Source organism: Coregonus clupeaformis, chromosome 3, assembly GCF_020615455.1.
Source record: "Coregonus clupeaformis isolate EN_2021a chromosome 3, ASM2061545v1, whole genome shotgun sequence".
Taxonomy (NCBI): Eukaryota; Metazoa; Chordata; class Actinopteri; order Salmoniformes; family Salmonidae; genus Coregonus; species Coregonus clupeaformis.
Genome location: NC_059194.1, coordinates 36,837,081 through 36,971,344, shown reverse-complemented (window position 1 = coordinate 36,971,344; position 134,264 = coordinate 36,837,081). Strand labels below are relative to the sequence as shown.

At 43.8% G+C, this 134,264-nt stretch overlaps 3 protein-coding genes across 3 annotated transcripts; all 3 read right to left on the bottom strand.

The window, feature by feature from the left end:
* Nucleotides 1-13,505: 13,505 nt before the first annotated feature.
* Nucleotides 13,506-97,437, bottom strand: LOC121544966 (fibroblast growth factor receptor-like 1). Its single transcript, XM_041855246.2, has 7 exons — nucleotides 96,996-97,437; nucleotides 93,148-93,244; nucleotides 70,532-70,804; nucleotides 17,444-17,521; nucleotides 16,253-16,537; nucleotides 15,514-15,867; nucleotides 13,506-15,122 (listed from the first exon to the last, which is right to left on the bottom strand). The coding sequence occupies exons 1-7, from the start codon at nucleotides 97,056-97,058 to the stop codon at nucleotides 14,710-14,712; spliced, it is 1,563 nt and encodes a 520-aa protein (XP_041711180.1). The 5' UTR covers nucleotides 97,059-97,437; the 3' UTR covers nucleotides 13,506-14,709.
* Nucleotides 97,438-98,411: 974 nt separating this feature from the next.
* On the bottom strand, nucleotides 98,412-101,550 carry rnf4 (ring finger protein 4). The gene is made up of 8 exons (XM_041858197.1): nucleotides 101,445-101,550; nucleotides 100,440-100,573; nucleotides 100,172-100,322; nucleotides 100,014-100,090; nucleotides 99,833-99,845; nucleotides 99,563-99,686; nucleotides 99,298-99,349; nucleotides 98,412-99,174 (listed from the first exon to the last, which is right to left on the bottom strand). Exons 2-8 carry the CDS (start codon nucleotides 100,449-100,451, stop codon nucleotides 99,025-99,027), a joined length of 579 nt encoding a protein of 192 aa, XP_041714131.1. The 5' UTR covers nucleotides 100,452-100,573; nucleotides 101,445-101,550; the 3' UTR covers nucleotides 98,412-99,024.
* Nucleotides 101,551-106,921: 5,371 nt separating this feature from the next.
* On the bottom strand, nucleotides 106,922-130,893 carry LOC121545548 (selenoprotein T2-like). Its single transcript, XM_045208881.1, has 6 exons — nucleotides 130,805-130,893; nucleotides 120,937-121,069; nucleotides 120,804-120,905; nucleotides 120,636-120,723; nucleotides 120,404-120,456; nucleotides 106,922-107,071 (listed from the first exon to the last, which is right to left on the bottom strand). The coding sequence occupies exons 1-6, from the start codon at nucleotides 130,891-130,893 to the stop codon at nucleotides 106,922-106,924; spliced, it is 615 nt and encodes a 204-aa protein (XP_045064816.1).
* Nucleotides 130,894-134,264: the final 3,371 nt, after the last annotated feature.

The following is a 134,264-nucleotide window of genomic DNA, read 5'->3' as shown; positions in this document are numbered from 1 at the left end:
ATTATTTAATTGATTCATTGAAGTTTGTCACAATAAGCAAAAATTTTTTTTTAACAAAACAATCAAATGGATCTCTCAATAATGAATTGGCCAGTAAGACACTGAAATCACAAAATCTGTACTTTAACTACTGTACCACTGAGTCATCAATCATTACCAAACAACTCATCTGAATGGCATGTTTAAGGTTGTGATTTGCAGTATAATTAGCTGACAGCCACAGTGAGTCCCACTGGCAAGCATTCCATTAGCCCCCAGCATGACTCACCCAGGACCAGCTCTGCTCTCTCTGGGGTGTCTGCTGCCTGTCCCTCCCAGGCATTGGTCAGTTAATCACAAAGGCACCGTGTGAAGAGCTGTGGGCAACAAAATTGTGTTATTTCTTCAAATAGCTTGTCTAACATGGCAGATATGACACATTAGAACAACCTCCATGGCCTCTTGATTGGTTTGAGCCACATGGCAGGAAATCTACTTTTTACGAGCACAGATTTTGGCTGTCACAACTGCTTTTAGGATTTACAGAAAGTTGTGGTTTGCGGGTAACAGTAGATTGCAGGGTGAGTGTTAGATTGGAACGCCTTAGTAAGAGGGCAGTTATAGAGCAGATAGACTCAGAAAGCTGCATTTCCCTTCTCAATCAGCCATCTGCTACCAGTGACCTGCTACCTTTCAGGGAAAAGATATAGGAGACCTGTGGTTTCAATGTTTCCTTAAAGCTTTTAACAGACTTATGATGACATGGAATGATGACACACAGTGGGTGCTTAACAAGCCATGGAGGGAGATGGGCCCATTCATTTACATGTACGCAAGCAGCTGTGGGCTGCAAATGAAGCATGATGATACACAGGAAGCATGGCAGGAACATGGATCTGATCTGGCATAACAAAGTCTCCTGTAGGCCGATGAACCAAAAATACACCCCCCTTGTTTGTCTTATTAGAATTCAGTCTAAAACTAATTTTCCTGCCAATACACAAAGCTATAATGTACAGGTCTCTTGGCAGAATATTTCAAAGTACCACCTATCCTCAATTTGGACACATGCGGTTCTTTTCAGAGAATTGTGATTATGTAATGCCAAAAAATCTTTCACTGATAATTTGTTTTCTGCCTGTGCACAGTGAATGAAAATTCCATTCACATTGATTGGCAGCTGATTTTCCACTTAAAATTAGTCATGCTAAATACCTGTGGTGTGCACCCTGTGATGAGTAAGGTGGAGCTACAAGATGTGCTCTATACTCGACACACGTACACATGGTACACACACATAATCACATGCACATGTGGCATGGATATATATCCACCTCCCCACACACCACACCACATGCATGCACACACACACACACACACACACACACACACACACACACATACACCTTGGTGCCACTTATCTCACTCAGAGGTAGAAATACAGGCTATCATGTTGGTTAGGAAAAACCTTATCCCCTCTTGCTTCTGGGGTAAATCTGTTGTGGATTTAAACAATAGGAACATTACTTTCCTACTACGGCTTCAGATCTAAATTAGAGGTCCCCAATGTGCAAAGCAGAAACAAAATGCACTTTCTCCCACCTAGCAGGCACTAGGGGCCTCTCATTGGCCCATTGAATCCCCCCTCATGGACACGTGTTTCATTTATATTCAGCTGACATTGAACAATGCCTTAATTGTGTTGTACAGATACACAGAGGACATTATTCGCTTCACTACGAGACATGCAATAAAGAGGAGTTGGAAGGGACCGTGTTAAAAGCATAGTCAGACAAAATAGTTAGATTACTAAAACAAGATAATACAGACTTGGGCATGTTGTACCCGCATTGGGCCCTGTGTAGTGGCATTTCTGACTCGAAGACATCTGTCAAGGGTCATAATCTAGACCTGTCAAAAATATTTGGTCACAGTTTTCAGGCCATTACAGTTGTGTAGCTTGTCATGATGTGCCTGTCCAGACAGGTATCTTTGTATAATCTGTGTTTTCTATGTTGCCCACAGCAACATGCGCCATTTTGGTAGCTTTTCATGGTTGTGAATGGCCACAATTTAAAAGGAATCAGGTGTGAACAGATGCTATTGTACATGAGAAATGTACATGAACACCTTGAGCTTCACTGTGATTTGGGATCATTTCCTGTTTGGGGTCCAGTGAGAGTGAAATTCGTGTTAAAGAGAGGCAGAGAGAGAAATCTAAATCAGTATGTTCTCTCTCTCTCTGTATGGCTGCAGGGCTTACAAATTAGTCGTGCCACTTCAGAAAGGAAAATACAAAAATTTCTGATGGCGGGAGCAATTATTTATGACTCACAGTGTGTCCACAAATATGGGCATACATCTGCTTTTTAAAATGAAATTACATTTAATTTGCTCCAGTCTTCAAACTCATACTATCACAAATAATTTTGTTCTCGTATGATTACAGAAAGACTGATCTCAGAAATAAATTATTCTCTTTGCCCACATTTGCTGTTCAGGATATACACTCTGATCTCCTGTCGTGAAAAAAAGTTATGCTCCCTATACTGTCAATGCATTTGTCCACAAAAGGTAGGTAAACTGGCAAGCCCCCCCAAAAAAAACGGGGTAAAATGTGTTTACCCTACACTACACCACTGTTCAGGCTCAGTTGCCTTACTGACACCAGCTACCTGTGGTGTGAACCAGTGGCTAGTGGGTGACACTATAATCCACTATACTACCATGGACTCAGCCTCTGATTTCAACACTTTTGTTTAGGGGAAAATTTGAATACAACTTTTGGGGATAAGGATCTATATTGTGGATTTGTTGCATTTGGAAGAATAGATATTGCCTCTAGGGTGGTCTGTGCGTAAAAAGAGGAGCAGGTAAAGGGTGGGGTGGTTGTGGCTGGCCCACTCATGTTCTGTTAGTCACACACTCGCACAGATGTCCCGCATGTGAAGGGCCTTTGAAGGACCTGACTCCATCCTATGCTTGAGTGATGTCAGCGGGGCTGTGGAAAGATTCCTTTCCTGTCAGACAGCTTGGCAGGATGTGTAAAGAAAGGCGGAAAGACAACACCGAGATTAGGCCGCTTTTGTCATGGCTCCGTGGCAGACTTTAAAGGCCTTGGCTCCTTTCCCATCACACAGATTTCTTTTCTCACTCTGCATCCCTCTCTTTTCACCAGCAAGGTAAACATTTGAGTAAACCACTGCCTCTTTAGCTTTTTTGTGTGTTTTTTATTTTCCCAGTTTTAAATGATAGCTTTGTTGATGTGTAGGCCATTCTGAATGTCAATGGGAAAAGAGGGAGGTATGCAAACAGAGGAGTTTATTCTCTGCCAGGTATTCACAGGTGTGTCCTTCATGGATGCCGACTTCATTCACCTGATGCTTCCTTTCAGTGAGGACAAGTAAAGACCTCTGGACACTTTTCCATCATCACAATACAATTGGTATTTGTACAAGTGCACAGGAATCTGGTACAAGGGTTCACACACTCTCTTCAGCACATTTTAATATTAAACATTTGAATTAAAGCATGCCCACCATCAGTATCAAAATATAGTAGTGATTTGGATTTAAAGCTCCCATTCACAATCATCCTAAATATATATTTTTTATTCTAAAGATCAATCAACAACAGTCTTGTTTTGAAGGCTGAAGTAGCGATGCTACATACTGTGTTCCAGAATGAGACAATTCTCATTGATCCCTCCTCTTCGCCCTGTCGTCCTCATTGACCAGCTGTGAACTCAACACCAATGTCTTTCAACAGCACAGGTTTGTGTCATCTGCCTGAATCATTCTGCTGAGAGCTCCTCAAACCTGAGTCTGCACGCAAGACTTGTTCATCTATCATCTAGAACAAAAATATTTTTCAAAGTCAGTAATTCTACTTCTACTTGAGTAAAATGTCCCCCCCCCAGAGGAGGTTGTCGGAACTATTTTGACGTAATTTCCTGTCCTAGAGAGGAAATACACATTTAGGTTCCACCTCCGAAGAATTAAGAATTACGAAGGCTACTTATACATATTCACGAATTGGGCGTGTGGATTTCCAGAAAATCATAAACATAAACAAATAAGGCACAGACAGCTGCCAGTGTAGCTAGCTACCATAACTTTATCTAGCTAGCTAGCTATCTTGCTAACCTTATCTAGGTAGCTAATGATATGTTGTTGCTGCTTTTTTTTTAACTACACCATATTCAAAAGATTAGGCAGCTGGCTCTATGGCTGGTTCTGAAGCTGGATTTGTCATAAGCATTGATTTAGGGAAAACTTTGCCACAGATGGAAACCACTGGCCTGTCTTTGACGTCACCATCTATTGTTATCTCCAAAGTTTTTTTCTTCCAGAAATTGCGGCCGCGAATCTGCCATTGAAATAGTTAGAAAGGATAAGATGAAGCTCTAGTAATATGGGTAACTATTGAAAGATAGCTTATATGCATTTTTCTACATTTTCTTTTTTTGTTATTATTGAACCTTTATTTATACAGGTTTTTCTCATTGAGATAAAATCTATTTTTCAAGAGAGACCTGTAATGGATATGGTGCAACCTTTGGTAGGTAGGCTCCTGGTAGGCTTCGGCTGCAGTACAGTTAAGCCAAGTCAGCCCATGCTCATGGTTCTCACAGGGGATGTGAAATGATAGGCTACAATGACTTTGCTCATGATCGTGCACGCCGCAAATGACATGTAACTATAAGTTCCTTGAATTTGTTTTCGTGGGTGAATTTTCATTATCTGGACACCTGTGGTTTCTAGCTAACGTTACACCAATCAAAGCAGTGGAGTGTGTAGTGAAGCAACATTTTTGTGGTCAAAAACATCCATCTTGGGGCGACGGGAGGGGGAGAGGGTTTGCGAAATGCTATCATTACGCAACTATACCATTTATAAAATGGTTATATATATATATATATATATATATATATATATATATACACATATACAGTGCTATGAAAAAGTATTTGCCCCTTTCTAATTTTCTCTACCTTTGCATATTTGTGATACTGAATGTTATCAGATCTTCAAACAAAACCTAATATTAGATAAAGGGAACATAAGTGAACAAATAACACAAAAATTACATATTTATTTCATTTATTTCATAAACAAAGTTATGCAACACCCAATGAAAAAGTAATTGCCCCCTTACACTCAATAACTGGTTGTGCCAACTTTAGCTGCAATGACTCCAACCAAATGCTTCCTGTAGTTGTTGATCAGTCTCTCACTTCGCTGTGGAGGAATTTTGGCCCACTCTTCCATGCAGAACTGCTTTAACTCAGTGACGTGTGGGTTTTCAAGCATGAACTGCTCGTTTCAAGTCCTGCCACAACATCTCAATAGGGATTAGGTCTGGACTTTGACTAGGCCATTCCAAAACTTCCAATTTGTTTTGCTTTTTAGCAATTGTCATGTAGACTTGATTGTGTGTTTTGGATCATTGTCTTGCTGCATGACCCAGCTGCGCTTCAGCTTCAGCTCACAGACGGATGGTCTGACATTCTCCTGTAGAATTCTCTGATACAGAGCAGAATTCATGGTTCCTTCTATTAAGGCAAGTCGTCCAGGTCCTGAGGCAGCAAAGCATCCCCAAACCATCACACCACCACCACCATGCTTGACCTTTGGTATGATGTTCTTACTGTGGAATGCAGAGTTTGGTTTTCGCCAGGCATAATGGGACCCATCTCGTCCAAAAAGTTGACTCAAGTTTGCCAAAAAGCACCTGGATGATCATCAAGACACTTGGAAGAATGTTCTATGGACAGATGATTCAAAAGTATAACTTTTTGGACAACATGGTTCCAGTAATGCCTGGCGAAAACCAAACTCTGCATTCCACAGTAAGAACATCATACCAAAGGTCAAGCATGGAGGTGTGGGGGTGCTTTGCTGGTGACACTGTCTGTGATTTATTTAGAATTCAAGGCACACTTAACCAGCATGGCTACCACAGCGATACTCCATCCCATCTGGTTTGCGCTTAGTGGGACTATCATTTGTTTTTCAACAGGGCAATGACCCAAAACACACCTTCAGGCTGTGTAAGGGCTATTTGACCAAGAAGGAGAGGGATGGAGTGTTGCATCAGATGACCTAGCCTCCACAATCACCCAACCTCAACACAATTGAGATGATTTGGGATGAGTTGGACTGCAGAGTAAAGGAAAAGCAGCCAACAAGTGCTCAGCATATGTGGGAACTCCTTAAAGACTGTTGGAAAAGCATTCCAGGTGAAGCTGGTTGAGAGAATGCTAAGAGTGTGCAAAGCTGTCATCAAGGCAAAGGGTGGTCTATTTGAAGAATCTCAAATATAAAATATATTTTGATTTAGTTAACACCTTTTTGGTTACTAAATGATTCCATATGTGTTATTTCATCGCTTTGATTTCTTCACTATTATTCTACAATGTCGAAAATAGTCAAAATAAAGAAAAACCCTTGAATGAGTAGGTGTATCCAAACTTTTGATTGGTACTGTATGTAACGATAATTTTCTGGTATAAAACGTGGATGTGCAAAAGCTTAAGTTTGCACCCCCTATGGCTCAGGTGGATAAGTGGACACAAGGCTGTTTGGCCCATCTCAGTCGTGAAGATGAATAACTTTGCAGATGTTTCTGATTAATAAACAATACCAATGCTGGTGGGTGGTGACATTCAAATAAAACCCAGCCCTGAAACTAAATGTAGGCTGAAAATAATTTGTACATCATATCATAGGAAAAGACACCACATTCACACGGATTTGCACGAAGTGGGCAGTTTGGATTTGTCACTTCAAGCCCAAATAAATCATACTTTGACTAAAATGATGACTTAAATCGTTGTGGAACATCATGTGTAAGCTTTGGCCATCGTCTTTCAGCTCCAAAAAGTGGATTTCTACTATTGTGGGCGTACTTGAGTAGTACTCAGTACTCTTTCCACCCCTGATTTTAATTGCTTTGAATGTTACATTTATTTTCAAATGTTAATAGTAAAATAAATTATAAATCCTTAGTGTTTTCTACATACAGATGTGCCTTGTTGCAACTCATAAAATAAATGAACTTAGTTCCTACTGTACTTTAATTTCCTCTCTTCCTTCTTCAATTTAATGCATGGAGAAGATCATGTGTTACAACGTTCAAGTAACCTTAGCGAAATTAGCTAATTATCAAGGTCAATGTTTTTATTTTAAAGTAAATCAATTACTTTTCCTCTGAGTACTTTTTTAATTATCTATGGTTTTTTACACCAGTAATTTGACTTCTACTTGAGTAAAATTTAATTGAAGTAACAGTCCTTCTACTTTAGTAGGATATGTCTGTACTCTTTCCATCCGTTTGTCCCCTCATGTCTACGGCTGTCTGTGACATTTCCCTCTTGGAAGAGGTGATTTTTTTTTTGCTATCTATAAATAAGGACAAACCAGCTAGTACCGACAACCGGGATGGTAAATTGCAGAGGTTGGTAGCGGAATACATTGTGACTCCTGTTAGCCACATCTTCAATTTAAGCCAAGAAGATGGTGTGTGCCCTCAAACATGGAGGGAGGCAAAGGTAATTCCGCTACCCAGGAATAGCAGAGCACCCTTTAATAGTTCAAACAGCCGACCAATCAGCCTGTTACAAGTGCTTAGCAAACTTTTGGAAAAAATTGTGTCTGAATAAATACAAAGTTATTTTACAAAAAACTAATTAACAACACTTTCAGCATGCTTATAGGGAAGGGCACTCAACATGCTCTGCACTGACACAAATGACTGATGATTGGCTGAAAGAAATTGATAGTAAGAAGATTGTGGGAGCTGTTTTGTTAGACTTCAGTGCAGCTTTTGATGTCAATGATCATAACCTATTGCTGAAAAGACTTAGGTGTTATGGATTTGTATCCTCTGCCTTATTATGGATTGAGAGTTACCTATCTAATAGAACACAGAGGGTTTTCGTTAATGGAAGCCTCTCTCATGCAAATTCAGTTGAGTGTGGTGTACCGCAGGGCAGCCGGCTAGGGCCATTAATGTTTTCTGTTTTTACAAATGACCTTCCGCTGACCTTGAATAATGCCTGTGTGTCTATGTACCATGACGACTCAACAGTATACACGTCGGCTGCAACAGTAAAAGTAATAACCGAGACCCTTAACATAGAGCTCCAGTCAGTTTTAGAATGGCTAACTAGCAATAGGCTGGTGCTAAATATCTAAAAAACTAAAAGCATAATTTTTGGGACAAATCACTCAATCAACGCTAAACCTAATTGAGATATATTTTTGAATCATGTGAATGTTGAGCTGGGTGTAACCCTAGATAGCAAGCTTTCATGGTCAAACCATATAGACTCAATGGTTGCTAAAATGGGAAGAGGTCTGTCCATGATAGGGCGTTGCTCTGCCTTGACATCTCAGTCGACCAGACAGGTCCTACAGGCACTAGTTTTGTTGCACCCGGACTACTGCCCAGCTGTGTGGTCATGTGCGGTAAAGAAGGACATAAGTAAATTGCAGTTGGTCCAGAACAAAGCAGCACATATCGCACTTAAATGTACACGGAGGGAAAGTTCAGTAACTTGAATGTCAGTCTCTCCTGGCTCAAAGTTGAGGAGTGATCGACTGCATCACTATTGGCCTTTGTACGAGGTATTGATGTGTTGAAGATACCAAACTGTCTGTTCAAGCAGTTGGCACACAGTTTGGACACTCATCGGTACAATACAAGACATGCAACAGTCCCCAGGTCCAGAACAGAGGCTGGGAAACGCTCAGAACTTGGAACTCTCTGCCATCCCAGGTAACTCAAGCTAGCAATAAAACCAGTTTCAAAAAACAGATAAAATAACACCTTACTGCACAAGGGGACTGCGAAGAGACACAGCCATTTTATATATATTGTATTGTAATTTGCACTGTACTATGTATTAGATCTAGATATTGTGTGTATGTACTGATATGTAGGCTATGTGTGATGTTTTACATTTATGTATTTCAGTCCTTGACTAATAATGTTCTGTACTATACAATCTATCTGCAATATTAAAGCTGATCTACCCCCTAAAAAAAATAAAAAATAAAAAATAAGTTCTGTACTATGTATTATGTCATGTTTTATGTGGACCCCGGGAAGAGTAGCTGATGCTTTTGCAGCGGCTCATTGGGATCCTAATAAATACCAAATTTGTTGCTTGCTGATTTTTGTTCTGTTCTCCCTCCCTCAGTTAGAAAAAGTGCATTATATAAAAGTAACTTGATATGCATGCATACATTGTACACATATCAACAGCACTATTTACTGAACAACTTAATATCAAACACAAATTGCAAAGCTTTACTATCATTTTAATGGTGATAATAAAATGATTAAAATGTTTCCATGTGACAAAAGTTGTTTCCATGTGACAAAAATCATTTTTAACCTAAAAGACAATAGACTGTACAAGATTGTCAATACAAAGATTACCAATAGCGTTTTGTATATCTGAACGGCACATATAAATATTTTACACTTGATACGTATTTGCTATATAGCTTAGACTGTAACTATAAGACAAAATGTCATCCACCGATGAGTTGGTATTTTTTGGGGACACAAACATTTTAGGAGAAAAAAATATCTTGCTTATGAAAATAAATTAAATACACATTGCATTGTCTTAGTCTAGACAATTACTTAGGATTTACATTTTTAGGTCAATTCAACATGGGATACTCCATGGTCCTAGATTCCTCAAAAGAAAGCTGAATGCAATAGTTGAACTTTAACACTACTTCGATCAACATACTTGGAATAAGTGCATGGATTAATAATCTGGCAGTCCATTAGCTTTGACACATAAACACTGGGGTAAAATAAAAAACGACTGAAAAATGGTGATTGAGGACACTTTTCACAGACAACACAGCAATCTTGAAAAAATCTGTATTTTGGTTTTTGGCAAGCTTTCCCAAAGCTTAAAAAGGGTGCCATTACATGAGCAGTCAAAGGCATATTACTTTAATATAGTGGTCAGAGTTATACACACATTATACACACACATCCAAAGGACAAGACAAAAAGAAAGATTGCCACCTGAGAATTCAAAAGTGTTTCCACTAGTTACCACAGCCACAAAGAAGAAATAGTCTATAGTAAAAATTCATGAAAACAAAATGTGCTTTTTGACCTTAATTTAAGGTTAGGGTTAGGTATAAATTTAACAGTATGGTTAGGATTAGGTTTAAAATCACATTTTAATAAGATAAATAGTAAAAATAGGCAGCCTGTATGACTTTGTGGCTGTGGTACGTAGTGACGAGCATTCAAAAGTTTAATGAGTCTTTTGTGATTGGGTGCCCCTGGGGTCCGGGTCAGCCCAAAATACACCCCCATGCCAGTGCTCTGCAAAACCCAATGTAATAATGAGAAGAATACAGTACTGTATGTTTTATTGTTATTCTTACCAGCATATTTAAGTATATAGGTTCTTTGTAAGGATAGTGACAATATGATCAGCCTTATTATAGCTCAGACACACTGGTTGGATTGACAAACAGAGTGTCGGCAGTCAATCTCTTTTGTGTTCACACAGCAAAGACCTTAAAGTAGTCAGCCACTCAGCCTTGTTAAAATACTCCAGAAGGTGGCAGTAGCGTTGTTCTGGTGTAGATTACAACGTTATCTAGCTAGCTGCACTAATGTGGCTATTTGTAGAAAAGCCCTTGTTGATACTAGCCAGATGGCCACAGCTAGATAACAACCTAGCAAGATGATGAAGAACAATTTAATTCACTCTCCATAATCCCATACTGCCAGTGCCAGCCCATAGCCAAATGTTTAGCTAGCGTTAGCATATTCGCTAGCTAGCACACCATAGCTAGCTAAGGACACTGCACCAACTCGACAGCTAACACAGGCAGCTGTTTCATGGAAACTAATCCATTGTGATTTAATGATAATGTCAATACTAGCTACAGTGGTTAGCTAGCTTGGAGGAAGTATTTAGTGTTGTGTGCATTGTGTCTGTGCTAGAGTCTTCACGGATCCATCTGTACCCGAACACCCGAGACCCGATCCAGGACCCGAGCAGGTGCGGATCCAGAATTCTAAATAATTTCACGGGTCTGGGTCGGAACTGATATGATTGTCAAGGGTCTCCGGTATGTGTTATTTTAACTGACTTGTCTGGAAGAGCCTGTACATATCCGAACGCAACTCTGCAGTAGAGCGAAAGAGAAATGTTTATCATTTATGCTGTTTTTCACGAGAGTGGAGGGTGGCACATGTACAGTCATGGTCAAAAGTTTTGAGAATGACACAATTATTAATTTTCACAAAGTCTGCTGCCTCAGTTTTTATGATGGCAATTTGCATATACTCCAGAATGTTATGAAGAGTGATCAGATGAATTGCAATTTATTGCAAAGTCCCTCTTTGCCATGAAAATGAACTTAATCCCAAAAAAACATTTCCACTGCATTTCAGCCCTGCCACAAAAGGACCAGCTGACATCATGTCAGTTATTCTCTCGTTAACACAGGTGAGAGTGTTGACGAGGACAAGGCTGTAGATCACTCTGTCATGCTGATTGAGTTATAATAACAGACTGGAAGCTTTAAAAGGAGGGTGGTGCTTGAAATCATTGTTTTTCCTCTGTTAACCATGGTTACCTGCAAGGAAACACGTGCCGTCATCATTGCTTTGCACAAAAAGTGCTTCACAGGCAAGGATATTGCTGCTAGTATGATTGCACCTAAATCAAACATTTATCGGATCATCAAGAACGTCAAGGAGAGAGGTTCAATTGTTGTGAAGAAGGCTTCAGGGCGCCCAAGAAAGTCCAGCAAGCACCAGGACCGTCTCCTAAAGTTGATTCAGCTGCGGGATGAGGGCACCACCAGTGCAGAGCTTGCTCAGGAATGGCAGCAGGCAGGTGTGAGTGCATCTGCACGCACAGTGAGGCGAAGACTTTTGGAGGATGGCCTGGTGTCAAGATGGGCAGTGAGGAAGCCACTTCTCTCCAGGAAAAACATCAGGGACAGACTGATATTCTGCAAAAGGTACAGGGATTGGACTGCTGAGGACAGGGTTAAGTCATTTTCTCTGATGAATCCCCTTTCCGGTTGTTTGGGGCATCTGGGAAAAAAGCTTGTCCGAAGAAGCAAGGTGAGCGCTACCATCAGTCCTATGTCATGCAAACAGTAAAGCATCCTGAGACCATTCATGTGTGGGGTTGCTTCTCAGCCAAGGGAGTGGGCTCACTCACAATTTTGCCTAAGAACACAGCCATGAATAAAGGATGGTACCAACACATCCTCAGAGAGCAACTTCTCCCAACCATCCAAGAACAGTTTGGTGACGAACAATGCCTTTTCCAGCATGATGGAGCACCTTACCATAAGACAAAAGTGATAACTAAGTGGCTCGGGGAACAAAACATTGAAATGTTGTGTCCATGGCCAGGAAACTCCCCAGACCTTAATCCCATTGAGAACTTGTGGCCAATCCTCAAGAGGCAGGTGGACAAACAAAAACCCACAAATTCTGACAAACTCCAAGCATTGATTATGCAAGAATGGGCTGCCATCAGTCAGGATGTGGCCCAGAAGTGAATTGACAGCATGCCAGGGCGGATTGCAGAGGTCTTGAAAAAGAAGGGTCAACACTGCAAATATTGACTCTTTGCATAAACTTAATGTAATTGTCAATAAAAGCCTTTGACACTTATGGAATGCTTGTAATTATACTTCAGTATACCATAGTAACATCTGACAAAAATATCTAAAAACACTGAAGCAGCAAACTTTGTGAAGACCAATACTTGTGTCATTCTCAAAACCTTTGACCACAACTGTAGCTTGTTGTTGGCCAATCATAAGTCATCAAAGCGGCAATAGGTTATACAGTCATAGAACCAAAAGTGTGTGGCAAATTTAGGAGATATCTAATCAATGGAAGATGGAATAAAAATGACGGAATTAAAAGTTAAAGGAGAAGGATAGGCTACAACAACCAAGAGCCAACAGGTAGGCTGCTACTTAATATTCTGAATGGAATTGTTGTTATTTGTAACTGTAGGATGAGAAAGCACATTCCCGCAGCCTCAATTAGCCTAGCTAGCTAAAGTTAGCTAGCTTAACTAGCTTCTCCCGGTTTGATGCAGTCAAGACAGGTACTACGTAATCATATTTGATGATAAATAACCTAGCTATGGCAGCTATTAGTCTACTATAGCGCGAGTCGGCTTGGTTGGTTGTCATCTCTTCTTCCCTGCTCCCGTCACTCACTCACAGTACGGCCCCTCCCCCGCCTGCTAGAGTGGCACCTCTTTCTCCCTCTCACGCTTTATTCGCTCCGGTTAATAAAGTAGCTTAAAAAATGAATTTTCTGCTGCTTCCCTCAGTTGGATCGGACCGGGTCTGGCTCCGACCAGGTCTACATGGAATGGGTCTCGTTGTCATTGGGTCTGTAGGGAACGGGTCTCTATATAAAAATGTATTTATATCGGGTCAGGGTTGGAAAGCCCCAGGTCCATTTCAGAACGGGTCCAACATTTTGGACCCGTGAAGACCTCTAGTCTGTGCACTTAGCTAGCTACCATCCCATAGCCTACATTGCATATGAAGTGTGACTGGCTCATGACATTTAACTCCTTTTTGTTGTCACTCTTGTTGGGTTCCCCACGTGGGGGTTCATGCTCTCTGATTGGCTCAAAGTCAAGTTGTTGGCCACTGAACAGCATTACAATTCTACAAGTAGAAACCGCAGGTTCAACGCTACCGGGTCGGCACGCAGCAAGTAACGCTTTTGTTCTAGCAAGAGAAGGAGCGGTCTCCCAATGTGATAAGTACCTATCGGCAGTCTATCGGCAGTAAGATTCTCGGTGTGTTTCACGCTTTAGGGACCTTAACCTCCAGTAAATAACCTCAATTTCAATTTCCATTCACGTACACATACTATAGACAAAATATATTTTGTAATGCCTTGCAGGTCCTTTTCCTTGACCAAAACCTTTTTGAGAAACAGAATACATTCAACCTTTGTTTACTCAATCACGCTTTATCTGTGCTGGTTGACCTGCTTCTGAGGTACTCAGGATGTGAAGGCAAATGTGGATTCGGATTCAATTCATCACCAATCCATAAAATCTGCAAACACTTTACATCGCACCTTACTCCTTTTGTTACTCGCTGAGGTTGTGCATCTGACAAAAATCCAGAGCTAATGTACATGATCCTTTTAGCCCCTTCTAAAGTCACTGCACATGAAAGTAGGCCGGAGAGGAGATGAGGTGTTGCAGGAAATGCTGCCATTTTCCTGCAGAGTAAAGACTCAAATGAGACAGAGCTAAATGTATACATTCACTCACTTCAGCCACTGTGAGTTTGTGCAGATTGTTCAAGACTAGAGAAACACATGTTGCTATTTCTCTGCAGAGTGGGGTTTAATGTGAAATGTCTGTATGAAATGTTGCTCCATTTGGACTCACATTATTTCATGTGGGATTCCTGAATGGCATTGCCATGTCCCTTGTTCTGCTATCCTGACTGTGTCCATGTTCCCCTAGGCCTTGTTCAGTACAGAACAGTATGTAGCAGTCAGGGGTTTGTGTGAAGCACCCGGGCTCAGACTGTTTGTCTGGGTCTGTAGGATCAAGGCAGGACTGGGCACGTGGAGGACGGGAAGGTGTAGGTGGTGGGAGCCGACCCAACACTGCAGAAATGTGGGCTTTTGTACATATGAGCATCCCTGTCGGGACAGTGGCAGCTAACACTGGTAGTGAATGTGCTGGTGTTGGTGCACTTTGCCATCCACGTGTGAGTGGGTGTGTGTGTGAATGTCCGTGTAGATCTTTGGGTAGACTTTGGGGACCTCCAGGCCGTTGCCTCCCTGGGCCAGAAGGAGCTGCTGCTGCTGGGTAATGTACTCCTCGTAGGTGAGAGAGCCCAGGCAGTCTTTGTCCCCGCTGGGTGGGGGGCAGGCTGGCACCCGGGGGGTCGGGCGCTGTGAGGCGTGGGTGGTAACTACCCTTCCAGAGGAGCAATGGCGTTTAGACTGGCAGAACCACAGCAGGACAGTACCCAGGATGAACACCACACCAGCTGGGATGCCGATGATCACAGGCCAGGGCAAGCTGTGGGAGATGGCTGTGGGGATGGGGATGTGGTGAGGCTTTGGGTCTGGAGCGGAGAGAAGAGGAGATTTGAGGAGTTATGAGAAGCTTGGTCAAACATCACTATTAAAACCTGATGGAGAATACATACAGTAGAAAATATAACCATTATATTAAAAAAAACACTTCAGTTGGACAGTTGTGCATGAGGCCAGTACATCATGTGTTGTTTGGTTGTGTATGTGACAGGATATGACATGGTTGTAACAGAGTAATAATCTAACAGGGTAATGGTGTCGCAGGGTGTTATGGTTAAACATGGTGTACCCAGAGTAAGAATGTAACAGACTAAGAATGTAACAGAGTAGGGGTGTAGCAGGGTGTTATATGGTTGTAACAGAGTGTTATGGTTAAACAGGGTGTAACAAGGTAAGGGTGTAGCAGGGTGTTCCACTCACCAGGCAGCACGGTGAGGAAGGCACTGCGGAAGCTGTAGCCCATGGTGTTGGCACCCAGGCAGATGTACATGCCAGCATCCTCATCCTTGGCGCGGGTGATGAGCAGCTTGTTGAGGTAAGAGCCGTCTGGCCTGGACCACACCTCTCCCGTGGGCAGCACCACGAAGCGATGGTCGCCCACCTCGATGGTGGAGTTGTACTTGTTCTCGTTCCCCGGCTCCACCCGTTTCAGCCACTGAATCACTGGCTTGACGTCACTGCGCACCTTGCACTGGAACGAGGTGGTGCCACCGTAGTCCACCGTGGTGTTCACCGGATGAGTGCCGGTCAGGATGGGCTTAGAGTTTGTCCGCTCTATGATGGAAAGACAAAGGAGATAGTTTTCATATTAACAGCAAAGTTATTGCCATGTTCAGCGCTTTCCTTTCCTCTCTTTCTCTGTGCTGCGGCTAGAATAGGCTGAGGTTGAGGGAGAAAATGCCACATTTGACACGTACAAGCACAAGCTGCATTCACTTCCTTCTCACCGCTTCTGTGTTTGGTAGAAACATGTGTTTTTGAAGTCAGCACACAGCTGGGATATAATGCTGAGCAGATGGCGAAAGAGAGAGGGAGCCTGAGACTCGCCACACCAAGTCAGCCCAGCCCAGCTCTAACCCTTACCATTCAAAATTGACTCAAGTTTATGAATCAACCTAAATCAAATAAATCTATACTGAAAGTAAGTGACCAAACTTACGGATTACTTCCACTTTGTATGTGGCGTTGATCTCTCCAGCCTGGTTGGAAACGTGGCAGGTGTACTTCCCGCTGTTCTCAGGGGTCAGGTTCTTCAGACTCAGGGTCCACTTCTTCTTACGGCCCTCGCCCACCTCACCAGGGGTCAGCGGCTTGCTGTCCTTCACCCACATGATATCCGGACGAGGGTTCCCGCTAGCCGTGCACTTCAGCCGTACTGAGCTGCCCACCGGCCTGGCTATCACGCGCTTCCTCATCTTGGCTGGCTGCGTGAAGCGTGGTCGGACTGCGATCAAAGAAAGTGTTGTTAACAATAAAGTGTGTTTACAATCAAATAAATAGTGTTGTTGGGGAGAACATCACACAAGTTTTATAAAATGGTATGCACAATGCACATCAGACAGCTATTAAATATTGCAATGAATCATGCTGTAGAACTTTTAAAATAATTAAGGTCTGTTTGTTTGACAACTTTTCTAACACCCAACAGTATTTCCGGTGTGGTAGCACTTCTCAGCATAACATAACCTGCCAAGGGGCACGTTGACAAAACAAACACTTTCCCCTTTAAAGTTTCACTCAGCAGTTCAACGCTTGATGTATATAAACTGTGTTGAGATAGAGTCAATAGGAGAAAATAAAATACAGTAGTGGACTCCAGTTTGATAAGACTGATCTGGCCTTCTAGAGAGCTGAGAGAAGAGGGCCACAGCTCAGTGGGAGCACTTCACCACCACACTTCACAGTGCAAAAATACTCATGGCAGCCCGCCTTTGATCATGGTGGAACACGGCTACATTCTGCAGCCACTGACAATGGAGCTCAATACAGACAGAGTCCACGGGGCAGCCAACGGAGAGAGAGAGGGGAGAGATGGAATGTTTCGCCAATCACACTTCACTCAAATAGCCTGCTCTCTGGCCTGTCAGAGGCAATTACCAAAGCAAACGGTACCATTCTGTTGGGGTGGGTGGGGGGTTATTTGTGTGTGTGTGTGTGTGTGTCAGGGCATCACACACAGGGCAGAGTGGTGCCAGATGCACTCGGCCCCTCCAAAACTAGACCTACATCCCCTATATACAGTACGGGCCACTACATACCCAGCAGTAAGAGAATGCCCTGTTTCTAAATTAACTAGGGTCAGATGAAACAAGAGATAAAGGTCAGAGAGAGAGAGTGCTCAGTGTCTTACCAAATTTCCCTGACAGGTCAGTGGGGTATTCTGCGTCCCCCGCAGTTCCAGCTCCATCCCTCCCAGTGCTGGCGTCATCTATAGACAGAGAGTGAGACAAGACAGACAAAGTTAGCCTCGAAAAAACAACCCCTCAGTTTTATAACTCACGGTAACCTCCTTTACAGCTCTTGCTGTGACCCAATACCCTCTAATGTGTCTGTGGCTGTAGGAGTGGGATTAGGACAGAACCAGAATCCAGCCTGAAGTATCCAGTAACATGGGACACAATGCTGAAGATCCCAGATCATATCTCCTATCTCATCTCTGTGACTCGTCCTGCTCATTTGTACTGCCACCCCCAGTGTCTCACTCCAGGAGATGGATTAACAATGATGAGTCAATGCCAAACAGATCTGCCATACTTCACGCCACAAAACCAATTCAAGATGTGGCCATATTCTCAGAGGAGCAGTTCATCAGAGAAGGAAGAATCAGACGTTACAACAGCTGGGACTGGGTAAAACAATGGCAACTTGTCTAAACAGATAAATTACTTATCTATTGTCAGTGGCCATCTGTGCTAATATTGGACTGGCTGGCCTGCGCTGAAGATCTTAATCAAAAACCGATGCTTGTGAAAAGAGCGAGCTGAGAACGGTCTTGGACCACCTGCGAGCTCCACGTGCATTGATTTGAATTCAGCCATTTGGACTGAGAATATATTTGAAATGCAAATAGAAGAAAAGGAAGAAAGCATCTTTATAGTGCTGGATGGTTGTATCTGACTAAGTGGTAACCTGAGTTGCTGTATGGTACTCTGGTTACACCAAGCTCTCCCCCGCTCCTCCCTCCACCACATGACCGGCATGTTCAGAAGAGAGGAGAGCACCACTGATGGTAGGGCATCTGACAGCTTCATTACCACTTAGTCATGCTCCTTAAACACTAGGCTCCCTCCCCTCCACAGTACCCTTTCTTCAAGTCTGTCTAATGCACATTCAAACACTAAAGGCACTATGAGAGGTTCTTTTGATTACACTGTGCACTTAAATCTGAGCACACACACAGAGAACATGGTGAAAATCATTGCTTCAAGTTCAGCTGTCCTCAATAACAATACGCACCCTCCTTTGATCAGATCCCTACCCTCTAATCAAGAGCCACATTTCTTGCCTAGAAAAACATACAGTAATATATCCTCCATGAAATAGCAATAGATTTCTTGATATACATCCAAACATCACTCCATGCCTGCAGAAAATCAACCCCTCTTACCTGCGGCGGCCCGCCCATCAAAAACTCTCCCTGATTTATGGAAAGTCAAACAAAGACATGCAGTATGAGGGATGTCAGGTTTCTCAATAAAACAAACTCCTTTTCCCCTTTCTTCAGGCACAACAGTGTGCTACATTTCACACATTTACTGACTGGGCGTCTTGTGACAGGCCCGTTTGTGTAACCCCACAGTGTATTTGCTTTCATGTCTGCAGAGCAGCTAGGCTGGTAGCTCGAGAGGGCTAGGCGTTTGGTCCTCAGAAATTTGAATCCCTGAGTCCGGTGTTCATGTCCTTCTAGGATTTTAATTTAGAGACACTGGATCTCAGTCTGGACAGTCTAGTAGCGAGAGGGTGGGTGGGTCAGTGTCTACTACCCACTTTTATTCCCTGGCAGGCAGTTGAAACCAGGCCAAGCCAACTCTTCACAGTTCAATTGTGGCCTGAGTAGTGGAGTGCTAAAAACCCTCAGAACCAGAGCGTTACCACAACATGTTTTAGATTGATGTACCAAGATCAGATAATAACCCATGGGACGCAAAGATGGTCAGACAAATGCATTACTGCCAAGCATTACCCCCAACTAAACACTGACATTTAATCAAACTATCAAAATAGCGCCTAGTCCCTGCAGGACCAAGGTTACCCCACCCCCACCTCATCTTTTCTGCCTTTTGAGCAGAAACTTGAGTGAAACCCGAGAGGGACTGTTATTCCAGCTCCACACATTCAAAGACAGAGCTCCCAAGGATTGACAGTGTGCAGTGCTAGCTACAGACTTCACCCCCAGCACTCTGATTTATACAACTCCAGAGCCCATACAAAGGAATGAATAACACAGAAAGGCCGACAGAATAACAACCTGTTGAGGATATTTACAGTCAAAATCGCACCAGATGCATCTTTGAAGCGTTAACATTTTCAAAGTTCATTAAACAATACTGATTAGGCGCTATTAAATGTTGACATTTCACAAAATGTTCTAGGTGTGTGAGTTTTAAAATCGGTTTTAATGGCCAAACTATGTATCCTTGGCTTGCATTGAAAGACTCAATTCGCAGAGGCCCTCCACAACAGTGGATGCTGCTGAGGGGAGGACGGCTCATAATAATGGCTGGAATGGAGTCAATGGATTGGTATCAAACACATCAAACATGTTTCCATGTGGTTGATACCATTCCATTGACTCCATTCCAGCCATTATTATGAGCAGTCATCCCCTCAGCAGCCTTCACTGCTCCACAAAAGTTTTTTTTACCTCTCTTTTGTAGAGCAAGTGTCTTTTTCTGACATGTTTTTAAACATTCCTTTTCACTAAGCTGTCCACCTGATAGTTGCTTCTTTTAAAGTTATTTTAGACTGAGCCAAGGCAACAAAGTTTAGGACAAATACTATTTACTAAATGTGATTACGGGTTGCAATTTCTGAGTTCCATCTCGGTCCGAAATATGAACATGTTTAAACATTCTGTTAACTGTTTCCAGTGTTCAGCCCATTTCATAAGGTATTCCATGTGCATTACCCAGGGTGCCTTGCTCTCTGGCAGGGGTCCACGGCAAGGAAGCGCAAGGCAGATTTAGGGATGCCTTATTCTGCCGAGCGGAGGATTGACCCGGCACTAAGCATTTCCTCTTCTCTTTTAGGGATTACCGGCACAGAGGGGGGAACGACTTGGACCACGCAACGTCCTGCCTCAGGCCAGGATTCTCTGGGACCTCAGCACCAGGAGAGACAGAGGGCCAAAATAAGCTGCGCTTTGGCCTACTGGGCTGACTCCTGGCCCATCTGTTCTGTGCCCAGTACCACTGCCCTATATGAGCCTGGACCCAGCTGCTCTGAAGCTCCCCTGTAGCAGCTAGGAACTATCCACTAACAAATGAACAGCTAAAGTATCCTGGGTACCTTTTTAGCTAACATTAGCTAACAGTCTTTGGCAAATGACAGGAGTGGAATGTTAGCTAAAAAGACTGGTATCCAGACTAAAGCTAAAGCACTAGTAAGAAATAGTGTAACATTGTGATGATCATAAGTGCATTGTTCCTATCTGTTAAACAGATAGGGGATGGGTTCCATTTAATCAAAACAGCATGATACCGATGTACCTACATCTGTATTTGGAGCTGACATTCTGAGAGCCAGTCTAGTGCAACATGGCAGTGGTTCAGTCAGGGATGGTAACTTAAGCTATAGCTACAACTTTTTCTTACTCAGACTGTTAGGGACCCCAAGATAAACACCTGCTATTATAACAAGTCAGTCGGACCCCTTACAAATGCCAACTGTATATGTACGTTCTAAATCCAGAAGCAAACAGAGAGCAATCCAGGAGCCCATGCTGGGATTGAGAGGTTCAGCTCTCTATGTTTAAAGTCAACACAAACAGACTAGTAGTATTTCAGTGATTTCTACCACAATCCTTCAGACAAAATGAAAACACAGCTTATGTTGTATGTGCCTATGTGTGTGTGTGTTTTTGTAACTGCAAGCAGAACTCTGTTCTTCCTTGCATCGGACCCTGGGTTTGATCTCCTGCCATCAATAGGCTCTCTATTCTAATTGTGGCCACCTGTGTGAGGGGAAAGAGGACCTGCTGCACCTCAGTTTCCAATGCATACATAGTCCCGTGGGCTTGGGGGTCAGCACACACAGCTGGGACGCAAACACACTGTCCTTGGCTGTCATTTTAGGGAAGAAATATCCTTTTGTTGTCCCACTTATGGTAGCGTAAGAGGATGGAAGCTGGGTTTTTTTTTTTGTGCCGTGCATGTGCTGTAAAGCTAGGCCACTGGCCAGTGTCTCTCTTTTATATTCTGTCAGAACCACTTCAGGAGGGTTTCTCCTTGTGTGTCAGAGAGGAGCAGTAGGTATAACCACTAGGGAGAGATGATGTCTGATTAGGCATCACTCATTCCTATGGCATTAGTGAGTTAGAAATCAAACTAAAGTAGTTCAGCGTTTAGATGACTAAACACTTTCTAATTCACTCTTATATAACATTGTTCAAATACACAGTATGATTAATGATTAATGTGCAGGATCTTTTGACATGGAACACTGCAAACCGATCCCTATTCAGTGTTGAAATGTGCTATGCCATGGTTACTCTTACATTTCTGTATCTATTACTTTAATGTACAGTATCTTTAAATTGTAATGGAATGGTATCATATTCCACGGAACAATTTGGAATTGATGGTGCGGTTGATTGGTGAGATGAAAATAGAGAAAATGAACATAAAGAACAGATCCTCGGAGCATGAACATTACTAAGTAAAAATATAATGTCAACATTCGCTAAAATAACATCTCCGGGTACAAGTGGTCCCATCTCGTTGGTCATAAATGTCAAGTCCGATGTATTTTATAAGTTCTGAAACCTGCAGTTAAGTATCATGTTCTGTGTGTATCCGCACTAAAAGGCTCAATCCCAAGACCCCCCTTAGCACTCCCCCTCCGTTTTGCGCGGTCCCGCGAGCCGCATCAAGTCGGAGTAGTGTTCCAATTCAACATTGAGCTAGGGGTATTGACTTTTCAGCCCTCTAATTAAGAAGGGTCTGAATGCTGGCGTTTGCCGACAAGGAGGCGTTCCCTGACAAGGAGGCATTCCCTGACAAGGAGGCATTCCCTGACAAGGAGGAGCTCCCTGACAAGGAGGCGTTCCCTGACAACCCCCCTTCGTTCTTCTCATTTCAGTCCTGCGAACTACCCCGTACAGTAGGTGGCGGCAATACATATCTACCTCAATTACATCGACCCGGTACTGGTACCCTTGTATATAGCCAAGTTATCGTTACTCATTGTGTATTTATTTGAAGAAGAAAAACCTTCATATCTGTTTTAGAGCCTTTGTGCTAAACACATTTACTACCTGACTCCAGCGATCAACAGATCTAGTGCTCCGACATAATCAAAAAGTAAAGTTTGGTTAGATAAATCAAAATCAATGCAAATCAAATGTTATTCGTCACATGCTTCGTGAAAAACAGGTGTGGACTAACAGTGAAATTCTTACTTACGGGCCTTCCCAACAATGCAGCGTGAAAGAAAATAGAGAAATAATGGAAAAGTAAAACACGTAATAACAAAAGTAATAATAAATACACAATGAGTAATGATAACTTGGCTATATACAAGGGTACCAGTACCGGGTCGATGTAATTGAGGTAGATATGTACATACAGTACCAGTCAAAAGTTTGGACACACCTACTCATTCAAGGGTTTTACTTTATTTTGACTATTTTCTACATTGTAGAATAAAAGTGAAGACATCAAAACTATGAAATAACACATATGGAATCATGTAGTAACCAAAAAAGTGTTAAACAAATCAAAATATATTTTATATTTGAGATTCTTCAAAGTAGCCACCCTTTGCCTTGATGACAGCTTTACACACTCTTGGCATTCTCTCAACCAGCTTCATGAGGAATGCTTTTCCAACAGTCATGAAGGAGTTCCCACATATGCTGAGCACTTGTTGGCTGCTTTTCCTTCACTCTGCGGTCCAACTCATCTCAAACCATCTCAATTGGGTTGAAGTCGGGTGATTGTGGAGGCCAGGTCATCTGATGCAGCACTCCATCACTCTTCTTGGTCAAATAGCCCTTACACAGCCTGGAAGTGTGTTTTGGGTTGTTGTCCTGTTGAAAAACAAATGAAAGTCCCACTACCAGATGGGATGGCGTATCGCTGCAGAATGCTGTGGCAGCCATGCTGGTTAAGTGTGCCTTGAATTCTAAATGACACTGACAGTGTCACCAGCAAAGCACCACCACACCTCCTCCTCCATGCTTCATGGTGGGAACCACACATGCGGAGGTCATCCGTTCACCTACTCTGCGTCTCACAAAGACACAGCGGTTAGAACCAAAAATCTCAAATTTGGACTCATCAGACCAAAGGACATATTTCCACCGTTCTGATGTTCATTACTCGTGTTTGTTGGCCCAAGCAAGTCTCTTCTTATTATTGGTGTCCTTTAGTAGTGGTTTCTTTGCAGCAAATCGACCAAGAAGGCCTGATTCATGCAGTCTCCTCTGAACAGTTGATGTTGAGATGTGTCTGTTACTTGAACTCTGTGAAGCACTTATTTGGGCTGCAATCTGAGGTGCAGATAACTCTAATGAACTTATCCTCTGCAGCAGAGGTAACTCTGGGTCTTCCTTTCCTGTGGCGGTCCACATGAGAGCCAGTTTCATCATAGCGCTTGATGGTTTTTGTGACTGCACTTAAAGAAACGTTCAAAGTACTTAAAATGTTCTGTATTGACTGACCTTCATGTCTTAAAGTAATGATGGACTGTCATTTCTCTTTGCTTATTTGAGCTGTTCTTGCCATAATATGGACTTGGTCTTTTACCAAATAGAGCTATCTTCTGTATACCACCCCTAACTTGTTACAACACAACTGATTGGCTCATACGCATTAAGAAGGAAAGAAATTCCACAAATTAACATTTAACAACGCACACCTGTTAATTGAAATGCATTCCAGGTGACTACCTCATGAAGCTGTTTTAGCGAATGCCAAGAGTGTGCACAGCTGTCATCAAGGCAAAGGGTGGCTACTTATAAGAATCTCAAATATAAAATATTTTAATTTGTTTAACACTTTTTTGGTTACTACATGATTCCATATGTGTTCTTTCATAGCTTTGATGTCTTCACTATTATTATATAATGTAGAAAATTGTAAAAGAAAAATCCTGGAATGAGTAGGTGTGTCCAAACTTTTGACTGGTACTGTATAACTATGAATAAAGTGACAGAGAGTAAACAGTAGCAGCAGCAGCGTACAGTGTCTTGTGAAAGTATTCACCCCCCTTGGCATTTTTCAAATTTTGTTGCCTTACAACCTGGAATTAAAATTGATATTTTGGGGGGTTTGTATTATTTGATTTACACAACATGCCAACCACTTTGAAGATGCTAAATATTTTTTCTTGTGAAACAAACAAGGAATAAGATTTAAAAAAACTGAAAACTTGACTGTTGCATTAGCAATATGCTTAGGGTCATTGTCCTGCTGGAAGGAGAACCTCCGTCCCAGTCTCAAATCTCTGGAAGACTGAAACAGGTTTCCCTCATGTCGACGCCCTGACGTATGGAACTCTTGTATGTTGAGTCAGGGTGTGGAAATCTATGTGATGTATTCTGTTTAGGATCTAGGTATTGTGTTTCTATGTTTGGCTAGGTGTAATTCCCAATCAGAGACAGCTGTCGATCGTTGTCTCTGATTGGGGATCATACTTAAGTAGCCTGTTTGCCTACCTTTGTTGTGGGATCTTGTTCCTGTGTTAGGCTTGTATTGTGTATAGCCTTGGACTTCACGTTACATTGGTTTGTTGTTTTGTTTTTGTGTTTATTATTTAATAAACATGTTCGCATACCACGCTGCACCTTGGTCTGACCCGTCTCTCAACGATCGTGACAGAAGATCCCACCAAAAATGGACCAATCAGCGTGCCCAGGAGCAGCAGATACCCTGGACACAGGTGGGGAAGAGTTTTTGGACATGGGATTTTGGCAGGAAAAGGACCCTGGGCGAAGGAGGAGGCCCAGGCAGGAGAGGAACACAGAAGGCGTCGGCCGAGGAGGAAGCCCCAATATTTTTTTTGGGGGGGGGCTAAAAGGGTGGTCGGGGATCGATAGAGAAGAGCCCCGACCACTGCACTCGTGGGGGCTCAAGGAGGAGTCCTCACTGGAGGAGGACTGGGCGCGGAGAGTAAAGGACTGGTACTGTCGTAGACCTCCAGCGTCGGTTCCCAGTCCAGTACGACCCGTACCTGCTCCCCGCACCAGGCCAGTGGTGCGTGTTCCCAGTCCGGCCCGGCCCGTTCCTGCTCCTCGCACCAGACCTGTGGTGCGTGTCCCCAGTCCGGCCCGGCCCGTCCCTGCTCCTCGCACCAAACCAGTGGTGCGTGTCGCCAGCCCGGTATGCCCCGTACCTGCACCCCGCCCAGGCCAGTGGTGCGTGTTCCCAGTCCAGTACGGCCCGTGCCTGCTCCTCGCACCAAGCCAGTGGTGCGTATTCCCAGTCCGGCACGGCCCGTGCCCTTTCCACCGGTGCCTGGTCCAGCTCCGGTCAGCTGCTCCACTCCGGAGCCAGAGTAGTCCGCTCCACCGGGGTCAGTCCGGCTCCGGTCAGCGGTTCCACTCCGGAGCCAGAGCAGTCCACTCCACCGGTGCCCAATCCAGCCCTGGTCAGCGGATCCATTCCGGAGCCAGAGCAGTCCGCTCCACCGGTTTCTAGTCCAGCTCCGGTCAGCGGTTCAACTCCGGAGCCAGAGCAGTCCGCTCCACCGGGGTCCAGTTCCGGTCAGCGGCTCCAGTCCAGACCAAGACGTCAGCCCCTCTCCAGGTTCGGGGTCTCCCACACCAGGGTCCAGACAGGCCTTGGTGCATCGCAGGAGGATTGCCGATCCAGGCCCAGCCGTCAGCCCCTCTCCAGGTTCGGGGTCTCCCACACCAGGGTCCAGACAGGGCTTGGTACATCGTGGGAGGAAGGAGAGGGGAAGCATCGCGCCGTGGTCCAGACCAGACCAAGGGTGCAACGGGGAGGCTGAGAGGAAGAGGTCGTCACGCCCGGAGCCGGATCCGATTATGTCAGGTTTGTGCGGTCGAAGTCTTCACTTTTGGGGGGCGGGGGGGGTTACTGTCACGCCCTGACGTATGGAACTCTTGTATGTTGAGTCAGAGTGTGGAAATCTATGTGATGTATTCTATGTTTAGGATCTAGGTATTGTGTTTCTATGTTTGGCCGGGTGTGATTCCCAATCAGGGACAGCTGTCGCTCGTTGTCTCTGATTGGGGATCATACTTAAGTAGCCTGTTTGCCTACAATGAGGGGGAAAAGTATTTGATCCCCTGCTGATTTTGTACGTTTGCCCACTGAAAAAGACATGATTAGTCTATAATTTTAATGGTAGGTTTATTTGAACAGTGAGAGACAGAATAACAACAAAAAAATCCAGAAAAGTGCATGTCAAAAATGTTATAAATTGATTTGCATTTTAATGAGGGAAATAAATATTTGACCCCTCTGCAAAACATGACTTAGTACTTGGTGGCAAAACCCTTGTTGGCAATCACAGAGGTCAGACGTTTCTTGTAGTTGGCCACCAGGTTTGCACACATCTCAGGAGGGATTTTGTTCCACTCCTCTTTGCAGATCTTCTCCAAGTCATTAAGGTTTCGAGGCTGACGTTTGGCAACTCGAACCTTCAGCTCCCTCCACAGATTTTCTATGGGATTAAGGTCTGGAGACTGGCTCGGCCACTCCAGGACCTTAATGTGCTTCTTCTTGAGCCACTCCTTTGTTGCCTTGGCCGTGTGTTTTGGGTAATTGTCTTGCTGGAATACCCATCCACGACCCATTTTCAATGCCCTGGCTGAGGGAAGGAGGTTCTCACCCAAGATTTGACAGTACATGGCCCCGTCCATCGTCCCTTTGATGCGGTGAAGTTGTCCTGTCCCCTTAGCAGAAAAACACCCCCAAAGCATAATGTTTCCATCTCCATGTTTGACGGTGGGGATGGTGTTCTTGGGGTCAACAAGCAGCATTCCTCCTCCTCCAAACACGACGAGTTGAGTTGATGCCAAAGAGCTCCATTTTGGTCTCATCTGACCACAACACTTTCACCCAGTTCTCCTCTGAATCATTCAGATGTTAATTGGCAAACTTCAGACAGCCCTGTATATGTGCTTTCTTGAGCAGGGGGACATTGCGGGCGCTGCAGGATTTCAGTCCTTCACGGCGTAGTCACCAAGAAAACAATTGGTAACACACTATGGTCCCAGCTGTCTTGAGATCATTGACAAGATCCTCCCGTGTAGTTCTGGGTTGATTCCTCACCGTTCTCATGATAATTGCAATCTCCACAAGGTGAGATCTTGCATGGAGCCCCAGGCCGAGGGAGATTGACAGGCCTTTTGTGTTTCTTCCATTTGCGAATAATCGCACCAACTGTTGTCACCTTCTCACCAAGCTGATTGGCGATGGTCTTGTAGCCCATTCCAGCCTTGTGTAGGTCTACAATCTTGTCCCTGACATCCTTGGAGAGCTCTTTGGTCTTGGCCATGGTGGAGAGTTTGGAATCTGATTGATTGATTGCTTCTGTGGACAGGTGTCTTTTATACAGGTAACAAACTGAAATTAGGAGCACTCCCTATAAGAGTGTGCTCCTAATCTCAGCTTGTTACCTGTATAAAAGACACCTGGAAGCCAGAAATCTTTCTGATTGAGAGGGGGTCAAATACTTATTTCCCTCATTAAAATGCAAATCAATTTATAACATTTTTGACATGCGTTTTTCTGGATTTTCACTGTTCAAATAAACGTACCATTAAAATTATAGACTGATCATTTCTTTGTCAGTGGGCAAACATACAAAATCAAATACTTTTTTCCCTCACTGTACCTTTGATGTGGGATCTTGTTCATGTGTTAGGCTTTTATTGTGTATAGCCTTGGACTGTTTTTGTGTTTATTATTTAAAAACATGTTCGCATACCACGCTGCACTTTGGTCTGACCCGTCTCTCAACGATCGTGACACCTCAATAATTTCCCTGTATTTAGGGCCATCCATCATTCCTTCAATTCTGACCAGTTTCCCAATCCCTGCCGATTAAAAACATCCCCAAAGCATGATGCTGCCACCACCATGCTTCACTGTGGAGATGGTATTCTCGGGGTGATGAGAGGTGTTGGGGTTGCGCCAGACATAGCATTTTCCTTGATGGCCAAAAAACTCAATTTTAGTCTCATCTGACCAGAGTACCTTCTTCCATATTTTTATGGAGTCTCCCACATGGCTTTTGGCGAACACCAAACGTATTTGCTATTTTTTGTCTTTAAGGAATGGCTTTTTTCTGGCCACTCTTCCGTAAAGCCCACTCTGTGGAGTTTACGGCTTAAAGTGGTCCTATGGACAGATACTCCAATCTCCACTGTGGAGCTTTGCAGCTCCTTCAGGGTTATCTTTGGTCTCTTTGTTGCCTCTCTGATTAATGCCCTCCTTGCCTGGTCCGTGAGTTTTGGTGGGCGGCCCTCTCTTGGCAGGTTTGTTGTGGTGTCATATTCTTTCCATTTTTTAATAATGGATTTAACAGTGCTCCGTGGGATGTTCAAAGTTTCTGATTAATTTTTTTACCCAACCCTGATCTGTATTTCTCCACAACTTTGTCCCTGACCTGTTTGGAGAGCTCCTTGGTCTTCATGGTGGCGCTTGCTTGGTGGTGCCCCTGTTGCAGACTCTGGGGCCTTTCAGAACAGGTGTATGTATACTGAGATCATGTGACAGATCATGTGACACTTAGATTGCACACAGGTGGACTTTATTTAACTAATTATGTGACTTCTGAAGGTAATTGGTTGCACCAGATCTTATTTAGGGGCTTCATAGCAAAGGGGGTGAATACATATGCACGCACCACTTTTCCATTATTTATTTTTTATAATTTGTTGAAACAAGTTATTTTTTTCATTTCACTTCACCAATTTGGACTATGTTGTGTATGTCTATTACATGAAATCCACATAAAAATCTATTTAAATTACAGGTTGTAATGCACCAAAATTGGAAAAACGCCAAGGGGGATGAATACTTTTGCAAGGCACTGTATGTGATGAGTCAAAAAAGTAGCAATAAGGGTCATTGCAGATACTCTGCACAATTGGCCCAGCGTCGTCCAAGGTAGGGGAGGGTTTGGCCGGCAGGGATGGCGTTTGCAATGCCAGGGTTGTGGGTTCGATTCCCATGGGGGGCCGGTATGAAAAAAAATAATGTATGCACTCACTAACTGTAAGTCGCTCTGGATAAGAGCGTCTGCTAAATGACTAAAATGTAAATGTAAATGTGTAGCAATTTGGTTAACTATTTAACCAACTATTTAGCAGTCTTACGGCTCGGGGGTAGAAGCTGTTCAGGCTCCTGTTGGTTCCAGACTTGGTGCATCGGTACCGCTTGGCGTGCAGTAGCAGAAATAACAGTCTATGACTTGAGTGGCTGGAGTCTGACAATTTTTTGGGCCTTCCTCTGACACCGCCTGGTATAGAGATCCTTGATGGCAGGGAGCTCGGCCCCAGTGATGTACTGGGCCGTACGCAACACCCTCTGTAGCGCCTTGCGGTCGGATGCCAAGCAGTTGCCATACAATGCAGTGATGCAGCCAGTCATGATCTTTTCAATGGTGCAGCTGCAGAACTTTTTGAGAATCGATAAGATGTACAATGTTTTACTTGTATTTCGCATAATCATACAGTAGTGCACACGTTCGCAGAGTATATAACCGAGTGACAACTTACTGAATTAAGCCAGGCTAGCCTGTGAGACAAAATGGTGGCAGCAATAAATTATATTCAGGTTATATTCATAGCCTTTCAGGTTATGTCGATATACAGTGGGGAGAACAAGTATTTGATACACTGCCGATTTTGCAGGTTTTCCTACTTACAAAGCATGTAGAGGTCTGTCATTTTTATCATTCAACTGTGAGAGACGGAATCTAAAACAAAAATCCAGAAAATCACATTGTATGATTTTTAAGTAATTAATTTGCATGACATAAGTATTTGATCACCTACCAACCAGTAAGAATTCCGGCTCTCACAGACCTGTTAGTTTTTCTTTAAGAAGCCCTCCTGTTCTCCACTCATTACCTGTATTAACTGCACCTGTTTGAACTCGTTACCTGTATAAAAGACACCTGTCCACACACTCAATCAAACAGACTCCAACCTCTCCACAATGGCCAAGACCAGAGAGCTGTGTAAGGACATCAGGGAAAAAATTGTAGACCTGCACAAGGCTGGGATGGGCTACAGGACAATAGGCAAGCAGCTTGGTGAGAAGGCAACAACTGTTGGCGCAATTATTAGAAAATTGAAGAAGTTCAAGATGACGGTCAATCACCCTGGGTCTGGGGCTCCATGCAAGATCTCACCTCGTGGGGCATCAATGATCATGAGGAAGGTGAGGGATCAGCCCAGAACTACACGGCAGGACCTGGTCAATGACCTGAAGAGAGCTGGGACCACAGTCTCAAAGAAAACCATTAGTAACACACTACGCCGTCATGGATTAAAATCATGCAGCACACGCAAGGTCCCCCTGCTCAAGCCAGCACATGTCCAGGCCCGTCTGAAGTTTGCCAATGACCATCTGGATGATCCAGAGGAGGAATGGGAGAAGGTCATGTGGTCTGATGAGACAAAAATAGAGCTTTTTGGTCTAAACTCCACTCGCCGTGTTTGGAGGAAGAAGAAGGATGAGTACAACCCCAAGAACACCATCCCAACCGTGAAGCATGGAGGTGGAAACAACATTCTTTGGGGATGCTTTTCTGCAAAGGGGACAGGACGACTGCACCGTATTGAGGGGAGGATGGATGGGGCCATGTATCGTGAGATGTTGGACAACAACCTCCTTCCCTCAGTAAGAGCATTGAAGATGGTTCGTGGCTGGGTCTTCCAGCATGACAACGACCCGAAACACACAGCCAGGGCAACTAAGGAGTGGCTCCGTAAGAAGCATCTCAAGGTCCTGGAGTGGCCTAGCCAGTCTCCAGACCTGAACCCAATAGAAAATCATTGGAGGGAGCTGAAAGTCCGTATTGCCCAGCAACAGCCCCGAAACCTGAAGGATCTGGAGAAGGTCTGTATGGAGGAGTGGGCCAAAATCCCTGCTGCAGTGTGTGCAAACCTGGTCAAGACCTACAGGAAACGTATGATCTCTGTAATTGCAAACAAAGGTTTCTGTACCAAATATTAAGTTCTGCTTTTCTGATGTATCAAATACTTATGTCATGCAATAAAATGCTAATTAATTACTTAAAAATCATACAATGTGATTTTCTGGATTTTTGTTTTAGATTCCGTCTCTCACAGTTGAAGTGTACCTATGATAAAAATGACAGACCTCTACATGCTTTGTAAGTAGGAAAACCTGCAAAATCGGCAGTGTATCAAATACTTGTTCTCCCCACTGTAGGACTCGTTTTACTGTGGATATAGATACTTTTGTACCTGTTTCCTACAGCATCTTCACAAGGTCCTTTGCTGTTATTCTAGGATGGATTTGCACTTTTCGCACCAAAGTACGTTCATCTCTTGGAGACAGAACGCATCTCCTTCCTGAGCAGTATGATGGCTGCGTGGTCCCATGGTGTTTATACTTGCGTACTATTGTTTGTACAGATGAACGTGGTACCTTCAGGCGTTTGGAAATTGCTCCCAAGGATGAACTAGACTTGTGGAGGTCTACCATTTTTTTTCTGAGGTCTTGGCTGATTACTTTTGATGTCAAGCAAAGAGGCACTGAGTTTGAAGGTAGGCCTTGAAATACATCCACAGGTACACCTCCAATTGACTCAAATTATGTCAATTAGCCTATCAGAAGCTTCTAAAGCCATGACATAATTTTCTGGAATTTTCCAAGTTGTTTAAAGGCACAGTCAACTTAGTGTATGTAATCTTCTGACGCACTGGAATTGTGATACAGTGAATTATAAGTCAAATAATCTGTCTGTAAACAATTGTTGGAAAACAGTAGATGACCTAACAGACTTGCCAAAACTATAGTTTGTTAACAAGAAATTTGTGGAGTGGTTGAAAAACAAGTTTTAATGACTCCAACCTAAGTGTATGTAAACTTCCGACTTCAACTGTAGCTACTATGTGCATAATCATCTATGTTTCCCACATTTTCATTCTCATTTGATTCACAGTGAGCCTGGGAAGAGAATGCAGAACTCTGCATACCTCAACACCAGGTAAGGAAGGAGAAAGGAGAGGTAATTGGAACAGATGGAGAGAAAGGACATGCAAACTCAATCTTTCCTCGATTCCTTGCATCATATCTCCTCGCCTCCTTTTCAATTTTATCGGAGTATGTAAGTTAGGAGCAGTAATACTGACATGAACATTTGGCTGCCAAACTTGCTCACACCATTATGAAATGTAATGTTGTTCATTATTTTGCTTTCCACATCATCCCAGAAATGGATCAGTGGGGGAAGCTATGCTCTTCTTTATTATTATTATATATTTTTTTAACCCTTTTTCTCCCCAATTTCGTGATATACAATTGGTAGTTAAAGTCTTGTCGCATCGCGGCAACTCCCGTACGGACTCGGGATAGGCGAAGGTCGAGAGCCATGCGTCCTCCAAAACACAACCCTGCCAAGCCGCACTGCTTCTTGACACACTGCTCACTTAACCTGGAAGCCAGCTGCACCAATGTATTGGAGAAAACACTGTACAACTGATGACCGTGTCAGCGTGCATGCGCCTGGCCCGCCACAGGAGTAGCTAGAGCGCAATGGGACAAGGACATCCCGGCCGCCCAAACCCTCCCCTAACCCGGACGACGCTGGGCCAATTGTACATCGCCTCATGGGTCTCCCGGTCGCGGCTGGCTGCGACACAACCCGGGATCGAACCTGGATCTGTAATGACGCCTCATGCACTGCAGTGCCTTACACACAATAAAACAATTATTTCATTCAATTGATATTAAATAAATCTCTATTAGGTTCAATGTTATTAAACTGAAGCAGAAAGACTGACATTCATTAAACTGGTGCTTTATTTCTCTCCCGCAGGTTACAAGGGGACTGGGAGAAGGGGATTCTACTCAGACAACCCCCATCCGGGATTCTGCAGCCAATTTTGCATGACTGTGGATGGTTTCTTGGGCTCTCTCTCTCTCAAACTGGCTGATCTGATAAGGACAACATGAAAAAACTTTTGGTGTTTCTGAAAACGTAATTTATTTAACATTTTCAATAACACACAGACAAAATCACGGTAGACCATTCAATAACCAGCTCATTTTAGAATTACTTTTCGTTTTCCTGACCCGAGCAAAGCGGGTTTAGCCATAATTGTGACTTTATGGCTGTGGTAACTAGTGAAGACCATGTACACGAGCTCCAGCTGATTCTTGTTAATTTCCTTATAGCCTCTGCCGAGTCCCCAACAACCGGACGTTCCGGTTTTCAGGGGAAGTGGTAAAAGAGCCTGTGACGCAACTTCCGCTTTTGGGCATTAACAATGCGACACTCCATTTTAACTCCTCATCCACATTTACAGGATTGGTTGAACAGTGCAATAGATAACCCTTTTCTTCTTGTCAAGATCAGTATGTAGGGGATCAAGTTTCAGGCATTTATTTTACACCTGCTAGGTTCATTTCCTTATTACACGCGACAAGCCAAGTCAAGTCAAACTCCCATGAGAAGGGTCAGTTTTGGGGGCAATGAGAAGAAAGAAGGGGCGAAGACACGACAGCTAACGAGGTGCCAATGAGAAGAAAGGGCTTTGTCATGGACCGCCCACTTGTCAGGGAACGCCCCCTGGACACTTGCCATATTCAGACCATATTGCTCTAGTTGGCCCTCCAAATGAAGCGAAATGACATGCAGACTTCCTATCGAACTCTCCCATAAAGCTCTGCGACCCAAGGCTTCAGGATGGCTGACAAAAATACTAGGATGGAAGCAAATGTAAGTAATTATAACTTCATACATGGCTCTCGGACAAGATAGATGGATTCTCCATTCACCGGACGGACAGGAGAATATGGAGTCGGGGGGGTGGAAGGGTCAACCCACTGTTCACCCATCTTGGAATACCTGATGGTCAAATGCTGACGCTTCTACCTCCCGAGGGAGTTTTCAGCTGTTATCGTGATTGTTGTATACATTCCACCCCTGGATAAGAACTGTACAAGGCTATAAACAAGCAAGAAAACCTACATCCAGAGGCTGCTTTTCTGGTTGCCAGCAATTCTGGGTCACTACGACACATGATGCCCAACTTCCATCAACACATCTCCAACGCCACTAGGGGAGATAAAGTCCTAGACCACTGTTATTCTACCCACTAGCAAGCACACAAGGTCCTGCCTCGTCCGCCATTCGGCAAATCAGATCATCACTCCGTACTCCTGCTTACAAGCAGAAACTCAAATAGGAAGTACCAGTGACTCTCTCCGTTTGAGAAATGGTCACCAGAATCAGAGATTATGCTACAGGACTGCTTTGCTAGCGCTGATTGGAATATTTTTAGAGACTCCGCCGATAACATTGACGAGCTAATCACCTCCGTCACTAGCTTCATTAGAAAATGTATCGGCGACGTTGTCCACACAGTGAGGGTTCGCCGCTTCCCCAATCAAAAGCCCTGGATTAACACCAAGGTTGATGCTAAACTAAAGGACAGGACTACCACACACAGAGCTATCGTAGACAACCCTGAGGCTACGGCCGAACACAGGAATAAGTACAAGAAGTCCCGCTATGACCTCCGCAGAGTCATCAAACAAGCAAAAGGACAATATAGGAATAAGTTCGATTCAGACTACACAGGCTCCGACGCATGTGGCAGGGGCTACAGGCCATTACGGATTACAAAGGAAGACCCAACCGTGATCTGCCCAACGATGCCTCTCTACCAGCTAAACTTAATCCATTTTATGCACGCTTTCACAACAATAACAACATCGTGCCGGGTGTGAGGGCCGTCGTGAAAAAATGATTTCATCAGGTCAACCCCTGAAGGCCGCGGGGCCTGACGGTATTCGAGGGGCCATTCTCAGAGCATGTGCAGAACAGCTGGCCGGCATATTCACGGTAATTTTCAACCTCTCCTTGTCCCAGTCTGTATTCCCCATGTTTTAAGATGACCACCATCATTCCTTTCCCCAAGAACTCTAAGGCTTCATGCCACAATGACTAGAGCCCTGTAGCACTCACTTCTGTAATCATGAAGTGCTTTGAGAGGCTGGTTATGGCACACATTAACTCCACCATCCCAGACACCCTAGACCCACTACATTTGCATACCGCCCCAACAGATCCATAGATTACACAATCTCAATTGCTCTCCACACTGCCCTCACCCACCTAGATAAGAGGAATACCTAAGTAACAATGCTGTTAATTGACTACAGCTCAGTGTTCAACACCATTGTCCCCTCCAAGCACGTGACCAAGCTTAGGACTCTGGGTCTGAACACCTCCCTCTGCAACTGGATCCTGGACTTCCTGACGGGCCGACCCCAGGTGGTGAGGGTAGGCAACATCACCTCCGCCACACTGACCCTCAACACAGGGGCCCCATTGGGGTATGTGCTTAGTCCCCTCCTGTACTCCTTGTTCACCCACGACTGCGTGGCCACACACAAGCAGGATTACTTTATCCTATGCCAGGTATTCCTTAAAGAGGTGGGGTTTCAAGTGTCTCCGGAAGGTGGTGAGTGACTCCGCTGTCCTGGCGTCGTGAGGGAGCTTGTTCCACCATTGGGGTGCCAGAGCAGCGAACAGTTTTGACTGGGCTGAGTGGGAACTTGTGCTTCCATAGAGGTAGGGGGCCAGCAGGCCAGAGGTGGATGAACGCAATGCCCTCGTTTGGGTGTAGGGACTGATCAGAGCCTGAAGGTATGTAGGTGCCGTTCCCCTCACAGCTCCGTAGGCAAGCACCATGGTCTTGTAGCAGATGCGAGCTTCAACTGGAAGCCAGTGGAGTGTGCAGAGGAGCGGGGTGACGTGAGAGAACTTGGGAAGGTTGAACACTAGATGGGCTGCGGCATTCTGGATGAATTGTAGGGGTTTAATGGCACAGGCAGGGAGCCCAGCCAACAGCGAGTTGCAGTAATCCAGACGGGAGATGACAAGTGCCTGGATTAGGACCTGTGCCGCTTCCTGTGTAAGGCAGGGTCGTACTCTCCGAATGTTATATAGCATGAACCTACAGGATCGGGTCACCGCCTTGATGTTAGCGGAGAACGACAGGGTGTTGTCCAGTGTCACGCCAAGGCTCTTTGCACTCTGGGAAGAGGACACCACGGAGTTGTGGTGTCCTTCCCCGGGAGGAAGAGCAGCTCCGTCTTGCCGAGGTTCAGCTTGAGGTGGTGATCTGTCATCCACACTGATATGTCTGCCAGACATGCAGAGATGCGATTCGCCACCTGGTTATCAGAAGGGGGAAAGGAGAAGATTAGTTGTGTGTCGTCTGCGTAGCAATGATCGGAGAGGCTATGTGAGGATATGACAGGGCCAAGTGACTTGGTGTATAGTGAGAATAGGAGAGGGCCTAGAATTGAGCCCTGGGGGACACCAGTGGTGAGAGCACGTGGTGCGGAGACAGATTCTCGCCACGCCACTTGGTAGGAGCGACCTGTCAGGTAGGACGCAATCCAGCAGTGAGCCGCGCCGGAGATGCCCAACTCGGAGCGGGTGGAGAGGAGGATCTGATGGTTCACAGTATCAAAGGCAGCAGACAGGTCTAGAAGGACAAGAGCAGAGGAGAGAGAGTTAGCTTTAGCAGTGCGGAGAGCCTCCGTGACACAGAGAAGAGCAGTCTCAGTTGAATGACCAGTCTTGAAACCTGACTGGTTTGGATCAAGAAGGTCATTCTGAGAGAGATAGCAAGAGAGTTGGCTAAAGACGGCACGCTCAAGAGTTTTGGAGAGAAAAGAAAGAATGGATACTGGTCTGTAGTTGTTGACATCGGAGGGATCGAGTGTAGGTTTTTTGAGAAGGGGTGCAACTCTCGCTCTCTTGAAGACGCAAGGGACATAGCCAGCGGTCAAGGATGAGTTGATGAGTGAGGTGAGGTAAGGGAGAAGGTCACCGGAAATGGTCTGGAGAAGAGAGGAGGGGATAGGGTCAAGCGGGCAGGTTGTTGGGCGGCCGGCCATCACAAGTCGCAAGATTTCATCTGGAGAGAGAGGGGAGAAAGAAGTCAAAGCATAGGGTAGGGCAGTGTGAGCAGGACCAGCATTGTCATTTGACTTAACAAACGAGGATCAGATGTCATCAAACTTCTTTTCAAAATGGTTGACGAAGTCATCCACAGAGAGGGGGGGATTCAGCAGGGAGGAGAAGGTGGCAAAGAGCTTCCTAGGGTTAGAGGCAGATGCTTGGAATTTAGAGTGGTAGAAAGTGGCTTTAGCAGCAGAAACAGAGGAAGAAAATGTAGAGAGGAGGGAGTGAAAAGATACCAGGTCCGCAGGGAGTCTAGTTTTCCTCCATTTCCGCTCGGCTGCCCGGAGCCCTGTTCTGTGAGCTCGCAATGAGTCGTCAAGCCACGGAGCAGGAGGAGAGGACCGAGCCGGCCGGGAGGATAGGGGACATAGAGAGTCAAAGGATGCAGAAAGGGAGGAGAGGAGGGTTGAGGAGGCAGAATCAGGAGATTGGAGGGAGAAGGATTGAGCAGAGGGAAGAGATGATAGGATGGAAGAGGAGAGAGTAGTGGGAGAGAGAGACCGAAGGTTGCGACTGCACATTACCATCTGAGTAGAGGCAGAGTGAGTAGTGTTGGAGGAGAGCGAGAGAGAAAAGGATACAAAGTAGTGGTCGGAGACATGGAGGGGAGTTGCAGTGAGATTAATAGAAGAACAGCATCTAGTAAAGATGAGGTAAAGTGTATTGCCTGCCTTGTGAGTAGGGGGGGACGGTGAGAGGGTGAGGTCAAAAGAGGAGAGGAGTGGAAAGAAGGAGGCAGAGAGAAATGAGTCAAAGGTAGACGTAGGGAGGTTAAAGTCACCCAGAACTGTGACGGGTGAGCCATCCTCAGGAAAGGAACTTATCAAGGCGTCAAGCTCATTGATGAACTCTCACACGGTATGGTAGGAAGGTCAGGAAAATCGTTAAGTACTCCAACCACCCAAGCCGTAGACTATTCTATCTGCTTCTGCATGGCAAGCGGTACCGGTGCCTCAAGTCTGGCACCAACAGGCTCTTGAACAGCTTCTATCCCCAAGCAATAAGACTGATAAATAGCTAACAAAAAAGCTACACAGACTAGTCTGAGTTAACCTTTTAATTCTCACAGGGCCCTACACACTCACACAGACACACACTCCATCATCTGCTCACTCACACATAACATGCACATACATTTATACTGACTCTACACACATGTACACCCAGTCACATACAAGCTGCTGCTACTCTGTATATCTTATATCCTGATGCCTAGTCACCTTACCCCAATACATATCTACCTCCATTAATTGAGTGGTATCCGTTGGCGGTTTCTGATGTGCGAGTGATGTAGTGATGTCCCATTCCCTAGGCCTAAATTAGCACTCTCTACCACTAGTTGCTCCATTCTCAAGTGCCACTCCCCCACCGAGGGACACTCGAAAACGAGGGGGGTATGGGATTAAGCCAAAAGCCTGTTTTAGTTCACTGTTCAAACCTTGATTTCTGTTCAAGTCTTGTTTCTGCCTCACTTGGAAAGCACATTTTCCTCATGCCTGTGTGCAGGGGCTGCTTCATATCATGTTCACACTTCTTTTACTCAGGGTCACGTATGAAAGCCAAAGATTTGCCTAAAATGGTATATGGATGGGCTGGAGAAACAGTACTATTGCCGCTTCTTTCTTGTTTTTCAAGCGAATGTCTTTTAAGGGAGTATGTGAGCACAATCTGAGTTCGGCTAGGCGGCAGCTGAACCGAAGCATGCTGACGCCTTAAGACATATATGCGGGGAAGTGGCATGAGGAAATTCCCAGTTGTCTTCGGAGGTGGTCACTGCCTGTGACGTGTGTCCCCGTCTCTTCAGTGTAATTGTGGCAAAAATTAAGGCCAGGGCGGGGCTTTACCAAATTAACATATCTCACATATTGATCGCCCCGCGCTTACCTTGAAACCGACATTCCCACCCCTGCACTTTGAACTCCCTCTCTCTATTTCCATCCGAATCATTTTAACATATAAAGGCTCCATAAAAGGAACAGGGTTCCAGGTTTGGGGTTCCTGTTACTGAGAAATGAAAGACAATTCAGAGAAGCAGGGAACATAGTTAAGAAAATGGGTAATATGCAGGACATGGATATTATTACAAATCATATTGATACAAACTGATAGATACAGCCCGCCAAACAACAAACAAAAGTCGAAAACACTGACAAACACATTTTATATGAACATGTTACAAATTGTTTACACATGTACTTTATGTGCATGGACAAAACATAGATAAACAGTCTGTACTATACTGTACTATAAAATCTGTTCTGGAATGTGAGACTGGCTTATGCAACCCACACTTCAAAGTCAACAGGCAGCCAAAGACTAAAGCCCTAGGTTAAAAGATCTGTCATCCTTCACTGTGTCGAGGTTACAGTGTCCCTTTGATGAATGTGTGTTTACAGCAAAACACTAACTCATAATTTGCACTATTCTACATCGTTAGACTATTGTAGACATTATTACTTGAGAGTTAGACACTGGTAGGAGGAGATGAGGGCTGAATGAACTCTACTTTGTGGTTTGTACTTGACTTGGTACAACATGTTTATAAAGCCTTACTCCTTCACTTTCCACCATATGACAGCTTTCCTCCCTCTGCCAGATGTGTACAGTACATACTCATGGATTCACACTTAATTAGATCTAACAAATCACAAAGTGGAAGCTACAAGCCACATCAAAGCGGAGCTCTCACTCAAGCAGAATGTCTTTGCTACGCTGGCTGACATACCTTCATAAACTATTTTAAATCTCTGAATAATGCAAACATTTGCAGTTTAAATGAATTGAGAATGATTACAGTGAATTGTACATGGGTATACTGATTGAGCAGAACGTTTTGAAATGCACTTAGGACAGAAGAATGTGAAAAACAAGCCTTCATTCCCATTGACTCAAGCTATTACTTTCAAACACTATGTCCTGCTGATAAAACTGATGTCCGATAGCCGAGGCAGCGGGGAATGATTTCCATGTTTGTGTAACAAACTAATTAAAGGAGTAATTGCATAGCTATACTCACACCCAGATATGGTATGGTAACTTTAAAAAGGAGACCTTTATATCAACATTGGAAAGAAAAAGTTATTGAAATCTGAATTCATGCTGGAATATTAACTGAATCGATTTTTCCATCACCCTAGTGTTTGGACTTCTAATGGAATGTTAAAGTTCCTTTATGTCTCCCTTTCCTCATAAAGGAGACATAATGCAAATATTTGTTTAGCCAGAGAATCTGCACATGAACAAAGGGAGACTAAAGGAAAGTCAGACAATTCATTGTCATGTCCTCATTACTGATCAAAGTGACTCTACTGGTTCTTGGGCATTGAGGGACAAACATTTCAGTTACATAGGAGTACCAAAAAGGAACATTATGCAGAATTGCTGTGCATTGATGGAAGAATGGAGGATGCAGGACAAAAGTTTGTGAAACTTCAAAAGGAACCTTTCGTGTGCACCATGCTCTCTCTTCAAACATGTCTTTACTAATTGCTATGCCTATTCCCCCCATCCACACTCCGCTTGTTTATTTTCTATTCAGGTTGGACCACTGAAGAGGTTGGGCTGATATTCACCCTGCAGAATCACAAAGTACAACAAGTAGGGGACAAAAAAAATACATCTAATGAGAAAAGATTCCTCCACCATACAACCTAGAGAACCAATTATGGCCCTTTTCAAAAGGGGGGAAACTCAGGGTAGGTGTGTGGCTGCTGGCTCAAAGGAGGACAACGAGGACAAGTCCCTCCCTCTGTGGGCCAAGCCCCTGGTACCTCCCCAGGGAACAATAGTGGACAATCTTAATCCTCAGCACCACATAATGAGCTGTAAGTTTTCCTTTCAGCACAGAAATGTCTCCGTGCTTAGTGCTCTAATCACAGACAAATGCCCCTGTCCCATTCACAGGCCTGAAAACCTTGTTCCTTCCTGCACCTCTCTGCTAACCCTGGTCCCTCGCTCTGTTTTTAAGTGTTTAGGGGGGTTGATGAAGTTTGAGTGCTGGACAACCTGTGAGAATGGATGGATGGAAATTCATTCATTTTAACGGAAATATGCATTGGATTGAGATGCTTTCTATCTTTTGATGGGTCGGCATCTGCTTAGATGTTGAGGGGCTTTTGTTGATGTGAGATTTTCGCAGTGCCATCACGTTGGCGAGGAAGGCCCATATTCAAGATTGTTCGAGGGAGATGAGCTACAGATGGACAAATGTACATTCTCACTCCCTCCAGCAAGCCCCTATGTAAAACTAAACTACCCTTCTTCAACATTTGGTCAGAATTACTTACTAAGAACAAAAAAGACATATCATGCAAACTGCATGACCAATGCTTTCATGGAGAATTCCAGTCAAAACTGTGGATAGGCTACTTAAATTCCATTAGGGAGCATTTGTATGACCTTGACTTACCCTGGCCCCCATTTTAACACATACAACACAGCCCATAGACTCAAACAGAGCATGAAGACAAACAGAAGAAGAAAACAAAAGAGCCGAAACCAATTAAACTCCTGAGAGAAAGGAGACTTCCAACTGCAGCTGAAGCATGTAGCGCTCTGCCAGGGAGGCATTCTTCCCTTTGAGCGGCGGGTCTGCGAGTGAGAGGGTTGGATGAGGAATCCATTAAACGCAGAATGACAGCTAATCGGCTTAGGGAGGGCTGTTCTGTGGCTGGCCCAAATGAAAGGTTTGGGCTCCAAGACTACATGTTCCATTTAAGCTCCCAGTGGAGCCGCAGGAGCCCCGAGGGGCAGACAAACGACTGGCCACTTCAGGAATGATGGGACAATTAAGCGTTACAAATTAATAAGCACACTAACCACCAGGGAAGACCCACTGCCTGGCTGGGACAGCTAGTACAGATCAGCTTTGAAGATGCATCAACTCTCTTTATTCTAATGAACATTCATGTAAAAAAAAAAATCAGTAAGAATGTCAAAGCATTCAGTGAACAGCATTGGCTTTGCTCTAAAGAGGTTGAGCTAGTATCTCCAGATTTCCAGAGCTGATGTCTGCCTGCAGATTCTCAGCTCTGACAAACAAAAAGGAATGTGACTCTTTCTTCTTTCCTCCATTCCTATAGCTTGTTTCCGTCTTTCTGTGGTTGGTGAAATGATGCAGAACCGTAATGTGGGGCGTGTTGGCCCATGACAGTGCAGCCCCCTCTCCGGGCCACAGGAACAGGCAGGCGTGAAATGGAAGTCAGGGCCCCGTGCTGGGGTGCAGTGGGGTGTAGGGGGTCTCTGTCCCTACCTCACAGGTCTATTGCTGTTTTCTTTTCCGGCTCTTTGAATAACTACTTGCAAATACCTATGAAACCTGAAGCCCCACTCCCACATTTGGCATGGCAACCCCTCTGGACTGCCATGTTGACATTTGGGTTGTTTTCAGATGCCATCTTCATTTCCTCTGTGCTGTTTCCGGGGGAGTCTGATCTAGGGCTATGGCGGTCAGGAAATGTTGTTTGCCGGTTATTGTCATGCAAAAGACTGCCGGTCTCACAGTAATTGACCGTTAACGAACATAAACACGTTTAGCATCTCCAGGCCTCCACGCATACAAGCTGATGATGTGTGCCTATGGAACATCTACATTTAAAAAAAGTATAATAAATCAATTGAATATACACCATCACAATAAATCCATTATTTATTTTAGGCAGGTCTAAAGAAACATTATGATATAAAGAAAATGTATTTCAGAAGAATAGAATATGAGTTGGCCTACTGTATGTTATATCGCTAGGCGCCATGCCATAGGCTTGTTCATTTAGCAGACAAGATAATATGCTTATAAGTCCCATGCCATTATTTTATATTATATGATTTTATAGTAAGAAGATTATAATTGAACTTAGCTTAATAAAATATGAATTATATTTTTCCCATTTTGGAGCTAGATTGCCCATATGATGTGGCCATGTTGAGCGTAAAGGTGATAATTTGAAACAGGTCCTATATGGTAGATTTAGAGTTATTTGGCAACTTTAGTTGTGACTAGTTGCAACTATAGGCTATTGATGATTTGAGAAAGTAAAAAAAAAAAAAGCTTGCACTTTGTTCCTTGCCTCAGGCTGCACATGCTGTTCTCTCCAGCTGTCATCAAGTGAACATTATTTCACCCATCAGACTCTTCTCAATTTAATTTTGTCTTTACTAACATGTAAAATTAGTTTAGATTGAGAATGGCCCATTATCAAATGGGTAGGAACAGGGGCAAGAGGAAAAATACATATCATCCGTATGCACTCGAATAGCGAATGGAGGCCACTTTCCCGCCGGTTAATCCCATGTTTGGTAGGCTACTCTGGTTATTTTACCGTGTAACAGGTAATATTCAGCCCAAACTCTGTATGCCATGGGATTTCCAACCCTGTTCCTGCAGCCACCCAGTGGTTAATTTGGGAAACCAAGTGAAATCTGTTCGGTAACATCGATACACAACAAAACATATTTCATTAAACTGTTGACAGCCCCTCTCTCTGCTCGCTGGAGAAAATAATGAAGGAGAGGGGAAGAGATAGAAACGCACTGTGGTGAGATATTATGTAGCTAAAGGTAATGTGTCAGCCTGTTAATTATGAAAATATTTTAAAAGCCCTATTACTAGGCTAGTCAAAATCAAATACAAATTCACTATAATGTATGCTAAATCTGAATTTGTTTAATTTAGGCTAGACCAATTATGTAACAAAGATATCTTAAATCATTTTTCAATGTTTTTCTGCCTTCTGTAATATGAGGGTAGGCTATGTATTGTATAACGGCACAATCATTATTTTAACAATGTGATAGGGAGGCATTGTTATCAGCTAGGGGATAGAATAGCAAAGTTAAGATTGTAATGTAGGCACAACAATCTGACTCCACTGAACTAAACAATACAATATTACTATGATCTGGGGATGAATTTGCTGCAAGGGAATATCGCTTTTTAATTAACTGGTATGTACTGTACCCAATGCCGAAGTTACACTAAAAAGATCTGAGGGATGTGTGCAGTTGAAGTCTGAAGTTTACATACACTTAAGTTGGAGTCATTAAAACTTGTTTTTCAACCACTCCACAAATGTCTTGTTAACAAACTATAGTTTTGGCAAGTCGGTTAGGACATCTACTTTGTGCATGACACAAGTAATTTTTCCAACTGTTGTTTTCAGACAGATTATTTCACTTATAATTCACTGTATCACAATTCCAGTGGGTCAGAAGTTCACATACACTAAGTTGACTGTGCCTTTAAACAGCTTGGAAAATTCCAGAAAATGATGTCATAGCTTTAGAAGCTTCTGATAGGCTAATTGACATAATTTGAGTCAATTGGAGGTGTACCTGTGTATGTATTTCAAGGCCTACCTTCAAACTCAGTGCCTCTTTGCTTGACATCATGGGAAAATCAAAATAAATCAGTCAAGACCTCAGAAAACAAATTGTAGACCTCCACAAGTCTGGTTCATCCTTGGGAGCAATTTCCAAATGCCTGAAGGTACCACGTTCATCTGTACAAACAATAGTACGCAAGTATAAACACCATGGGACCACGCAGCCGTCATACCGCTCAGGATGGAGACGCGTTCTGTCTCCTAGAGATGAACGTACTTTAGTGCGAAAAGTGCAAATCAATTCCAGAACAACAGCAAAGGACCTTGTGAAGATGCGGAAGGAAACAGGTAAAAAAGTATCTATATCCACAGTAAAACGAGTCCTATATCGACATAACCTGAAAGGCCGCTCAGCAAGGAAGAAGCCACTGCTCCAAAACCGCCATAAAAAAGCCAGACTACGGTTTGCAACTGCACATGGGGATATAGATCGTACTTTTTGGAGAAATGTTCCTCTGGTCTGATGAACCATAATGACCATTGTTATGTTTGGAGGAAAAAGGGGGACGCTTGCAAGCCGAAGAACACCATCCCAACCGTGAAGCACAGGGGTGGCAGCATCATGCTGTGAGGGTGCTTTGCTGCAGGAGGGACTGGTGCACTTCACAAAATAGATGGCATCATGAGGAAGAAAAATTATGTGGATATATTGAAGCAATATCTCAAGACATCAGTCAGGAAGTTAAAGCTTGGTCGCAAATGGGTCTTCCAAATGGACAATGACCCCAAGCATACTTCCAAAGTTGTGGCAAAATGGTTTAAGGACAACAAAGTCAAGGTATTGGAGTGGCCAAAATTCACCCAACTTATTGTGGGAAGCGTGTGGAAGGCTACCCAAAACGTTAAAAGTTAAACAATTTAAAGGCAATGCTACCAAATACTAATTGAGTGTATGTAAACTTCTGACCCACTGGGAATGTGATGAAAGAAATAAAAGCTGAAATAAATCATTCTCTCTACTATTATTCTGACATTTCACATTCTTAAAATAAAGTGGTGATCCTAACTGACCTAAAACAGGGAATTTTTACTAGGATTAAATGTCAGGAATTGTGAAAAACTGAGTTTAAATGTATTTGGCTAAGGTGTATGTAAACTTCCGACTTCAACTGTATTCTACTCCTGCAAGACATGGCAATTCTCACTTTTACGATGTGAGAAAAAGGTCAGTGAATTCTAACATGAGGGAGAGCAGAAGCTCTGTCCACTTTCTACAGCTCTGTATCTCCCTGTAACCCTGTTCCCCTTCCTGGAACTAAATCCCAAATGGAACCCTATTCCCTTTATAGTGCACTACATTTGACCAGGGCTCATAGGGCTCTGGTTAAAAGTAGTGGAATATATAGGGAATAAGGTGCCATTTGGGATGCATCCTCTTGTAACTCTGTTCCCCTTCTTGATCCATCCCTACTACAGGCTGCTAGTCAACCCCTGGTTCCTGACCACCCCTCCAGCATGGCAGGCATGTGGAGTGTGGACACATTGAGAATCAGTGGAGCACAAGTGAAGACAAATGTACCCAGCCACACAGGCCTCGTTAGCAAATGAAGGGGAGGCAGGCGGTGGGGTGTCAACATCAGAGAGCAGCTTCCCAGCTACCCACACACTACTTCATTTCAAATAAATATTTTCCCTTCCACATTAAGTCCAAATCAAATGAAAATCAGCGAAATTGACAAATTCTGCATGCATTTTTGGACAATTAGAGTAAAACCCCTGTGTAACTTGACCACAGGATCTGAGTGCAGACCATGGAAATGCTAAGTCCACAACCCTCAGCATTCAACCCTCAGCTGTGTGTGTGTGTGTGTGTGTGAGGGAGGGAGGGAGGGAGACCATCAGCAGCCGCAATGTTTGAGGCCCTACATTCAGGTCCGGATCACACTGACAAACTGAGATCAATCTGGTCTTGAATTCAAACAAACAATAGCCCAGGCCAATGAAGCAACACACAGATTGTACAATATTAGGAGGCAACATACAGTGAGGGAAAAAAGTATTTGATCCCCTGTTGATTTTGTACGTTTGCCCACTGACAAAGAAATGATCAGTCTATAATTTTAATGGTAGGTTTATTTGAACAGTGAGAGACCGAATAACAACAACAAAATCCAGAAAAACGCATGTCGAAAATGTTATAAATTGATTTGCATTTTAATGAGGGAAATAAGTATTTGACCCCCTCTCAATCAGAAATATTTCTGGCTCCCAGGTGTCTTTTATACAGGTAACGAGCTGAGATCAGGAGCACACTCTCAAAGGGAGTGCTCCTAATCTCAGCTTGTTACCTGTATAAAAGACACCTGTCCACAGAAGCAATCAATCAATCAGATTCCAAACTCTCCACCATGGCCAAGACCAAAGAGCTCTCCAAAGATGTCAGGGACAAGATTGTAGACCTACACAAGGCTGGAATGGGCTACAAGACCATCGCCAAGCAGCTTGGTGAGAAGGTGACAACAGTTGGTGCGATTATTCACAAATGGAAGAAACACAAAAAAACTGTCAATCTCCCCTCGGCCTGGGGCTCCATGCAAGATCTCACCTCGTGGAGTTGCAATGATCATGAGAATGGTGAGGAACCAGCCCAGAACTACACGGGAGGATCTTGTCAATGGTCTCAAGGCAGCTGGGACCATAGTCACCAAGAAAACAATTGGTAACACACTACGCCATGAAGGACTGAAATCCTGCAGCGCCCACAAGGTCCCCCTGCTCAAGAAAGCACATATACAGGCCCGTCTGAAGTTTGCCAATGACCATCTGAGTGATTCAGAGGAGAACTGGGTGAAAGTGTTGTGGTCAGATGAGACCAAAATCGAGGTCTTTGGCATCAACTCAACTCGCCGAGTTTGGAGGAGGAGCAATGCTGCCTATGACCCCAAGAACACCATCCCCACCGTCATACATGGAGGTGGAAACATTATGCTTTGGGGCTGTTTTTCTGCTAAGGGGACAGGACAACTTCACCGCATCAAAGGGACGATGGACGGGGCCATGTACCGTCAAATCTTGGGTGAGAACCTACCTTCCCTCAGCCAGGGTATTGAAAATGGGTCGTGGATGGGTATTCCAGCATGACAATGACCCAAAACACACGGCCAAGGCAACAAAGGAGTGGCTCAAGAAGAAGCACATTAAGGTCCTGGAGTGGCCTAGCCAGTCTCCAGACCTTAATCCCATAGAAAATCTGTGGAGGGAGCTGAAGGTTCGAGTTGCCAAACGTCAGCCTCGAAACCTTAATGACTTGGAGAAGATCTGCAAAGAGGAGTGGGACAAAATCCCTCCTGAGATGTGTGCAAACCTGGTGGCCAACTACAAGAAACATCTGACCTCTGTGATTGCCAACAAGGGTTTTGCCACCAAGTACTAAGTCATGTTTTGCAGAGGGATCAAATACTTATTTCCCTCATTAAAATGCAAATCTATTTATAACATTTTTGACATGCGTTTTTCTGGATTTTTTTGTTGTTATTCTGTCTCTCACTATTCAAATAAACCTACAATTAAAATTATAGGCTGATCATGTCTTTGTCAGTGGGCAAACGTACAAAATCAGCAGGGGATCAAATACTTTTTTCCCTCACTGTATATATATACTCTATACTGTGTATATACAGTACCAGTCAAACGTTTGGACACACCCACTCATTCAAGGGTTTTTCTATATTTTTACTATTTTCTACATTGTAGAATGATAGTGAAGACATCAAAACTATGAAATAACACCTGGAATCATGTAGTAACCAAAAAATATATGTTATTTGAGATTCTTCAAAGTAGCTACCCTATGTCTTGATGACAGCTCTGTATATATATATATATATATATATATATATATATATACACACACACAAACACACACACACACACTCCTTACCTCCATAACTTACTACATTTGCACACACTGTATATAGATTTTTTATTGTGTTTTTGACTGTACGTTTTGTTTATCCCATATGTAACTCTGTGTTGTTGTTATTTTTATCGCACTGCTTTTCTTTATCTTGGCCAGGTCGCAGTTGTAAATGAGAACTTGTTCTCAACTGGCTTACCTGGTTAAATAAAGGTGAAATTTAAAAATAAAAAAACACAGTATAATTCAACTTTTTTTTTGCTGCCTCTTGGGCCCCCCACGGGCCCGGGCCAACAGGGCTTCAGCCCCGGTAAGCCCCTGCATTAATCCAGCCTGCCTACACTTTGGGTTCTTTCTTCTCTCTGTCAAGGAGACACCAGATTTCTCAATTAAACTGCAGAAACCTGAGTCAATGCCTCAGAGCACTTTTCAATTCATTCAACATCTAATGGGATATTGTGGCGAGCACCCATGAAGGTCGTAATATTGGTGGTAAAATGATCTATTTTCTTAGGTTCTGCACCGAGACAGCTGTGGAATTTGACACTTGCGTCATGGTGCGGCGAGAGAGAGAGATTAAGGAGAACAGGCAGGCCCAGAGAGTTTGCTTCCAGTTCATTTACCTTCCTGTTCAAACTAAAATGTATTTCTCTTTGTTTTTTCAGTACAGACTCAAGGTCTGTGTGCTGTGGAACATGGATACAGGGTGCCTGCCTGTGCAGAGAAGAACATTCTGAGAATTACAATGGCGTGACAGGACACCCTTGTGATCATACACTAAATGTTTCCGAAAGTTGTCTACCGTATGCAGTAACCGTTACAACTCAACAGATGTAAAACATATCACCAATGTATTTAACATGAGTGGCTCTAGTACCACAAATTCCAGTACCTTTAGCAATACTCTTACTAACAATGAATAACAGACCATTCCAGAGCCTATCACAGTTGAACACATGGAGGACGGACATATAAACGGCAGAGAGAGTGACATTGACCCCTCACCAGTGTAAACAACCATTTCGCAAGGCAGTCAGGCACTCTGACCAGCAGCAGTCACATTCTGGTCAGATTAACCTGTCCCATGAAAAAATGTGTTTATTTTATCTACTGTTACTAGTAAAAAAAAAACATGATTCAATATCAGTCAGGCACATCCCTGTTTGGATAAAAAATTTGACTTTAAGAATATAACATTTGGAGAATTCAGAGACTCTTATCTTGTTCAACTCCTGAAAACGAACAAAATATTGCTGCCGGTAACAGTTATCACTTTCATCGTAGTCATATGTCTACACCCCATCCCACTAGCGGCATGTGCAAAAAACTACCTGTATAATGGATTCAACAGAACACAGTAATCATAAATAGTCATGTTTGGTTACTGAACCATACTGTAGACAGGCTGACATACTGTAGACAGGCTGACATTTCACATTCTTAAAATAAAGTGGTGATCCTAACTGACCTCAGACAGGGAATTTTTAAGTTTAAATGTATTTGGTTAAGGTGTATGTAAACTTCCGACTTCAACTGTACGTCTCGTGCCTGAGCCTGTTTAATTGCCTTGCGGAGTGAGTGGCTACACTGTTTGTATTCTGCCATATCCCCAGTCACCTTGCCATGGTTAAATGCGGTGGTTCGCGCTTTCAGTTTTGCGCGACTGCTGCCATCTATCCACGGTTTCTGGTTAGGGTAGGTTTTAATAGTCACAGTGGGCACAAAATCTCCTATACTTCCCAATAAACTCAGTCACCGTTACAGTGTATTTGTCTAAATTATTTTCGCAAGCTACCCGGAACATATCCCAGTCCACGTGATCAAAACAATCTTGATGCGTGGATTCCGATTGGTCAGACCAGCGTTGAATAGTACTTAGCATGGGTACTTCCTGTTTGAGTTTCTGCCTATAGGAAGGGAGGAGCAAAATGGAGTCGTGGTCAGATTTGCCGAAACGAGGGCGGGGGAGGGCCTTATAACAATCCCGGAAGTTTGAATAGCAATGGTCGCGAATTTCAGCAGCCTGAGTACAACAATCTATATGTTGATAGAATTTCGGCAGCGTAGTCCTCAAATTTGCTTTGTTAAAATCCCCAGCTACAACAAATGCAGCCTCAGGATATGTGGTTTCCAGTTTGCATAAAGTCCAGTGAAGTTCTTAGAGGGCCATCGTGGTATCAGCTTGAGGGGGGATGTACGCGGCCGTCACTATAACCAAAGGATATAATACGGTATGCATTTGATTGTGAGGTATTCTAGGTCGGGTGAACAAAAGGACTTGCGTTCCTGTATGTTACTACAATTACACCATGAGTCGTTAATCATGGAAGACACACCTCCGCCCTTCTGCTTCCCGGAGAGATATTTATTTCTGTCTGCGCTATGAACTGAGAACCCATCTGGCTGGACCGATTTTGAAAGAATAACCAGAGAGAGCCATGTTTCCGTGAAACAAGTATGTTACAGGCCCTGATGTCTCTCTGGAAATAATTTGTTGCCCTGAGCTCATCGACTTTGTTATCCAAAGTCTGAACATTAGCGAGTAATATACTTGGAAGCGGCGGGTGGTGTGCGCGCCTCCTAAGTCGAACCAGCAGGCAGCTCCGAGTGCCTCTCCTCCGCCGGCGATGTTTTGGGTCAGCCGCTGGAATCAGTTAAATTGCCCTGGGGAGAGCAAACAAAGGATCTGCTTCAGGAAAGTCGTATTCCTGATCGTAATGCTGGTGAGTTACCGCCGCTCTGATATCCAATAGTTTTTCCCGGCTGTATGTAATGATACAAAACACTTCCTGAGGTAATAATGTACAAAATAATACATAAAAAAACAAAATCTCGCATAGTTTCCTAAGAGCTATTCGCGAGGGCGCCATCTTCGTTGGCGCCAGGTATCAGTCTATCTGCCTGTCTTTTCTTCCTGGTCCAGTATCAGTCCCAGATGTTTGCTCAGTCTGGGCTTCTAGCACCAGAGCAAGCTGCAAAAAGCACCATAAATAACATTATGTCACTTCCAACCAGCTCCCTACAAACACACACACACGTCTCTATCCAACACTCATTTCTAGTCACGCTTGTATTGTTATCACATCACACCAATAAATCCGGTAGTGTCATTCACGATGGTGCAGTATACAACTAGGCTGCATTACACACTGCAATGGATATTCCAACCCTGAGCCCCAGCCTGCTCTTGCACTTTTTTATGTGCTGCCTAACCAATGATGTGCTGTGTAGGCCTACAGTGGCAGTTCAGGAGGAGCGTTGAAAACTCAGCAGCGTTGCAGTTCTTGACACACTTAAACCGGTGCGCGTGGCACCTACTACCATACCCCGTTCAAAGGCACTTAAATATTTTGTCTTGCCCATTCACCCTCTGAATGGCACACATGCACAATCCATGTCTCAATTGTCTCAAGGCTTAAAAACCCTTCTTTAACCTGTCTCCTACCCTTCAACTACACTGATTGAAGTGGATCAATAAGGGGTGACATCAATAAGGGATCAGAGCTTTCACCTGGATTCATCTGGTCAGTCTATGTCATGGAAAGAGCAGGTGTTACTAATGTTTTGTACACTCAGTGTATGTTTGCCATGTTTTATGTATTCTAAGTGTTTTCTCGTGCTATTTTGTATGCAATGTTTGATTATGTAAATTCTGCATTTCTTCAGTTTGTATAAACTGTGAGTAACAAATAAAGCCAAACTCAAAGTCGCTCATTCCCTTGTTCGCTATAGAAAATACACTACATGACCAAAGGTATGTGGACACCTGCTCGTCGAACATCTCATTCCAAAATCATAGGCATTTTTATGGAGTGGTCCCCCCTTTGCTGCTATAACAGCCTCCACTCTTCTGGGAAGGCTTTCCATTAGATGTTGGAACATTGCTGCGGGGACTTGCTTCCATTCAGTCACAAGAGCATTAGTGATGTCGGGCACTGATGTAGGGCAATTAGGCCTGGCTCGCAGTCGGCATTCCAATTCATCCCAAAGGTGTTCGATGGGGTTGAGGTCAGGGCTCTGTGCAGGCCAGTCAAGTTCTTCCACACCGATTGACAAACCATTTCTGTATGGACCTCGATTTGTGCACGGGGGCATTGTCATGCTGAAACAGGAAAGAGCCTTCCCCAAACTGTTGCCACAAAGTTGGAAACACAGAATCGTCTGGAATGTCATTGTATACATTAGCGTTAAGATTTCCCTTCACTGGAACTAAGGGGCCTAGCCCGAACCATGAAAAACAGCCCCAGACCATTATTCCTCCTCCATCAAACTTTACAGTTGGCACTACGCATTGGGGCAGGTAGCGTTCTCCTGGCATCCGCCAAACCCAAATTCATCCGTTGGACTGCCAGATGGTGAAGCGTGATTCATCACTCCAGAGATCGCGTTTCCACTGCTCCAGATTACAATGGTGGTGAGCTTTACACCACTCCAGCCGACGCTTGGCATTGCGCATGATGATCTTAGGCTTGAGTGCAGCTGCTCGGCCATGGAAGCCCATTTCATGAAGCTCCCGACAAACAGTTCTTGTGCTGACGTTGCTTCCAGAGGCAGTTTAGAACTTGGTAGTGAGTGTTGCAACCGAGGACAGACGCTTTTTACGAGCTACGCGCTTCAGCACTCGGCGGTCCCGTTCTGTGAGCTTGTGTGGCCTACCACTTCGTGGCTGAGGTGTTGTTGCTCCTAGACGTTTCCACTTCACCACAACAGCACTTACAGTTGACCGGGGCAGCTCTAGCAAGGCAGAAATTTGACAAACTGACTTGGTGGAAAGGTGGCATCCTATAACGGTGTCACGTTGAAAGTCACTGAGCTCTTCAGTAAGGCCATTCTACTGCCAATGTTTGTCTATGGAGATTGCATGGTGGTGTGCTCAATTTTATACACCTGTCAGCAATGGTTGTGGCTGAAATAGCCAAATCCACTAATTTGTAGGGGTGTCCACATACTTTTGTATATATAGTGTATCAATGTGACCTAGAAATAGGATGACAGTTTTTGTAATTGCTCAACAAATCATTGTAGCCTAATGGCAGGCAGCAATTGAGCTTCAAGTAGGCCTACAGATATTCTACAATTAAACAGAATAATTACAAAAATTAACCATGAAGTAGCAAGTTAAGAGACATTGCCATAGACCTAATATGTTGATCTTTAGATTATTGGTTAGGCTACTGTGAAATGTGTGAGCTTTTAGATAATAGTAGTCTATAGGCCTAATTGAGACGAATATTGAAGCGGCTCAGAAGTAGCCTAATGGCTTAATACTAGGTAGGTCTATCGGCTGCACATACATGAAAGTGATGTCAATATTTAACCAAATTATATAATAGCTAGATTATTATTATCTCGGTTTTCAGATTATAATTTTTTTTATGTAGCCTTGCTTCGCTTGTTTATAACATTGCAAACTTGTTAGGCTATTTATATTGAACTATGAAGTATTCGGAGATCACAGAGAGACAGATAAACATCTTCATTCTATGTTTAGCAGAGATTTTCTGTATGTTAAGTGACGCAGGAGGGCAAACGGTGATCTAACGACGCACTTAGCTGTCTGAGGCAGGCATTAGATTGTGAGCGATTTCAAGTGCAACATTAATAAAGACGGTTCTGGGAAACGGCTCAGAAATGTAAAGATGCTCTTACGAAGTTTCTAACGATGAACTTAGCTTTAAGATGCTTTTGGGAAACCGGGCCCTGGACTCGAATTGAGGGGGTATGAGAGGGTATGCCATAGGCCTACCTTTTATTAAAGAAAATGGCAAAAGTCACAGGCCTATCCATTTGTTATAAAAAACAGATCTGTTGTTAGATTAAACAGATACGATTACATAAAGTGATCTAAAACTGCGCTTTGGTCCGCGATGCTATATGCTAAAAACAAGCTGTAAAACACCCGGGAAAGACGTGACTCCGACACATATGGGGATATCGTTTAGTTTCTTTGACATTCAGAGGCTGAGCTACAACCTTCTATAGCCGAGGAGACATATACAGTGTGGAGAACAAGTATTTGATACACTGCAGATTTTGCAGGTTTTCCTACTTACAAAGGATGTAGAGGTCTGTAATTTTTATCATAGGTACACTTCAACTGTGAGAGACGGAATCTAAAACAAAAATCCAGATATGATTTTTAAGTAATTAATTTGCATTTTATTGCATGACATAAGTATTTGATCACCTACCAACCAGTAAGAATTCCGGCTCTCACAGACTTGTTAGTTTTTCATTAAGAAGCCCTCCTGTTCTCCACTCATTACCTGTATTAACTGCACCTGTTTGAACTCGTTACCTGTATAAAAGACACCTGTCCACACACTCAATCAAACAGACACCAACCTCTCCACAATGGCCAAGACCAGAGAGCTGTGCAAGGACATCAGGGATAAAATTGTAGACCTGCACAAGGCTGGGATGGGCTACAGGACAATAGGCAAGCAGCTTGCTGAGAAGGCAACAACTGTTGGCGCAATTATTAGAAAATGGAAGAAGTTCAAGATGACGGTCAATCACCCTCGGTCTGGGGCTCCATGCAAGATCTCACCTCGTGGGGCAATAATGATCATGAGGTGAGGGATCAGCCCAGAACTACACAGCAGGACCTGGTCAATGACCTGAAGAGAGCTGGGACCACAGTCTCAAAGAAAACCATAGAGACATAAATAAAAAAATAGAGCTTTTTGGTCTAAACTCCACTCGCCGTGTTTGGAGGAAGAAGAAGGATGAGTACAACCCCAAGAACACGATCCCAACCGTGAAGCATGGAGGTGGAAACATCCTTCTTTGGGGATGCTTTTCTGCAAAGGGGACAGGACGACTGCACCGTATTGAGGGGAGGATGGATGGGGCCATGTATTGCGAGATCTTCGCCAACAACCTCCTTCCCTCAGTAAGAGCATTGAAGATGGGTCGTGGCTGGGTCTTCCAGCATGACAACGACCCGACACACACAGCCAGGGCAACTAAGGAATGGCTCCGTAAGAAGCATCTCAAGGTCCTGGAGTGGCCTAGCCAGTCTCCAGACCTGAACCCAATAGAAAATCTTTGGAGGGAGCTGAAAGTCCGTATTGCCCAGCGACAGACCCGAAACCTGAAGGATCTGGAGAAGGTCTGTATGGAGGAGTGGGCCAAAATCCCTGCTGCAGTGTGTGCAAACCTGGTCAAGACCTACAGGAAATGTATGATCTCTGTAATTGCAAACATTATACCAAATATTAAGTTCTGCTTTTCTGATGTATCAAATACTTATGTCATACAATGTGATTTTCTGGATTTTTGTTTTAGATTCCGTCTCTCACAGTTGAAGTGTACCTATGATAAAAAATTACAGACCTCTACATGCTTTGTAAGTAGGAAAACCTGCAAAATCGGCAGTGTATCAAATACTTGTTCTCCCCACTGTATATATATATTTTTTTGCTTGGGAAGTAATCTAGTTAATTCACTATCAACTGATTTAGATATTCACTTTCTGTACAATAGAAACTGTTTAAACCCAGACAGCTTTTAGGGAAACACTTGTGACCTTCTCTCATTGGGTTAAGGTAAGCCACGGAAGAGGAGTAGCAAGCAGTTAAAGCTTACATTTTTCTTCGTCGGTAGGCCTACTCTCTCTGGGGTGGAAAGGTAGGCCTATCTTTTGAAAGTACCATGCTCAGATTCCTAATGACAACTCTGATTGTTTATTATTTGCAAACGGGACAGTTTCGTTGCAAACAAGACACACTAATTTGGCACTGGAGAAATATGATAAGATGAACATAGGCCTATCGCTCTGTCCATTCTTAGCCTGTAATTTCAGTAATTTGAGTGGTATTAAAAAAGATTGCTAATATGTAAAATTACCTAGAATTGCATGAAATGTTTATAAAAAGGCAATATTTTATCGGACCTGCAAATATGATGATGATTCAATGCTTTTACTATAAAGTAGATCGTTCCACCCCCTACTGTTGTCTACTGTGGTCTGTGAACCCACAACCTTCTGGCCCGCAGCCCTGTGCGCTATCAAAATTCCTGCGTTGCCATGTAATGCTTACAGTACAAAGAACAGTTTCTAAAAAGGCATTTATAAGGCTCTGGTCTGTCCAAGAAGTGAGGGTAAATGGTAGGCATGTTCTCTGCTATCAACTTTATGTTTTCATTATTAATTTGGGTATAGGGGTCACTTGTTTTGTTTTTCAAGTGGTCAGGGAGGGTTTAGGTCAAATATATTTTGCTTAAGGGAGGGCTATCCATTTTCATTTCAGAGAGGTCTGAATTTCTCCATGTAACCCTTATTATTAATAACATTCACTCCCTAAACAAACTTCGATGCTCGGGTGGCAAGAGGAAAAATACATATGTAATCATGGCAGCCTGCAGTGTAGTAGTAGGACATTCATTCACACACATACTGTTGAAGGGGATGGAGCGGGAGGGAGGGAGGGAAGAGATATACCAGCGAGTGGAGGAGGGGAAGGGGAGGGAGGGCAGGGCCTGCCACTGAAGGATGGACAGAGATGCCATTACCAGCTGGATGGAGGAAGGGCAGGGCTCCAACAGACTCATCACCGGGGTCACTCTTCAACATAACACTAGGATAACATTGAAATAACGCTGCTGGGGTGACTCACTCTATAGAGGCAGAGTGAGTCACCCCAGCAAAAGATGGTGCCGGAGGAGATGGCTGCCGTTTTACGGCCCTCTAACCAATTGTACTATTATATGTGTTTTTTCGCGTTATTTGTAATTTATTCTGTACATAATGTTTCTGCCACCGTCTCTTATGACCAAAAAGAGCTTCTGGATATCAGGACAGCGATTACTCACCTCGTATTGGATGAAGATTTTTTCTTCAACGAGTCAGATGCGAAGGATATTCCACAGACACCTGACAAGGCCCAAATCCCAGTCATTCGCATGAGAAAGAGACGGAGATATCGTGGACGTAGGTCGGGGTGGCTTGTAAGGGGTGGCAGTCTGTGTATATTTGAAAACAACAGCTGGTGCATAAAATCTAATACTAAGGAAGTCTCAAGGTTTTGCTCGCCTGAGGTAGAGTATCTCATGATAAGCTGTAGACCACACTATTTACCAAGAGAGTTTTCATCTACATTTTTCGTAGCTGTCTATTTACCACCAAAAACCGATGCTGGCACTAAGATTGCACTCAATGAGCAAACAGGAAAACGCTCATCCAGAGGCCGGGGACTTTAATACAGGGAAACTTAAATCCGTTCAACCTAATTTCTACCAGCATGTTAAATGTGCAACCAGAGGGAAAAAAACTCTAGACCACCTTTACTCCACACACAGAGACGCGTACAAACCTCTCCCTCGCCCTCCATTTGGCAAATCTGACCATAACTCTATCTTCCTGATTCCTGCTTATAAGCAAAATCTAAAGCAGGAAGCATCAGTGACTCGGTTAAGGAAGTGGTCAGATGACGCAGATGCTAAGCTACAGGACTGTTTTGATAGCACAGACTGCAATATGTTCCGGGATTCTTCCAACAGCATTGAGGAGTTCACCACATAAGTCACTGGCTTAATCAATAAGTGCATCGATGATGTCTTACCCACAGTGACCGTACGTACATACCCCAACCAGAAGCCATGGATTACATACAACATCCGCACTGAGCTAAAGGTAGAGCTGCCGCTTTCAAGGAGCGGGACTCTAACCCGGATGCTTATAAGAAATCCCGCTATGCCCTCCGACGAACCATCAAACAGGCAGAGTCAATACAGGACTAAGATTGAATCGTAATACACCGGCACCGACGCTCGTCGGATGTGGCAGGGCTTGCAAACTATTACAGACTACAAAGGGAAGCACAGCCGCGAGCTGCCCAGTGACACAAGCCTACCAGACGAGCTAAATCACTTCTACGCTCGCTTCGAGGCAAGCAACACTGAAGCATGCATGAGAGCATCAGCTGTTCCGGATGACTATGTGATCACGCTCTCCGTAGCCAATGTGAGTAAGACTTTTAAGCAGGTCAACATTCACAAGGCCGCAGGGCCAGACGGATTACCAGGACGTGTACTCCGAGCATGCGCTGACCAACTGGCAGGTGTCTTCACTGACATTTTCAACATGTCCCTGACTGAGTCTGTAATACCACCATAGTCCCTGTGCCCAAGAACACTAAGATAACCTGCCTAAATGACTACTGACCTGTAGCACTCACGTCTGTAGCCATGAAGTGCTTTGAAAGGCAGGTCATGGCTCACATCAACACCATTATCCCAGAAAACCTAGACCCACTCCAATTTGCATACCGCCCCAACAGATCCACAGATGACGCAATCTCTATTGCATTCCACACTGCCCTTTCCCACCTGGACAAGAGGAACACCTACGTGAGAATGATATTCATTGGCTACAGCTCAGCGTTCAACACCATAGTGCCCTCAAAGCTCATCACTAAGCTAAGGACCCTGGGACTAAACACCTCCCCCTGCAACTGGATCCTGGACTTCCTGACGGGCCGCTCCCAGGTGGTAAGGGTAGGTAACAACACATCTGCCACGCTGATCCTCAACACGGGGGCCGCTTAGGGGTGCGTGCTCAGTGCCCTCCTGTACTCCCTGTTCACCCATGACTGCATGGCCAGGCACGACTCCAACACCATCATTAAGTTTGCAGACGACACAACAGTTGTAGGCCTGATCACTGACAACAATGAGACAGCCTATAGGGAGGTCAGAGACCTGGCCGTGTGGTGCCAGGATAACAACATCTCCCTTAACGTGATCAAGACAAAGGAGATGATTGTGGACTACAGGGAAATTCTTATCGACGGGGCTGTAGTGGAACAGGTTGAGAGCTTCAAGTTCCTTGGTGTCCACATCACCAACAAACTGTCATGGTCCAAACACACCAAGACAGTCGTGAAGAGGGCACGACAAAGCCTATTCCCCCTCAGGAGACTGAAAATATTTGGCATGGGCTCTCAGATCCTCAAAAAGTTATACAGCTGCACCATCGAGAGCATCCTCACTGGTTGCATCACCGCCTGGTATGGCAACTGCTCGGCCTCCGACCACAAGGCACTACAGAGGGTAGTGCGTACGGCCCAGTACATCACTGGGGCCAAGCTTCCTGAAATCCAGGACCTCTATACCAGGCGGTGTCAGAGGAAGGCCCTAAAAAGAGTCAAATACTCCAGCCACCCTAGTCATAGACTGTTCTCTCTGATACCGCACGGCAAGCGGTACCGGAGCACCAAGTCTAGGTCCAAAAGGCTTTTTAACAGCTTCTATCCCCAAGCCATAAGACTCCTGAACAGCTAATCATGGCTACCCGAACTATTTGCATTATCCCCCGCACCCCACCCCCCTCCCTCTTTTACACTGCTGCTACTCTGTTTTTTATCTATGCATAGTCACTTTAACTCTACCCACATGTACATATTACCTCAATTACCTCGACTAACCGGTGCCCCCGCACATTGACTCTGTACCGGTACCCCCTGTATATAGCCTCCCTACTGTTATTTTATTTTACTGCTGCTCTTTAATTATTTGCTATTTTTAACTTATCAATTTTTTTGACTTAACTTTTATTTTCTTAAAACTACATTGTTGCTTGTAAGTAAGCATTTCACTGTGGCATTCAGCGCATGTGGCAAATAAAATGTGATTTGATTTGACATATGTACAACCTTCCACTCATTTCATGGCGGTTCTACAATTGGTTGAAAGACTGAGCCAAATGTAATGGTCAGAAATCAGCAACACATGAAAGATGTATTTGTATGACCATATGGAATCTTTGAAGGATTGTTCAACCACTATCCCCTCAATACCCTCCTTCCAATTGGCTCATACACCCCCTCTCCTCTCCTCTCCTCTCTAACTATTCCCCAGGTCATTGCTGTAAATGAGAATGTGTTCTCAGTCAATTTACCTGGTTAAAAAAAAAGAAGCTAACTCAGTCTGCTGTGACTGCTCCTGTGGTCCATCAACCAGCTCACTGTCAATAATAAATCCATACACCATCCATGCACAATACTCACTATATTTACTAAATGGTCTTGTTACTGGGTTATTACACTTCATATAAATGCAAATTATCATATTTGAATATACATTTAAATGAAAGCTGGGCCATAATAGTGAGTAAATGTTACTTGAGCCCTATAGTCATAACAGACTATCATCAGCCTTGCTTCTCCTCTGAGCCTTGCTGACGCCTTTGGCTCCCCGTGGTCCCATTTGCCAGCACACTGATATCCTGCACGCAGTAAAAACAGATATGCAAGGAGAAAGAAATTATGAACAAGTGTTGTCACATAACGCTCCTGACTGGCTTCTGTAACCGGGCCGAACAGTAGATTATATGTGCGATCAAATACAATAAAGTGGAAAAAGGAAAACTGAAAAAACGTATACAAATTAAATGTGGTCCATGAAGCAGGAGTTGGCAGGGCAGCCAGAGACTTGAGCCGTAATGGGAAAAAGGTGGGAAAAACCACCAATGCTGCACGATCATTATTGGGACTACACAAGAGAAGCATAGATTAATCTATATTCTCATGTTTGATTCAAAGTTCACCAAACAGATTGGTTGAGCTAATGAAAATACACTTGTCTATTTCCATACTAAGTGGACCTCTGTGGGGATCTCATAGCATGAGACCTACAGTCTTCAAGGATAATTCAAATCCATGATTCATGACGCTCTCCTACAAAGCTGACAAGGCAGGAGGCACTCAAGTCTGATTCTGCATCTGCACAATTATGTGACCCTGCCCTAGTTAACGTGTACATTGCAATATACTGTATATGGACCTCAAATTGAACGCCCCTCATTCCTGCCACATAAACAACATGCCGGTAGGGCTTCGGTTACATGAGAGGAGGCGAGCCAACAAAGAGATTAGAAAACAAGAGGCCTGACTAAACGGCATCTCCAGGCCCGTGTCAGCACTTCAAAGGCGGGCTGGCACCCAGAGCACCCAGGCCCAGGCAGGGGGAGGAGGCAGGAGGAGCAGCTGCTGATGAGGTCATCTGGGCAGCTGCCTCTCTCCACACCTCACAGGCCCAGCCAGCCATCACTGGGGCCCGGCCTCCCAGGTCCACGCATCACAGAACTACTGCAGACCTCCAGTCAGACTCTCGCTCTCTCTTTTTCTCTCTCTCAGCCCTCTTTTCACTTTGCCTAACTTCCCCAAACATTTCCCGCTCATCCTTAAACCTCAATTTCCTTCCTTTCTCTCTCTTGCATTTCCTTACCATGATTCATGCCAAATTCTACAAGTACAAGACTAATTTAGCTGATTAAATATAACATTTATTGGACATGTTCTTCATTCAGGCACCATAATAGGCATCCAACAAGTGCATCCACACACTGCGGCCAATGACAAATGACCACAGCACAGGCCCAACACACACAGCCCATTCATAGCCTTTGGAAGCGCTCGCCCCTCAATTCTGCTCCTTTTGTCTAGAATTACAGCTAGTGTATTAGGGCAACAAATAAAAGGCCCATCAATCTAGCCAGGCTAATCTGGGCCTGGCAGTGAACAGGGCCAATGTCGGCGTCCCGATTGGCACCCTTTTCTCTATGGGCCCTGGTGAAAAGAAGTACACTATACACTGAGTGTGCGAAACATTAGGAACACCTGCTCTTTCCATGACATAGACTGACCAGGTGAATCCAAGTGAAAGCTATGATCCCTTACTGATGTCACTTGTTTAATCCACTTAAATCAGTGTAGATGAAGGGGAGGAAATGCAAAATAGCACTGGTTCCCTAGGCAACGGCACTGCTCTCCCCAACTGGCAGCCCGCTGGGCTGAATTTGGTCCCCGGTGATTTTATTTGGCCCCCTAAGTTTTCAGAGCAAAAAAAAAGTTATATATTTTGTAATTGTTTGATATAAAACATTGTACAAACACCAGCAAATCATCTTAAGTGATTTTAATTTTGGAAATCTGTTCCAAAGTACTCCCACACATAATAGAGAGATATACACTGAGTGAACACAACATAGACTGACATCACATAGACTAACCAGGTGAATCCAGGTGGAAGCTATGATCCCTTATTGATGTACTTGTTAAATCCACTTCAATCAGTGTAGATGAAGGGGAGGAAACAGGTTAAATAAGTATTTTTAAGCCTTGAGACAATTGAGACATTTATTGTGTATGTGTGCCATTCAGAGGGTGAATGGGCAAGAAACAATTTAAGTGCCTTTGAACGGGGTATGGTAGTAGGTGCTACGCGCACCAGTTTGTGTCAAGAACTGCAAAGCTGCTTGGTTTGTCACGCTGAACAGTTTCCCGTATGTATCAAGAATGGTTCACCACTCAAAGGACATCCAGCCAACTTGACACAAATGTGGCAAGCATTCAAGTCAACACCTTGCAGAGTCCATGCTCTGATGAATTGAGGCTGTTCTATGGGCAAAAGGGTGTGCAACTCAATATTAGAAAAGGTGTGCCGTTTGGGACGTAGCCAATGTGAGGCTGAGGGTGGGTCAGTGGATTACCCTACTTCCTTTGTCCCAGTGGCAGCCATTCTGGCCCAGCAGCCAGGGGCCACCAGGGGCCACTTACGCTCAAGCCCAGTTCCTGCTGTTTAAACATCGGTTCTGTTTAGACTGATCGAGGACTTGTTTGTGTTTCTAAAGACAGCAATAATTGATGCCAATTTGGCTTTTTACGATATTAGTTATGTGTCTACAGACATCTGTCTGAGCATGTTCATTACAACATTTACCTGAGTTGTTAGGACACTAGTCAAACTAGTGAATAATGACTGGCTAAAGAAAACAACCCAGCAAGATCAAACCCTGGCAGTAGGAATGAGCACGCTCCACACTGGCCTCGAACACACAGTTACATATAGTTACTCTCAACTCATATGCAAGCACACACGTTGAACCAAAACATACATACACGATCTCTCTCTCACAAACACATACAGTGGGGAGAACAAGTTTTTGATACACTTCCGATTTTGCAGGTTTTCCTACTTACAAAGCATGTAGAGGTCTGTAATTTTTATCATAGGTACACTTCAACTGTGAGAGACGGAATCTAAAACAAAAATCCAGAAAATCACATTGTATGATTTTTAAGTAATTAATTTGCATTTTATTGCATGACAAAAGTATTTGATCACCTACCAACCAGTAAGAATTCCGGCTCTCACAGACCTGTTAGTTTTTATTTAAGAAGCCCTCCTGTTCTCCACTCATTACTTGTATTAACTGCACCTGTTTGAACTCGTTACCTGTATAAAAGACACCTGTCCACACACTCAATCAAACAGACTCCAACCTCTCCACAATGGCCAAGGCCAGAGAGCTGTGTAAGGACATCAGGGATAAAATTGTAGATCTGCACAAGGCTGGGATGGGCTACAGGACAATAGGCAAGCAGCTTGGTGAGAAGGCAACAACTGTTGGCGCAATTATTAGAAAATGGAAGAAGTTCAAGATGACGGTCAATCACCCTCGGTCTGGGGCTCCATGCAAGATCTCACCTTGTGGGGCATCAATGATCATGAGGAAGGTGAGGGATCAGCCCAGAACTACACGGCAGGACCTGGAAAATGACCTGAAGAGAGCTGGGACCACAGTCTCAAAGAAAACCATTAGTAACACACTACGCCGTCATGGATTAAAATCCTGCAGCGCACGCAAGGTCCCCCTGCTATAGCCAGCGCATGTCCAGGCCAGTCTGAAGTTTGCCAATGATCTGGATGATCCAGAGGAGGAATGGGAGAAGGTCATGTGGTCTGATGAGACAAAAAGCTGGGACCACAGTCTCAAAGAAAACCATAGAGACATAAATAAAAAAATAGAGCTTTTTGGTCTAAACTCCACTCGCCGTGTTTGGAGGAAGAAGAAGGATGAGTACAACCCCAAGAACACCATCCCAACCATGAAGCATGGAGGTGGAAACATCATTCTTTGGGGATGCTTTTCTGCAAAGGGGACAGGATGACTGCACCATATTGAGGGGAGGATGGATGGGGCCATGTATCGCAAGATCTTGGCCAACAACCTCCTTCCCTCAGTAAGAGCATTGAAGATGGGTCGTGGCTGGGTCTTCCAGCATGACAACGACCCGAAACACACAGCCAGGGCAACTAAGGAGTGGCTCCGTAAGAAGCATCTCAAGGTCCTGGAGTGGCCTAGCCAGTCTCCAGACCTGAACCCAATAGAAAATCTTTGGAGGGAGCTGAAAGTCCGTATTGCCCAGCGACAGCCCCGAAACCTGAAGGATCTGGAGAAGGTCTGTAGTGGGCCAAAATCCCTGCTGAAGTGTGTGCAAACCTGGTCAAGACCTACAGGAAACGTATGATCTCTGTAATTGCAAACAAAGGTTTCTGTACCAAATATTAAGTTCTGCTTTTCTGATGTATCAAATACTTATGTCATGCAATAAAATGCAAATTAATTACTTAAAAATCATACAATGTGATTTTCTGGATTTTGTTTTAGATTCCATCTCTCACAGTTGAAGTGTACCTATGATAAAAATGACAGACCTCTACATGCTTTGTAAGTAGGAAAACCTGCAAAATTGGCAGTGTATCAAATACTTGTTCTCCCCACTGTATATACACACATACGAACATGCACATACTCATCCATGGGATGAGGGTTCTTGTCATTAAATAGTTAGGGTTTGGAGGGAGGGAGGGAGGGAGGGCAATCACAAGACCAGCCCATGGATGAATGACCCCCCTCCATCCCAGCGTCCGTCTCTCCCCAGAACACCCTGCCAAATTAGGCCCTGATTCATTAGGCAGACACCCAGACTGCTCAGGCCTCACTCTCCTCTACTTTCACACTCCTCTACTTTCACTCTCCTCTCCTTTCCTCAGACAAGACATGGCTTATAATTAGAGCTGTATTACTGCCACACCGGTGGTCACTAGTCATGAAGGCAGTCAAATTACATGTGACCGTTTAGTCACGGTAATTAGGGTTCTCCAAGCTCTGATGCTGTTGATGGTCATTAGTAGCTTACCAACCTTGCTAACTGCCTGGTACTCAGCACTCTATTGTCCCTCTAATCACTCTGACATCAATGCAAATGTAATCGAAAATCAAACACTTCATGAGAGCCCATGAGCTCATGTTGTGCAACATTTCTATAGGCTATGCTATTGAGCGAGAAAACAGAGTGATGGCCTCTATTAAAAAGAGGAGGATCCCATCAGCTTTCTATAGGCTAGGCCTACTATTATTTATTTCTCAACTTCCTAATATTAAGCACATTGCTTCTCTTTACAACAGGAGTATAGCCTACCTGGCTGGCATGAAAATGAATCACGTGAAAAGCGATCTCATTCGCTATTTAAGTGCATAGATGACTGTTTCAAGACAGGTGCATGATAATGGTCCATTCTAAATCAAAACAAAGTTCACATATATTATTTAGTATATGTAAAGACAAGATAAAATCAAGAATAGTGACAATATTAGCCTATCACTTATGAATTATATAATATCACTTTTGAATGATGCACAGCGTAAAGCAAGAAACAAAGCCTTTTTTTTGCAACTTTTTCTAATCATAGTCGCACACCTCATGTAGCCTAGCCCATAGGCCTATACGTTTTAATAAGGTTTGTATCACAACTAAAGTGGCCAAATAACTTATTGAAAACTAAGCACATTAATCCGCTTTACAAGGGGTGTAGAGCCTAACTGGCAAATATAAGCAGCGCGTGAGTTTCAAATTTGGGGAAGATAATTTACACCATAAAAATTCACCTTTATAATAAAAGCATTACATGCATAATCGCATTTGCAGTAACTTTTGATAATGGTTATCTCTCGCTAATGGAACATTCACGCTTATTGCCTACTGCCGTGTGCGCATTGCTGCGCTTATAATGTGAAGAAATAGCCTAATAATTTATCAACATTTTAAGCTAAACATTCTTGATCTGTTGCGTCAGCCACATTGCGAAAAAAAAATGTTTTTGGGATGCTAGTGGTTGTATTCATTTGGGATCTATCGCATCCCACAACTGTCCCAGACTATGTTTGGAATATTTATTTCTCGCACAGAATAGGTCAACTTTTGTACTATGGGGGATATTAGATTGACATAGGCTAGTGCTTTTGCTGTTCATTATGCCAACTCATCTTGTTGGCTGACGAAAAGTAAATGTGGACAGTTATTCCAATATCTTCAATATGCACCTCGGAATTGGATAAGGACGCGCGCAGTTGCGTCCCCGATGTGTCTGTCTTCACTTGTAGCCTGTGAGAAAGACCAGATTACATTTACATTTACGTCATTTAGCAGACGCTCTTATCCAGAGCGACTTACAAATTGATCATGTGATGGAGATCAATGTGAGTGAGAGGTGCTTCGGAGCAGGCAGCACTCATGGAGAAGGGCACAACGCAGCACTAGCCGCAAAAGGCATGTATTTTTTTAGGGTGCATTAAGGTGACACAAAGGGGATGCCGCCGGGATGTTCGAGGCATCAGCAAGTGCTTGTGAAATTGTGAATGAGAGACTGTACAGTGTCAGATGTGTGTACAGCCTGCGCAAAAAACAAAGCAGCGCTCATGCCTTTCAAGTGACTTTTAAAAAATGATCATTAGAATCGCATCATGCAGCCTTCCAAAGTATTACAAATCAAAACATATAGCCCAACGTTTGTAGAACAACTAAAGTTACATTAATAACTCTAAATTAAGCATATAGGAGTACCTACACTACCAGTCAAAAGTTTGGACACACCTACTCATTCAAGGGTTTTTCTTTATTTTTACAATGTAGAATAATAGTGAAGATATCAAAACTATGAAATAACACATTTGGAATCATGTAGTAACCAAAAGAAGTGATAAACAAATCAACATTTTATATTTGAGAGTCTTCAATTAGCCAATCTTTGCCTTGGTGACAACTTTGCACACTCTTGGCATTCTCTCAACCAGCTTCATGAGGTAGTCACTTGGAATGCATTTAAATTAACCGGTGTGCCTTCTTAAAAGTTAATTTGTGGAATTTCTTTCCTTCTTATTGCGCTTGAGCCAATCAGTTGTGTTGTGACAAGGTAGGGGGGTATACAGAAGATTGCCCTATTTGGTAAAAGACCAAGTCCATATTATGGCAAGAACAGCTCAAATAAGCAAAGAGAAACGACAGTCCATCATTACTTTAAGACATGAAGGTCAGTCAATACAGAACATCTCAAGAACTTTGAAAGTTCCTTCAAGTGCTGTCGCAAAAAACATCAAGCGCTATGATGAAACGGGCTCTCATGAGGACTGCCACAGGAATGGAAGACCCACAGTTACCTCTGCTGCAGAGGATAACTCTACCCACACATACATATTACCTCAATTACCTCGACTAACCGGTGCCCCCACTCATTGACTCTGTACCGGTACCCCCTGTATATAGCCTCCCTGCTGTTATTTTATTTTACTACTGCGCTTTAATTACTTTTTATTTTTATTTTTTACTCATCTATTTTTACTTAACTTTTTTTTCTTAAAACTGCATTGTTGGTTAAGGGCTTGTAAGTAAGAATTGAATCAAGGTCTACACCTGTTGTATTTGGCGCATGTGGCAAAAACAATTTGATTTGAAGTTCATTAGAGTTACCAGCCTCAGAAATTGCAGCCCAAATAAATGCTTCACAGAGTTCAAGTAACAGACACATCTCAGCATCATTCAGAGGAGACTGTGTGAATCAGGCCTTCATGGTCGAATTGCTGAAAAGAAACCACTACTAAAGGACACCAATAATAAGAAGAGACTTGCTTGGGCCAAGGAACACGAGCAATGGACATTAGACCGGTGTAAATTTGTCCTTTGGTCCAAATGGAGGTTTTTGGTTCCAACCACCTTGTCTTTGTGAGACGCGGTGTGGGTGAATGGATGATCGCCGAATGTGTAGTTCCCACATAAAGCATGGAGGAGGAGGTGTGATTGTGTGGGGGTGCTTTGCTGGTGACACTGTCTGTGATTTATTTAGAATTCAAGGCACACTTAACCAGCATGGCTACCACAGCATTCTGCAGCGATACGCCATTCCATCTGGTTTGGGCTTAGTGGGACTATCATTTGTTTTTCAACAGGACAATGACCCAAAACACACCTCCAGGCTGTGTAAGGGCTATTTTACCAAGAAGGAGAGTGATGGAGTGCTTCATCAGATGACCTACCTCCAGAATCTCCCTACCTCCACCCAATTGAGATGGTTTGGGATTAGTCTGACCGCAGAGTGAAGGAAAAGCAGCCAACAAGTTCTCAGCATATGCAGGAACTCCTTCAAGACTGTTGGAAAAGCATTCCAGGTGCAGCTGGTTGAGAGAATGCCAAGAGTGTGGAAAGCTGTCATCAAGGCAAAGGGTGGCTATTTGAAGAATTTCAAATATAAAATATATTTTGATTTGTTTAACACTGTTTTGGTTACTACATGATTCCATATGTGTTATTTCATAGTTTTGATGTCTTCACTATCATTCGACAATGTAGAAAATAGTAAAAAATAAAGAAAAACCCTGAAATGAGTAGGTACTGTATTTCTTTGTTAACCGCTCAACACAGAATAGCCGCATGTGCGCACTCCCTCAAATCGTTTGTAGAAAATGTCATTTATATTTTCTTCATCTTTGTTCAATTGTATTCTCCATACTATAAAATAATATAAAATAATGCCACGGAATTCTAAGCAAATCTTGTCTGCTAGATGAACAAGTGTAGCCCACAGCCATTTGGCATAGCCAGATCAGGACCTAACATGAGGACAACTCAGAGTATTGTGGCAACCCGGGGGCCAGCAGGGAGCTACAAAGGAAGGAGCAGGACCTTCGTCAGCTACAGAGGGCAAGGTGAGTCAGCACCATGGACAGCTCTACAGGCACCAACTGGGGCAGGTGATTCAACACCAATATTACCCAGTCCAGGTGTTGCAACCAATTGGCACCTGGAGTTGATTCCACCTGTCCCTCGTTACCCCAAATGGGTATAAGTAGAGGTGCAGTCACTCGGACGCTTGGGCAGACAGGCAGAGGGTACGCGCCAAGACCTCAGAAGAACTGGAGTGAGTATGATAACACCTCGATCCAACGACAAAGAAGATACTAGGCAATGTTTGACTCACCTGTCTCTCTCTCTTCCTTTTCTTGGACCCATTCCCGGGCAGCATGCTACCCAGCGCAAGTTGAGAGCAAGGATTGAAACCCCGGACTCATTGCTCTCTCTCTCTTTTTTGTTAATTAACACAGGCGGTCCGAGGAGCCGCCACGCCAGGGCAGAGTGACCCACCTGTTACCTGAGAGGCTTTTCCGTTGTATTTCTCCCCTCCCCGTTCCCCCCAACCTTCATTAAAGAGAAACTTTGGTTTGAGCACCGCAAAACGGTCTCCCGCTGTCTTATTTTATTGTGAGTTTCACCTCGGACTCCCGTAGGCTACCACAGTATGCTATTCTCTTCTGAAATAGATTTCACAGAGAACAATAGAGGAGGAGAGACATAGGGGTATTTCTGTGTCTTATTGTTCAAGTCAAGTTCACTCGTTTCTTGGCCTGGTGTCACGGTGGTGGTGGCGATTCTCCAACAGCATGAATGAGGAAGAGAAGCCATTCCACTGATGAGCATGATATGACTATAACCACTAACCAATGGCAGAGTAGACTGAAATCATAAACACATAGAGCCACTTCGCTCCAATCCAGGGAGAGGAGGAGATACTGGACTGTGTGGTAGTGGATGGTAGCCTGGTCTTAGATCTGTTTGTGCCGTCTTGCCAACTCCTATGGTCATTGTCACACCCCAAGACAGCACAAACAGATCTGGGATCAGGCTAGGTGGATGGGGAGGGGACTCACCGATGACGATGAGGGTGTAGTTGATGTTGACGCTGCCGAAGCCGTTGGTGGCCTTGCAGATGAAGGTGCCTGCGTCCTCTTCCTCCACGTCTTTTATGCGCAGTGCCTGCTGCAGCACCCGGAAGCGCATCCAGCCGCTGTGGATGTTGCGGCCGTCCTTGGTCCACATGATGAGGGGTGGCGGGTCGCCCTCCACCGGGCACTGCAGCTTCATGGTGCGCCCGATCCGCACCGTCTGCCGGTGGGCGATCTTCTCTGCCACGCGTGGAGGGCCTGGGACAGGAGAGGGAGACGTAAGAGTGTTATAATGGGACATACAGTATATTACAGAAAACTGAATCAATCAGTAATATGTAGCTACAGTGTCTTATACTTATACCCCCCTGCCATACAGAACAGAACAAAGCAGAGCCTGGTAACGACTATAATCTGAACTGAGATCAAGTTCCAGCCATGAAAACATCAACCTTAAACAGAAGCTGGTCTGTCCTGATTTGAGGATTAGAAAAACAGTGTGTCTGTGAGGAGATATTAAGATTAAATGAAAGGTGGAGCGGAGAGGGGGAACTTGAGGGGGTGATTTAACGAGGGAGAGTATAAAATGCGTAGGAGAGTGGGAGAAAGGCAGACAGACAGAAAGAAAAGACAGAAGGGATCCGTGGTCTGTTTCATCTCCATTCTCTCCTCTTAAATAAATGTGATGTTGGATGTGGAGCCCAGCAGTCTAAAACAGATCCATGTCAGCAGCATGTCTGTCTGAATCCTGGCTTATCTTTCTGCATAAATCATATCACGCTGATACAAAGTAACATTTACCCTGAGTTCAGTCCTTGGGCACCAGAGGTTACAAGCCTTTACTGCCTCGTAACTCACACATCTTGAACCCCTCGTACCATCCAAAGTCAGCCTTTTTAATAGCCAAAGTTAAATAAATCTCTGAGAAAAATGCTAACACTAAATCTTTGACTACAGGACAACTAGTGTTTCATGTGGTTAGTGTTAGCCGTCTGTAGAGCTAGCTGTGCTGTGTTGATGTGTGGAGCGAGGCTTTCATACTGGCTTTTCCAGCCCACACACTGCATGGCTCACTCCCTGTCGGAGTATGGAGGCAGGAAATTGATAGTGTCACCGTTTATGTCTGTAGGGAAATGGTAACAGCCATCCCTTGTCAGCTGGCCACGTCGTCCTCCTCACTTACCGTGCTGTGGCTGGGCGGATCTCACGGGGTTGTTTGTGTGCTGGTCTTACTACTCTGTTTGTGTGTGTGTGTCTGTGTATGTACAGTGGGGGAAAAAAGTATTTAGTCAGCCACCAATTGTGCAAGTTCTCCCACTTAAAAAGATGAGAGAGGCCTGTAATTTTCATCATAGGTACACGTCAACTATGACAGACAAAATGAGAAAAATAAATCCAGAAAATCACATTGTAGGATTTTTAATGAATTTATTTGCAAATTATGGTGGAAAATAAGTATTTGGTCAATAACAAAAGTTTCTTAATACTTTGTTATATACCCTTTGTTGGCAATGACACAGGTCAAACGTTTTCTGTAAGTCTTCACAAGGTTTCCACACACTGTTGCTGGTATTTTGGCCCATTCCTCCATGCAGATCTCCTCTAGAGCAGTGATGTTTTGGGGCTGTCGCTGGGCAACACAGACTTTCAACTCCCTCCAAAGATTTTCTATGGGGTTGAGATCTGGAGACTGGCTAGACCACTCCAGGACCTTGAAATGCTTCTTACGAAGCCAGTCCTTCGTTGCCTGGGCGGTGTGTTTGGGATCATTGTCATGCTGAAAGACCCAGCCACGTTTCATCTTCAATGCCCTTGCTGATGGAAGGAGGTTTTCACTCAAAATCTCACGATACATGGCCCCATTCATTCTTTCCTTTACACGGATCAGTCGTCCTGGTCCCTTTGCAGAAAAACAGCCCCAAAGCATGATGTTTCCACCCCCATGCTTCACAGTAGGTATGGTGTTCTTTGGATGCAACTCAGCATTCTTTGTCCTCCAAACACGACGAGTTGAGTTTTTACCAAAAAGTTCTATTTTGGTTTCATCTGACCATATGACATTCTCCCAATCCTCTTATGGATCATCCAAATGCACTCTAGCAAACTTCAGATGGGCCTGGACATGTACTGGCTTAAGCAGGGGGACACGTCTGGCACTGCAGGATTTGAGTCCCTAGCGGCGTAGTGTGTTACTGATGGTAGGCTTTGTTACTTTGGTCCCAGCTCTCTGCAGGTCATTCACTAGGTCCCCCCGTGTGGTTCTGGGACTTTTGCTCACCGTTCTTGTGATCATTTTGACCCCACAGGGTGAGATCTTGCGTGGAGCCCCAGATCGAGGGAGATTATCAGTGGTCTTGTATGTCTTCCATTTCCTAATAATTGCTCCCACAGTTGATTTCTTCAAACCAAGCTGCTTACCTATTGCAGATTCAGTCTTCCCAGCCTGGTGCAGGTCTACAATTTTGTTTCTGGTGTCCTTTGACAGGTCTTTGGTCTTGGCCATAGTGGAGTTTGGAGTGTGACTGTTTGAGGTTGTGGACAGGTGTCTTTTATACTGATAACAAGTTCAAACAGGTGCCATTAATACAGGTAACGAGTGGAGGACAGAGGAGCCTCTTAAAGAAGAAGTTACAGGTCTGTGAGAGCCAGAAATCTTGCTTGTTTGTAGGTGACCAAATACTTATTTTCCACCATAATTTGCAAATAAATTCATAAAAAATCCTACAATGTGATTTTTTTTATTTTTTTTCCTCAATTTGTCTGTCATAGTTGACGTGTACCTATGATGATTACAGGCCTCTCTCATCTTTTTAAGTGGGAGAACATGCACAATTGGTGGCTGACTAAATACTTGTTTTTCCCCACACGGACATTCAACTCCCTCCAAAGAGCATCCGCTAACTCCTGGACAGTCTGTGGTGCAACGTGGCGTTGGTGGATGGAGCGAGACATGATGTCCCAGATGTGCTCAATTGGATTCAGGTCTGGGGAACGGGCGGGCCAGTCCATAGCATCAATGCCTTCCTCTTGCAGGAACTGCTGACACACTCCAGCCACATGAGGTCTAGCATTGTCTTGCATTAGGAGGAATCCAGGGCCAACCGCACCAGCATATGGTCTCACAAGGGGTCTGAGGATCTCATCTCGGTACCTAATGGCAGTCAGGCTACCTCTGGCGAGCACATGGAGGGCTGTGCGGCCCCCCAAAGAAATGCCACCCCACACCATGACTGACCCACTGCCAAACCGGTCATGCTGGTGTCTGTTGCAGGCAGCAGAACGTTCTCCACCGCGTCTCCAGACTCTGTCACGTCTGTCACATGTGCTCAGTGTGAACCTGCTTTCATCTGTGAAGAGCACAGGGCGCCAGTGGCGAATTTGCCAATCTTGGTGTTCTCTGGCAAATGCCAAACGTCCTGCACGGTGTTGGGCTGTAAGCACAACCCCCACCTGTGGACGTCGGGCCCTCACACCACCCTCATGGAGTCTGTTTCTGACCGTTTGAGCAGACACATGCACATTTGTGGCCTGCTGGAGGTCATTTTGCAGGGCTCTGGCAGTGCTCCTCCTGCTCCTCCTTGCAAAAAGGCGGCGGTAGCAGTTCTGCTGCTGGGTTGTTGCCCTCCTACGGCCTCCTACACGTCTCCTGATGTACTGGCCAGTCTCCTGGTAGCGCCTCCATGCTCTGGACACTACGCTGACAGACACAGCAAACCTTCTTGCCACAGCTCGCATTGATGTGCCATCCTGGATGAGCTGCACTACCTGAGCCACTTGTGTGGGTAGTAGACTCCGTCTCATGCTACCACTAGAGTGAAAGCACCGCCAGCATTCAAAAGTGACCAAAACATCAGCCAGGAAGCATAGGAACTGAGAAGTGGTCTGTGGTCACCACCTGCAAAACCAGTCCTTTATTGGGGGGTGTCTTGCTAATTGCCTATAATTTCCACCTGTTGTCTATTCCAATTGCACAACAGCATGTGAAATTTATTGTGTGTGTGTGTATATATATGTATGTGTATATGTATGTAAAGTGGGGAGAACACGTATTTGATACACTGCCGATGTTGCAGGTTTTCCTACTTACAAAGCATGTAGAGGTCTGTAATTTTTATCATAGGTACACTTCAACTGTGAGAGATGGAATCTAAAACAAAAATCCAGAAAATCACATTGCATGATTTTAAAGTAATTCATTTGCATTGTATTGCATGGCATAAGTATTTGATACATCAGAAAAGCAGAACTTAATATTTGGTACAGAAACCTTTGTTTGCAATTACAGAGATCATACGTTTCCTGTAGGTCTTGACCAGGTTTGCACACACTGCAGCAGGGATTTTGGCCCACTCCTCCATACAGACCTCCAGATCCTTCAGGTTTCGGGGCTGTTGCTGGGCAATGCAGACTTTCAGCTCCCTCCAAAGATTTTCTATTGGGTTCACTCCAGGACATTGAGATGCTTCTTACGGAGCCACTCCTTAGTTGCCCTGGCTGTGTGTTTCAGGTCGTTGTCATGATGGAAGACCCAGCCATGACCCATCTTCAAGGCTCTTACTGAGGGAAGGAGGTTGTTTGCGAAGATCTCGCGATACATGGCCCCATCCATCCTCCCCTCAATATGGTGCAGTCATCCTGTCCCCTTTGCAGAAAAGCATGCCCAAAGAATGATGTTTCCCCCTCCATGCTTCACGGTTGGGATGGTGTTCTTGGGATTGTACTCATCCTTCTTCTTCCTCCAAACACGGCGAGTGGAGTTTAGACCAAAAAGCTCTATTTTTTTAAATTTTGTCTCTATGGTTTTCTTTGAGACTGTGGTCCCAGCTCTCTTCAGGTCATTGACCAGGTCCTGCCGTGTAGTTCTGCGCTGATCCCTCACCATCCCCATGATCATTGATGCCCCACGAGGTGAGATCTTGCATGGAGCCCCAGACCGAGGGTGATTGACCGTCATCTTGAACTTCTTCCATTTTCTAATAATTGCGCCAACAGTTGTTGCCTTCTCACCAAGCTGCTTGCCTATTGTCCTGTAGCCCATCCCAGCCTTGTGCAGGTCTACAATTTTATCCCTGATGTCCTTACACAGCTCTCTGGTCTTGGCCATTGTGGTGAGGTTGGAGTCTGTTTGATTGAGTGTGTGGACAGCTGTCTTTTATACAGGTAACGAGTTCAAACAGGTGCAGTTAATACAGGTAATGAGTGGAGAACAGGAGGGCTTCTTAAAGAAAAACTAACAGGTCTGTGAGAGCCGGAATTCTTACTGGTTGGTAGGTGATCAAATACGTATGTCATGCAATAAAATGCAAATTAATTACTTAAAAATCATACAATGTGATTTTCTGGATTTTTGTTTTAGATTCCGTCTCTCACAGTTGAAGTGTACCTATGATAAAAATTACAGACCTCTACATCCTTTGTAAGTAGGAAAACCTGCAAAATCGGCAGTGTATCAAATACTTGTTCTCCCCACTGTATGTATATGTATGTGTGTGTATATGTATGTATGTATGTATGTATATTTGATCCCCTGCTGATTTTGTACATTTGCCCACTGACAAAGAAATGATCAGTCTATCATTTTAATGGTAGGTTTATTTGAACAGTGCGAGACAGAATAACAACAACAAAATCCAGAAAAATGTTATAAATTGATTTGCATTTTAATGAGGGAAATAAGTATTTGACCCCCTCTCAATCAGAAAGATTTCTGGCTCCCAGGTGTCTTTTATACAGGTAACAAGCTGATTAGGAGAACACTCTTAAGGGGAGTGCTCCTAATCTCAGCTTGTTACCTGTATAAAAGACACCTGTCCACAGAAGCAATCAATCAATCAGATTCCAAACTCTCCACCATGGCCAAGACCAAAGAGCTCTCCAAGGATGTCAGGGACAAGATTGTAGACCTACACAAGGCTGGAATGGGCTACAAGACCATCGCCAAGCAGCTTGGTGAGAAGGTGACAACAGTTGGTGCGATTATTCGCAAATGGAAGAAACACAAAAGAACTGTCAATCTCCCTCGGCCTGGGGCTCCATGCAAGATCTCACCTCGTGGAGTTGCAATGATCATGAGAACGGTGAGGAATCAGCCCAGAACTACACGGGAGGATCTTGTCAATGATCTCAAGGCAGCTGGGACCATAGTCACCAAGAAAACAATTGGTAACACACTACGCCGTGACGGACTGAAATCCTGCAGCGCCTGCAAGGTCCCCCTGCTCAAGAGAGCACATATACAGGCCCGTCTGAAGTTTGCCAATGAACATCTGAATGATTCACAGGAGAACTGGGTGAAAGTGTTGTGGTCAGATAAGACCAAAATCGAGCTCTTTGGCATCAACTCAACTCGCCATGTTTGGAGGAGGAGGAATGCTGCCTATGACCCCAAGAACACCATCCCCACCGTCAAACATGGAGGTGGAAACATTATGCTTTGGGGGTGTTTTTCTGGTAAGGGGACAGGACAACTTCACCGCATCAAAGGGACGATGGACGGGGCCATGTACCGTCAAATCTTGGGTGAGAACCTCCTTCCCTCAGCCAGGGCATTGAGAATGGGTCGTGGATGGGTATTCCAGAATGACAATGACCCAAAACACACGGCCAAGGCAACAAAGGAGTGATAATAGCACTCCACTGTTTTCACAGGAGAGCACGAAAACCAACATCTTGACAGATGGGGTTGAGTGAAAATAAATTAGTCACAGTCAGGAATTCATTGGAGCCCTTTTTACCCCCCCCACTTCACTTCTACTGGCTTTCTCATCAGGAGCAAGTAAAGCCTTCCTGGTCAGACTTCCTCACAGATTTAAATCTCATTCTCTCTGGAAGCCTGTAGTCCTAAACGCCCTCTCTTTCTCTCTCCAACTCTTTTTCTCTCTCTCCATGCTGATTTACAGCTGTACTGCTCTGTGCCTTCTGTTTGAGAGAGAGCCCAGGATTCAGGCCCCAGAGCTGCTCATCATACTGAAAGGCTCTGGGGTCCAACAGAAACGCCCCACACCACCGCACCTCCCAGAGATCACAGGAGCACAACCCAGACTGCAGCCCCTCACACCCTCACCAGTTAACCTCCTGCTTTTCACTCCTCTCTCCTCTTCTGGAGAGTGATGAATTGAACATACAGCAGACACATTTTTGAGGAGCTTTCCTTTACGTTGGAGGGACTGGCCTGGAATATATATTATTATTTTTATTTTGTACTTTTACCCCTTTTTCTACCAAATTTCGTAATATCCAATTGGTAGATACAGTCTTGTCCCATCACTGCACTGACTCGGGATCACACATCACGGACTCGGGAGAGGTGAAGGTCGAGAGCCATGCGTCCTTCGAAACACGACCCTGCCAAGCCGCACTGCTTCTTGACACACTGCTCGCTTAACCCGGAAGCCAGCCGCACCAATGTGTCGGAGGAAACACCGTCCAGCTGGCGACCAGATTTAGCTTGCAGACGCCCGGCCCGCCACAAGGAGTTACTAGAGCGCAATGGGACAAGGAAATCCCGGCCAAATCCTCCCCTTACCCGTACGACGCTGGGCCATGCGCCTCATGGGTCTCCCAGTCACGGCCGGCTGTGACACAGCCTGGTATCAAACCCAGGGCTGTAGTGACGCCTCAAGCTCTGTGCAGTGCCTTAGACCGCTGCACCACTCGGGAGGCCCTGGAATATAATTTGTAACCTCTTTCCGGGGGAATGACACAGAAACGACCCAAAAACTATTTCATGAGATTGTCTGTCATAGTGAGTCCAGGCTCTGCGTGGATGTGTTTATGTAAATGTGTGTCTCTCTGTGTGTGTGTATATATGTATATGAGAGAGAGAGAGAGAGAGAGAGAGAGAGAGAGAGAGAGAGAGAGAGAGAGAGAGAGAGAGAGAGAGAGAGAGAGAGAGAGAGAGAGAGAGAGAGAGAGAGAGAGAGAGAGAGAGAGAGAGAGAGAGAGAGAGAGAGAGAGAGAGAGAGAGAGAGAGTTGTAAGAGGGGGAGCAGAGGGAATTGTGAGGAGAGGAAATTGCAGGCTGGACCTTTTAAAACACAATCTGTTTTGTCCATTTCAACCTAAATGCATTACCCTATGCTGCTGCTGCTGGTTCCACTCGGGGGATCTAAAGTACCTTAAAGAGGCAGCAGCCTCCTGTTTTTCTCTGTCTCTCAATGGATCTCTCTTAAAGCTGCCTACTACCATTTCTCTTTATTCCCTTTTATGGAATTCTGGCTTAAGGTACGCAGGGAGGGGACACGCATGTCTGGAATGTCTACTATTGACAGGAAAGAAAGAAAATGGCAGAATTCCGAGCAAGGCCAACAAAAGTATAATTCCTTCAAGTAACACTTGGCTATGTCCGCTGACCAGCATCAACATTGTCAATGAGGTCTGACTGTCCTTGTATCCTCGTGAGTCTGGGCTCTGATCACAGTCTGGAAGAGGAAGAAGAATTACCCCTCTGATACACTGTCTATTGGCCAATGAGTCATAGGGACCTTTGGTCTGTCGCAGAGTCCAATGCACAATATTGTTGTTGGCATGCATCAGGGCTTGGAGAAGGGGAGTTGGGATCTGTGGAATGCTTTTGATTATGAACTCTTAAGCAGGACTTAGCGCTAATGTGTTCTCTGTGCCAGAGTCTTCACCTTCAGGAAGTCAGGGTGAGCCTGGTGATAACTGATAGGCCTACCACACCATCCTAGACCATATGTAAGCCCTACCACGTCATCCGACCATCCCCCCTGGTGAGACAAAACCGTGACTCGTCAGTGAAGAGCACTTTTTGCCAGTCTTGTCTGGTCCAGCGACGGTGGGTTTGTGCCCATATGCGACGTTGTTGCCGGTGATGTCTGGTGAGGACCTGCCTTACAATCAGCTGTCCGTCCTGTCTCCCTGTAGCGCCGTCTTAGGCGTCTCACAGTACGGACATTGCAATTTATTGCCCTGGCCACATCTGCAGTCCTCATGCCTCCTTGCAGCATGCCTAAGGCACGTTCACGCAGATGAGCAGGGACCCTGGGCATCTTTCTTTTGGTGTTTTTCAGAGTCAGTAGAAAGGCCTCTTTAGAGTCCTAAGTTTTCATAACTGTGACCTTAATTGCCTACCGTCTGTAAGATGTTAGTGTCTTAACGTCCGTTCCACAGGTGCATGTTCATTCATTGTGAATGGTTCATTGAACAAGCATCGGAAACAGTGTTATTTGTATTTTATTTGGATTTTTACAAATTATCTTTGAAAGACAAGGTCCTGAAAAAGGGACGTTTCTTTTTTTTGCTGAGTTTAGAAACACAACACTGGAATGAATTGCATGATTGAAATATAATGTTGAAAATAGCAATACATTTATGAGATTAACGCATTTTTGAAAGATCAGTGTGCGGTAAATAAGGACATAGACCTACATTTGCCATTTTGCAATAGCCAACCAGCTGGGTTGGACCTGGTTGTGAGATGATTTCACCAACAACTTGACAACCTGGATGTTGTTGGGTGACTATAGACATGGGATGCAAAATAGCACTGGTTCCCTAGGCAATGGCACTGCGCTCCCTCTAAAGCAGGGTCCCACAACTGGCGGCACGCTGGGCCGAATTTGGCCCTCAGTGATTTTATTTGGCCCCGCAAGTGTTCAGAGCAAATAATAATAATAATTGTTGGACATAAAACATTGTAATAACACCAGCAAATCAGCGCCAAGTGATTTTTATTTTGGAAATCTGTTCCAAAGTATATAAACTGAGTGTACAAAACATTAGGAACACCTGCTCTTTCCATGACAGACTGACCAGGTGAATCCAGGTGAAAGCTATGATCCCTTATTGATGTCAGCTGTTAAATCCACTTCAAATCAGTGTAGATGAAGGGGAGGAAACAGGTTAATAAGTATTTTTAAGCCTTTAGACAACTGAGACATGGATTGTGTATGTGTGCCATTCAGAGAGTGAATGGGCAAGAAAATATGTAAGTGCCTTTGAACGGGGTATGGTAGTAGGTGCTAGGCGCACCGGTTTGAGTGTGTCAAGAACTAAAACACTGCTAGGTTTTTCACACTGAACAGTTTCCCGTGTGTATCAAGAATGGTCCACCACCCAAAGGACATCCAGCCAACTTGACACAACTGTGGCAAGCATTTGAGTCAACATGGGCCAGCATCACTGTAGTCCATGCCCCGACGAATCAAGGCTGTTCTGAAGGCATAATGAGGTGCAACTCAATATTAGAAAGGTGATCGGTATGTGATCGTATACAAACGTAAGCAAGGTTTGCAATGATCAAGTTTTAGTCCAATGTTATATCTGTTTGGGCTTCTTGCAGTCAATTTGCAGTCTACAATTATTTCTAATTATGTTCCGACCCCCTGACCATCCACTCAAGAAAAAATTGTCCCGCATACTTTGAAACACTGGCACGGGGCTTACACATTGCATAACATGTAAACTCCTTAGCCCTTAAGGCCCAGTCCTTGATCTACAAAAGCTGAAGAACATACGCACAGCCAGGTACTTTTTGCAGGTTTATTGGTGAACTCATGAAAAATAATTACAATTCAAATTCCGCACACTGCTGTTCATGATCCCAGGTGATTTTATTGATACGTTTCAACCCTTAGGTCTTAATAAGGCATCCGTATCCCAGGTGGGTGTAGAAGGCCCTAAATAGGGGCAGTGCTCAGTGACATCACTTCCTTGAGCTCCCAGACTATTGATTGCCTGCTGAAGTGGTCCAAGAGAGCAGAGAGAAGCCGACAGAGGGGCGAAAGGAAAAGCTGATGATTGGGTCGCTAACCCTTGCCTTCCCCTGGGGAGGGGAGGAATGAGGGACTGGTGGGATTTCTCATGCTGCCACCATGGGCTTTGCAGAGCCAACAGCAACATACTGTATTTCAGACAGACCAGACCCTTGCGCCCAGCCAGCAAGCACTCTTTTTAGTCTTGCTCTCCCTCACATCAGAGCAGGCTCTCATGGGCTGCATCCCAAATAGCACCCTATTCTATATACAGTGCACTACTTCTGACCAGGGCCTATGGCTCTGGTCAAATGTAAAGATAAAGGCTAGGGAACGATGGTGGCACAATACATTTCAGACATTTCGTTTCCCAACAGAAGGGTCCACCACAATCGTCACCTGGTTGGAAAGCCAAGACACACTTTCTCTCTTTTTTTGACCCATAGCTATCTAAACACCACCTGACAGCCCCATTCTCTCACTCTTCTTACTCCTTCCTTCCCCATAGCCTAGGGTGACCCGGCAGAGTGATGACTACACATTTCAACAGACCGCACAGCCTCTCCTTTAGACAGGTAATTTCCACCGCTGTCAATAGGTCAATTGCTCCCAATTGGTAAAGCTTAACAGTTAACACTAGCCCGGGGCTGGGAGGTGGATACGTTTACATTAAGCACTGGGAACTTAAAAGCACAGCCACACTTTCCTCAGAGTATCACTAATCACACCTTTACTGAAGTGACTCATCTGAACATAATTTTTCAGAGATTAATAATAATAAACAGTTGCAATCAACACACATGGTGTATTTACTACAGTACCTCTCTGTCCTCTTGACATGTGTTACATGGCAGAAGTAAGAGCGAGAGAGAGGGAGAGAGAGAGAGAAGAAGAGGAATAGAGGGAGTGGGCAAGAGAGAGGGAGAGAAATGAGAGAGAGAGGAATAGAGGTAGAGGGGGGAGAGGGAGTGAGAAAGAGAGAAAAAGAGGGAGAGAGAGATATGGATCCAGCATGCGTCTCCAGCCCTGCGGCTCTAGGCTGGTGGAAGGCCTCAGTGTTAGCACAGGGTTCTGGGAAAGCCAAGGGGTGTTGGGCACTGAGCCAGATCATGTTGCCACACTGACCAGTCAGCAGATTCTTTAAAGTTCCACTCGCTGTTTTCAGAAGGGAGGTGAGGTCTGAGGTCAGTGTTTCAAGCAGGCAAAATTAAACATCAGTGCTCCTGTGATGCGCCACTCTGCCATTTTTTTCCTGTCATGATGTGCGATGTTTGAGTGATGTATTATTGGTTTGTCTGAGTAAGAACGTTCCAACTGCCTGGTTGGGAAAACAAGACGCCATGTGTCCATGGGATTCATTGGACAAAAAGCCTGGCCATGTCATGAGAACCACAAGGAGCAGGACTTCACCCAGACACTCACAGGTCTTTCTCAATACCACAGTACAAACTCCATTGTCCTTGCTCTGAGTAATGGAAGTGAGTTAACTGAGAACTGAAGGTAATCCAGCCCCCCCAATTACCACTTGTTTTGTTCAAAATCTATTTAAATCTATTCATCTACAAGCACACCTGTCTTTTTTTTTAGGGTGAACAAAACAGATCGCAAAATAAAGAAATGTTGCAATCAGACCTGGAATATGCACTGAAAAACGGTGAAAAAAAGACAGAGTTTCAGAAGCATTTTAAAAGAACAACCAAAAAGCCAATAACCTGAGGGAGAGTTTAATGGACAGCATTTTTCCAAAGGTTATAAAGTCTTTTACTGGAACCCAGGGGAAGAAAACTTGGGCCTGAATGACAATTATCCAGACGTATTGGAAGGGAAAGGAGTGATTAAAAAAACTACGTAAAATGTGCAGATAATTCCCAGGCCTGTGACCTGGGTTTAGGAGGGAGAGGAGCTGGGCAGCTGTGGCAGGAAAAGTGTGTTAAAGGCCACAACTACTATTACACTGCCACTGTGGGGGCTTTATACAGTATTTCACTGGGGGTGGCTAAAAATGACTCTCCATGAGTCTCAGCCCATCCCCCTCTCCATTTTACTGAGCTGGAAAGCAACTGAACAAAGTCATTTCACCCCATCCAACCTTTACCGTCGGCCTCTACTTCTTAATTGCTAAGGCAACAGGACTTCACAGTACCAGGGCCACAAAGAGTAAACTGTGCCGAGAGTAGGCTACAAATAAGCCAAGTATTCTGTCTCCCAAGCCTAGGCCTAGCACGCAGAGGCACATGGAATGTAGAGCAGTAGTAGTGTGCCTATATTATGAGCAGAGCTCCCCACACACCAACACATCCCCCATATGACGAAGGATGAAAAACAGGAGGCTATAAATGGTCAGTGGCTGTACTGCTTTCAACACAATGACATGGCTCTGCATACATAGTATTCTTTCTGGTTCCAGGCGCTTGTGCAAAACACGTTTACATAAAGAGCATTCGGAAAGTATTCAGACCCCTTGACTTTGTCCACATTTTGTTACGTTACAGCCTTATTTTAAAATTGTTTAAATTATTTTTTCCCATCAATCTACACACATTACCCCATAATGACAAAGCAAAAACAGGTTCTCAGAAATGTTAGCAAATGTATACAAGATTTAAAAAAAATGAAATATACATTTACATAAGTATTCAGACCCTTTACTCAGTACTTAGTTGAAGCACCTTTGGCAGCAATTACAGCCTCGAGTCCTCTTGGGTAGGACGTTACAAGCTTGGCACACCTGTATTTGGGGAGTTTCTCCCTTTCTTCTCTGCAGATCCTCTCAAGCTCTGTCAAGTTGGATGGGGAGCGTCGCTGGACAGCTATTTTCAGGTCTCTCCAGAGATGTTCGATCCGGTTCAAGTCCGGGCTCTGGCTGGGCCACTCAAGGACAATCAGAGACTTGTCCCGAAGCCACTCCTGCGTTGTCTTGGCTGTGTGCTTAGGGTCGTTGTCCTGTTGGAAGGTGAACATTCACCCCAGTCTGAGGTCCTGAGCGATCTGTAGCAGGTTTTCATCAAGGATCTCTCTGTACTTTGCTCCATTCATCTTTCCCTCGATCCTGACTAGTCTCCCAGTCCCTGCCGCTGAAAAACATCCCAACAGCATGATGCTGCCACCACCATGCTTCACCGTAGGGATGGTGCCAGGTTTCCTCCAGACGTGATGCTTGGCATTCAGGCCAAATTGTTCAATCTTGGTTTCATCAGACCAGAGAGTCTTGTTTCTCATGTTTTGAGTCCTTCAGGTGCCTTTTGGCAAACTCAAAGCGGGCTGTCATGTGCCTTTTACTGAGGAGTGGCTTCTGTCTGGCCATTCTACCATAAAGGCCTGATTGGTGGAGTGCTGCAGAGATGGTTGTCCTTCTGGAAGGTTCTCCCATCTCCACAGAGGAACTCTGGAGCTCTGTCAGAGCGACCATCGGGTTGTTGGTCACCTCCCTGACCAAGGCCCTTCTCCCCCAATTGCTCAGTTTGGCCGGACGGCCAAACTTCTTCCATTTAAGAATGATGAAGGCTACTGTGTTCTTGGGGACCTTCAATGCTGCAGAAATGTTTTGGTACCCTTCCCCAGATCTGTGCCTTGACACAATTCTGTCTCGGAGCTCTACGGACAATTCCTTCGACCTCATGGATTGGTTTTTGCTCTGACATGCACTGTCAAATGTGGGACCATATATAGACAGATGTGTGTCTTTCCAAATAATGTCCAATCAATTGAACTGACCACAGGTGGACTCCAATCAAGTTGTAGAAACATCTCAAGGATGATCAATGGAAACAGGACGCACCTGAGCTCAATTTCTAGTCTCATAGCAGTTTTTTATTTTTAATACATTTGCAAAAATGTCCAAAAACCTGTTTTCACTTTGTTATTATGGGATATTGTGTATAGATTGATGAGGAAAAAAGATCATTTCATCAATGTTTGTGTCCCTCTCCAGAGACAGAGGCTTGATATCAGGGATGTTAATGTATAACAGCAACTGCCTCCAGAGGCCTGATAGTAGCCTGGGTCGTGCCCGCTGGATCATACTTCCCCTGGGGCTTATCTGAGGCACATGGCCCTCCCGGCTCTGCCCCCACTCCTGATAGGTCAGTAGACTACACCAGCACCTGCCATGGACCTCTCCAGCAATCACAGGTCAATATTTGATTTAGGCCTAGACTATTAGACTAGAGCAGCCAAACATTTGCCACCATAAAAACAGAGCAAACACATTCAGTTAAAAAAATCATAAATCTTAGCAGGTATCTTCATCCAAATAGATTTGAGAGATATGGATAATTTACATTAGAGGTAGAATATTGCAAATGGTTGTGTTTTCATATGTATGTCATTAATGTTTGTTGAAATGTATGTATGTGAATGTTAAGTTGTCTATTGTTTTTGTCTATGAATGTTTTTGTACTGTAAAAAAAAGTATAATAAATTATTTTATAAAAGCAAAAACACACACCAAAAATGACTTCAATTCAAATGCACAATCAGGTCGTAATTTTAAAACTGGTAGGGATCTGGTACAATGGAGATGTGCTTCCTTCTCTCTCCCACGTGTCCTCCTCCTCCACCACCTGTATGTTTCTGCTCCACTGGGTGGAGGAGTCTAGCATTCCTTCCCCCTGCAACTCCACCCTCTGATCTCCCCCACACTCACATCTCACCACCTCACGCCCATATGTACCCCAGACCCCTGCCTCCCTCCCACATTCCACACCGAGTCTCAGCCATGACTAACTCAATTTGCTCTGCGCAGGTCTCTGTCAGAAAAGGTATCATCCAAAACCACAGTCAATTGAGTGCAGGGTCAACCTGGCCCTGATACGCTGAGGCTAACTGTTCCTCAGGGAAACACAAAAATGATGTGTGTCTACGGACAGAGACAAGCACTGAGGGGTATCTCCCATTCTCATCTCCCACTCATCCCTGACATCTTAATGAGGCGTACAAACAAACTATGAAGTGCAGCAGTCAGCTCAAATCGACATTGAAAGCATCGACAACATGTAATTTAGGAGAAAATAGGTTAAGACAGAGAAGTGATGTACACAATATGATCTCATTAACATTTTGAATAGTCGAGCTCCTGATATGTGATGACGGTAGTACTTGGCACACACCCCACCAACGATGCTGTCCTTGGTGTGTGACTGTGTGTTGAGGGCCAGTGTGGATTGGCACCACTATACATGAATGCCTTGACTCAGAGGAAGCGGCCGGGGCCCACAGTGTCCATTGGCAGCCGCAGACACTCACGGTGCAGATGGTACCAGAACATCACCTCAAATAAATCAGTCATCGTGCCACTTATATTTGTCAGTGGAGGCTGAGGTTCAGCCCCGGCGGAGGGGCTATCTGTTTCCTCTCCTTTGCTGTCACACAAGGGTCTCTCTCACAGAGATGACAACCCTGTGTCCCCAAGCTGCCCCCCCATCCAGCACCCCCCTCTGCTTTCCTTCTCCCCCTCACCCCTTCTCAAAGCTAAAGTCCTAAAACCCAGGGGAGCTGGACAGGAAAAATACTTAGAGGTCCTGCTAATATATTTAGAAATAGGGACCCTGAAGAATAGAGCTATTGTAGATTCAGACATAAATCTCAGCGTGATAATGGTTGAGAACTCGGAGCCAAAATATGAGGATAATATTTTGTTAATAGAGGACTTCAACATTGTGCACAGAAAATAATCACGATTAGCGCTCAAGTTTTGCCATCTGCATAAACAGAGTGATGGTGGTGGAATTCAATACTGAAGAGAGAGAATGAGAGAAAGGAAGGTAGAGAGAGGAAATGGGGAGGACATCAAATGTGCAGAGTTTGAATACCCTGTGGAGGATCTGCTTACGTCTTTCATTTCATGGTCAAGAGAAACACACATTTCTCAGGCCCATTCAAATCCTATTGAGGAAGACTGGGGGAGGCAATAGATTGCGTTGCTCTAAACTTAAAGACAAACCAACTGTGAGAACAACACTGTGAGACAGTGACACCTCCAGTAGACAAAGGATTCCAAAACTGGGTGAAAAAAGACAGCCACACCTTTTCATAGTGATCCATGGCCATATCACATGGTCATTTTATCAGGCCTGATCCACCATGGGGCAGGGGGAGAGATTTAAGAGGCAGCAACAGATGAGGAATCCCACAGGTGTAGGCCTTTTCACTCCAGACAGTCACCCTGACACCCTAAAGCTCCTCCTCTAAATTCTGTGGCTGGACCAGTCAGTCAGGTGGTTCAGATTTCCTGTCTGGAGCCAATGGGTATGGCTGGGTCTGTGTCCCGACTACCTGATTGAAAAAGCCACAACACTGCAGCTAGTAGCAAAAGTTCCTAGTTTGCTAAAGCCTTCAAATTCCCAACTTTTAAACCACCCCCACAACTCTCACACTCCTTACACATTCCGACTGCAGTGTGGATTCCACCGCAACAGCTGGCGTAATGAACAAGCTGTGTGTCTGTGTGTGCCATGCTTTCGTTTCTCTGCCTGCGGGCAACCGCAATCTGTGTGGCTATGGGTAAAACACCATAGAACTATTGTCAGTCCACTCTTCTAGTGCTACCCAACAGCTTATCGTCACAAAGCCAAACAGAACCCCACAAAATAATAATGAAAGACAACCTCTGACGTGAGTGACGTATATCCTGATTTAAGAACTTCACCGGAGAAAACAACCTTGGCTTATGAAGTCATTCAGACATACATCAGACATGGCCTCTCAGTCATTTAGTGTCTTTATCACCTCTTATGGTTGTTTTTTTAGGATATACAGCTAACCTTTCACCAAAATAAATGCCTGTGAAGGCTGATTGGTTCAGGATGTTCAGGAAGACAGTGCAGGGGGCACTGGGTCGGTTCCACACTTCAAACAAACCAGCGGCAGGCAGCGAAGAGCTTGAGCGACTTACTCAATCTATGGTTGTGTCGCATATGTCAACGGACACATACATCAATGGACACTTTTTCAAACCTCTCCTCAGGGACCGACAGCCGTTCCATGTAAATGAACTATTCCAGAGCAAGCACACCTGATTCAAGTAATTATCAAGCCCTTGATAAAGTGAATTAGGTGAGCTAGTTCAGGGCTACAACAAAATGGTGACACATCTGGGGGTCCCAGAGGAGGAGAGGTTTGAAAACCACTGGTGTAGAGGACACACAATATGACTGCCATCCATCAATCACATTAACGCTCTGTTTTGTTTAGGACCCAGAATGGCATCTTTCTCTCTCTAAGCTGGGGGAGCCCTCTCCTCTCTGTCTCTCTGACATGTGACACACACACAGCTGCTCAGGGGCACAGGCCCCAACACAAACTGACACGCAAAATCCAAAAGAAAACAAGGAGAGCTGTCTCCAGTCCAGGGATTGCTTTTCAACATCTCATGTGTAATGCGACCAGGAGAACAGCTGGGAAGGTGGAGGAGGAAGGAAGTATATGCTTACATCTATGCATATCTGAAAAAAAGAGGGGGATGAATGTATGCAGAGAGAGGAGGAGAAAAGCAGAACCTACAGAAGTACTGATGTGTTATTGTAAGCTCCTCTGGTAAGAGGTCAGGTATGCACACTCCCTGATCCAATCTGGGGCCTCTCCCTGGTACTCTCCGCTGCCCTCTGACCCCTCCAGCACTAACCAAACACAGGCTCCAGGCCCCCAACAATAAGCCATTATGTCACCAGCACAACACAATGCATTGTTCTGTCCGTGAAAGTATGTGTGTCTGTCTGTCTATGCTGTGGCCATTTCAGGCTGGAAAGACACTGCTCAGTGAGTGAGGGAGTGAGTGAGTGGCACAATTCCAATATATTCACAACGTAACAGCCACAACAACATAAAGATGTACCACTACATTGGCTTCAGTGGCTGATGTTTTTGCAACATCGATTGACCCAGAGGTTGGCTAGCCAAGTGGAAGTCATGTCAGACAAGACTGGAGGATTACAGGGAGGACTGAGGGAAATAGTAGGCCAGTTGGACTTGTTGGCTGGAGAACTCTCCCTCTTTCCCTCTCTCCAACGGTACTGCAAAGGCTATGACTTAGTATATACTTGTGTGTACACTAAAGCTGGGACGATAAACCAAACATGATCGACACCGACCAAACCAAGACATTTATTGTGGACATTTTGCTGATATCGATCATTACGATAAATCACATATAGGACCCTACTAGAGAAATGTGAAGTTTGAAATAAAATATGTTTGCTAATATGGGTGATCGTTAATGGGACAATTGATAGCTACAACATTCAAATTAGTAGTAGTAGTTTTAAGGGTAATATTATTTATTTTTTAATGTGGTACACATTGTTATAAACTTATAAATTGAGATATGGATTTTTGTCCATCTCTCTCGGCACGGTTACTGGTTGTGGTCCTAGTCCTGTGAAGTCACGTTGCCTTAGCAATTAACAGGTGGAGGCCGATGGTAAAGGTTGGATGGGGTGAAATGGTGAAGTCATTTACTTCAGACTTTGTTCAGTTGCTTTCCTGCTCAGAAAAATGCCTCCCCTCTCTCTGCTAGGTCTCTCTCTCACTCACACACACACACACACGGCACCTATCCCATCAACCTACCCGTGAGGTGTCTTGATAGACACATTAAAACCAAACACCAGGGTTGCTAAGCTAACATTGACTTTATCTGAGCTCCCGTTTAATGGGACAATTCAGTTTCCTTTTGAAGCCGGCCTTTATTTACTAATAATCACATCATCAACATGCTGTTCCCAGTCTTTAATCAATGTACGACCTCCTGTCTAATACAGCTTCATTACTGAGGAATATGATTAGCAGCCCAATGCTAATGAGAAGAGGTGAGAGAAAGATGGTGGCTGTGTAAACACCATTTGACAATCTAATAACCACTTTATGGCCTGTAGTCTGACAGCAGCCTTTCTCTATGGATCTATCCTCCTCATTGAGACGAATTTGGAGCAAATCTCTCATTCCTTACTCACACTCAGCTATGTTTGTCACGTCTGGAAGACGGTTTATGTGCGAGATAAACTTTAACTACCGTTTGTATAAACCCACACCCCAGGCTCTGTGGATATTCTCTAGTTTACTACAGAGCTGTGAAGTGACAAAAGGCTACCCAATGGGTCAGCTATGTTTCTCCAACACTCTAAATTAACTTCACACATTTCCTCTGGCTTAGAGCTAGCCATAAACTGCTCCAGTGTGAGGAGTGCGAGGTGGAGAGGGAGAGATGGAAGGAGGGAGAGATCGAGGGAGGAGGGGAAAGAGCAGACTCTCGACAAATGTGCTGCTACTCCTCATCTCAGTTTTCCATTGACTTTTAGAAGGCTCAGAGGAATACAAGAGTTAGATAAGCAGACAGTATTTATTCTCAGTGTATATGTTTAGAGCATCAGCCCATTTTGTTGTTTGCTCTATGAAGGCTGCCTCTCACTGACACACCAGCATGTAGCTGCAGGGTGGTCCTAGTTTGTACAGAGCACAGCAGGCCCCTACAAACACATCAGTTCCACCTCCAAAAAGCCCCCACATCTCCACACGTCCATATGGCTGCCTGTCGCCTTTGTTTAAATGCAATGCTGGTAGTATTTAGTCTACCTTTGCTGCACCAAGATCCTGTGCTTATAACTGGGTCCCACAACATCTTGTCTCCAGTTTCTCTCGCTCTCCCTCTCTCCCTCCCCTCCCGGAGGACCTGAGCCCTAGGATCATGCCTCAGGACTACCTGGCCTGATGACTCCTGGCTGTCCCCAGTCCACCTGGTCATGCTGCTGCTCCAGTTTCAACTGTTCTGCCTGCGGCTAGAGAACCCTGACCTGTTCACCGGACGTGCTACCTTGTCCCGGACCTGCTGTTTTCGACGCCCTCTCTCTACCGCACCTGCTGTCTTGACCTCTGAATGCTCGGCTATGAAAAGCCAACTGACATTTACTCCTGAGGTACTGACCTGTTGCACCCTCTTATTATTTGACCCTGCTGGTCATCTATGAACGTTTGAACATCTTGAAGAACAATATGGCCTTAAAAAGGCCATGTACTCTTATAACCTCCACCCGGCACAGCCAGAAGAGGACTGGCCACCCCTCAGAGCCTGGTTCCTCTCTAAGTTCCTGCCTTTCTAAAGAGTGTTTTCCTAGCCACGTGCTTCTACATCTGCATTGCTTGCTGTTTGGGGTTTTAGGCTGGGTTTCTGTATAGCACTTTGTGACATCTGCTGATGTAAAAAGGGCTTTATAAATAAATGTGATTGATTGATTGATGGTTTTTAAATGTACTTAATTTAATGATGTGCGTCATAAGGAGTCAAAATAACGATACCTGAATGAATGCAGTTGAATTTCATTTGTGATCATAATTTTTTTAACTACGTTATGGCAACCATCCCATGACTTAGTTGTTTCCCCATTTAGTTGGCACAGACATTAATGCCCACATTTATGCATGAATACTCTCTCTCGGGCATTCAGCAAACAGAGTAAAATGCTTATCTTTCAGCTGCTCAGACTCAGACCCTGAATCATTGCATAAGCGTATACAGTTAATATGCCTATCTGGCAGCTGGGCCCAAACTGTGCTTTCGCTAGCAGCGGAAAATATTTGTCATCTGACGTGATGTTCTGCATTCCCCGTGCAACAAGGACCCACCAGGAACAGCAAACTTGGTCAGTAGGGGGGAACTCAAATGGGGTGGGGGGTCATTTTTTGCCACGTTCCATGGCCTTCTTCAAATCATAGCAATCAACCTGGACTCTTACTCTAGAAGAAAATCCTCCAAAAAAAAGTATTACGTGTCCTGTAGTTTTGAATTTCCATTCCTTTTCTACTCCTAAAGTTGACATATGAAGGTATCAAACTCAGGTCACAAAATATTGATATAATGTCAGGAAAGGTTTTCCATGAGAAGTGTGTTGATATGGACTCAACCTTTTCTACTGTATGTTGAGTTGCCATTGTTGACCCACCACAATATGTCAAATTCACAGTGTTATGTAAAATAGAGCCAAAAGTATCTCAAATTCAATTGGAGAATAATCTCTGATTCTGTCTCAGTATCTCTGAGGTATTTTGTTTTCAACACAACCACCATGCTTTTCACTGTCTTATCAAACGTGTCATATCAGACTTTACAAAAAAGGGAAGAAGTTCCTTGCTCTAATATCTGCATGCCATCATGAGATAGAGAAAGGTTTGTCTATCTCTTCGTCTGTGTACCCAATAAGGCACTAGCTAGGCTAAGCTAGTGAGTAAACCCCTCCGATATCATCACCAGGAAGACAAGTTGTCTCTTCTACTGTTTAAGCCCACAGCTATCCTTGCCGCCTTGCTCCATTCACGGTCGGAAACGCTGTGGCATTGCACAGCAAACAAACATAATTGCCTAATCTAATCGCATTGCTCTCTATGGGTCTCTGTTTACTTTTGCCTAAGCGTCTCCGTGACGGCTCGACTGTGTTATTGTGAATGCTGCAATGTTCAGGCTCTCAGATCCAATCTGCCTGGGCGCCGTGTGTTTGGGTCCCCCCATGCCCCTTTCCTTTCTCCAGACAGGCAGGAAGGCAGGCAGGCCAGAACAGACGACCAGCGGCATGTTGAGTCTAGGTATGACAGCTCAGGTTGAGAAGCAGGAGGGTCAGGACTACACTCTATCTGCATGCCTCACTTGACACTTGCACACCAGGTATCCCATGTTTACTGTCCCAAAGTCTGTGTGATCTAGGCAAGTTCCATTAGAAAACATAGGGTAGGCCCTTGGCCTGAATGGACTATACCACCAACTTGGAGTTACACAACCACAATTGTGTACAGCTTGTAGTAGCTATCATTCATTGTGGTGAGGCACTTTTTGAAGATGGTTGCCTACAGATCCACTAAAACACTTTCAGTTGTTATTGTTCATTACTACTAAGTTACTACTCACCCCGTGCACAGTCCGACAACAGGATTATCTCACAAATGAGCAGGCAAATCCATAAAAGTCCCATTCTTTCTGGATGGAAGGCTTCAACACTTGAAATCTTAAAGAAAGAGAAAAGTCAATTCACAGTGAGGAAATGGTGCAAGAACACATTGTTATTATCCATATCACATCTTAAGCTACTGTATATTACGCTTTACAACCTAACAATATTATTTCTCACAGTTTATTTTGGAAGTGGCATAGTCAAGGCATTTAGGAAATATAACAGAATTACAGTCCTAACTAGTGACAAAATAAGTTGTTAATCATTTAACAGACTGAAAAATACAAGACGTCTGTCCCCAACACTATAAAATGAGTTTCTGGAAAAGCAACATAGGCTTTTTATTCATGAACTTCATTCAAATGAGCAGCTCTTATTTTGGCCATATGTCCCTATGTTTCTGATTAGAGGAGTTATTCTTTCTGCCAGTTTGCAAAACAAATTATAAGTCATTTGAAATCCATTGTGAAAATCCTTTAGAGTTTTGCATTTAATCTTTGATCAAATCCATCAACATAACATGCATTTCATTTACTGCTATTGGGGAACTAGACATTTCCTCCTCTCATTGTCTTAGAATGGGTTATACACTACATGACCAAAAGTATGTGGACACCTGCTAGTCGAACATCTCATTCCAAAATCATGGGCATTGATATGGAGTTGGTCCCCTCTTTGCTGCTATAACAGCCTCCACTCTTCTGGGAAGGCTTTACACTAGATGTTAGAACATTGCTGCAGGACTTGTTTCCATTGAGCCACAAGAGCATTAGTGAGGTTGGGCACTGATGTTGGGCGATTAGGCCTGGCTCGCAGTCGGCGTTCCAATTCATCCCAAAGGTGTTCGATGGAGTTGAGGTCAGGGCTCTGTACAGGCCAGTTAAGTTCTTCCACACCGATCTCGACAAACCATTTTAGTATGGACATCGCTTTGAGCACGGGGGCATTGTCATGCTGAAACAGGAAAGGGCCTTCCCCAAACTGTTGCCACAAAGTTGGAAGCACAAAATCATCTAGAATGTCATTGCATGCTGTAGCGTTACGATTTCCCTTCACTGGAACTAAGGGGCCTAGCCCAAACCATGAAAAACAGCCCCAGACCATTATTCCTCCTCCATGAATCCACGCATTGGGGCAGGTAGCGTTCTACAAACACAGATTCGTCCAGCAGACTGCCAGATGGTAAAGCATGATTTATCACTACAGAGAGCGTGTTTCCACTGCTCCGGAGTCCAATGGAGGCGAGCTTTACACCACTCCAGCCAACGTTTGGCATTGCGTATGGTGATCTTAGGCTTGGGTGCGGCTGCTCGGCCATGGAAACCCATTTCATAAAGCTCCCAATGAACAGTGATTGTGCTGACGTTGCTTCCAGAGGCAGTTTGGAACTCGGTAGTGAGTGTTGCAACCGAGGACAGACAAATTTTACACACTACGCGCTTCAGCCCTCGGCGGGCACGTTCTGTCGGCTTGTGTGGCCTACCACTTCGCGGCTGAGCCTTTGTTGCTCCTAGACGTTTCCATTTCACAATAACACAAATTTAACAAACTGACTTGTTGGAAAGGCGGCATCCTATGACAGTGCCACATTGAAAGTCACTGAGCTCGTCAGTAAGGCCATTCTACTGCCAATGTTTGTCTATGGAGATTGCATGGCGGTGCACTCGATTTTATACACCTGTCAGAAATAGCCAAATCCACTCATTTGAAAGGATGTCCACATACTTTTGTATATATATATATATATATATATATATATATATATATATATATATATGTGTAGATGCTGTTGTATAGGCTACAGTTAATCTACCTGCTTATTAAACATGCTAGAAATCAAAGACTCAGGCTCCATCCGCTCTCACACACATACAGTGGGGAAAAAAAGTATTTAGTCAGCCACCAATTGTGCAAGTTCTCCCACTTAAAAAGATGAGAGAGGCCTGTAATTTTCATCATAGGTACACGTCAACTATGACAGACAAAATGAGAATTTTTTTCTCCAGAAAATCACATTGTAGGATTTTTTATGAATTTATTTGCAAATTATGGTGGAAAATAAGTATTTGGTCAATAACAAAAGTTTTTCAATACTTTGTTATATGCCCTTTGTTGGCAATGACACAGGTCAAACGTTTTCTGTAAGTCTTCACAAGGTTTTCACACACTGTTGCTGATATTTTGGCCCATTCCTCCATGCAGATCTCCTCTAGAGCAGTGATGTTTTGGGGCTGTCGCTGGGCAACATGGACTTTCAACTCCCTCCAAAGAGTTTCTATGGGGTTGAGATCTGGAGACTGGCTAGGCCACTCCAGGACCTTGAAATGCTTCTTACGAAGCCACTCCTCCATTGCCCGGGCGGTGTGTTTGGGATCATTGTCATGCTGAAAGACCCAGCCACGTTTCATCTTCAATGCCCTTGCTAATGGAAGGAGGTTTTCACTCAAAATCTCACGATACATGGCCCCATTCATTCTTTCCTTTACACGGATCAGTCATCCTGGTCCCTTTGCAGAAAAACAGCCCCAAAGCATGATGTTTCCACCACCATGCTTCACAGTAGGTATGGTGTTCTTTGGATGCAACTCAGCATTCTTTGTCCTCCAAACACGACGAGTTGAGTTCTTACCAAAAAGTTCTATTTTGGTTTCATCTGACCATATGACATTCTCCCAATCCTCTTCTGGATCATCCAAATGCACTCTAGCAAACTTCAGACGGGCCTGGACATGTACTGGCTTAAGCAGGGGGACACGTCTTGCACTGCAGGATTTGAGTCCCTGGCGGCGTAGTGTGTTACTGATGGTAGGCTTTGTTACTTTGGTCCCAGCTCTCTGCAGGTCATTCACTAGGTCCCCCCGTGTGGTTCTGGGATTTTTGCTCAACGTTCTTGTGATGATTTTGACCCCACGGGGTGAGATCTTGCGTGGAGCCCCAGATCGAGGGAGATTATCAGTGGTCTTGTATGTCTTCCATTTCCTAATAATTGCTCCCACAGTTGATTTCTTCAAACCAAGCTGCTTACCTATTGCAGATTCAGTCTTCCCAGCCTGGTGCAGGTCTACAATTTTGTTTCTGGTGTCCTTTGACAGCTCTTTGGTCTTGGCCATAGTGGAGTTTGGAGTGTGACTGTTTGAGGTTGTGGACAGGTGTCTTTTATACTGATAACAAGTTCAAACAGGTGCCATTAATACAGGTAACGAGTGGAGGACAGAGGAGCCTCTTAAAGAAGAAGTTACAGGTCTGTGAGAGCCAGAAATCTTGCTTGTTTGTAGGTGACCAAATACTTATTTTCCACCATAATTTGCAAATAAATTCATTAAAATTCCTACAATGTGATTTTCTGGATTTTTTTTCCTCAATTTGTCTGTCATAGCTGACGTGTACCTATGATGAAAATTACAGGCCTCTCTCATCTTTTTAAGTGGGAGAACTTGCACAATTGGTGGCTGACTAAATACTTTTTTTCCCCACTGTAGATCCATGAATGGTGAATCAGTGGAATTAAAACATTCTACACTCAGATGTGGACTACAAATAATAGCTTTGTAAAGTAATATAGCCTAACTATAATTATGATTAACACAATAATATTGATTTATGCAATACAGTTGTGTACTATCTTATTAGTAATAATCTGTAGTATAAATTGAAAGTTAAAAAGTATTCCAGTTGGCTACTTATTAATTTTGTATTATTACAGGTCTACAACAAACCTGCATCCTTCTAAATCTGCTGCTTATAAATAATCACATTGTAATCAGGGACAATAACGCTTTCATCATAATACAAGTTAGGGACTTACCTGAAATGTCCAGCAGCAATGATTTGTCTTGAATCGGTTTCCCACTAATGGCAAGTTTATCATGATTACATTCTCATCAATAAAGGTGATTTAATCCAAATAATTAACAAATCAATGTCCACTAAAAGTTGAACTGCACGCACTTTCGCTCAAAGTATCCGTGGCTCAGTTACTGGATACCCTCCAAGAAAAATAACACTATAAAACGTGAATGTCAAACATGCAGCTCAAATCTGGCTAGTTTTTTTTAAATGACAGTCATCACAAAACGCTCGTGCGAGCCCAACACACCGGACCGAGCGTGCGTCAAGACTAAATACAAGCCCTGTGATCGCATTACAGTTAACTCCTAGCCTTATCAATTTAGGAAGAGAAGCAGTTAGGTCTCTTTTTTAATCCCAAATACCATTTACATGTAAATAATTTACTGCAATAATTGAGCTAACAGACCTTGCCATCCAGGAATCGACCACAGGAGTGGGAACTACGGTCCGTCCCACCTCGGGAATTTTTGCCCAATCACAGAGTAGCCCTAGTAGCTCCTCAACACATTTCAAGAATTAACTCTTTCGCTTAGGGCAGTTCTGCTATTAACATCATGGACTACGTCATAATAATGAAAAAAATATATATAATATTCATAATCACAAATCATTATAGTAAAATACTAATTAAAATGTAATTAATGCATTATAATGTAATTCCAAAGTAATAACACCTGAGTTGATATTCAATTGAACTTCTATTTCCACTATGTAATTAAAATGGTATGGTTTGGTTGTTATAACTACACACTGCCCCAACATTAGGAGATTGGTCAACAACATTCATAAGAGAAAATGGTAATTTGAAGAAAATGAGAGATATGAGAAAGGGCCAGTTTTTCATACTCAGATTAAGCCTAGTCATGGACTAAAACACACTCAATGTAAAATCTCCATTGATAATTTACTCCTGGACTACATTTAATCTGGGTCCAAGAAATAAGCCCTGTATTTGGCAATAGGTTAATCAAGTAACACACCCCATGCACTGAGAGAATGGAGAGGAAACTACATTATCATTGATCATTACTTGAATGAAAGCACTTAGGTATTATTATTGGACAACAGACCATGCGTGTGCAAGAAGATACTGCCACTTAGTGGACATTTGAGGGGATGCGTGTCACAACGGAGTCAGCCAAGTTACCTGTAGTACAGAATCTAAAATAATTCAAAGGTTACAAATTAAATTAAATGTTAAGTCAGTGAAAACATGTAATGGGAAAAAAAGCTATTTAGCAAGTCAGCATGAGGGCTCAACAATGCACTCTCCTACGTTTGGGCTTGTCTCTTCTCACAGTCTCTGTCACTGAGACACGCTGGCTGTGAGAAGAAACTATATGAGTCAGGTAAGCAAACCAGGTAACAAAACTTTACAATCATCTTTTTTTTATTGAACCTTATACAGATTATGCTCACCTTAACTTATCATTCAACCATATATACAACAAAACATACAACAATATTTACAACAATGGTGATGACCAAATTCAAGCAACACCCACCATTCAGACATCCTCCTACTCAGCAGCAATAAATCGACAGACATTTATACTTTTGAGTTGAGTTCTCATTGCAATTGAGTGCCAGTCACGTGTGATTGCTACCAATACAACATCACATGTGACTTCATAAGAGCTAAAAAAAAAAAAAAAAAGCTTCTGAGCTTTGTTCTTTTCTTGGTTATGGTTACTGGGGATGCTGAATCACAATGATCTGTTCACTATGAAATGAATGAAGAGCAATAGGAGAATCGGTGGAAGAAAATAGCAAAAATGTAAGTGAATGTGTGCTGGCACAAGAGTACGTCCCTGTGCTCTTCTTGCATTAAAGAAGAAAGACAAAAGCATGACATCGGCCAAATGTGTATGTAAAAGAAAAAAGGTTTATGTCAAAATTATTATAATGTCCAGTAGGGGCAGTGGTATGAACAGGTATGATTAAAAGTCCTGCAGGTTTTGTGAGGGTTAAATGGGTGTTTGATGTCAGATGTATATGGGGTGACATTGTTTTTGGGTCAGTTTCTTTCTACAGGTTGGACAAGTGTGGGATCTCAACAGCGAGTCGCGGAGGCACTGACTGCAGAATAGGTGACCACATTTTGTGGAGACTACTAGTCTCCCACTTTCAATGATCTAGAGGCAGAAGAGAAAAGGGCTCCATCTTAGTTGAGGGGACAACTTCACATTCTGGTAGCTACACAGCAATTACAGTTTGACATAGTCACCTTCACATACATTGAATTATGCTTCTCTTACCTCAGCATGGGTGTCCATACACACTGGGCAGCTGACTGTCCCTGGAGTAGACCTATGGAGGACAAGAGACCATCAGGGTCTACCCTAACTCAAGGTTTTGATTTCAGTGGTCACATGCCAAGATTATGAGTGGATAAACGGATGGATGATGTTGCTTTTATGTGCTCCAATATTCAAATAAAATTGATTTAAAAAAAAGTAAAAAAAAGTTTGATATGCCATCTGATGAGATTATCATGATCAGAGAGGTTGTCGGGCTTAGTACCTGGCTCTACTGCTGGCCTGTAGAGAGGACAGGAGGTCGGCACTGAGGCCCCCATTAGTATCCTCCTCCTCATCACTGCTCAGTACGTAACTCTCACTGTCAGCTCCATGTCTGCCCTGAGGCCCTGAGATAGACACAAGCAGATAGACAAACTCACAGTTAGAAAAATACATGTTTGATATAGTAATAAATGCTTACTTTATTATAGAGGACCAAAACATCTGTTAACCTAAATATAATTGTTGTGGTTGAGGAAAAGCAATGAATTACCTTCATCGACAACCTGGTTTCCCCATTCGCAATCACACAGTGGTGGAAAAGAGAAAAATAGAAACATAAAATGTCAACATGTCAGTCTTTCCAACAGTGACAAAAGCATATTCTGATAAATACATTAAAAACAGTTAAATGTATACATAATTATTTGCATAAAGAGAGCTCCCGAACTCACCACCACAGAATCATTGTTGGTCAAGTCAACCACAGTCGATTCAGAACCTTCACATGTCAAGTCCACCACCTCCTCACCTGCACAGCCAATAGACGGGTTAGAATATCCATAATCAACCAAAATGACAAAGAGAAAGGTATAAAACCATTGCTACTCACTGCTAGTCCTGCTGCTCTCCAGCACATCAATGGTCTCTGTGGCTGCTGCTGATGCTGCAGCACGAGGTCGCACACTGGTGTCGGTGACTCTGATACTCTTGGCCGTGCGTCTGGAACTTGAGGGGGCTCCAGTCCTTCTTTTCCTCTGTGTCTGTGACAAGAAAGCACTGAATTCTTAAAAACCAGACACCTTGGCTAAGTGTCTGAAAATTAAACTGAAGGTGTTGGAGGGTTATCACTGGCCGTGGGTGCACAGGTGAGGACTTACTGTACTGCTCATGTTGCGATGGGGAAGGTGTGAGTGAAATCAATATGATCAAATGTTACGTAGTAGTACACACTGAAAAATCTACATCTGTTCCAACTCTGATTCCAAAGTTCTTGGACCAATTTAACAATAATCTGGTGAGAGAAAAATAAAACAATGAAGTTAGATAACAAGCCACATCTGATCAACAACAAACCATTGGCCATAACTAACCTTTATGAACACAACAAACCATTATGAACACAACACAGCTGATGAACACAAACCATTATGAATAGAACATACCATTATGTATAGAACACACCATTATGAACACAACACACCAGCTGAAGTCTAGAACACAAACCATAGCCTATCGTTTACAGTATCCTGAGAGATCCACTCCCTAACCACAAAGTCAAAGCACAATGTTGTTGACAACTGGAAACCTATTAGCTTATGAAACGAATCAAATCTGCAACCCCTCTCTTTCTATGCGTTCATCTGCTTAACGTAACAAAATAAATTTAGCTAGCTAGCTGACAACTAACGTTTAGCAGCTGTGATCACAAAACAGCTTGTCAGCTACTGTAGTTAGCTAATATTAGCTGGGTCTGAGCAGAGCAGCTCATCAAGCGTCGGTTTATCACCACAAAATGGGCATTAACACGGTTTATTAAGCATGACATGTACCTAACCAACTAGCTAATGTATCTGGCTATAACGTTAATAAATGCAATGGCCAATCAAAACATGAGCTAGCTAGAATTAACATGTTAGCTAGCTAGCTAACAAAGCAAAGACAACTAGCTAGCTAGCAACCAACAAAGGCAGCTAACGTAGCTAGCTAGCAATGCTAACACGCTCTATGCAAGCTCTAGCTCCTAAAATGGATTTACAAACTGGATTAGCTTTACTTTTCCATAACATCAACAACACAATTCAACATTTGTGTGAGGGACTGGTGGTGGATGTATCCACTGATAAATAATCTACTTTTAAAACTAAGGGTGGTTAGCAGCATACCTTCTCAATCACCACTATTACTACGTCTTCTTCTTCTACTTCTACTTCTTCTTCCTCCTCCTCCTCTTCCTATTCCTCCTCCTCATCCTCTTCTTCTTCCTCTTGTTCTTCTTCTTCTTGTTCTTCTATGGTACATTGGCGATCGCACCATTTAATGTGCATCCCGCCACCTACTGTGCCGGATGGGAACAGGATTCCCAAAAATGGAACTAAATTCCAAAAAATAAACTACCGGAAAAATAATTTAATCAACTAAACTAAATCAAACAACTTTTCAGTTAAAAATAAAACTGATCTGATCCCTACACAGGCTCAAGGGGAACCTGGGAGGGAGGATCTTCCGGCGCCAGAACAACCTTGAAACTCTTCAGCTGTAAAATCCTTAAGTCCCAAAAACGTTTCTGCCGCAGCCACAATAATGTCCAGTTTCTTAGACTTATTTTAGACTTGTGCCGTACAGTTTATAACTGTGGCAATGAACGCCACAAAATCAACATTTTTAACACACAGGGTATCTTTTGACTGGCAGCAAACATGTACTACAGGCTGTGGTGCGTCCACTACCATATCTTCACTAGAATCACTTGTTTTCTAAATTATTTTAATCGCCTCCGCATAGGAGATTCGATTGACCGCTCTAACTTTTGCCACCTCAATCTCCTTCACGCTTACAGGGCACTCCAGGAACTCGGGATCATGATCCCCACCACAATTTCAACATCGTCATCCTTCTACACACCGTTCTTCAATATACTCTGTTCGTCTGCACACACTTGAAACATGGCCAAATCCTTTACAATTCTTACACTGAAATGGTTTGGGGACGAAAGCTCTTACAGCGTATCTTATATAACCAAGTTTCACGTGCATAGGTATTTGCTCTTCACCCCTGAGATGACTCATTTGAAGGGTACTCTACTACGTAGTCAAAACACAAAACTTCTGTTGTCCGGATTCTTTTGAGGCTCACTGCAATCTTCCTCTGTTCTTCAGAAATACAATGAATCAAAATAAGACCACTCCTGGTCACTCTGACAGACTCCACTTTTCTCAGCGCATACTTCACAATTTTCGACACCTCAAACGTGTTTCCCACATATGAATCCTTACTCAACAAACGCACCCCAACAAGAAGCGATTCATTATCATTCATACATGTTTCCTCCACTCCAATTTTAGACAATTTTATTTTTGTTCCAGTTTTCGCTACTACTGTTGTCCATTCCGAACATTTGTCTTCACCAACTTTGCTCGACACGCTGCTTGATTCGAACTCAGCATCTACTTACGCCATCAATTCAACATTTGTGTGAGGGACTGTCATTGATGTATCAACTGATAAATAATCTAGTTTTAAAACTAAAGGTGGTCAGCAGCATAACTTCTCAATCACTATTTGAAGCACAGCTTCTTCTGTTCTTCTTTGGGATTGGGTTGGCAGGTCGCATCCAACGTTTAATGTGCATACACCGCCATCTACTGTACTGGAGTGCGAGGCCAGTCACGGCCTACCTAAATTCTCTTCATTAGTCCAGTTCCTCTAAGAAAGTGAAATAAAGCCCTAGCCACCACTTCCCTCCCCCCACTACACCACCCAAACACCAACCCCGTCCAGCCTCTCCAACCTATTCACACAATCTCTTCCTATCTACATCATACAGTTCACAAAATATCAACACAGACTCCACCGTTTTCCTCCACTAAACACTCATCACACAGACCTGTTTCATGTCTCCCTATCATCCACAACGTGGCATTCAAACATGTGTGCCCGAACCGTAGTCTACTCCACACAACTTCCTTTACTGACCGGTACACGCAATACAATTGCCTCCCCTTACTACTAGCGTCCCACTCCCTTTGCCAAAGACTGAGCCATTTTGCCCAGATCAAGGACTTGACTTCCTTGCGGCCCAGTGGGACCTGAATAAAATACATGACTATAAACTTGGCACCTGAAACACTGTAATGGGTTTGGGACAAAAGCTCTGACAGGGTCTCCTGCAGCCTGACTCTGCTAACCAAATAAAATGAGAAACGCCATACTGCCACCTACTGTTGTGGAGTATAAATGACTGACCCAGCTCCTTCAAATTCAAACATTGTACTGTAAAATCTGTAGCTAACAACACCGCAAAGTCATATGCCCATTGAAGTAAATAATAAATTAATATATTCATTACCTACAGTAAGTCTGACCTGCTGCCGAGTGAAGCTTAACCATGAATGATTAATGCAGGGATTATTGAAAGACAGGATAATGACCCCCCCCCAAAAAAAAAAAATTCCACAAATATTTATCTTAACAACATTTGAAATATATATTTTTATAGACCAACGTATCAGCTATCACACCATGCAAAGGAACAACCTCCTCATTAAAATCTGTTTTCATAAAATGCACCCAACTGGATTTATGTCAACTCTGTCAAACACCATAAAAGGCAATTCATTTATATATTTATTGTCCAAGTGTGTAAAGGCCTTGATGTTTAATTTCTAGCATTAGATTATTCAAATTTGTAATACAAATCTTCAAAGGTCTTTTTGTTTTGTTTTATACCACTGTATAAATCCACGTTCACGTGCTATCGATGTTATTGGAAATTCCTAGTTCGGACTAGGAAGTTTCCCTTGAACAACCCTCCAAGTTGGAATTACAAGTGTTATTAGCAACGTTAGCTATCTTATTAAGCTACAGTGCCTTCAGAAAGTATTCACACCCCTTGACTTTCCACATTTTGTTGTGTTACAGCCTGAATTTAAAATCGATGAAATTGTGTGTTTGTGTCAGTGGTCTAGACACAATACCCCATAACGTCAAAGTGGAATTATGTTTTTAGAAATATTTAGGCTTGGCATAACAAAGGGGATGAAAACTTATTGAATGAAGAAATTTCACATTTTCATTTTTTATTAATTTGTAAAAAATTCTAAACATATAAACATTTGCATTTGCTTAACAAGCCACATAATAAGTTGCATGGACTCACATTGTGTGCAATAATAGTGTTTGACATGATATTTGTTAAGACTACTGTACCCTACACATATAATTATCTGTAAGGTCCTTCAGTCAAGCAGTGAATTTCAAACACAGATGCAACCACAAAGACCAGGGAGGTTTTCCAATGCCTCACAAAGAAAGGCACCTATTGGTAGATGAGCCTGGTCTCATAGACTAGACGTAACATAGTAAACGTAAATCTGAGAACCTCAAATAAGTGTATGTTACATTTGGTATGGTTACATAAGACAGATGGTTTCCTAAGGCAAAAACGAAAGTAGGGTGAGTGGTCGGGAGGGACGGGTGGGTGTATAACGCAAACATCTAGCAACCCAAAGGCTGTGAGTTCAGATCTCATCACGGACAACATTAGCATTTTAGATCATTAGCAACATTTCAACTACTTACTACTTTTTAGCTACTTTGCAACTACTTAGCATGTTAGCTAACCCTTCCCCTAACCTTAACCCTTTTAGCTAACCCTTCCCCTAGCCCTAACCTTAACCCTTTAACCTAACTCCTAAACTTAACCATAAACTTAACCATACCCCCTAGCCTAGCTAACGTTAGCCAGCTAGCTAATATTAGCCACCTAGCTAGAATTCGTGGCATATCATATGTTTAGCAAATTCGTAATATATTGTACGTTTGGAAAATGTTGAACATATTGTACGTTTTGAAAATGTGTAACATTTAATATGAATTGTAATGGCGTCTCTCAGATTTACATTTTACATTTACATTTTAGTCATTTAGCAGACGCTCTTATCCAGAGCGACTTACAGTTAGTGAATACAATTTATTTATTTTATTTTTTATACTGGCCCCCCATGGGAATCGAACCCACAACCCTGGCGTTGCAAACGCCATGCTCTATCAACTGAGCTACATCCCTGCCGGCCATTCCCTCCCCTACCCTGGACGACGCTGGGCCAATTGTGCGCCGCCCATGAGTCTCCCGGTCGCGGCCGGCTGCGACAGAGCCTGGATTCGAACCAGGATCTCTAGTGGCACAGTTAGCACTGCGATGCAGTGCCTTAGACCACTGCGCCACTCAGGTTTACATACAGAATCATACGAATGCTCTGAGACCAGGCTGGATAAATGTGTATTTAAAAAAAAAATTATTAAGCTAACATTGAATATCCCTTTGGGCATGGTGAAGTTCTTAATTACACTTTGGATGGCGTATCAATACACCCAGTCAGTACAAAGATACAGGTGACCTTCCTAACTCTGTGGCCGGAGAGGGAGGAAACCGCTCAGGGATTTCAACATGAGGCCAATGGTGACTTTAAAACAGTTACAGAGTTTAATGGCTGTGATAGAAAACTGAGGATGGATCAACAACATTGTAGTTACTCCACAATACTAACCTAATTGACAGAGTGACAAGAAGGAACCTTATACAGAATACATATATTCCAAAACATGCATGCTGTTTGCAACAAGGTAATTCTGCAGAAAATGTGGCAAAGCAACTAACTTTTTGTCCTGAATACGAAGTGTTATGATTGAGGCAAATCCAATATAACACATTACTGAGTACCACTCTCCATATTTTTAAGCATAGTGGTGGCTGCATCCTGTTATGGGTATGCTTGTAATCGTTAAGGACAGGGGAGTTTTTCAGGATAAAATATAAATGGAATGGAGCTAAAAACAGGCAAAATCCTAGAGGAAAACCTGGTTCAGTCTGCTTTCCACCAGACACTGGGAGATTCACCTTTCAGCAGGACAATAACCTAAAACACAAGGCCAAAGTATTTCAGTTGGACTTAAATCTACTTGAAAACCTATGGCAAGACCTGTAAATGGTTGTCTAGCAATGTTCAACAACCAATTTGACAGATCTTGAAGTATTTTGAAATGAGTAATAGGAAAATGTTGCACAATCCAGGTGTGGAAAGCACTTAGAGACTTACACAGAAAGACTCACAGCTGTAATCACTGCCAAAGGAGTGCTTCTACAAAGTATTGACTCAGGGGTGTGAATATTGTAATATTTGTGTTGTGGAGAAAATTACCAGGCAGGAGACGGGAGTACAGTTTAGTGTTGTTTAGTAAGAACATCTCGTGACCTACAGCCCCGGGGCCAAAAGTGTGCATGTGCACTTCCTATTAGTTTTCATATCATAACACTGCCGTAATTCATTACTGCTTTGTAACAGCATAGTAACTAATATAGACAGATATAGATCACCAATACTACACTCCTCCCCCATAGCTTTTAACTCCCAGAGAACAAGGTAAATATCTTTGTGAAATACTAATGAAATATCTGAACAATACATTCTTAAACATTTCTCAACTACTGGGTTGAAGCAGACTTTTCAGAGCCCAGCACAAATCCAGGGGATTATTCTGCCCCGAAGATGAAATTTGTGTCCTAATAACTAACCCAGGTAATGACCTTTTTCTTTCCTTTTATCTAGGACATATTAAAGTGTTTGTTTGTTTTTACTGTTCGTTACCTCCTGAAACAGCTCAACTCACAGGTCAAGCTTTTGAGGTGCCCTTCGCTGTCGAACAGGATATCTCCACTCCTCCTGGGCCTCCGGTGGTGGGCCAGGTACGGGTGGAAGGTCAGGTCCGGGTGGAAGGTCAGGCTCTGTCTTTCCTGTACGTCCACAGTCAAGAGAATAGCCCTGGGGGTCATTATTGTTCTCGTTCTCTCGGCATGTCTCTACTGGGGTGTTGGACCGTAGCAGATGATCCACATGAACGTTGACATGGTGATGACCAACTTGGACTTGGTAAGTCAAAGGTCCTCTTTGTTGCAAGAGCACACCTGAGATCCACAGGCGCTTGGGCAGGTACGTGGTTGGCGTTTCAGAAACAGTTCAGCTGGTGTACGTTCCGTTACTGTGTGTGGTGTGTTACGCTAAATAAACAGGAAACGGGGAAGCCTTTGGTGGGTGGGCACATACAGAATCTCGAGTCTAGTTCAGGCCTTCTTAAAGGTTTGCACGGCTCTCTACCCTGCTCCGTTTGATGCTGGATGGTAAGGTGATGACAAGATGTGCCTTACTCGGTTGTTCTTGAGAAACATTTCAAAATTGTTCGACGTGAAAGCAGGGCCATTGTCCGAGACAAGCTCCTTGACTAGTCAAAAGGATGCGAACAGGTGTCTGAGAAGATTGATGGTCTTCTCAGCTTTGTACTTACTTATGGTTAGAACCTGCTTGGACAACAAAGCAACAGCTATCGATGACAAATCTTAATTTCTTTCCTGAGCTGTCCTCTCCTGCCCTCCCTCACTGCAAGATATATATCTCTAAAATAATTCATCCTAGTTGTCATACCTGAGCCTTGAGCCTGAGGAACAAGGTCAAGAATCCACAAATTCAACACTAACCCTACACCGATCAAAACACCCCATTAAATGGTCCAAAAGGCTGTACCAATCATGCCATTCATATGGGGATATGTGGTACCACACAGCAGGTAAGGGACGCATTTTAATGGTGATTCACAAACCACACAGAAGGTAAAGGACACCTTTTAATGGTGATTCATAACCTTTTTGAGAATTAGGGTGCAGGTCCGCAACGGAAGACCAATCTCCGAAATATGTATCGGAACGACTACAAGGCTTTACATGAATTTCACATGAAGTTGTACGATGTTTACACTTCTATATTCGTGGAATCAAGCAGTAAAGGTACTTATACCAACTATATACAACACCATCATTCTCAAAAGGTTCTGAATCACCATTAAAAGACGCTCTTACCTTCTGTGGTTTGCGAATCACCATTAAAAGGCGCCCCTTACCTGCTGTGTGGTCCGTGTGGTACCACATATAAACGTTGTCCTGTGGAATCCTCTGGAGAGAACAGCTCATCATCTGGATCACCTTGCTCGCGCATCTGTCTCTGTAAAAACCCAGTCGGCGTCTCTGTGGTCCAAGTAGAAAGCCAAGGTGAGTTGATGTTACCTAAAAATTAATGTAAGTTATATGAGAAATTAAAGTATGTTTAAGTTATGGTTATTGTTTGATATGTTACATCATGACAAACAGTATGGCTAAGGTTAACGTTAACAAGGACCCTAGGAACTGTCATGTGTCAATAAGTCAATAATGCCTTCAGGGTTAACGTTAGGGACTTCAAGTTAGTTGACGGACGCTAATGTTAGACTAGCTAACATAACGTTAGCTAAGTTGGCAGACAACTTTAAGTTTGGCCAACTAACGTTACATGGACAATAAAAGTGCCCTACAGTTGTCCGGTAACACAAACAATAAATGGAGCCAAAAAGTTAACATTGTCAAGTTACAAACAGTAACCAGCTATAACATTAAAAATAGTAAAGTGATTTGCTTAGTTAGCTAGCTACACTAGCTAGTCAACGGTCCTTCGGGGTTGCGAGATGTTCTTCAGAACAAACTAGCTAGAAAGCTGCAGGGGTCTCGTGAGTGGCAGTTGGAACTGCCTTGTTGTAACGTTAGCTCGGCTAAATTGTAAAGAGCAACCTTAAAGCTAGGTTACTTAAAATTATTGCTACAATTAACTAGCTAGCCCTGTTCGCTCACCAAATGTACCTTAAGTTATCTAACTTACCTCTAAGCTAGCTGTAGCTATCATCCAGCTACACAGAGGCTTTAACTTAGAGCTTAGAGCTGAGACACGCATATTTAAATACTGAGTAAAAGGTCATGTGGTTAACAAAAATGAGCACCAATCATAATCGCCATTTCACCGGTTTACGCACCAATAAAATTAACTGTAAATATTTTTAACACTGTTCTGCGATCAGCCAGCTCATGTCAAATATATATATTTTTTAGCTCCACAAAGCTGAAGGAACATCATATTCGGAGAAAATGCACTAAACAGGTGACATCAGATCTAACCTACACACAGTATTTGACTAATTGATGTGCTACTATTGTGTCCACGAAATCAGCTGCTGCATTTTCATTTGTTTACAATTGACAAGTTTACACAACATTAAAGTGAATATACTGACTAAAGCAATTATAATGTTTTTTTGTTTTTTTTATACTCAGCCCTTATTTCCACGCTGGCATTAAACATGGTGTGCTATCCCACCTTACAACATTTGTTCATACAAGGTTGTCTGAGTCAGTGTCCCTCCAAATCAATATTGATGGCCTTCCTCTATACAAGAGCTCAAATGCTCAATTCTGGCCCACAGTAGGGAAAACATGTATTTAGTCAGCCACAAATTGTGCAAGTTCTCCTACTTAAAAAGATGAGAGAGGCCTGTAATTTTCATCATAGCTACACGTCAACTATGACAGACAAATTGAGGAAAAAAAATCCAGAAAATCACATTGTAGGATTTTTTATGAATTTATTTGCAAATTATGGTGGAAAATAAGTATTTGGTCACCCACAAACAAGCAAGATTTCTGGCTCTCACAGACCTGTCACTTCTTCTTTAAGAGGCTCCTCTGTCCTCCACTCGTTACCTGTATTAATGGCACCTGTTTGAACTTGGTATCAGTATAAAAGACACCTGTCCACAACCTCAAACAGTCACACGCCAAACTCTACTATGGCCAAGACCAAAGAGCTGTCAAAGGACACCAGGAACAAAATTGTAGACCTGCACCAGGCTGGGAAGACTGAATCTGCAATAGGTAAGCAGCTTGGTTTGAAGAAATCAACTGTGGGAGCAATTATTAGGAAATGGAAGACATACAAGACCACTGATGATCTCCCTCGATCTGGGGCTCCACGCAAGATCTCACCCCGTGGGGTCAAAATGATCACAAGAACGGTGAGCAAAAATCCCAGAACCACACGGGGGGACCTAGTGAATGACCTGCAGAGAGCTGGGACCAAAGTAACAAAGCCTACCATCAGTAACACACTACGCCGCCAGGGACTCAAATCCTGCAGTGCCAGACGTGTCCCCCTGCTTAAGCCAGTACATGTCCAGGCCCGTCTGAAGATTGCTAGAGTGCATTTGGATGATCCAGAAGAGGATTGGGAGAATGTCATATGGTCAGATGAAACCAAAATAGAACTTTTTGGTAAAAACTCAACTCGTCGTGTTTGGAGGACAAAGAATGCTGAGTTGCATCCAAAGAACACCATACCTACTGTGAAGCATGGGGGTGGAAACATCATGCTTTGGGGCAGTTTTTCTGCAAAGGGACCAGGACGACTGATCCGTGTAAAGGAAAGAATGAATGGGGCCATGTATCGTGAGATTTTGAGTGAAGACCTCCTTCCATCAGCAAGGGCATTGAAGATGAAACGTGGCTGGGTCTTTCAGCATGACAATGATCCCAAACACACCGCCCGGGCAACGAAGGAGTGGCTTCGTAAGAAGCATTTCAAGGTCCTGGAGTGCCCTAGCCAGTCTCCAGATCTCAACCCCATAGAAAATCTTTGGAGGGAGTTGAAAGTCCGTGTTGCCCAGCGACAGCCCCAAAACATCACTGCTCTAGAGGAGATCTGCATGGAGGAATGGGCCAAAATACCAGCAACAGTGTGTGAAAACCTTGTGAAGACTTACAGAAAACGTTTGACCTGTGTCATTGCCAACAAAGGGTGTATAACAAAGTATTGAGAAACTTTTGTTATTGACCAAATACTTATTTTCCACGATAATTTGCAAATAAATTCATTAAAAATCCTACAATGTGATTTTCTGGAAAACTTTTTTCTCATTTTGTCTGTCATAGTTGACGTGTACCTATGATGAAAATTACAGGCCTCTCTCATCTTTTTAAGTGGGAGAACTTGCACAATTGGTGGCTGACTAAATACTTTTTTTCCCCACTGTATCTTAGGGCTAGTAGAAATCTACAAAGGCGTGGTCCAGACAAACAAGTCACCATTTGTCATTGGGATGTTCTTTGGGGAGAAGAAACCAACCAGTCTTGATTTCTTGCATGACTTTGTTGAGGAAATGCAGCAGTCCAAATCTCTTCCATTATTTGTAAAGCACCAGCAAGGGCCTTTGTCAGAAATGCAAAAGGTCACAATGGCTACTATGGCTGTGACAAATGCCGTCAAAAGGGAGTGTCACGGTTTCGGCCGAGGCTGCCTCTCTCCCTTGCTCGGGCAGGCTTCGGCGTTCGTCGTCTCCGGAATACTAGCTGCCACCGTTGTATGTTTCTATGTTCGTTTGCTTTTGTCTGATTGTTGTACACCTGTTATCGTTTAGTGTAATTAGTGTCCTATAAGTTCTCGTTGTGTTTGTCTAGTGTTGTGTGTGATTGTTTTACTGTCGTGCCGGTAGGCTGGATTATTACTGTTTGCTCGGTTGAGCTATTTTGCTCCTTAGTTTTGGAGTATTTTGTCGCACCTGTTTGTGCGCTTGTGTTTTCGCCTACGTGCGGAGCTTTTGCCTCAGGGCAGTTATTTCGTGTTTGTTTTGCTGTGCATCACTAAAGTCTGTTGGACTAACGTACTGCGTCCTGCGCCTGATTCCACCCACACCCACCTACATCTACCTTGACAGGGAGTCTACTCCCTGAATCGTATGACCTTCCCAGAAACAACAGCCCCTCTGAGGTCCAACCACGACACTTTTGATGATTTGACTGATGACTCTCATTACAGTGGGACAACATTTTTAGGATCATTGTCAATTGGTTTGGTGACACCGTTTCCTCTTGACTACATGCACCTGGTATGTTTGGGAGTTACGCGGAAACGGATAACTCTAATGGCAGAAAGGGCCACTGAAAACACTTTTAGGTCCAGCTGTTGTCAGAAATGAATCTTCACAGCTGACTGACCTAAGATCTCACACTCCAACAGAAAACCCAGATCACTGAATGAGTCTGACCGTTTGAAGGCAACTGAGTTCCGTACATTTCTCTTGTACACTGGGCTTGTCTGTTTAAAAGAGAATATTCCAAGGGTGATGTATGAAAACTTAATGTTGCTTGCAGTTGCCATGACCATCTTCCTAAGTGTATCCTTGTGTGCAGACCACGCAGACTATGCCGGAAACCTCCTGGTTTTGTTTGTGGACCACTGCAGCTGCCTGTATGGGAAGGAAAACATAACATATAACATGCATTGCCTAACCCATCTCAGTCATGAAGCACAAGCATATGGTGTTCTTGACAATATCTCTTGCTTACCCTTCGAGAATTGTAATACGGAGGCTGTCAGAAAGAGAGGCCATGATTGCAACACAGTCAGATGCAGAGAAAACACTACTAAAGCAGCATGACAATGAAAGAGCAGTATAATAAAATGTAGCTCACTCACTTCTCTGTGCAGATGTCCACTAGGAATAACTGTGACCAGTTGAGGAACAAGGAGGTTGTCCTAGTGCAAAACCTGCTGGTGGAGGAACATGGAGACACTTTGATTGTGTACAAAACATTTAGGAACGAGACAGACCTTTTCGCATATCCCCTGCCATCATCACTGCTTAATATTTTCCATCTCTCTGGATTGAAGGATGAAGTTCTTTTCACTCAAGCCACAAATGTGCTACGGAAGTTTGTTCTACTCCCGTGCGAAGAGGGTTTTGCTGGGATTCCATTACTCAATTTTTTCTGTTTTCCCGTTATCTCTTTTCAAGGTAAATTGTCAGTAAAAGACATTACAGAAAATGTATTTTTTACTTGAAGGTATTTTCTTAAACTCCTACAATTAGATGTTACTATTGTGAAATGTTTGAGTAAACTAATCTAATTGAGTGCCCTTATTTGCTTTTTATGTTCCCAGTACCATGTTTGCTGTGGTTAATTTCCCGATCGAAGATGACAGTTTAGCTGTCATCTCAAAAACTTGGTGCACCAAGGACAAATGTTATTGGCCTCCATACAAGAGCCAAGAGAGGTTAAGAAAGGCAGAGATGTCGCATGAACGGCTGGACATTGATACATGGGAGGTGTATTAAATTCAATTACTGAAGACAAAGAGTGAGTACTTTAACTGAATATTAAGATACTAAATGTCTCATTTGCAGACATTTACAGATGAACTGATAAGCTCCTGTTTCGTGATGTTTTCAGATTCATATGAGAAAGCCCACGAGTGCCTGGTTCGGGCAGAAAAAGTCTCAAGCCTGGAAACAGAGCCAGAGTCTCACCAAAGAAAGAGAAAGTAAGATTTAGTGTTTGAAATAAAAGGAATCTAAACACTACACTACTACTCTGAAAACTTCATGCTTGCTGTCATTCCCAGGCAAAATCCTAAATTTGATCAGACAGACTCTGCACCCACCAGCGTCAAATACCCCCAAATTCACCCAAAAAAGGGTTGATTTCACACACACAAAAAAAGTATATGCATGATTTAATTTCTTGGCAATGAATTGTTCATACAAAGTATAAGTCAAATTTTCACAACCTGCATTTAATTTGCACAATTTGCAACAGTGTCTTCTAGACCCTCTTTGTCACTCTCTGCTTGGGGTAAGTGCCTCTTATGTACTGAATGTAATGTTGTATATCACATAACATTATGCTTAAGAACTAATAATGTTATAATGTGTTTTTTGAAGGAATGCTGAAATAGTTTGGCTGTGAACGCAGATGTATAGGACAAATAACTATGCTTAACTTTGATCTGAACAGGTCCTCAGTCCTCTTCGTCACAGGGGCCAGCTGCTCACCAGTCTGAAGGTACCTGATCTTGCCCATCCTATTATCTGAGGTGTAAAGGGAGAAATGCTCTACAATGTTAATCTTTTCAACAACAAAAAAAACCATCACATCTTCTGTCAGCAAGTTACCATGGGTGTGTTTCACTATAATGATTGCCTTCATGCAATGATTATCAACACAAACCATTTGTTAGATTTAATTTAAAAAAATAATAATTACAAGTAGGATATAGAAATAACGTAGAAATGTGACAGAAAATGTAACATTAATGGAAAGTGTTCGTTACCTTTGCTAGCAAGTACTCGAAAGCGAATCCTTGCAATCAAAACGTTGTCCAACTTGTCTTGTTCACTCCATGTGTTCACTTGTAAAACACGTCAGTTGACTGATTAAGATTGCATGTGCTTCATTCCTCTAGCAGTAGCTAACTTCCAAATTGCTATTTTAGCGCTAGTAATGCTACTACATACGGACAGTTGCAGTTTGTGGGAAACATTGTTGCAAAGGGGGCTTCTCTTTGCCCTTGCGAAAGTGGTTTCCCTTTGGGAATATCTAGCCAAGTCACTGTATCTGGGTACTTTTCTGGATACTTTTCCCTAGTTGAGATGTGGGTGCTACTTACTTTAACTGAAATTCTAAATTTGTGTATTGTGCTCAATTTGCAACAGAATCATCAAGACCCTGTTCCCGTGTCTCTTCATCAGAAGATTTTCTGGCAGCAGTCCACAGTAATTTAAAATATTCCACTGTAGTATTTTTACTGCATACAGTCTATTAGAAAAGCAAAGTCTGGCTACTACCAGCAGCAATTCTGTAAAGATACATTTAAATAAAAATAAGAAGTATTCTTATTAGCTCCATTCTTAGGTAGTTATTTTAAAATTCTCATCTCAAACAGCTCAATCCTCCTCATCACTGGGCCCTGCTGCTCGTCAGTCTGAAGGTAACTGCAATATGTGCTACTTAGTTGTAGTGTGAGGGGCTCCATAATTACATAAAGTGGAATGTTATACAATGTTGATCTTTAAAAAAAAAAAAAGTTTACATTTACTGTAGATGACAGTGGCTTACACTGACTTACAGTGTCAGCATTGGTTGTGCACGTTTGGCCCTTGCATTCCATAACTCAGAATCAAACCTGTTTTCATAGAGCTTTTATCTAGTCATTCGAAAGGAATAGGTTTCCAAAGTTAATAACTTGCCCACTATCATATGTTAAGATTTCCACAGGATGATTCTTCAGCACCTGAGAAAATTGGCAGAGGATGTTAGAGAGTTGCAATACCAGACCACAGTAAACAGGAACCTCTTAATGCAACTGACCAATGGGTCTCATTGGGACATAGTTGTGCCAGAGGACATTGTGCTTCCTCTGAAGGAAAGGTTGATGCTGGAGGAGCTTGAACATCGGCTTGCTGGGAATGAGGAGCTTCAGGAGAAATTGGTAATTGGCAAGAACATGGTATCACACTAAATACAGTTAATACCAGAGGTTTTTGGACAGCAACACTTTTTTTAAAATCATCGTTAGGGCACTATCTATGGGATTAAATAAAGTGCAGACTCTTGGGGTATTGTACATGTGAAGTACAGTGGGGAAAAAAAGTATTTAGTCAGCCACCAATTGTGCAAGTTCTCCCACTTAAAAAGATGAGAGAGGCCTGTAATTTTCATCATAGGTACACGTCAACTATGACAGACAAAATGAGAAAAAAAATCCAGAAAATCACATTGTAGGATTTTTTAATGAATTTATTGGCATATGATGGTGGAAAATAAGTATTTGGTCAATAACAAAAGTTTCTCAATACTTTGTTATATACCCTTTGTTGGCAATGACACAGGTCAAACATTTTCTGTAAGTCTTCACAAGGTTTTCACACACTGTTGCTGGTATTTTGGCCCATTCCTCCATGCAGATCTCCTCTAGAGCAGTGATGTTTTGGGGCTGTCGCTGGGCAACACAGACTTTCAACTCCCCTCCAAAGATTTTCTATGGGGTTGAGATCTGGAGACTGGCTAGGCCACTCCAGGACCGTGAAATGCTTCTACGAAGCCACTCCTTCGTTGCCCGGGCGGTGTGTTTGGGATCATTGTCATGCTGAAAGACCCAGCCACGTTTCATCTTCAATGCCCTTGCTGATGGAAGGAGGGTTTCACTCAAAATCTCACGATACATGGCCCCATTCATTCTTTCCTTTACACGGATCAGTCATCCTGGTCCCTTTGCAGAAAAACAGCCCCAAAGCATGATGTTTCCAACCCCATGCTTCACAGTAGGTATGGTGTTCTTTGGATGCAACTCAGCATTCTTTGTCCTCCAAACATGACGAGTTGAGTTTTTACCAAAAAGTTATATTTTGGTTTCATCTGACCATATGACATTCTCCCAATCCTCTTCTGGATCATCCAAATGCACTTCAGACGGGCCTGGACATGTACTGGCTTAAGCAGGGGGACACGTCTCGCACTGCAGGATTTGAGTCCCAGGCGGTGTAGTGTGTTACTGATGGTAGGCTTTGTTACTTTGGTCCCAGCTCTCTGCAGGTCATTCACTAGGTCCCCCCGTGTGGTTCTGGGATTTTTGCTCACCGTTCTTGTGATCATTTTGACCCCATGGGGTGAGATCTTGCGTGGAGCCCCAGATCGAGGGAGATTATCAGTGGTCTTGTATGTCTTCCATTTCCTAATAATTGCTCCCACAGTTGATTTCTTCAAACCAAGCTGCTTACCTATTGCAGATTCAGTCTTCCCAGCCTGGTGCAGGTCTACAATTTTGTTTTTGGTGTCCTTTGACAGCTCTTTGGTCTTGGCCATTGTGAAGTTTGGAGTGTGACTGTTTGAGGTTGTGGACAGGTGTATTTTATACTGATAACAAGTTCAAACAGGTCCCATTAATACAGGTAACGAGTGGAGGACAGAGGAGCCTCTTAAAGAAGAAGTTACAGGTCTGTGAGAGCCAGAAATCTTGCTTGTTTGTAGGTGACCAAATACTTATTTTCCACCATAATTTGCAAATAAATTCATTAAAAATCCTACAATGGGATTTTCTGGATTTCTTTTCCTCAATTTGTCTGTCAAAGTTGACGTGTACCTATGATGAAAATTACAGGCCTCTCTCATCTTTTTAAGTGGGAGAACATGCACAATTGGTGGCTGACTAAATACTTTTTTTCCCCACTGTAATTGGTTGCTTATGAAGTCTGTGACTCGGAAGAGCTCCCCACTGCTTTTCTTTGGAGGGACTTTAGACCTGTAGTTTCTGTATGGTTCACTGGTCTATAGACCACTAACTATGGACAATTTATTTTACAGGTGAGGTTCAAAGACTCAGTGAGGAGGATGTTTCCCTGCTTTTTCTCCGATGACATGTCCAGGCTTTGTAACTGGACCGGCTTGGGACATAAGATCTCTTTCAGGCAGCTAGCTTTAAAAAAAATTGTTCACAGTAAGTTTTTATTAGTCTATGAATTCACTTTCTGGTAATATAGATATCTTTGATTAAACCTGGAGACAGTTTTGAATCTGAAACATGATGTGTTTAAATAGTTCTTGACCTTGTTCGTTCATGAAGAACAAATATTGCTAACAATTGTTCTCTGGTTTCAGGAGCGATCAGAAAGAACCCCTCTACAAAAGAGGCAACAGAGGGGAACCTCCATGAGGTGGTCGAAACATTTCTGAAGGGAGCTGCTGACAGAGAATGGGGTAGGAAGAAACCTGGAACGCTGCGCATGTCCATCTGCAGCGGGCTATCAGGCGGCAAAAGGCGAGCACAGATCGCCACCGCAGTGAGGCTCCGGTGTATGCACCGGGAGATCGGGTCTGGCTCTTGACCCGAAACCTGCCCCTTCGACTGCCCTGCCGGAAGCTGGGTCGGCGGTTTGTGGGGCCATTTAAAGTCCTGAGGAGATTGAACGAGGTATGTTATAGGCAGTGGCGGCTCCTGAAAAAATTCTCAGGAGGGGCAATTTTTCTGATGATTTAGGTGACCTACACACATTTAAAAAAAGATATGTCCAGCAACAACATGAAGACAGGGGCAGCATATAAGTCAATACCAGAAGCATTTATTGACTGATCTGGGGAGATGGATTCCAGTTTCTGTGACAGATTATAAATAATCTCTGATGCCTTTGTTATATTAGCTTTTGGTTGAATGTACTGTCGTAGTAAATATATAATGTTATAGCTTGGTCTGACTAAAATCTTGTGCATGACCCATTTTGTGTTGGGCGTTTGTTTTCAATCAATGCTGTTCCTATCCTATAACAATGGACAAAAGAGTCCTATCTTGTCAGCCTTGTCAGCAGGTGGCCAAGGACAACACCCACGCCATAGGTCTCTCAGTTCTTCCAACTCACGAGTTCTTGCTCTGAGGACACACACACACACACACACACACACATCATCACTGATAACACACACACACACACACACATCATCACTGTTAAACACACACACACACACATCATCATCACTGTTAAACACACACACACACACACACAAAAATCCCCTCTCTTTAGGCTGAACATTTGAAGACAGAGAACCCGACTCAGAGCCAATGCAACAGTGGAGGGGACCTCGCCCAACTCATCAGGACCAATCAGAAGATCAGAACTACTAGATTCAACCTACATCATTTATTGTATAAAATGTCAGCACACAATGTTTTCGGGGCTCTCTTCAGATAGCTCCCTAAGAGTTTGACGAACGAGTCCGTGCACGCGATTCCAGATATCTTTACCTCTGAATAAACAGCCTTTATTATACCATATCCACCCTGTCCAAAGTCTCTACTTGGTCTCAGTTCTCCAGTAAACTTGTGATTATCAACAGTACACAACGGTAACAAACAATTGGGGGAACTCACGGGGCAGATAGTAAGGTCGCAGTGACACAGAAAGCAGTTCAATGTCGGGGCTCGGGGGTACAGAGTCGCTCTCTTACCAGGATTGATTTTCCCTGTGACTGTCAGATCGAGGTCCGCTCCGACCAGGGTGAAGCCGGCCGGCTCCACTTCTCTGTCCAGGACTCTGTCATCCAGCCAAGTCTCCCAGCTGTATTGGATTCCGCTGCCAGCAACGTTTTCATTATTTAGTCCGTTCGTAGCGGGTATGTACACGATCAACAAGATCAGTCCAACACCCACCACTGGAAATCCATGGTTGGCAGACTGTTTGTAAACTAAGTGTACAAATTAAAAACATAAAATAACGCCACTAAGTGTACAAATTAAAAACATAAAATAACGCCACACTGCAGGTCGCAAAAGAGACGCTGCTAGCCGCTATTTGCTTAGTTACGTTCATGGTTACGTCACGTATGACGAAAGCGCGTAAGTGCAAGCCCACAGACACCCATAGAGAATGTATTGAAAGCTTTGAAATTTGAAAAAAATAGATTTTACATGACAGGCTATGAGAGACTTCTGGGCGATTTTCAACCTGACTGAAATCGCCCAAAAACGGGTGGGGCCATTTGAAGCACGACTTTAGCCTGATTTGACATTTAGTGGCAGTCAGATCAGATTACAACACTGATAACTACTGTTGCCGTGATATAATTGATTAGAAAAAAAATCCCTTCCTTTTCCCGTTTGGCAGTGCGTCGCCCATATCGCCCTATTGAACAGGCCGTCCCTGGTTATAGGTTACAACTGCCCATTAATTACCGCATTAACCCCTCGTTCCATGTGTCTCTCCTCAGGCCGGTGGTGGCTGGTCCACTCCAGGAGAGTGAGGTACGAGAGGCTCTTCCGCCCCCGTTGGACATCGAGGGGGCTCCGGCATACTCAGTCCATTCCATCTTGGATTCGAGGCGTCGGATGGGGGGCCTGCAGTATCTCGTGGAGTGGGAGGGGTACGGTCCGGAGGAACGGTGCTGGGTCCCTAGGAGGGACATCCTAGATCCCTCCATGTTGAGGGACTTCCACCGGAGTCATCCAACTCGCCCTGCTCCGCGTCCTCCTGGCCGTCCCCGAGGCCGGGGTCGGCGCACGGCTGGGGCCGCTTGTCAAGGGGGGGGGGTACTGTCACGGAATCAGCCGAGGCTGCTCCTCCTCCTTGCTCAGGCAGGCTTCGGCGTTCGTCGTCCCCGGAGTACTAGCTGCCATCGATCGACGTTTCGGTGTTTGTCTAGTTTGTCTTGATTGTTTTCACCTGTTTCTCATTATGTTACATTGTATTCCCTTTATAACCCCCTGTCTCTCATTGGTTATTGTGTGTGAATGTTTTCCGTGAGGTCGGCAGTGTTCGGTTGTATGCGTATTTTGTTCCTCCCTGTTTGGAGGTTTTGTTTGTAATTTTGATTACTGTGCAAGTCAAGTTCGTCTGCCAGTAGCTCGGTGTCCTGCGCTTGACTTCGCTCACAGCATACACGTCGCCCTGACAAGACCTCCTGGATGTTGGGTACGTATCCTAACTGCAGCTTGGACCAGATTGGTATGTCTAAAAAAGAGTGGAGAGAAAAGATAGGAGACAAAGACTTAGTCATTAGGTCAAAAATGAAAATGTTGGAATTTACATATCAATTGACTGAATTGCATCATCACCGAATTTGTTGACATGTACATCCATGCAAGGTTGTGAAGTAAAGACAGTACTTTCAGTGACCCCGTTCAACTCACCATTTAGTGTGATTTCAAATGCACCGGTGGACAAGAAGTGGGTCTCCAACATGTTACTGAGAAAGAATGTCATAAGGCACGAGAATATCTGGAAGACAAACATGTTCAGAAGGGATGAAGTGTGTTTAGTCAAAAATCTATTAAAGTTGAAACTGTAAAACCCCTCACCTTATTTTCTTGACTCCATGTCCATACTCTGGGAGTATCCAGTCCAAGCATAGGGAAGGGATTTTGTCCACTGACAACCAGGGCAATGGCAAGAAGTTTGAAGTAGGAAAATACATATGTACAGTAGCTACATGGCAATGATGTGTCCACTTACTTGTTGATGGTTGTGTGGAGGGTAATTGTCTCCTTCTATGTGGATGTCCAGGTACAACTGGCTGATGGACCGGGAGTACTCCTGGAACACCTTGCTGTACCCTCCGGAGATGCTGTAACACAGAAACAAACAGACTGGTTAGAAATGAGTGTATTTGACAAATCAGGGAGCTGTATTATAATGTTAGCTGGCTAGCTACCTTATTGTGCCAACAAAGTCCAGTACCAGTATGACTTGCATATAGCTAGTATTGTTTCATTCTATATGAGGAGCAGATATAAGGTGTAAAAATGATTAGCTAGCCAGCTGAGCTAAGAAATTATTAGCCCTTGATCATGACTCCATGATCTATTACATTACACGTAAGAGTCTTTGGACAAAGGAATCTTCTGTAGGGGTGAATTTTGTTAAGAGCCGCGACGCTCGGTCTGAACATTAATACTGTGGTACGGTTTTGGAAGCATTTGCGTTTGTTTAAGCTTTTTTCAATACATTTATAACAATGAGCTAATGATGCGAGAGGGCCTGCAAAATATATTGTTTTGCTCGGCTGTGAAATCATTTTCAAAAAACAAAAGGTTAAATTGATATACACCTTTATAGGGTTAAGGTTCCCAGACGGCCATATTTCCATGTTACAGCACTTGTTTGCGGAAGACGGAGTAACGGTGCGTTCAAGACAACTGGGAACTCTGAAAAATACAAGGTCAAATCATGAGGTCAATGATCTTCAGGACGGAAAGTCGGAACTGTAGAAAGAGGCCCGAGTTCCCGAGTTGCAATTCCTAGTTGAATGACAGTTTAAAACGATTTCCCCAGTCGGACCTCGTATTTTTCAGAGTTCCCAGTTGTCTTGAACAACACTGAAGTCGGAGATTTCAGAGTTTACAGTTGTTTTGAACGTGGCATACCTGTGCTAATTAGCTATCTGAACACCTGTGTGTGTAAATGGAAAACGAGTTGGGCACCGGTGAATGGAAAGAGATTCGAAAAGATGGCAGAGGCGGACGATGAAATGGATTGTGAATTTAATGGCGGTAGAATCAAGGAGGATTGGAGTATTGTTCAAAAGAATGGAAAAAGGAGTATGGTTTGTTAATGAGGAGCAGCTGATCGAAATACCAATTTTGAAGAATCCATTTGAGCTATCCAAACTGGTGGAGAGAGTGATGGGTAAAGTGAAGGATGTGAGGATCACGAGAGGCGGGTTTGTTTAGAGTTTTTGTACTTCTGCGGATCAGAAAGAAAGTGTGTTGTGGCTCTCCCGATTTGAAAACTTTGACGTGTCGTGTGTGTCTCTTCGGAACAGGACACCCCTCAAGGGGGTAATATCTGGCGTCTCGTGGGAAGTCGATGTTAAAGAGATATAAAATATTCCTGGAGTGATTGACGCACGTTGGATGAATCGAGTGGTGAATGATGAAAAAGTGAAGAGTTTATCTGTTCTTTTGTTTTTGATATGGAGTCTCTCCCTACGCAAGTGCAGTTGGGGTATATATACTACAAAGTCAGAGCATTTATCCCAAGACCAATGCAGTGTGATCACTGTAAAGCTTTTGGTCATGTGTCAAGAATTTGCAGAAGGGAGAAACAGAGATGTCCATGTTGTGGAAAATATAATTTAATGTGTTATAAAAATGATGAAAAAGTGAAATGTTGCAACTGTGGTGGGAATCATGAAGCCACGTCTTTTGAATGCCCAACAAGGGTGAAAGAAAATGAGGTGGTTCAATTAAGGCGGATTCACATGGCATGTCCTCTCTTCACTAAGGCAGTATTAGCTCAGGGCTCGAGGGTTGAGTGCACTTCCGCTCGGCCGGTGACAGATGGGCTAGTTTGTGGGAGGTCAGCCAGGATTTCGGTGGAGCGATTGGGGACTATGTGGCGGACCAAATATTTTCCGATAGAAGACGAAGGCCAAGATGTCGACACAAGTCCAGAGGATAGAATAGATGCTGGAGGGAGCAATGAAGAGGTCATTGTGGACTGTGAGGTCAAGGATAGAATAGACGTCGGAAGGGAAAGGAGGGGGAAAATGGAGAAGGCAAGAAATAGATATTGGTTAGGAGAAATGCAGTATTATCATAAGGAGACGTATACTTGGATGAATGAGGAGGAATGGAGGGAAAAAGAGAGGCAGAGGAGGTCTAAGAGAGAGAGGGAGGAAGACTTGAGTTTGAGTCTGTAAAAAATGGCGGGAAAAAGGGAGAAGGTTTGTTAAAGAAGAGTGGTAGGAAATGTAAGCAAAGTGAGCTGAAGACAGGAGGAGAAATGGAAGAGGGTGAAGTATCGGAGGTGGTAGGTGTGGTGAAGTGCTCAGAGCCAGAGGCTTGCGCAGAGGGTCAGGATAAAGATGAGTCTGTGACAGTAGGAGTGAAGTTTGTGGAAAAAATGGATCCTTGCCTTTTGGCTGATCCATTTGTGGTTTCAAGATGGGTGAAAAAAGCGTTGGGTATAGTGGAATCGGTGAGGGTAACCAGAAGTGGTCTAGTAATAATTGTTTGTGTTTCTGTTGGGCAGAGGGAGAAGGCGCTTAGAGTTAAACAAATGGGGGAAAGAATTGTGAATTGTTTCGCTCTTAAGAAAAGGGCGCCATTGAGAGGTGTGATTACTTGGGTAGCAGTAAAGGTAAAAGTGGATCAACTGAAGGAGAAGATTCCTGGTGTGTGTGATAATCGTTGTTTGGTGCGACGTAAACAGGGTGGCGAGAGTGGGGAAACAGAAGAGTTATTGTCTGTTCTTTTGAGTTTTGAAGTGAAGTTAGGATATATAAGTTTGTACGTTTGCCCACTAACAAAGAAATGATCAGTCTATAATTTTAATGGTAGGTTTATTTGAACAGTGAGAGACAGAACAACAACAAAAAAATCCAGAAAAACACATGTCAAAAATGTTATAAATTGATTTGCATTTTAATGAGGGAAATAAGTATTTGACCCCTCTGGCAAAACCCTTGTTGGCAATCACAGAGGTCAGACGTTTCTTGTAGTTGGCCACCAGGTTTGCACACATCTCAGGAGGGATTTTGTCCCACTCCTCTTTGCAGATCATCTCCAAGTCATTAAGGTTTCGAGGCTGATGTTTGGCAACTCGAACCTTCAGCTCCCTCCACAGATTTTCTATGGGATTAAGGTCTGGAGACTGGCTAGGCCACTCCAGGACCTTAATGTGCTTCTTCTTGAGCCACTCCTTTGTTGCCTTGGCCGTGTGTTTTGGGTCATTGTCATGCTGGAATTCCCATCCACAACCCATTTTCAATGCCCTGTCTGAGGGAAGGAGGTTCTCACCCAAGATTTGACGGTACATGGCCCCGTCCATCGTCCCTTTGATGCAGTGAAGTTGTCCTGTCCCCCTAGCAGAAAAACACCCCCAAAGCATAATGTTTCCACCTCCATGTTTGACAGTGGGTATGGTGTTCTTGGGGTCATAGGCAGCATTCCTCCTCCTCCAAACACGGCGAGTTGAGTTGATGCCAAAGAGCTCGATTTTGGTCTCATCTGACCACAACACTTTCACCCAGTTCTCCTCTAAATCATTCAGATGTTCATTGGCAAACTTCAGACGGGCATGTATATGTGCTTTCTTGAGCAGGGGGACCTTACGGGCGCTGCAGGATTTCAGTCCTTCACGGCGTAGTGTGTTACCAATTGTTTTCTTGGTGACTATGGTCCCAGCTGCCTTGAGATCATCGACAAGATCCACCCGTGTAGTTCTGGGCTGATTCCTCACCGTTCTCATGATCATTGCAACTCCACGAGGTGAGATCTTGCATGGAGCCCCAGGCCGAGGGAGAGTGACAGTCTTTTGTGTTTCTTCCATTTGCGAATAATCGCACCAACTGTTGTCACCTTCTCACCAAGCTGCTTGGCGATGGTCTTGTAGCCCATTCCAGCCTTGTGTAGGTCTACAATCTTGTCCCTGACATCCTTGGAAAGCTCTTTGGTCTTGGCCATTGTGGAGAGTTTGGAATCTGATTGATTGATTACTTCTGTGGACAGGTGTCTTTTATACAGGTAACAAGATGAGATTAGGAGCACTCCCTTTAAGAGTGTGCTCCTAATCTTAGCTCGTTACCTGTATAAGCTCGTTACCTGTATACCTCAGTCCGGGAGCAGTGGTCGGGAGAGGTTGTGTTTTCTCTAGCAGGAGGTAAGCTTGAGGTAAGCTTGGCTTCTTATATGGTGTTGAGTAAAGCTTAAACCATGCATTTGATCGTAGGTAGGTAGTTGTAGTTAGGTATTGTAGGTAGTTTATTTAGGTAGTTATTGTAGGTTTCCGTAGGTAATTATTGTAGGTAAGTATTGTTTACGGCGGAGCCCGGAGAAAGCACGAGGCTAGCTAGCTAGCGGGTAGCTACTGGTAACGCTTTAACAACGGTGGAGAGTTGTTTCCAATGTTAATGTGCTAGCTAGCCAACGTTTAATTTTTGCTGCGTTATGAAAGGAACTAGACACGGACACGAATTATCTGTTTAGTGTGTTAACACACTATTGGTAGTTTGTTGTAACCAAGTATTGGTGCTAAACTGTGTGTTATTGGATGCTAGCATGCTAGTTAGCTATGGCGTCATAGTTAGGCATCGTGGGCTGTTGTGGGTAGTTACTGTAGGTTGGCATTGTCTTCGGTGTAGCACGAAGCTAGCTAGCTAGCTAGCCGTTTTCGAACAGAGTCAACACAGTAGCCATTGTGGCTGTACTGTGGCAGCTAAATACAATATATTTGTGCTAAGCTAGCCAACGTTTAATTATTGCTGCGTTATGAAAGGAACTAGACACGGACACGAATTATCTGCTTAGTGTGTTAACACACTATTGGTGGTTTGTTGTGACCAAGTGTTGGTGCTAAACTGTGTGTTATTGGATGCTAGCATGCTAGTTAGCTATGGTGTCATAGTTAGCTAGCTGAATAAAGTGGGTTGAGTCTACTCCTTTAAACATTGAACCGCTGTGGTTCACAACAATTCTGATTTCTAAAGGTGGAAGTTGGGAGAGTTTTTGTTCGGGTGGTTCAGTGAAACAATTATAGTTTCTGAGGTGGAAGTTTTGGTGAGGGAGGCCCTGCTCTCTCTTCTTCCAGATGTTTAGTTCATTTCATTCCGATCTCCTCTGCATTATTGTAGCCATTTGCTACAGCCTGTCAACTATGCCTCTGCCTATCCCTGTTCTCTCCTCTCTGCACAGGCTACACAAACGCCTCACACCGCGTGGCTGCTGCCTCTCTAACCTGGTGGTCCCTGCACGCACCCCACACCTGGAGTTCCAGGTCTCAGGCAGCCTCTGGAACTGCCGTTCTGCTGCCAACAAAGCTGACTTCATCCCAGCCTATGCTAACCTCCAGTCCCTCGACTTCCTGGCGCTGACGGGAAACATGGATTACCACTGAAAACACTGCTACTCCTACTGCTCTCTCCTCGTCTGACCATGTGTTCTCGCATACCCCGAGAGCATCTGGTCAGAGGGGTGGTGGCACAGGAATCCTCATCTCTCCCAAGTGGACATTCTCAATTTTTCCCCTAACCCACCTGTCTATCTCCTCATTTGAATTCCATGCTGTCACAGTCACTAGCCCATTTAAGCTTAATATCCTTGTCATCTATCGCCCTCCAGGTTCCCTTGGAGAGTTCATCAATGAGCTTGACGCCTTGATAAGTTCCTTTCCTGAGGATGGCTCACCCCTCACAGTTTTGGGGGATTTCAACCTCCCTATGTCCACATTTGACTCATTTCTCTCTGCCTCCTTCTTTCCACTCCTCTCCTCTTTTGACCTCACCCTCTCACCGTCCCCCCTACTCACAAGGCAGGCAATACGCTTGACCTCATCTTTACTAGATGCTGCTCTTCTACTAATCTCACTGCAACTCCCTCCATGTCTCCGACCACTACTTTGTTTCCTTTTCTCTCTCGCTCTCCTCCAACACTACTCACTCTGCCCCTACACAGATGGTAATGCGCCGCCGCAACCTTCGCTCTCTCTCCCACTACTCTCTCCTCTTCCATCCTATCATCTCTTCCCTCTGCTCAATCCTTCTCCCTCCAATCTCCTGATTCTGCCTCCTCAACCCTCCCTCTCCTCCCTTTCTGCATCCTTTGACTCTCTGTGTCCCCTATCCTCCCGGCCGGCTCGGTCCTCCCCTCCAGCTCCGTGGCTTGATGACTCATTGCGAGCTCACAGAACAGAGCTCGGGGCAGCGGAGCGGAAATGGAAGAAAACTAAACTCCCTGCCGACCTGGCATATTTTCACTCCCTCCTCTCTACATTTTCTTCATCTGTTTCTGCTGCTAAGGCCACTTTCTACCACTCTAAATTCCAAGCATCTGCCTCTAACCCTAGGAAGCTCTTTGCCACATTTTCCTCCCTCCTGAATCCCCCCCTCCCCCTCCCTCCTCTCTCTCTGTGGATGACTTCGTCAACCACTTTGAAAAGAAGGTTGACGACATCCGATCCTCGTTTGTTAAGTCTAATGACACTGCTGGTCCTACTCACACTGCCCTACCCTATGCTTTGACTTCTTTCTCCCCTCTCTCTCCAGATAAAATCCTGCGACTTGTGACTGCAGGCCGCCCAACAACCTGCCCGCTTGACCCCATCCCCTCCTCTCTTCTCCAGACCATCTCCGGTGACCTTCTCCCCTACCTCACCTTGCTGATCAACTCATCCTTGACCGCTGGCCATGTCCCTTCCGTCTTCAAGAGAGCGAGAGTTGCTCCCCTTCTCAAAAACCAACACTCGATCCCACTGATGTCAACAACTACAGACCAGTATCCCTTCTTTCTTTTCTTTCCAAAACTATTGAGCGTGCCGTCTTTAGCCAACTCTCTTGCTATCTCTCTCAGAATGACCTTCTTGATCCAAACCAGTCAGGTTTCAGGACTGGTCATTCAACTGAGACTGCTCTTCTCTGTGTCACGGAGGCTCTCCCGCACTGCTAAAGCTAACTCTCTCCTCTGCTCTTGTCCTTCTAGACCTGTCTGCTGCCTTTGATACTGTGAACCATCAGATCCTCCTCTCCACCCTCTCCGAGCTGGGCATCTCCGGCGCGGCTCACTCCTGGATTGCGTCCTACCTGACCGGTCGCTCCTACCAAGTGGCGTGGCGAGAAGCTGTCTCCGCACCACGTGCTCTCACCACTGGTGTCCCCCAGGGCTCAGTTCTAGGCCCTCTCCTTTTCTCCTATACACCAAGTCACTTGGCTCTGTCATATCCTCACATGGCCTCTCCTATCATTGCTACGCCTGACGATACACAACTAATCTTCTCCTTTCCCCCTTCTGATAACCAGGTGGCGAATCGCATCTCTGCATGTCTGGCAGACATATCAGTATGGATGACGGATCACCACCTCAAGCTGAACCCTGGCAAGACGGAGCTGCTCTTCCTCCCGGGGAAGGACTGCCCGTTCCATGATCTCGCCATCACGGTTGACAACTCCGTTGTGTCCTCCTCCCAGAGTGCGAAGAGCCTTGGCGTGACCCTGGACAACACCCTGTCGTTCTCCGCTAACATCAAGGCGGTGACCCGCTCCTGCAGGTTCATGCTCTACAACATTCGGAGAGTACGACCCTGCCTTACACAGGAAGCGGCACAGGTCCTAATCCAGGCACTTGTCATCTCCCCGTCTGGATTACTGCAACTCGCTGTTGGCTGGCCTCCCTGCCTGTGCCATTAAACCCCTACAACTCATCCAGAACGCCGCAGCCCGTCTGGTGTTCAACCTTCCCAAGTTCTCTCACGTCACCCCCCTCCTCCGCACACTCCACTGGCTTCCCAGTTGAAGCTTCGCATCCGTTACAAGACCATGGTGCTTGCCTATGGAGCAGTGAGGGGAACGGCATCTCTGTACCTTCGGGCTCTGATCAGTCCCTACACCCAAACGAGGGCATTGCGTTCATCCACCTCTGGCCTGCTGGCTCCCTTCCTCTGCGGAAGCATAGTTCCCGCTCAGCCCAGTCAAAACTGTTCGCTGCTCTGGCACCCCAATGGTGGAACAAGCTCCCTCACGACGCCAGGACAGCGGAGTCACTCACCACCTTCCGGAGACATTTGAAACCCCACCTCTTTAAGGAATACCTGGGATAGGATAAAGTAATCCTTCTACCCCCCCCAAAAAAAAAAATTGTAAAGTGGTTATCCCACTGGCTATAGGGTGAATGCACCAATTTGTGCGTCGCTCTGGATAAGAGCGTCTGCTAAATGACGTAAATGTGCCCTTGAGCAAGGCACTTAACCCTAATTGCTCCTGTAAGTCGCTCTGGATAAGAGCGTCTGCTAAATGACTAAAATGTAAATGTAAATGTAAATGTATAAAAGACACCTGGGAGCCAGAAATCTTTCTGATTGAGAGGGGGTCAAATACTTATTTCCCTCATTAAAATGCAAATCAATTTATAACATTTTTGACATGCGTTTTTCTGGATTTTTGTTGTTGTTATTCTGTCTCTCACTGTTCAAATAAACGTACCATTAAAATTATAGACTGATCATTTCTTTGTCAGTGGTCAAACATACAAAATCAGCAGGGGATCAAATTGTGAATGTAGTGTTAGACGGTAGGATATTTCTTTGCTTTGTTTTATTTTATTTTTCAAGAAAAGATAAGGGAGTTGTACTCCAGTATAGTAGGTGGCGGTAATTCAACAAATTGGATGCCAACCACTGTTAAACCTCATTGAAGAAGAAGAAGAAGATGAGGTGGCCAAAGTTAGGGTTCTACAGAGCATTTCCTATGCAGCAGTAGTTAAAAGGGTTGAGGGTTTGAATGGTGCTCCTGAAGAGTCCATGGTGGTGGATAGGCCTTCAATGCAAGATGCAGGGGTTGCCTTTCACCAAGATGATCCTGACATTTTAAAGGTTAAAAAGGTGGACATTGTGGCCTTTATCGAAATGGTGATTAATGGCACTGCCAAGGTGGAGAAAATATCTAGGAAGATAGAAATCATTGTGGTTGAGGCGGAACGGTTCCTGGGACTGAAAGATTTCTCTGCAAAAGAGTTACATGGAATATTGTCAAAAGCCGTACCACCATCTCAGGCCCTAGAGACTGAGAAGGGAGATATGGAAATGTAAAAGGAAGAAATGGGAGTTTTGTTTTGTCAATGTACTATTTTATTTGGGTGGATTTAGTTAAGTTTCCATATTATGTATGGATTTTCTTTTGATACATGGAATATTGGCAAAAGCCGTATCACCTAGAGCCTGAGAAGGGAGATATGGACTAAAATAGTTTTGTTTGTCTTGGCAATGTAATATTTTTATTAGGGTGGAGTAAGTTAGTATTACTATTAAGTATGGATTTATTTTTTATTTTATTTATTTTTTGGTTTCAAACCGTCCAGTTGGTGGCGGCAATACAACTTTTGGATGTAGTCCGCAATAAAACCCACAGAAGAAGAAGTAAACTGAAAACAGATGCCACAAGCATGTTGTCGCTTGTAATATAAAACGACTGTCGGATGGAACTGTTAAACCCGTGTATTTTTCATTTGTGAAATTATTTTGATGTGATATAAAAGTAGAGGGATTTATGTTTCTAGAGCCGTACCTTAATTGATTATCGAGTCACATTTAGATGGAGTATTTGGCTTCCAGAGACAGTTCGCCCTTTAAATACAACAAGTAAGGTCGTTGGACTGAGGAGTAACGTTAGGCTCCTTTAGTCCAGTTTGGGCTAAGAAGAGCACTTATTCGCTAGCATCTAACCATGTCCCCAGACCATCAAATGGCGAGTTCGCATGATTAGCATTGACCAACTAGCTAACTTCATCTGCTATCCTTTAGTCAGCTAACGTTACCTAGCTAGCTAGATATGGAACTTGGTCAACAACGGTTGTAGTAAAATCAACCATTTTACCAAAACTGGAATTTTAGCACTGGCCCAGTGTAAAGGGTCTGCTTGCTGAGCCTCTGTGGGTCGGCATCCCGCAAGCTATCAGCCCCCATATTCAGGCTGTCAGATGCCTGAAAAAACTTGGTATCGGAGTCGTCTCGAGATGGCTATGCATATAGCCCCTCCATTGAATACAGGCGGTTGACGTCAACAACCCTCATCGAATATTCAAAAATAGATTACAATAATGAGATGTATGCACCAATCCAAAGAAAGGATATGCGGGTGCTAGATAGCCCGCGGTGTCACTTTGTCGACAACAACACCCATTGTTAGGGCAGAGAGACATGTATCTCGTCAGTATTTCCATAATCTTTGGTAAGGGTAGGAGGACGTCCCAAGGATCCCGGAATATCCGGCATTCTTCTTATTTGGTGTCATGCATTCGCACATTTTGTTTGTGCATGCCGCCACCTACTGTGCGGTAGTGTGTGGTCAATCACGTTACATTTTGTGATAAAAAAAAAAAGGAAGGGGGAAAACGAAAGAAATACCACCACCAACTTCACCTACAGAGCTGCCAACTCTCACGCATTGGCCGTGAGACACGCGCATTTGACCATCTGCTCACGATCTCACGGCACACCTCTTATATCTCACGCATTGAAATGTATTACCTTTATTTTCTAAATTGCCCATTAGTCAGCGCGTTAACTTTTCAACTGTGCTCCAAATCGTTTTGAAATTGGAGCATCTGCGCCTGCAATTTTTCACGAGCACAACCTCTATTGTTGTCCTCTCTTGCCACAGCACTGTGAACCGAGGCACATTGAAGTATTATGATTGGTCTAGTTATGTAAGGGATCAAGGGAATTTAATGCATGTTTTAAAGAAACGCCCCTCAAGGTTAGAGTGGACTGTAAAAATAGTAGCACGGTGGCACTGTTTTATGTACAATGTTGTCAACACAATTAGGTTGCTTCTACTCGTTTGGTGATTGGGATTTAGGCTGTGACAACGAAAAGGCAGCAGACAGACCTACAGTATGTTTTTAGCAGGGAAGTTTAGTAGGGTGACCTGATTTGTAACTATGAAAAATATTTTGTCAAACCGATTGTGAACCCAAAAGTGTAGGTTTGAACCTAGAGGGGGGACAATAAATATACAAATAATTGGGTTAGGGTGTAGAACATTCTTAACAATAGGCTAAAAAATAGGGTAATTACTGTGCTTGTCAGCAAGAACACTGCTGTTATTCCCCACACTTATTTTCTTCCCAATTTTGCCAGAGTAATCACATATTTGAAATGTCATATGCCTACCATTGTCTTTGAAAATGAATTATGAGGCTATGTATTTTTTCAGCCATTCGTGGACAGTTTTGAATAAGTCATACAAATAAGCATTGGATATTAAATGATCCAGGAATCAAATATACTTTTTGACATTTTGGTATTGTGCACATGCTAGGCAACTCCTAAACACATAATATTTTGTCTATGTAGAGCAGTGGTGGGAAAAGTACCCAATTGTCATACTTAGGTAAAAGTAAAGATACCTTAATAGAGTAACGAGTACTTTTGGGTGTCAGGGAAAATGTTTGGGTAAAAAGTATATTATTTTCTTTAGGAATGTAGTGAAGTGAAAGTAGAAGTTGTCAAAAATATACAGATACCCCCCCCAAAAACGACTTAAGTAGTACTTTAAAGTATTTTCTACTTAAGTACTTTACACCACTGATCTAGAGTAAGATGAAGGCAAGGATCTTCAGCTAGTAGGTATTTATACCACCTGAATATTGATATTCATTAGATTTGCCATGAAGGTTTGGGGATTTAGAGAAATTCATTGTTATAACAATAACATTTTCAAACACCCAGTACTTTGGAAACATAGATCAGGGGTGGCCAACCCTCCTGGAGAGCAAGCAGGATTTTCTTCCAGACCTATTTTAAAGAGAGAGTTCACCCAAATTACAAAATACAAAATGTTTGTGTCCTTGCCTTGAAAGCAGTCTATAGACAAGGAGACTGCAATCTATGATGTATGGAAATGTATGCACTCACTAACTGTAAGTCGTCTCTGGATAAGAGCGTCTGCTAAATGACTAAAAATGTAAAAATGATTTGGTTACCCACTGCCATCAAACAATATTTCCTGTGCAGATCCTTGGTGTAATGGTAACACTCCATGGCACATGTCGTATACAACTTTCCACCTGAGAACAGGGATCTCTGCTTCTAACCTTCCCACTGTTTCTAGCATTTGCCTGTCTCCCTATCTCATTTAATTACTGTCTGAATAAAGTGTCAAACCACCTAAAGAAATATGTTGCAAAAAATATTAGCATACTTTAAATTTCATCCCCGAAAAATCGCAAAGTAACAAAGTCATCCAATTTTGAGTGTTCATTTAATGTTCAAAGCATCCTGAATACACCTGACCTGTGTTTTTTATTAAAACAAATTCCACCCTGGTCATAGGCCTAAGCCATGTCATAATACATACAATTGCAGGAAATTACCTTTAAAACAGTAACATTTCCCCCCTCTAAGGTTTGTGCTAGGGGGCAATGAAATTCACATAGCAAATCTCACTCCAAGCTTTTTTCAAAGTTGGCAGCCCTGCACCTACAGTTGAAGTCGGAAGTTTACATACACCTTAGCCAAATACATTTAAACTCATTTTTTTCACAATTCCTGACATTTAATCCTAGTAAAAAGTCTCTGTCTTAGGTCAGTTAGGATCACCACTTTATTTTAAGAATGTGAAATGTCTGAATAATTGTAGAGAGAATGATTTATTTTAGCTTTTATTTCTTTCATCACATTCCCAGTGGGTCAGAAGTTTACATACACTCAATTAGTATTTGGTAGCATTGCCTTTAAATTGTTTAAATTGGGTCAAACGTGTCGGGTAGCCTTCCACAAGCTTCCAACAATAAGTTGGGTGAATTTTGGCCCATTCTTCCTGACAGAGCTGGTGTAACTGAGAGGTTTGTAGGCCTCCTTGCTCGCACACGCTTTTTCAGTTCTGCCCACAAATTTTCTATAGGATTGAGGTCAGGGCTTTGTGATGGCCACTCTAATATCTTGACTTCAATATATCCACATTATTTTCCTTCCTCATGATGCCATCTATTTTGTGAAGTGCACCAGTCCCTCCTGCAGCAGAGCACCCTCACAGCATGATGCTGCCACCCCCGTGCTTCACGGTTGGGATGGTGTTATTCGGCTTGCAAGCAACCCCCTTTTTCCTCCAAACATAACGATGGTCATTATGTCCAAACAGTTCTATTTTTGTTTCATCAGACCAGAGGACATTTCTCAAAAAAGTACAATCTTTGTCCCCATGTGCAGTTGCAAACCATAGTCTGGCTTTTTTATGGTGGTTTTGGAGCAGTGGCTTCTTCCTTGCTGAGCGGCCTTTCAGGTTATGTCGATATAGGACACATTTGACTGTGGATATAGATACTTTTGTTTCC

Coding starts and splice junctions, on each gene's coding strand:
- LOC121545548 (XM_045208881.1), bottom strand. CDS start 130,893: ATGGGGGCTGATAGCTTGCGGGATGCCGACCCACAGAGGCTCAGCAAG. Junction 121,070..130,804: donor GTGCTAAAATTCCAGTTTTG/GTAAAATGGTTG, acceptor TCTGTGTTACAG/CATCTCCGGAGGGTACAGCA. Junction 107,072..120,403: donor ACGTACCCAACATCCAGGAG/GTCTTGTCAGGG, acceptor GTGGACGTACAG/GAAAGACAGAGCCTGACCTT.
- LOC121544966 (XM_041855246.2), bottom strand. CDS start 97,058: ATGATAAACTTGCCATTAGTGGGAAACCGATTCAAGACAAATCATTGC. Junction 15,868..16,252: donor ATACAAAGTGGAAGTAATCC/GTAAGTTTGGTC, acceptor TTTCCATCATAG/AGCGGACAAACTCTAAGCCC. Junction 15,123..15,513: donor CTTCCTCACCGTGCTGCCTG/GTGAGTGGAACA, acceptor TCTCCGCTCCAG/ACCCAAAGCCTCACCACATC.
- rnf4 (XM_041858197.1), bottom strand. Junction 100,091..100,171: donor GGAGAGCAGCAGGACTAGCA/GTGAGTAGCAAT, acceptor TTGGCTGTGCAG/GTGAGGAGGTGGTGGACTTG. Junction 99,175..99,297: donor GTATGGACACCCATGCTGAG/GTAAGAGAAGCA, acceptor TTCTGCCTCTAG/ATCATTGAAAGTGGGAGACT.